Here is a 102,606-nt window from a genome sequence, read left to right as displayed (position 1 = left end):
ACATCCCAGAATGATGTTTGCTTTTTTTGCAACAGCATTACACGGTTGACTCATATTTAGCTTGTGATCCAGCATGACCCACAGATCCCTTTCCACAGTACTCCTTCCTAGGCAGTCATTTCCCATTTTGTATTTGTGCAACTGATTGTTCCTTCCTAAGTGGAGTACTTTGCATTTGTCCTTATTGAATTTCATCCCTATTTACTTCAGACCATTTCTCCAGTTTGTCCAGATCATCTTGAATTTTAATCCTACCCTCCAAAGCACTTGCAAACCTTCCCAGCTTGGTATGGTCCACAAGAAAACCTTTTGTAGTGATAAACACCCATTTTTTCATCGTCTGTGCGTATAAAAACCATCTTCTGTATTTTCCACAGTATGCATCCGATGAAGTGAGCTGTAGCTCACGAAAGCTTATGCTCAAAGAAATTGGTTAGTCTCTAAGCTGCCACAAGTACTCCTTTTCTTTTTGCAAATACAGACTAACATGGCTGTTACTCTGAAACTTTGAAAGTGTACTCTCTGTGCCATTATCTAAATCATTGATGAAGATATTGAATGAAATCAGCTCCAGAACTGACTCCCTGAGGGACCACGCTCGTTATGCCCTTCCAGCAAGAGTGTGAACCACCGATAACTACTCTCTGGGAATGACTGAGTAATGGTCTCAAATTGCAGTGGGGGAGGTTTAGGTGGATATTAGGAAAAACCTTTTAACTAGGAGGGTGGTGAAGCACTGGAATGGGTTACCTAGGGAGGTGGTGGAATGTCCTTCCTTAGAAGTTTTTAAGGTCAGGCTTGACAAAGCCCTGGCTGGGATGATTTAGTTGGGGATTGGTCCTGCTTCGAGCAGGGGGTTGGACTAGATGACCTCCTGAGGTCCCTTCGAACCCTGATAGTTATGATTTTCCAACCAGTTATGCACCCACCTTATAGTAGCTCCATCTAGGTTGTATTTCCCTAGTTTATGTCATGCGAGACAATACCAAAAACCTTACTAAAGTCAAGATATACCACATCTGCCACGTCCCCCCTATCTACAAGGCTTGTTACCCTGTCAAAGGTAACATGACCTCTTCCAAGCCTAAACTGAGAATCAATGCCCCAGCCTCATCAACACTGACTGCTCTTCTCAATATGTTGTCTTCACTTGGCTTTTCACTTTCTCCTACCTCTCTAATCACGCCTTCAGAAGGTTTGGAGGATTCTCCTCACCCCCTCAGCTTTCTATGGGGGTTCCTAAGGCAGCATTCCTGGTGCCCCTCTCTTCCTGCTCCACACAATCTCATCCACAAGTAACACCTCCATATGGATGATTCGCAGACCTACCTCTCTACGCCAGATGTCTGCTGTCCAAACTAACATGTCCAAGGTCTCATGGGTGTCCCACAAGGCCTAAGGTTAGCGTGAACAAGACAGACCTCCCTGTCACCCAAGCCCATAACCTGGGTATCATCTTCACCTCAGCCCTCTCTAGAGCCTCACATTCTGCTGATTCTTGCTGTGTAAGAGAAGAACTTTCCTCTCTATCCACACAGCAAAATTCATATCCAAGTTCTCATCTTGCACCTCAATTACTGCAACATCCTTTTATGGGGCCTTGACGAATGCAATCTCAGCCTGCTCACATCCATTCAAAATGCTGCTATAAAAGTCATTGTCGTAGCTTGTTGCTTTGACCGTATCTCACCTCTGCATCCTTCCACTAGCTCCCCATTTTCTCTCACATCAAACAAACCACTTGCCTTCACTTCCATGGCCACTCACAGCCTACCTCTCTGGCCATCATCTCATTCAATATGGAGATGACAGCTTCCACCTCTGACTGCCTAATGATGGCAGCCTTTCATCACCCATGTGTCAATTTCAGCCAAGCCATTCTTCCCCCATCACCCCATGCTGCCCATCCTGCTTGGGAGGGGCACCTCACAGCCTTTCCCTTGTTTACAAAATCTTAACAGTAGTGAAGCAGCTACTGTGCTAAATCCATTGTCTCATGTTGACCAGTACTGCCTTATTGCTTCCTCTTTTCTGTATTGATTGACCTTGTCTCGTTTCATACTTAGAACGTAAGCTTGTTGGGGCAGGGACGGTTTTTGTTGTGCATCTGTACAACACCTTACACAATGGAGTACTAACTCAAGATGGAGGCTTCGGGTGCTACTGCAATACAATAAAACTTTCAGCCACACTAGATTTATTTAAAAAAAAATAAAATCTTTATTTAAAAAGATGCGTTCCAATATGAACGAGTGAACACAGCTACACAGCAGCTCTGCGACTCTCCACGGAGACATCAACTGGGCTTCCGGCTAGGTAAGAGAAAGTATTGCAAGGAAGTGAGAGAGCACATGAGTAGAGGGCAGACATTACCACAAGTCATTTGGGATCACTAGTAGGTCTGCTTCTTGTGTGGGCTTCTAAATTGTTTCACATTAGACAAAGCATCCCTTATTCCTGTTTGAGGGTTGAAATCTACCCCAGGCCCAAAGAGGTAGTTTTCCCAACAAAGCATACTAGAGCCATGAAGAGAAGACACCAGGCATTATCAGCAGTCATAAACAGAGTTGCCTACAATGAGAAACCCCCACAACAGTTCTCACCTTTTAAAGCAGCCACTGCAGACGTACACGGAGTCCTCTAGTTTAGAGGGCAGGCTTAGCACTGGGCATTTCCTCCTACAAAAGTGAAGGCACACATTAGATTCTCCAGCATAGCTGCTTTCCAGTACATTTAAAAGCTACCCTGCATGACCACCCCATTGCAATTTAAAGAGTTAACTACTGGCCAATTTGAGTGCCCTCTGAAAGGCACAGACAGCGCACTAAGGCAGTTTATAGCACCTGGACTGCAGTGCTAAGCAAGTGGGTAAACATTAAGCAGCTCCAATAATAATGGCAATAGAATGAGAGGCGGTGACTTGAGAATGAACGTGCCAAAATAGGTGGGCGAGCATTACTTTCAGGCCAGTGACCAAGTAATTTAAAGTCACTATATTCCAGCCATCTGGTGCTTGCGCTTACAGCACTGGGCGAGTTTAAAAAAGCAGCCCATCTTGTAGATTTCAAGACAGCTAGCCTGACTACTTGGGTTCATTATACAAAGCTTTAGCAAAGTACTCGACAAATTAATTTCAGGCAAAACCATACGGACATAAGTAAAATCTGTTCTTACCTACAAGCACAGTAATAAAACCTTGCCTTCTGGATCTGACTGCTAGTCCTAAGAGCAAGGATCTTTACTCTTGTCTGCCTCCTTCGATGGTCACTGATACTCCACTCCCTCCTAGAGTGCAGAGCCTGCACCTGGCTTATCTGTGTACACTGGACTCCACACACAAGTGTCTACTCTCTCTCAGCTGTAGAAGTGTCTGAACTCGAAGCCATTCGTGCTATGCTTGCTAGCAGCTCCTAGTAGCTCAACATCTGCATGTCTCCTGGATCTTTAAGCTACTTAGTTCTTGGCTCTTGGAGTGCCTTCCTCTGTTGTGGTATGCTACCATGTCCTCAACGTTATCAAGCCATGCCAAGAGTATACTCCATGAATCCTGAGGTCTCGTCTCCCTCTATAAGTTTAGGATCCACCTGCTATTGCAAACTCAGCCACATAAAACCCAATGGAACTAAAACTTTTTTTTTTTTTGCATTCCACATTAATACACTTCATAATCATTCAACTGAAGAGATCGGTTAGAAATATGCCAACATGATTTAGACAGAGGCCTGCTTCAAACAGTTACCATGGGGCTAAGTTGCTCTTTATCAAAGGATTGAGATCACCAGTGAATGCCTGATTTGAAATACCAGTAGAACTGAGAGCTCTGCAATGACTCCCATGTTCTGCAATGCAGCAAACAGAAGGAAACTAAAGCTATGCTTTTAGGCAGCTGGAGGAAGCAGCAGTTTGCATAAGACGGGAACTGCAAAATGTAGATTTTATACTCATTTACATCAGAAAGCTCAGGTCTTCACTGTGCTGGAAGCTTAGAACGGAAGAAGGGGTGCCAGTTCAGAGTTTTTATCCCAACTACTTCAGCAGTTGGAATTTAAACCTTTAAAACACAGGCAGTAAGATTTTAATGTTCGTCAAATTACAGGGCTGGGGAAGCTTGTTCATCCCACCTCATCTCCAGCCCTCTCATACACACCAGCAAAGATCTGATATTCCTAATGAGGAGCAGAAGAAGCTGGTTTACATTTTGGGGCTATCCCCTAAGGTCAGCTTCTTCCTCTGCAGTTCCCCTTTAAAACAGGCTGAGGCACAGTTAGTTACCAACCAGTTTAAAAACAAAAAAGGGAGATTCAGTTACAGCAGTTGAATGGCTATGTTTATACACAGGTTTAAAACTGCAATGGAATCACACTGCATCAGTCAGAAAATGCCTCAGATACCATTCAGACAACTTCTGCAGAACCCACTCAGTGCTTAGAAGAGGCAGAGATTAGAGTTTGGTTTCAGCAGTCTGAGAAACTGCAACTGTTTCTCAAAGCTGGAAGCTGTATTTCAGAATCAACCCATTTGCTGAGCACTTGTGTTAAAGAAAAATGCAATGCAACTTTCCCAGCATGAGGCCCAAGCTGATCCACCTATGGTCACGATGCCACTGTCTAGCTGGTGGAAACATTTAACATAGGCATCTGAACTGGATAGCTTTGCGAGAAACAAAAGCGCAGCTTGCTTTCAAAGTAACCCTGGATGCACTCAGCTTTCCTTTATCATTACACAAGTAAGATTTCACGGCCACTAGACTGGCCTCCATTAGTATCTCCTGCTGCTTGCTGTGAATTCGGGGTGTGCTTCTCAGCAGAACTAGACCCCCCCACCCTCACTGCTAGAGGGTTTTAGCATTGCTCTTCATTTTCCAAAAGTAGGAAAGGAGTTTTAGTTCCCACCTCTGTCAGCCATTAGGGTTTGGTTAACTGGACAGAAGATCCATACCAATGAGAGTTAATGTCCCTAACTTTGTGAGAGATAACCCAGGGACAGTTTTATGGGAAGTTTTGGCTGGCAGGGACTGGTCCATTACACTTCAATTTACAGCCTAAGCTACTCAACATCAACTGACTTTTGTTCTTGTATAGAGCAGGATCCTAATATACTTTGTTCAGGCAAGTTAATCTTGTTTGGTGAGAAAGGGTTTACATGGGCATATACACCATGCAAAGAATTAGCCCCTTTTGGTTGCTGTAAGACAGTCTCTGGACCCATCTACACTAGCAGACTTTGCAGCTGTAATTCACCAACAGCTGCATCTGTGGCAGCTGGAGTACAGGATACCCAAATTCTGTCTACAAGGGTTACACGGAGGCAGCACACCGAAATCTACAGATTCCATTGGTGGTTACAGCTGTAACGTTTGCTAATGCACCCATCCTCTGGCATTAGTATTCAGGACCCAGCCCAGGAGGCCTGACATGGCCCACAAATGACTGTTCCTGCCCAGTGACACTGCAGTGCACTATTGCTGAGCTATACCTGGTCTAGTTACATGCAGGTACTGCTGCATTCATATAGCTAGGATGGCATTCAATTGACTTATATCAGACTAACTTACACAGCACATTTAAAAAAAGACACATTTATTCAGCGTCATGATCAGTCTATTACAATTAGCAATCAACAGCATGGGTGCGGAAAAAAATAAAATAAATTCTACATAAAAACCCTTATTGGAATGCTTTGCACTTTCCACAGAACAGAAACTAAAATAACCTGTTATACAATTAGTCACAAATACAGTCCTTATGTTTGCAAAGGAGAGTTTGTCTAACACATGTCTTCATGTAGCAGCTACACCCTGCCACAACTGTGTTTGGCTGAGTTCACAACTGTTGTAACCTGTAGCTTCCCTGTCCCTTCTCTGGCTCTCCTCTCCTGCTAAGCTTTGTTTCCTGTTGAATAATATGGAATAAAGTTGTTAATCTAAACACATTGAGACTCAAGGCTACAATCCAATAGCAAGTTCGTTCCCACAGATAGCTGATCGGAATATTAGCTTAAACAACCACATTTTACTGAAATTAAGTCTTTTTACTGTGTACTTGCTCAGCTACATTAGTTACTATTACGGATTCACTAGCATGATATGTTTGACTGAGAGGTGCAACGTCCAGATGCTTACCTGGTAGTTAAAACCGTCTCCCACCGCCATAACTACCGCCACTACTGGAGCCACCGTAGCCACCTGAGAGAGCAATTGGAGACGGCGTTATAGCAGTGGTTTTCAAACTTTTGTTCTGGTGACCCCTTTCAGATAGCAAGCCTCCGAGTGCGACCCCCCCTATAAATTAAAAACACTTTTTATATATTTAACACCATTATAAATGCTGGAGGCAAAGCAGGGTTTGGGGTGCAGGCTGACAGTTTGCGATGTAATAATCTTGCGACCCCCTGAGAGGTCTCAACCCCCAGTTTGAGAACCCCTGTGTTATAGCAAACACAAAGACTGAGGGTTTGGCAAACCTGACTGTAAGGTAGGGCAGAGGATTAGATTCAGGTAAGCCAAAATTGCAAAGGACTGCTTTTGATCCCAATTGTATGTTTGAATGTCTGCAATATAAGCATATTCTGAAGCATGAATTTGTTCCTGTTAGATATTCAAGTTGTAATACTCAGCTAGAATTACATTTGATTTATTAGGATTATAGCAGTCTGTGAGAGGTTAAATGGACAAGGATATTTTCATGTCAGGAGAAAAGCTTTTTAACTGTGGGCTAGTGACTGTTCCTGTGGTTAAAGCTAGATAATTGTAGGCCCTCTTGGGAACCTGCAAGTGGGAGGGTGGAAGCCTGCCCACTGCTAAAGGACCTCCCCCAGCCTAAGGGGAGGATCCACAAAGTCTGGGATCTCAATTAATTGTGGCAGACAACTAGGCAGGTAGATTTTAAGCTTGTACCACAAGTGTGATATTGGCTTAGGCTTCTCTCATGCCTACTCCCCTTTACAAGGACGGACCCCTCATTCTGAGACTCACCACCACTGCTGTACGGACCAGAGCTCCTGCCTCCAAAGTTCCCTCCTTTCATAGGGCCAAAGTTTGAAGATTGGTTGTTGTAACTGCCAAAGTCATTGTAGTTTCCACCACCTCCAAAACTGCTTCCTAAGGAGTGGAACAAGCAATGGGAAGACTGTGATCTGTAATACCTTTCTCAGCAACAGTACACTTTGCAGGGCAGTTTTTGCAGCTTGATTTTGAGAACTCAAAGGCAGCCTCAAGAGTGAGGACATTCTCTTACCTCTGCAACATGGCAGGGGAGGGAGAGAGCTGGCCCAAGGGTGGAGACGACACAGAACGGAATTTTGGGAAACAGGAGGTACAACATACCATATGATAATGGGGAGGTTCACCTAGCGTAGGAAGTTATGCCCCATGTCAGTCTACTAGTAATGAAGGCTTTTGTCATGGAACTGTAGCAGAGCAGAAAGAACTGGCATTGGCTGTTTGAAAGCCAAATAGTCCACTTCTGGGCAAGGTCCCCTAGTGACAGTGGGGGGATACTTACCTCCACTGCCGCTGCCAAAGCCACCACCTCCGTTGTTATAGCCGTCATAGTTGCCACTGCCACCATAGCCTCTGCTTCCTCCAGAGTAGCTAGGCCCACCACCGCCGCCGCCACCATAACCTACAAAATAAAAACACAAGACTGCTGAATTCCAGCATTTCACAACCCAGTCCACTGATGGAATTAGAAACTCCCCAAAGAACTGATCACAGCATGCACTTTGGTAAATCAATATATTTGTACAGAAAATTTGTGACCAATCAATGTGACATGCTTAACACAATAATTATTCTATCTGGATGGATCCAGTTGGGTCCATGCTGTAGTCAGTTTGTATCAGCCATCCGCCAGGCCAAGGGATTGTAGTTTAGTCACTTTCCTCATGTCACCAGTGCTTCTTCATGGGCGTAGCACCTTTGAGCCTGGAAACAAGGCAACCTGGCCGCTGACATGTCAGTAAAGTTATGCTTTGGCCTTACCCTCATTGCTAAATCCATTATAGCCGTCTCCACTGCCTCCATAGCCACCACCGCGGCTGCCACCAAACCCACCTGAAAAGAACAAACCTTTGTGTTCAGTCTATCCAGGAAGGGAAACTGTCAGGTGATGGCGCCCAGGGCACACGGTTTTGTAAGCCAGTTTTACAGAATGAAGCAGCTGTATAAATTGATGGAGACTGTTGCAAGGAATCAGGGATTCCAAGGTCTGTCTGAATGAGCCCTTGTACTATGTTAGAACGCCAAGAGCCAAGAAAGGAGAATTGCACTTAGTCCAACGTCCAAATCAACAAGTAAAATCAATAGCCAGAACTGCAGCAGCAGGTGTGTTAACCTATGGGCTAAAACTTTAGTTTTGTTAGCCTGACAGTATCCTTTTAATTTTAGTCAGAATGACCTCTCAAGTCACTTACCACGACCACTGAAGTTGCTGCCACGGTTAAAGTTGTCATTTCCACCAAATCCACCTCCACGGCCACCACCACTGAAGTTCCCAGAGCCACTGCGACCTAGAAGAGAGAGTAGTGTTTGTGAATGGCACAGCTAATTATCAAGGGGCCATCTGGATTAATTTCAAACTGATTTACAGAAACTGGCACTCACCTCTCTGGCTGGATGAAGCGCTGGCCATTTCTTGCTTTGAAAGTGCTTTCCTCACTTCGCAGTTGTGGCCATTCACAGTGTGATACTTCTGAACTGAAAGGGAAGAATCAGACATTACTAGGTTGTTATTAACTGTTACATCCACAATTGTGTCCTGATTTTAAGCCAAGGACAATTCCCCTTCAAATACTATAAATTCTTCACTGGTTTGCAGAGTTTTGTGTAACAGACTCGCTGGGATACTTACTAACAATCTTGTCCACAGAGTCGTGGTCATCAAAGGTGACAAATGCAAAACCTCTCTTCTTGCCACTGCCACGGTCTGTCATGATCTCAATCACTTCGATTTTGCCATACTGTTCAAAGTAGTCTCTCAGGTGGTGCTCCTCTGTGTCTTCCTTAATCCCACCAACAAAGATTTTCTTCACTGTAAGGTGAGCTCCAGGCCTCTGAGAGTCCTATGCAGGACAGAATAGAGCAATATGAAGTATTATCTGAGATGTATGAATTTAGGACACCACAAACACTGGTCTGAACAGCAAGGCTCCGATAGCTCAAACAAAGAAAGCCAACACTCAGAATTGTGGTAGTTGTACACTATGACTGCGAACAGAAGTTAAAGGCTAGTGCACAGCTGAAATTTTGTCCCCCTTCATAATCAATTGTAGTGACTAATGGCATGGTTCTGCTTTAAGAATTTCAGTACCATCTATGCCAAACTTGGACAAACATTTTGGCCCGAGGGCCACATCTGGGTATGGAAATTGTTTGGCGGGCCACGAATGCTCAAGAAATTGGGGCTAGGGTGCAGGAGGGGGTGCGGGCTCTGGGGTTGGGCCAGAAATGAGGAGTTCAGGGTGTGGGAGGGGGCCCTGGGCTGGGGGTATGTGGGCTCCAGCTGGAAGTGTGGGCTCCAAGGTGGGGCATGCAGGAGGGTGCTCCGGGCTGGGATTGAGGGGAATCAGGGCTGGGGCATGGGAAGGACTCAGGAGTGCAGGCTCTGGGCAGCCCTTATCTCAACCAGCTCCTGGAAGCAGCGGCATGTCTCCACTCCCGCTTATTGGTGGAGCATGGCAGCCCTGCCCTGCAGCTCCCATTGGCCAGTTTGCAGTCAATGGGAGCTGCGGGGACAGAGCAGAGCCCCCTGGCTGATTCTGCACAAACGAGCTGGAGGGGGGACATGCCACTGCGCCCAGGAGCTGCGGCACTCGCACACGGAGAGGCCCTCGACCCCGCTTCCCAGCTGGAGCTCGAGGGCCGGATTAAATCAGCCCACCCCGATCTATGCCATTGACTAATGTCCTTTTTTGGGGGGCGGGAGGGGCGGCACATTTTCTTGCTGTCACCAGTGCATTGGCAGTTACAGCCAGCGTGATTAATGTAGGGGGAGTTCTGTGTGTGGGGAGTGGCTGCTTCCCCAACCCATGAAGAGGACAGGAGCTATTCTTCTCAGTTTAAACCCTTGATTATAGCCACACCATACTCACAATAACCTCATCCCACACCCTACACAACCACACAGGACCATTTAACACTATCACCAGTGCGTGAACAGCCAATTTAAGGCTACAGAAACGTCATGATTAGATTAAACATTAATTCATACCTCTCTGGATACAGCCCTCTTTGGTTCAACAACTCTGCCATCAACTTTGTGTGGTCTAGCATTCATGGCAGCATCAACCTCTTCTACTGTAGAGTATGTAACAAACCCAAAGCCCCTGGAGCGCTTGGTATTTGGATCTCTCATTACCTAGAAATGACATCTCCATTAGTGACCGAAGTAGATAATGTGAAACAAGCAAAGTGGCATACAGATGAGAACAAAGGAACATCTAAGGTTATTATCTAGCATTGGTTTTGTCCTACAAGTTACTGAAAACCTTTGACTGCCAGAAGCTAAGACTGGATGACAAAATGGATTATTCAACAATTGCCCACTTCCGTTAATTCCCTCTAAACTAGCATTTGACATCAGCCACTGTTGGAAGATAGGATACTGGGCTAGATGGACCACTGTTCTGACACAATATGGCCATCCTTATGTACAGTGAACCCTTCAGAGCAACACTAAGTATGCAACTAGACCAATTCCGTACTATTCCACTATCTAGGAATAGTGATTTAAGGACTCTTAACTGGTAAGTAAAAACAAAATTCTTCATTTCTCCCTATTTCATCAAAAACCAGTAATGCCACAGAATGAGATTCCTTCACCCATTTCTGAGTTTTAATATCAAATACATATAAGTTTTTTTGCTCCCTTCCTACTCCCCCGCAAGGAAATGTTTTTACCCCGTTTGACAAAAAGTATTTTGGAAGGCTGCTAAGTTACTGTAACACAGCTGTCCTGCCCAAAAGCCCTAGAGTGCTTCAGCTATGGCGCTGGGACCAAGGCACTCACCACGCAATCAGTGAGTGTGCCCCACTGCTCGAAGTGGCCACGGAGACTCTCATCTGTTGTCTCGAAGCTCAGGCCACCGATGAAGAGCTTGCGCAGCTGCTCGGGTTCCTTAGGGGACTAGAGAGGAAGAACAAGCCATGAGATGGGAACAAGATAAACAGCCTCCTGGAGCTAACAATACCCGTTCTCCCCCACCCAAGGGAGCACTGATCTAGACTAGGGCAGCAGGAATTCCCTTCCCCACAAGGGGATCAGAATAGCCTAGCAGTAGGGGGAAAAGCCACCCCCATTACACAGTGGCTTCCAGGCTAGCCACAGCTCCGGCCCCTCAAGCTGCTGAGCACTGAGAAAGAGGGGGCCAGCCTCCCTGTGCACTGATCACCGGGCCTACCCCCCCCCCCCCACGAGGCCTTGTATCCTGCACGGCCCAGGCGCCTAGCGCGGGAGAGGGGCGAGCCGAGCAGACACGCACGCGCACACGAGGTCCGCCACGCGCCGCTCGGCCGGCCGCCATAGCTCGGAGCTGGGTCTGCACAAAGACGGGCGCAGGCACGAGGGCTCGGAGCGCGGGAGGGCCCACACCCAGAAACTGGTCTCCGCCACGCATGCGCGAAAGGGCCGCCCACAGGGGGCGAGAGGAGGGCCGCGCACGCGCGAAAGTTGGGAGGGGGGGGCCCTCCCCGCCCTCGAGAGCGCCGCAAGCGCAAGCAGGGGCCTCGCAAGTTAGACCGAAGCCTAAGAGGCCCCGAAATCAGAAAAGAGCCACCGGAGCAGCAGGGCCAGCGGAAGGCCGCGTGGAGAAGATGGCGGCCGGAGTCCTGGGGCTTGGCTCACCTCGGACTTGGACATGGCGGCGGGTGGAGGGGGGGGTGCAGGCCTCCGTCTCAGACTGCTGCGCGCGCGATGCTTCCTCCGTCAGGCGCCGATACAGAAAGGGCTGAATGACGAGTGCGTCGCCGCCTCACTCCACCGCCCCCCTTAGGGCTCCGCCCGCCGCGCGCTCCCATTGGATGAAGGGGGTCGGGTCACACCCCCTCACATCCGATTGGATAGTCACGAACGACAGACACATCTCATTGGTGGTGGAAATCCTGGACCTACCCCACTGCGGCAGTCTACTGGCTAAGGCAGCCTAAGCCCCGCCCATTAACGTATCTCATTGGGAGTCCATGCCTTCCCCCCCCATCTATCTTTCCCGCTCCACTCGCGAGAGACTGTATCTCACCTCTGATTGGTTTGCTGATGGACAATCACGCTCTAAACTGCCCAATGTTTGGCCGTTGTTGCCAAGCGTTGAGTTTGACTGGCGGGCTGTCTTGTCAATCATTCGATGAGGCGAGGGTGTCGATTACTGTGGTGGGAAGAATTAAATGACCTGTTTTGTGTCACTGGCACTACACCGCGAGCATTAGCCTTGTGAAACAGACCGGACCAGGGCTTATACCTGGCAGCGTCACGGAAAAGGGAATAAAAACGCACCAGCCAGAAAGTGCTCATCTGCGCATGCGCTGAGATAAACCCAAGGGCGCTCCCATATGTGTACAAATGGGGGAGGGAAGCGCATTGGCTGCGCATGCGCAATGTGGAGAACCAGGCGCCTGCGCGCTGGGGGGGCTGTTTTGGCGGGCGTTGCGCAGAAGCAGCCTCGGCTCTGAGGGCCTGCGAGAAGGGGGCGTCGGTGCCGTGCCGGACCCGCTTCGTACCCAGGTACCCGGTGGGTGGGAGGCTTGCTGAGTTAGGGCATCGGTTTGTTCGGGCGGGAGACCCGGGGGGGGGGGAGGACAGGGGCTCATTGTATGGAATGAAAGGGGTTAGGGGGCGGGATCGCGACGCCTGATGTACAGGCTAGCTGGCCAATGGAGGGGCGGGAGCGGGGCTAATGTAGCATGATTGGCAGCACGAGGCACCAGTGCCAACTGCGCGGAAGAGGGAGGGCGCGGTAGCTGGGAGCGACAGCCTTCTCCGCTAATGAGGCAGCCGCAGAGGCTGAGACTGATGGCGCGGCGGGCTAATGGGCGCGCGGTGTCTCGGGGGGTGCTCCTGAAGCGCATTAGAGGGGGGTGCTTCAGCCTGATGGGCGGGGCAGCGGGCCAATCGGGGCCCGACGTCGCAGTGCCCGCCTCTGGACCCCATGAGATGGGGGTTGGGAGATGGGGTGCACCCCCAAAGTGCAGGAAGGGACCTGGGAAAGGTAGGGGTCCCTGGCCACATCGTCCTGGGTTCTTGACCCGTGCCCTGCGCTGTCCTTCAACACCCCCGCTGCTCCCCCTGGAAGCGACCCTGCTGTTTCTCCCTGGTTGGATTCCGTACACCGCTGTGTTTTGCAGCCCCTCCTGCTCCCCTCCACGATCCCCTGCACTGCCTTGTCCTGTAACCCTCCCCCCCACGAATCCCCTGCTGCCCCCCCCCACGATCCCCTGCACTGCCTTGTCCTGTAACCCTCCCCCCCACGAATCCCCTGCTGCCCCCCCACGATCCCCTGCACTGCCTTGTCCTGTAACCCTCCCCCCCACGAATCCCCTGCTGCCCCCCCCACGATCCCCTGCACTGCCTTGTCCTGTAACCCTCCCCCCCACGAATCCCCTGCTGCCCCCCCACGATCCCCTGCACTGCCTTGTCCTGTAACCCTCCCCCCCACGAATCCCCTGCTGCCCCCCCCCACGATCCCCTGCACTGCCTTGTCCTGTAACCCTCCCCCCCACGAATCCCCTGCTGCCCCCCCCACGATCCCCTGCACTGCCTTGTCCTGTAACCCTCCCCCCCACGAATCCCCTGCTGCCCCCCCCCACGATCCCCAGCACTGCCTTGTCCTGTAACCCTCCCCCCCACGAATCCCCTGCTGCCCCCCCCACGATCCCCTGCACTGCCTTGTCCTGTAACCCTCCCCCTCACGAATCCCCTGCTGCCCCCCCCACGATCCCCTGCACTGCCTTGTCCTGTAACCCTCCCCCTCACGAATCCCCTGCTGCCCCCCCCCACGATCCCCTGCACTGCCTTGTCCTGTAACCCTCCCCCCCACGAATCCCCTGCTGCCCCCCCCCCACGATCCCCTGCACTGCCTTGTCCTGTAACCCTCCCCCCCACGAATCCCCTGCTGCCCCCCCCCACGATCCCCTGCACTGCCTTGTCCTGTAACCCTCCCCCCCACGAATCCCCTGCTGCCCCCCCCCACGATCCCCTGCACTGCCTTGTCCTGTAACCCTCCCCCCCACGAATCTCCTGCTGCCCCCCCCCCCCCGATCCCTTGCACAGACTTGTCCTGTAAATCTCCTTCCCCACTGTCTCTCTCCGACTCTTTGCAACAGCCCCTGGATCCTCTGTGCTGCCCTGTCCTGTAACCTCCCTGGGATCCAAAATCCCTCCCCCCAACCTTCTGTAACCCCCCCACCCCCCTGCTGGGTTCCCCACAACATCCTCCTTTCTACTGCTTAGTTCCTCCTAGATCCCCTGTAAATCCTTCTCTCCAAAATTCCTCCTACTCCCAATCTCCTGTAAACCTCCCACATGCACCCCCCACCCCAACATCCCCTGTAGCCTCCCCCCCGTCAACCTCTTGGATCCCCTGCACTGCCCTGTCATGCAAACATCCCCTCCCAAGATCCCCTGTAACAGGCCTCCCACCTCTCTACAGCTTCCCCCACCACTTGCCCACCACAGGTCTCCTGTATCTCTCCTCCCCCCACCCCCCCATCACCTGCCACACACCCTCATGCTTGTCACTCCTCCCTGGGATTTCTTGCAACGTCCCCATTCCCTGCAACTCCATCTCCCCTGCTACCCTCCCCCACAGCCCTCCTTGTCCCACCTGTCCCACCCCCCAGATCTCCTGCAAACATACCCCCGCAGCCCATCTCCCTTATCCCCTGCAAAACCACCCCCCTTTAGCCCTCCTCATCCTCCCAAGGATCTCCTGTCTCTCTCTCCTGCAGCCCTTCTCCTCTCCCTGAATGCACCTCACAGTCCTTCCTCTCCTCAGGATCCCCTGCAACTGCCCACCTACAGCCTCCTGATTAGGGGGGGCTACAAACCATACTCTGCACTGCAGCCCCCTGCGTGATCTCCAGCAGCCCCCTACAAACACCACTTAGCTTTTTAGCCCTCCCTGCTATTCTTTGCAGGATGTTCCTAGCCCTGCAACCTCCCAACACATCCCCTATCTCTAGAACCCTCACAGTAGGCCTGCTTCTAGCCTTGCAAATCCCTATGTAGCTCTGCTTGAGATCCTTTGTGAACATCTCCTCCACTCTCATTTTTCATACCAAAGCCCTGATGTTCCCAGGATTTCACCTGAAAACCCCATATTGCTCCCAGTCCTGCATATCCCGCAGCTTCTCTTGTGCCTATGTGACCTCCCAGCCCTGCAAGTCCCTGTAGACACCCCTCTTCCTCCCAGTGCTCTCTTTATTTGTAGTTATACCCCCCCATGTTGCATGCCTTCATTTCACATCCAGATCCAGTTTAAGTCTTCAGAGCAGTGATCTTGTCTTATGAGCCCAAACTCTGCCACATTCATTCAGGGTTCCTCCTAACCAAGCGCTTCCCCCCCCACTGCAACTCTAGGTTAAATATTGTATGCACCGCTATTGGCCCATCTACATTCTTGGGAATACAGTAGAACCTCAGAGTTACAAACTGACCAGTCAGCAGCACACCTCATTTGGAACTGGAAGTACACAACCAGGCAGCAGCAGAGTCGGGAGAAAAAAAAAGGCAAATACAATACAGTGTTAAATGTAAACTTAAAAAAAAAAAAAGGAAAGGAGCATTTTTCTTCTGTCATAGTAAAATTTCAAAGCTGTATTAAGTCAATGTTCAGTTGTAAACTTTTGAAAGAACAACTATAATGTTTTGTTCTGAGTTACGAACATTTCTTAGTTATGAACAGTCCCCATTCCTAAGGTGTACGTAACTATGAGGTTCTATTGTAGTAGTTTCCAGACGTGTTCACAGCATTCTTGGTTTTGTAGACACCATGACTCCAAGTGCACTGAAGTGTCCTGGGACATGGTCTTGTACAGTGTTACGGTATTTGTGTTTGCACATGTGAAAATTAATCTGGAATAAGATAGAACGTGAAGTTACAGTGGTTCATTATAACTATCTGAAACCCACTAATACTGTAGTGGTGTTAACTGCCTACTTCACTTTGAGTGGTCTCTTGCAACATGTGTTAACTCCTTATCTGTTCCACCCTTGTATTTAGCTATAACACTCTCAGTACCTTTCCCAGACCTGAAGAAGAGCTCTGTGTAAATTTGAAAGGTTGTCTTTTTCGTCAGCAGAAGTTGATCCAATAAAAGAGATTACCTCACCCATCTTGCCTGTCTAATATCCTGGGACCAATATGGCTACAACAACACTGCAATTTACTGTGGGTTAACTATTCCTGATTAATTCCATGTCTGGATGCATTTATTCCAGAATAAGCGTACCTTGTTCTGAATTAGTTTAAACATGGAAAAAGGCATGCTTATTCTGGAATAAGTATCTATATAGAGAGGTAATCCATTTTAAATTCACACACACACTACCTTATTCTGGATTAATTTTCAAGTGTGGATACAAAGCTAGTAGCAACAGAAGGGGCAGATGGGATTTGGATCTTTATCTGTTGTATGCTATAGGACAGTGGTTTTAAACTTTTTTTCCTTTGTGGGCCCCTAAATTTTGAATGGAGGAGTGGACACCTTTGGAAATCTTAGATATAGTCTGCAGACCCCAGGTTGAAAAACACTGTTCTATGGTTATAACAGCGTTTCGTGGATCCCTTAGACATAGCCTGCAGACCCCCGGGGGTCCGTGGACCAGCAGTTGAAAACCACTGCTGTAGCAGTTACCATGCTCGGGCACTCAGATACATGTCACTGCTCTATATGTAGCAAGATAGAACCAAGCTTTAACCCTGTATGTAAAGAAAAAGTAGCTGGATGTCTTTGACTGATTTTTACCACTCTTGTAACTGTATAATAAAGCAAAGGTAATCTAATTTCATACTGATTGTCTGAATTCTTATTAACTCTTCCTTTGCCGTTGCCTCCAAAATTGGTCTATGTGGCAAAATTGTCCAGGTGTCTAATGAGGGACTCAGAGAGCCTTTTCCCCCTCTAAAGGAAGGCAGGACTTCAGAACTTGATGAACCAGTTACCTGCTTTTGTTAGGCAAATCCTATGCTTGAGGGTTTCCTTTGAGGAGACTGTATTCTGCCCACCTATTTCAGAACAAGAGGCAATGAGAATTTATGGTGGGAGTGGTATTCCTTACTGAAATACTGGGTTTATTTCTTACCCCCACTGTCTAGTTACCATGATGTTTGGAAACCAAGTTATATACACACGCACATGTTAAATTAGACCAGGTAACTGGAGCCTATGCTTTAGAACTTACCCTTGTGTAACTTTAATTTCTGTATGCTTAAGTACTTGTATGGCTCTCATCACCCTGGTATCTGAGCACTTCCTAATACAATAACAGACGCTTTTTTTAATATTTGCTTTTTTTAATATTTGTCCAATGCTATTTTAAAACATATTACTAAATATGTTTGTATCCCTGCACTGTGTGTTAGTTGTATATCCTGAAGCAGAGAGAGCCCTTGTAATTTAAAACGCCTGAGCTACAGATTGATAGTGGTGGTTTTATTTAATAGTCTGCTTGGTATAATGACAAGACTAAATGTGTTACTGTTCCAAATGTTAAGCCACTTGCTTGTTTCTGTTTGATCTGTAACTAGTTTTCATCCTCTTAATATTGGTTTAACCATCTTCTGTAAGGTTTCCATGTCAGTAACTTCTCAGCAAGATAGTTGCCACCAGCTTGAATTTCAGAAATTCAAATTTTTACTTCAGATTTAAACCCAGTTGACGAACAGTCAGAGCAGTAATTTTGGGGAAGGGGCTAGGATCTTTGAACTCGGAAAGGAGGCATTCTTCTCCAATTGATCTCCTAATCCTAATAACATTTGTTTGTGTGTGTTGTAATTACTGTTCACGTAAAATGAGACAGTAGCTCCATAAAGCTTTTGGAGATACATGTTAGCTTCAAAATGTTGGAAGTGGGGCTACTTTTGTGCATCAGAGCTCCAACGATCCCCCTTAGAATAAAGCAGCTACTTTAGAAATGTATAGATAATTCTGATTTTTATGTTTATCCAAAGGGAACTATAATGGATATTGCAACAACATGCACTCATCTCTATAGAGCTGGTTTTGTTACCATGTGCTGCAAATGTTTCTTTACCAGACACACACTTGGATGGATGTTTTTCATTGCTTGTAACTAAGGGCAAAGTTAGCAGTCTTCATGAGTGGAGAAATTACGATAGAAATAAAGTTCTGCCCCTTATCTTGTACCAATCACTCACAAAATCTACATCATTGCAATGTTAAATTTTACATTAAGGGAGTTCTAGTATTGCAAATGCAACCAAGTTTGCCTGACACAATGGAACACCATTTCATTTGTAGTGCAGATGGGACCTTACCAGTGTCCCTTCAAGACTTTAGTATGATGCAGGGACTCTTAATGTTCTGGTCCAAAATACAAAATTGACCTAACCGGATCTCCTGGCATGGTTATACTTCTTGGATAGAAAGATCCTTAATATGAAGCCCTTTCATTGTGTTACTAGAGCAAGTTGGGCTAGGAGCGAACTTGGGAGGAAGGGAATTCTGTCTAAACTGGGACAGTACTGCTGAATGTAACTCCTCCATTAAAAACTTTGGGTTGGAAGAGCAACCATTGCCCCTCTGCTTCCTCCACATGAGCCTTTTGAGCCATTGGATCTGTGGAAGTAGGAATACAATAGTCCTCTTGTGCTCTGGCCCAAGTGTATTACGCTCATTGCCTCAGAACGTAGAGGTTGCAGAGGCAACATTTGTTAGTCTCTACGGTGCCACAAGTACTCCTTTTCTTTTTGCGAATACAGTCTAACCCGGCTGCTACTCTGAAACATTGCATGGTTTCTCCAGCTGTGCATCCATATTATTGGGGCTTTCTGCATAAATGTCAACCCAGAATAGATAGATGGTGTTTGCAAATGCTGAAAATCATAGAATATCAGGCTTGGAAGAGACCTCAGGAGGTCATCTAGTCCAACCCCCTGCTCAAAGCAGGACCAACCCCAACTAAATCATCCCAGCCAGGGCTTTGTCAAGCCGAGCCTTAAAAACCTCTAAGGATGGAGATTGCACCACCTCCCTAGGTAACCCATTCCAGTGCTTCACCACCCTTCTGGTGAAATAGTGTTTCCTCATATCCACCGTAGACCTCCCCCACTGCCACTTGAGACCATTGCTCCTTGTTCTGTCATCTGCCACCACTGACAGCAGCCTAGCTCCATCCTTTTTGGAACCCCCCTTCAGGTAGTTGAAGGCTGCTATCAAATCCCCCCCTCACTGTTCTTTTCTGCAGACTAAATAAGACCAGGTCCCTCAGCGTAATTCTCAGTTCCTTAAGCATAATTAAAATGCTTCAACCAAACAGGAGTAAGAAAGGTAGGACCTTGCTACTTTGTCCTATTCGCTTAAAAATGTGGACTCTATTCTTTGCCATTCCAGTCACTTAAAAAAAGACCAGACAGCCAGATCTTTTAAACTGGCAACCCTATTAAACCAAATCTAAAAGCCAAACTAAGGAGGAGCCAGGTAACTTGTTGTTGTAACGCTACCCCTCACCCCGCTCTCCACACTTTTGTTTTCAGAATTCCACCAACCTGACTCTCAATTTTGCCAAAACAAAGTCCTCATAAGTCCTAAAACAATAGAAATGTTTTCATGATTTTTAAACAATAAATTATGCTACTGGAAACAAGTGATTGGGATACAAACATTGCATAAGTGTTATTTCAATATGCAGCACTTAGAAGCTAAGAGGAAAATTGGCCACCCCCACCCCTCCAAAACTGACTTCCTGGATTTTTATTGTTCAACCTGAGAGAAGAGCAAAAAGTAGACTGGATTTTTAGAATCTTTCAGTTTTAACGAATCTAATACTCGATAAAATTCTGATAAAGTGCATTCCATTTAGAAGAATCGCTGAAATAAGAATCAGCTGCATATAGTGATCAAAACCAGTGGGACAAAATCATTCCTATAAGAACATAAAATATTCCACTTGTAAGAATAACTGCTTATAAGAATCAAATTATCCAGTACAGATATGATTCATATAAAAGGAGTGCACTGTATTTGTATCTCCAAAACTTATGCCTTTCAAATGAAATCTGACATGCAAAATTAGTTCACTGATTGGATGTTTTTTGCTAACTTGATCAGTTCAAATAATTAATCATGGTTACCTATATTTTAAATTGTCCTGTTAAAACACCATTGAGATTAAACTGGCAGATTTATATCCGATGACTGGCGGATAGCTAATGTACTGCTGAATTTTTAAAGTTTCTAGGTGATCCTGGCAATTACAGGCCAGTAAGCCGAAGTTCAGTACCAAGCAAATAGGATGAAACTATAGTAAAGAACAGAATTATCAGACACACACATGCCACAATATGTTGGGGAAAAGTCAACATGGCTTTTGTAAAGGAAAACCATGCTTCACCAATCCATTAGAATTATTTGAAGGTGTCAGCAAACATGTGGACCAGGATGATCCAATAGATATAGTGTACTTGGACCTTCAGAAAGCCTTTGACAAGGTGTCTCACCAAAGGCTCTTAAGACAAATAAGCAGTCCTGGGATAAGAGGGAAGGTCCTTTCATGGATCAGTAACTGATTAAAATATAGGGAATAAAAGGTAGGAATAAATAGTCAGTTTTCACAGTGGAGAGAGGTAAATAGCAGAGAAGCCCAGGGTCCTGAATTGGGACAGGTGCTGTTCAACATATTTATAAAGCCTCTGGAAAAAGAGGTAAACAGTGAGAAGGAAAAGTTTGTGGAGGATACAAAATTACCCAAGATAGTTAAATCCAAACCTGACTGTGAAGAGTTACAAAGGGATCTCTCAGAACTGGGTGACTAGGCTAGAAAATGGTAGATAAAATTCAATGTTGATGAATACAAAGTGATTCACATTGGAAAATATAATCCCAACTATACATACAGAATAATGGGCTCTAAATTAGCTTTTACCATTCAAGAAAGAGATCTTGGGGTCATTGCGGATGGTTCTCTGAAAACATCTGCTCAGTGTGCAGCAGCAGTCAAAAAAGCGAACAGAATGTTAAGAACCATGAGAAAAGGGATAGATAATAAGACAATAAATATCATAATGCCGCTAAATACATCCGTGGTATACTCATGTCTTGAATTTTGTGTGCAGTTCTGATCGCTCCATCTCAAAAAAGATATATTAGAATTGGAAAAGGGACAGAGGAGGGCAACAAAAATTATCAGGAGTATGGAACAGCTTTCACGTGAGGCGAGATTAAAAAAACCAGGACAGGTCAGCTAAGAAAAGACCTAACTCGCACTTCAAAGCGCTGCCGCTGGAGCGTTCCTGCTGCAGTTATTTGAAGTTTCCAGTGTAGCCATGCCCAAAATAGCGTAGACATGGCCTTAAGCACTGCTGTCTAACCCTACACAAAGTAGGTTTCAGATGACTTGCCTAGGTCTTGCCTAGGCTTTAAAGGTGCGTTAGAAAATGTTCACTTGACATGCTCTAACACTCAATTGCGGACAACGCAGAGTTGACTTTTACAGTGCTAAGCTGAAGTCTAGGGTCCCCTCAGCAACCGAGACTTTTAACTCACAGGTTGCCATGTATTAGAGACACACTACCTTGACTCTTAACACGTGTTAGCTAACCTCTTTAGATCCTAGTATGTGTGTACAGTGCCTGGCCCAGTGAGGCATTAATCCTTGACTGGTGTTTCGAGGTGCTAGCAATACCAATAATAAAAGTATGATCAAGGGATGGCAGAGGTTATTGGGGGCTAAATTTTGACGCTGATGTAAGAAGGTGCAATTCTGTGAACATCAGTGGAGTTGCATCTGCTTATTCTGTAACTGAATTTGGCTCCATAGCTGTATCTATGGCAACTTAAAATGTTTTTGTTAGTGGAACATGTAGCTGCAGCTACTGTTAAGTCTCTTCAGAATTAACAGTCCATTACTACAACTTGCTGGAACCTGCTTTCTTTCAGTAGTATATACTACGTTTAAATGCAAAACATTTTTACTAATGAGACATTTAATGTTGGTAGCACGATTAAAAGCCCAGGAAATGCAAACATCAACTTTCCATCAGGAACATTAACTTCGTTGCATTGTGCATTCTATACATTTTATACAGGTGAGCAAAATATTAACCTACCATGCTAAACCTGAAACAGAAATGCAAAATACATTTGTGCAATGAGTCAAGTTAATGTTGTTAACACTTTAACTCTTGCATTTCCTGACTTAATATTGTGACAGTTGCACATAATGTTGTTGTAGCACAGTTTTACACATTTAATTTCCATTAAAAAAAAAAAAAAGACCAAAACAGAAAGGGAAGACAGGGAGAGGAATAGAAATAACCTGGAGAAGTTTATTGTATCCTTGAATCCAGTAGGGCCCTGATCCTACAATTCTGTACTCCCACAAATTATCCCATAGGCCATGCCGATTATTGTGGTATTTTTCAATGGAGTTAAGTTCAGACATTCTTCAAGGTGTTAATCTGTATCTGCTGCACCATTGAGGGTATGTGGACATAACTTAGGTTGACATAATTTTGTAATGTCGACGTACGGCCACCACAATCATTAAATCGCTTTTGCATGTCCTCACTGTGCTCCTTGTGTTGGCAGTGTGCCCCCTCACCAGGAGCACTTACAGTGATTTAACTCTCAGCATTGGGCATTGTGGGATAGCTTCTGAAAGCCAGTAACAGTTGATGTAAGCAAGCAGTGTCTATACTGACACCGTGTTGATGGAACTATGTTGACCTAAGCACTACACCTCTTGCGGAGGTGGAATTAAGTTGGCATAGCGCGCAAGTTACATTGGCGGGAGCGATATTTTAGCATAGACACTTACAGAGTTAGGTTGACACAGGGCATCTTATGTCAACCTAACTCTGTAGTGTAGACCAGGGCTAGGGGGGATTTTCAGTGGAGTTAAAGTACTCAGTTGAGCTAACTTCACTGAAAATAAAGCTATAGACACTGGCTTTATGGTTAACCATGCACAGCTAATGCCCCTTTAAGCAGGGCTGCCTGCTCTTATCCACACTAAGGGCAGAATCGTATTTAAGATTGTTAACTTGTTTTGAAATACAGTGCATTTTCTGAGTGTAACCAAGACTTGGAAACAAGGGTTTGCCGGATCAAGGCCCTATTGCACAAGAATGCGAGTTCATTTATCTCCTAGGGTATCTCTATATTAGGAAAACCGGTTCTTTTTAAAAATTGAATTAGAAAACTCCTAGGCTATGCCTTGGACCTTGTCTAGTTTAGGAGGTGTGATGTTAGTATGTGTTAGCTAATGTGCTACATAACGCATTTGAAAAGTGCTGTTTAGACCAGGGATGGGCAAACTATGGCCCGCGGCCTGGATCTGGCCCGACAGCCGTTTTAATCCAGCCCTTGAGCTCCTGCTGGGGAGTGGGGTTTGGGGCTTGCCCCGCTCTGGTGCTTCAGCCAAGGAGCAGGGTTGGGGACCACTGCATGCGGCTCCCGGAAGAAGCAGCATGGTCCCACTCTGGCTCCTACACGTAGGGGCAGCCAGGGGGTTCTCTGCATGCTGCTCCCGCCCCAAGTGCCACCCCCACAGCTCCCATTGGCCAGGAACTGTGGCCAATGGTTGCTGCAGGGGTAGCACCTGCGGACGGGGCAGCACGCACAGCCGCCTGGCCGTGGCTCCGCATAGGAGCTGGAATGGGGACGTGCCGCTGCTTCTGGGAGCTGCTTGAGGTAAGCGCCACCTGGAGCCTGCGCCTCTCCCTGTGCCCCAACTACCTGCCCCAGTCCTGATCCCTCTCCCACCCTCCAAACCCCTCGATCCCAGCTTGGAGCACCCTCCTGCACCCCAAATCCCTCATCCTCAGCCCCACCCCCGAGAGCCTGCACGCCCAGCCAGAGCCCTCCCCCGGCCCGGAGCCCCCTCCTACACCCTGAACTCGCCATTTCTGGCCCCAACCCAGAGCCTGCACCCCCAACCAGAGCCATCACCCCCTCCCGCACCCCAACCCCAATTTTGTGAGCATTCATGGCCCACCATACAATTTCTATTTCCAGATGTGGCCTGAGGGCCAAAAACTTTGCCCGTCTCTGGTTTAGACAATGCCTTTAACACATGCTAGACTGGCCAAATTAAAGCATAGACTCCCCATTGGAGTACCTAACATCACACCTTCAGCTCTTCATTAGGAAAAAGATGTATTTTTAATTTGAATTAACTAACGATGAGGTAAATCCTAATGAAGAGAAAGCTGTGTTTTCCCATGCATTAGATGGTTGAGTTGAAGACTTGAAGAACTAGGGTTTTCCTGGATCTGCTGGCTTGAGTTAAGAACACATCTCTTGTCATAGTGAAGACAGACAAGGCCTAGGAATAACGATGTGTATTTAACATGTTAAAATTCTAGTGTAGATGAGGCATGATGTAGTTTTAGCATGTTAGCTGGTGAAGGCAAGCCCTAAGACTCCCCCTTAGATTCTTATATTTTAAGATCAGAAGGGACCATTATAATCATTTAGTCTGATCTCCTGCATGAGACAGGCAGTAGGACTTCCCCAAATTAATATTGCTTCAAGTCCAAGAGCTGTGGTTGAAGTTGAACATGACCTTTAGAAAAACATCTAATTTTGATTTAAAAATTTCCAGTGCTGGAGAATCCACCATGACTTTTGGTAAGTTGTTACCAAAAGTTGTTAATTGCTCTGAGGGTATGTCTACACTACAAAATTAGGTTGATTTTATAGAAGTCGATTTTTAGAAATCAATCTTAGACAGTCCATTGTGAATGTCCCCACTAAGCACATTAAGTCGGCGGAGTGCATCCTCACGGCTGTGGCTAGCATTGACTCACGGAGAGTTGACTGTGGGAAGCTATCCCACAGTTTCTGCAGTCTCTGCTGCCCATTGGAATTCTGGGTTAAGCTCCCAATGCCTGATGGGGCAAAAACATTGTCGCGGGTGGTTTTGGGTATGTCATCAGTCTCCCTTCCCTCCCTCCATGAAAGCATTTGCAGACAATCATTTCGCGCCTTTTTTCCTGGGTTACCCGTGTAGATGCCATAGCACAATAAGCATGGAGCCTGCTCAGCTCACCGCTGCTTTTGCGAGCATTGTAAACACCTCATGCATTATACTGCAGTATGTGCAGAACCTGGCTAAGAGACAGCAGCACGAGGACGATGGGGGGGGGGGGGGGCATGGACACAGACATTCCTGAAAGCACAGGATGTGGCAATTGGGACATCACGGCAGCAGTGGGGCTCTAATGACAGTTGAGAAGCAAGTGGTGATAGCCCTGTGGAAGCTTGCAACGTCTGACAGTCAGGAATCAATTTGGAGCGGGCAAATCTACTGTGGGGACTGCTGTGATTCAAGTAGCCAGTGCAATCACTGATGTTCTGCTATCAAGGGTAATGACTCTGGGAAATGTGCAGGTCATAGTGGATGGCTTTGCTGCAATGGGTTTCCCTAACTGTGGTGGGGCGATAGACGGAACGCATATCCCTATCTTGGCACTGGACCACCTTGCCAACTAGTACATAAACCGCAAGGGGTACTTCTCAATGGTGCTGCAAGCACTGGTGGATCACAAGGGATGTTTCACTGACATCAACGTGGGATGGCCGGGAAAGGTGCATGACGCTCGCATCTTTAGGAACTTTGGGCTGTTTGAGCAGCTGCAAGAAGGGACTTACTTTAGCTGCATTAGGGACTTACTTCCCAGACAAGAAAATTACTGTTGGGGATGTTGAAATGCCAATAGTTATCCTTGGAGACCCAGCCTACCCCTTGCTCCCATGACTGGCCAGTTTCATGACTGGCCAGGCTACGGTGTGACAGTTGTGTGTGTTTCTCCTTGATACAAGCCCGCCCCCTTTGTCAATTTTAATCCTCTGTAGGCCAACCACCCTCCCCACTTCGATCACAGCTGGCAAAGGAAATAAAGTCACTATGGTTTTGAAACCATGTATTCTTTCTTTATTAATTAAAAAAAAAGGGGGGGGGGATAACTGATAAGGTAAGGTGCGGTGGGGGAGGAGGGAACGACAAGGGTACGTGGCTTATTGTAGCCACACTACAAATCAAAACCGTTTGAATGACAGCCTTCTGTTGCTTGGGCCATCTTCTGGAGTGGAGTGGCTGAGTGCCCGGAGCCACACCCGCCACTTTCTTGGGCGTCTGGGTGGGGAAGATATGGAACTTGGGGAGGAGGGCAGGCGGTTGTACAGTGGATGCAGTGGCGGTCTGTGCTCTTGTTGGCTTTCCTGCAGCTCCACCAGATGCCTGAGCATGTCTGTTTGCTCCCCCATTAGCCTCAGCATTGTATCCTGCCTCTTCTCATTGTGCTTACTTAATGCTTTCCTGGACTCTTCCACTGAATGCGTCTATGCATTCAGCTGTGTCCTATCAGTGCTGGAGGACTTCATGAGCTCGGAAAACATGTAATCACGAGTGCATTTTTTTGCCTTCTAATCTGCGATAACCTCAGGGATGGAGATGATAGCGGGAGCATAGAAACATTGGCACCTGCAGGGGGATAAAAAGGGAGAGTAAAATTTAAGATAATACATTTCTGAGAACAAAAGGGAGACTTTTTCACAGTGAATCAAGCAATTCACAGCAGACAGCACATGTGCTTAGGTACAAGGTCGCATTTTGTCTTTTATATTGAGCTCCTGCTTGTATGGTGACACATCACACATGCCTGGGCAACAGAATTTGGTTTCCAGGCAGCCATGGTAAGCCAAAGGGTACGTGGGTTTGGCTTCTAACGCCTTCATAACGTGTTTCAGAGTAACAGCCGTCTTAGTCTGTATTCGCAAAAAGAAAAGGAGTACTTGTGGCACCTTAGAGACTAACCAATTTATTTGAGCATGAGCTTTCGTGAGCTACAGTTCACTTCATCGGATGCATTCATCGGATTCATTCATAACGTGGGAATGTTTTCAGACTGCAGCATCCTCCTTTCCCATAGCAAGCAATGCCAGTTGGGTTTGCCATTTGAAAGGAGGGGCTGTGGTTTTCAGGTGGATGTGCAGCACACACCTCCTCCCACCTCTCCGCGTGGCTATTTGGGATGATCCCTTCACCCCTCCCCCCACCACGTGGCTATGGGATGATCCTTTTTAGCCAAGTGCAAACAGCCCAGCATGAATGAGGTCCTTTTACTGTTCCCTTACAAAAATTCCCCTGTTTCAACCAGGTGACCATGAATGATATCACTCTCCTGAGGCTAACACAGAAAGATAAAGACCAAATGTTGCTTGAATGCGACCAAAACCCAGGACCATTCACTGCCATACTTTGTGCTGCAGTGATTCCAGACTACTTGCTACTGGCTTGGCGTGGTAAAGTGTTCTACCGTGGAGGATGAAATAAGGCAGCCCTCCCCAGAAACCTTCTGCAAAGGCTTTCAGAGTACCTCCAGGAGAGCTTCATGGAGATGTCCGTGGAGGATTCCTGCTCCATCCCCAGACACGTTAACAGACTTTTCCAGTAGCTGTACTGGCCACAGATGCATCCCAAGTCTTCAGGGCAAATCAAACATTAAACACTATTGCTTTTAAACCCTGTACTGTAGTTACAAATGTGCACTCACCAGAGGTGCCTTCTCCGCCTTCAGGGTCGGGGATCCCACCTTGGGAGGGTACTGGCTCCAGCGTGATGAAAGGGTCCTGGCTGCCGGGGAGAATGGATTCACGGCTTTCCTGCTGTGCATTCTCCTCCACAGAATCCTCCTCCAAGTTGTGTGAGACTTCCCCCTTGCAGGTGTCCATGGACAGTGGTGGGATAGTGGTAGGGTCACCCCCCAGAATGCCATGCAGCTGATCATAGAAGCAGCATGTATGGGGCTCTGACCAAGAGCAATCGTTTGCCTCCTTTGTCTTTTGGTAGGCTTGCCTGAGCTCCTTGACTTTCACGCAGCACTGCTGTATGTCCCTGTTGTAGTCTCTGTCCATCATGCCCTGTGCGATTTTTGGTATATATATTAGCATTTCTTCTTTTTGATCGGAGTTCTGCCTGCACAGATTCTTCTCTCCATACAGCAGTCAGATCCAGTGTCTCCCATTCACTCCATGCTGGAGCTCGCTTATGATTCTGGGAGGACTGCATGGTCATCTGTGCTGCTGAGCTTGCCACACTGACCAAACAGGAAATTAAATTCAAAATTTTTTCCGGGGCTTTTCCTGTGTACCTGGCTAATGCATCAGAGTTGAAAGTGCTGTCCAGACCAGTCACATTGGAGCACTCTGGGATAGCTCCCAGAGGCCAATAACGTCAATTTGCGTCCGCACTACCCCAAATTTGACCCAGCAAGGTCGATTTTAGCACTACTCACCTTGCCGGGGTGGAGTACAGAAGTCGATTTTAAGAGCCCTTTAGGTTGACGGAACGGGGTTGCTTGTGTAGACACATACATTGTAAAATCAACCTAACGCGGCTAAATTCGACCTAACCCTGTAGTATAGACCAGGGCTGAGTGTTAAAAATGTGTGCCTTATTTCTAGTTGGAATGTACTTAGTTTCAACTTCCAGGCATTTAATTTTGTTATACCTTTGTCTGCTAGATTGAAGAGCACTTTACTGCAAATAGGTACTTATACACTGTGATTAAGTCATGCTTTAACCTTCTTTTTGCTAAACTAAATAGATCGAGCTCATTGAGTCTCTCACTGTAATGCATCTTCTCCAATCCTTTAATTGTTCTTGTGGCTCTTCTCTGAAACCTCTGCAATTTATCAGCATCTTTCTTGAAGTGTGAAAACCAGAACTGGACGCAGGATTCCAATAGCCAAATATAGAGGTAAATAAACCTCCCTACTCTGAGTCAGTCCTCTGTTGATGCATCCAAGAATTGCATTAGCGGTTTTAAGCACAGCATTTTACTGGAAGCTTATATTCAGCCGATCATCCACTATGACTCCCAAGTCATTTTCATCTTTGCTGCTTCCCAGGATAGAGTACCCCATCCTGTATGGATAGCCTGCGTTTCTAGATTTTAGTTTCTAAGCCTGTGTTGTTTGTACCTTACATTTGGCCTTATTGAAACGCACATTGATTGATGCGCCCAGCTTACCAAGTAATCCAGATCACTCTGTCAGTGATCTATCCTCTTGGTTATTTACAGCTCCCCCAATCTTTGTGTCATCTGCAGCTGTATCAGTAATGATGTTTTCTTTTTCTCTTCAGGTCACTGATAGAATATTAAATAACATACGGTCAAGGACTGATCCCTTCAGGACCCTAGTACAATTAATATTATCCTCTTTGTTAATTTTTTTTTAACCGAGTCTTGTATCAGTCATAAGAATGGCCATATTGGCTCAGACCAGTGGTTCATTCAGGCCAGTATCCTGCCTTCCTGCAGTGGCCAATGGCAGATGCTTGCAGTGGTTCTCAAACTGTGGGTCATGAGCCCGTTTTAATGAGGTCACCAGGGTTGACGTTAGACTTGCTGGGGCCAGGGGCCGAAGCCCAAGCCCCACCAGCCAGGGGCCGAAGCCCAAGCCTGAGGTCTTCAGCCCTGGACAGTGGGGATCAGATTACAGGCCCCCTGCCTGGGGCTGAAGCTCTTGGTCTTTTGCATCCCAACCCAGGGTGGTGGGGCTTGGGCTTTGGCCCCCCCACCTGGGGCGGCAGGGCTTGGATGGGCTCAGGCTTTGGTCCCCCCTCCTGGGGTCGTGTAGTAATTTTTGTTGTCAGAATAGTTTATTGCTGTCCAATAAAGTTGTAGAGCTGCTGTGAAGGAATGAACAGTACAGAGCAGTTATCAAATGATCCATTGCCTGTGTTCAAGCCCCAGTTAGAAGCTTAGGGGAAACCAGTTGCATCCCTGACCATCTTGCCTGATAACCATTGATGGACCTATCCTCCAGAAACTTATCTAATTCTGTGTTGAATCCTTTTATAGTTTTGGCCTTCACAAAATCCCCTGGCAATGAGTTCCACAGGTTGACTGTGCTTTGTGTGAAGAAGTACTTCCTTTTGTTTGTTTTAAATCTGCTGTCTATTTAATTTCATTGCGTGACCCCTGGTTTTTGTGTTATGTGAAAGAGAAAATAACACTTCCCGCACACCATTTGTAATTTTATAGACCTCTATCATGTCCCTCCTAAATTTGCCTCTTTTTCTAAGATGAATAGTCCCAGTCTTTTTAATCTCTCCTCATATGGAAGTTGTTCCATAATCATTTTTGTTGTCCTCTGTATCTTTTCCATTTTCAATATGTTTTTTTTTTTAAATGGGATGACCAGAACTGAACGCAGTATTCAAGGTGTGGGTGTACCATGGATTTATATCGTGGCATTGTGATATTTACTGTCTTATTATCTCTTTCCTAATGGTTCCTAACATTGTTAGTTTTTTTGACTGCCACTGCACATTGAGCTGATGTTTTCAAAGAACTATCCACTATTACTCCAAGATTCTCATAGACTCATGGACTTTAAGGTCAGGAGGGACCATCAGAAGCCTCTAGTTTGGCCTTCTGCATACTGCAGGCCACAGAACCTCATGAACCCACTCATGTAATAGACGCCTACTAGCTAATTTAGAATTCATCATTTTGTACCTATAGTTGGGATTATGTTTTCCGTTGTGCATTACTTTGCATTTATCATCATTGAATTTCATCTGCCATTTTGTTGCCCAGTCACCAGTTTTGTGAGTTCCTTTTGTAACTCTACACAATCAGCTTTGGATTTAACTATCTTGGGTAATTTTGTATCCTCTGCAAAGTTTGCCACCTCACTGTTTACCCCTTTTTCCAGATCATTTATGAATATGTTGAACAGCACTGGTCCCAGTACAGATCCTTGGGGGACACTGCTATTTACCTCTCTACATTCTGAAAACTGACCATTTATTCCTTCCCTTTGTTTCCTGTCTTTTCATCAGTTATGATCCATGAGAGCACTTTCCCTCTTATCCCATGACTGCTTACTTGGCTTAAGAGCCTTTGATAAGAGACCTTGTCAAAGGCTTTCTAAAATTCCAGGTACACTATATCCACTGGATTACCTTTGTCCACATGTTTGTTGACCCCCTCAAAGAATTCTATTAGACTGGCGAGTCATGATTTCCCTTTACAAAAGCTAGATTGACTGTCCCCCAACAAATTGTGTTCATCTGTGTCTGAATTCTGTTCTGTACTATAGTTTCAACTAATTTGCTTGGCACTGAATTAAGGATTACTGGCCTGTAGTTGCCAAGATTGTCTCTGGAGCCTTTTAAAAATTGGTGGCACATTAGCTATCCTCCAGTCTTTGGTATAGAAGCTGATTTAAATGTTAAATAGGTTACATACCACAATTAGTAGTTCTGCAGTTTCTTATTTTATTTTCATTAGAACTCTTGTGTGAATACTATCTGGTCCTAGTGACTTATTACTGTTTAATTTATCAGTCCGTCCCAGAACCTCCTTTATTGACATCTCAATCTACGACAAATCCTCAAATTGATAATCTAAATGAATGGGTCAGTCATTCCATTATTTTGCCCCGGATGGATGTCAGGCTGACAGGCCTATAATTACTATATCGTCCTGTTTTACCCTTCTTAAATATTGGCACAACATTGGCTTTCTTCCAGTCTCATGGAATTGCTCCAGTGCTCCAAGACTTATTTAAAAAATCGACATTAAAGAGTCCAGCAAGCACCTCGGCCAGTTCTTGTAAAACTCTTGGATGTAAGTTAGCCGGGCATACTGATATAAAAAATATTAACTTTAGTAGCTGCTGATTAATATCCTCCTTAGTTACTGTTGGAACAGAAAGTATTTCATCATCATGATATGTATATATCACCTTGCTTGTTCCCAAATACAGATCAGAATTATTTTTATAGTACACTTCTGCATTATTTATTGACAACTTGATGTTTATTTTGACTAGCAAACATGAATTAAAACTACAACTTGCCATATTTCCAGTAGGGTTTCTTAGTACATTTTTAAAAATAAACCTCTTTTCTAGTGCAGGCATGGCTTACGATGCAGGCTAACAGGTCTGAATTAGCCTACCACATTTTAGGTTAGGGGAGAGGCTAGGCTAAAGCACAGCCAGCTAACATGGCTTCAAACATACTTAGGCTGTATCTTAATGGAGCTTTTCAGTTGTGTTACCTTTAACTCGATTAACCTTTTTTTTGCCTGTCAAGAACAGGACTTTAGGCTACTTTCTAGGTTATGATAGGACTAGCTAACGTGATTGTGAAGATTTATGCTGTGTCTGCACTGGATGCTAAATGGTGTTTGAAATCGTGTTCGATAAGGCAGGTTACCTAAGTCGATTTTAAAAAGCACCTTGTTTTTTAATTTAGGAATTGGTCTGCACATGGTTTAGAAAGTGATATAAAGTAGCCCCCTAGGGTGGAAACTGTTATACAGGTATAAACTTGTTTACATACAGCAGTATCCACACTAGGGGGTTGTACCATTTTACTATATTGGTATACCAGTAGACTATACCATCAAAGTGCTCCTAGGGTGGATGCAGCTTATACTGGCAAAACCTGGCAAAAGCACAGTTATCTAGGTCGTCCCCTTTTCCCCCCGCCCCAGTGAAATAAGCTGCCTTTGCTGGCATATTGTGCGTACTCTAGGGGCATTTGCTTGCATAGCTATGTCTGTCTGGGATCACACTCTGAACAACGTAGCTGTTGACAAAAGTCTAGTGTAGAGTTGGTCTATGTGTAAGACAGGGCTGAAGGATACCTATGGACTTCACAACATTTGCTTCTGAGCATTCTTAGTAAAATAATTTCCAACAACTTTTGTTAAATCAAAAATGTTTTTCAGACCAAGTAGAAGCTCTCGTTCTCAGCAAGAACCACATCTGTTCCAAGTTTCAAATTGAGCCTATTTTTGCTGTAGCTTTTATGTATTATTTTAAGGTGGTATTACAATGGGAAAAGTGATTTTTGTCTCTACCATGTCTCATACTGCTGAAGGGACTCTGGCCACTTTTTAGAAAATTTCCTCTGGGCAGAGACCAAGCACAGAAGACTTCAATGAATATTTTTATGAAGTTGTAAGTATGGGACAAACAGGGTTTATAGTGGAAAATGTTTTGGAGCATTGATAATTATAGTGTCTGCTAGTCCCCATTAGAATAACTGCAGTCTCTGCTCTGGCCTTTCTTCAAAAACATTTCCATTATTCTGTGCTACTACAGCTCCACATGTGGCAGCAATAGCGAGAATGCTGTTGTAGAAAAGATGCTGTCAGCTGCTGTATTTTAACCAACATGTTGTCTAGTCTTGTTCATTGTAGTAGCTAAAATGCAGGTGGCTGCTTTGCACTAGTGGTCCTACTGTTGCTTCTGCCATGGTGTTTGAGCAACGACAGGAAGATATTTTGGTGGGAGGACTAGTATAAACAGTGGCCCTGGGGCCTGAGGGTATGTCTACACTTACATTTTATAGCGCTCTAACTTGCTGGCTCAGGGGTGTGAAAAATCATCCTTCCCCCCTCTCCCTGCGCACAACCACACTCACATTTCAAAGCGCTGCCGCAGGAGCGTTCCCACGGCAGCGCTTTGAAGTTTCTAGTGTAGATATACCCTAAGGTACGTACAATTACTGTACCAGTTTTAACTATTTTGGCTAGGAGTATGATTTTCCTTCTGAAATAGTTAGATCAGTACAGGTCCTAGTGTAGACCCACTTGTGTTTGTGTAAAGGTGCCGCATGCTGCCAAAGGAGAATATCCATACCAGTATAACTGCATCTATATTAGGGGGGCTGTAACAATTCAACTGCAGCGGTACAATTCATATGTGTAGACAAGGCCTGGTATTTGTAGTCATAAGCAGTGAAACAGCACCATAAAAAGTATGAATTTGCCTTATTTATCTCAATTTAGTGGAAATGGCAAGGTCTGGTTTTTCTCATTTGGAAATTAATGCTCATAGAAGAGTCGCACATCTTGATTCACTAAAATGGGGCTGTAATTCATTTAATGTACACATCATTGTGAACTTGTAAAACTCTGAAATGCATGTTTAACACAAAATGTTAAGGTTTTAGATGCAGGTGGGGCTGGGTGGCTGCTGTCATAGTGATGCTGTGTTCTTGCACTACTCTTGCCATGGAAAGAAGGCTCTATCTGTGGGTTACTGTTCAAGGCCACATCTACACTGGGAAAAAAGCATTTTTTAACATGTTAAATACATGTGTTTTCCTAGGGCAGATAAGGATTTAGGGCTGGATTGTATTAGGTGCTTGAACTTCATTAGGATTCAGTATCTTGCAAGATGTCTGCTGTGTTTTAATGTTTAACCTGGCTTTGTTTCTTTGTTCAGCATATCTTACCTGTGTTGAACACTGTGTGAGAACACTTTAGAACATTAGCATGGAAAGAATTTTCAAAATTGCAAAAAAGATAGCTAAAATCCTGGTGGAGACAAGGAACTGTAGTTTTTATCTTGATGTTAAAAGTACATCTTTTTGCAGTGAAGACTTAGGATCTTCCACTGATGTTCATTGATGCAGATTTGCCGTTTCATTTAGTTTGGACAGTTAAAATAGATGAATTGTTTTATTTTCTGGTTCTCCTGCCCTAGCCCGATGCTGTTGGTTTTTGGGTTGCACACACTGCAAGAGAATGTTTATATGTTAAATATTTCTATTAATGGGCTTTGTAAAATGTTTTTGATCCAGAACCTGTATTGGACCTAAAGTACCCCTGCAAGAGGGAAATAACCATATTGAGTTTGTGTGTGTATGGGGGTGGGGGGGATGTGAGAGAACCTGGATTTGTGCAGGAAATAGCCCAACTTGATTGTCATGCACATTGTGTAAAGAGTTGTCACTTTGGATGGGCTATCACCAGCAGGAGAGTGAATTTGTGGGGGGGGGTGGAGGGTGAGAAAACCTGGATTTGTGCTGGAAATGGCCCACCTGATGATCACTTTAGATAAGCTATTACCAGCAGGACAGTGGGGTGGGAGGAGGTATTGGTTCATATTCTCTCTGTATATATAAAGTCTGCTGCAGTTTCCACGATATGCATCTGATGAAGTGAGCTGTAGCTCACGAAAGCTTATGCTCTAATAAATTGGTTAGTCTCTAAGGTGCCACAAGTACTCCTTTTCTTTTTGCGAATACAGACTAACACGGCTGTTACTCTGAAACCTGTCATATTTGTAGGCTGATTCAGGGTTGGTGATTAGCTGTGGTATACAATATAGGAAGAACAAAACGTATTACGTTTCTCTAAATCAGTGGTTCTCAACCAGGGGTACATTTACCCCCCCCCCCCCCCCCCCGAAAGACCTCTGCATACCCCCAACGGTACATCTACTCATCTAGATATTAGCCTAGTTTTACAATAGGCTATATAAAAAGCACTAGTGAAGTCAGTACAAACTAAAATTTCACAGGTAATGATTTGTTTATATTGCTCTGTATACTATACACTGAAATGTAAGTACAATATTTATATTCCAATTGATTTATTTTATAATTCTATGATAAAATGAAAAAGTAAGAAATTTTCAATAATAGTCTGCTGTGACACCTGTTGTATTTTTATGTCTGATTTTGTAAGTTTAAGTGAGGTGAAACTTGAGGATACACAAGACAAATCAGACTCTTGAAAGGGGTACAGTAGTCTGAAAAGATTGAGAGCTACTACTCTAAATGAACGATCTCTTATAGCCTTGTAGATCTGAAATGGGAACTTCCGATTTCTGTAAAAGTAGCCTTCTCTTGTATGAAACTGGCTTCTTTTGGTGTCATTTAAATAACAATATATCTGTAGCACTGAGCATACTTTTATGATATTGTGACACAATAACTCACACTTAAACATCAAAAGAGATACTTCAGAGGGCCCGCAAGGTTCAATAACTCTGTGTGGTTTGTTTCGCCTATCATCGGCCATTATATTTTTTACAAGCTCTTAAATTGCTACAGAGAGAAATTGTTTTGGATTGTAATAGATGGTTAAGAAGCTGCCAAGGATACCTTGTTGTATGGGGTGGAAACAGTTTAATACTATTTTGGTTTTATTTATCTAAGTTCTAGACAATATAGCTTAAGTATAATTTGTATTACAAATACACTGAAGTGATAGCAGGACACAAAATTATACTGTGCATTAAAGGGACATTGTCAAGGGCTTCGAAACATTTGGAAGCCTCTCCTTAGAGGAGATTAAATTTTAGTCATAGTTGTTTGAGCTTTCTCTAGTCCTTGCTGTGAATCCCACACTAATAAACATCCATGATTTGATAGATGAACCGGCTGCTCAGGTTGCAGAGCTCTGCATTTGTGAATTATCCCTGTATACTATCACTGCAAGCAAGCTCCTTTTTAATAACAATCATAATCTTAAAAATAAGAAGAAACTCTTGAGAGGCTTGATCCAACTCCCATTAAAGTTGGTGTAATATGTTTCATTAACTTCATAGGGAATTGGATTCATTTCTAAATTAATATCTGGCGATTTCACGTGACCTTTTTTTTTTTTTTTAAAGATGAAGAGTCCATGTTAGAGTGATGGAAAACTTGGGAATTAAAAATTCTTGACATCTGTGTAAGGGCGTGGGTGGGTAAATGTGCACAAATACAGTTAGCTTCTATGCTGGCAAATCCAGAAATTCAGAATTAATATTTTGAGAGAAATTGAGTAAAATTTTAAAGAAACATTAGGGTTAGTCTCATTCTGCAGAGGCTAGCAACAGGTCTGAGAGCATCATGAATCTAGACAAAGGTTTAGGGTTGTTGGAGTTTGATTATTCTTCTGGCTTGTAGATCTGATGAAGATGTGTTAACTTTCTCAGGAGGATGTTAACTAGTGTCTACTAAAGTTAGACATTTTTAAATCAGCATGTCCAGATAACTTGCATCCAAGAGTTTTAAAAGAGCTTCCTGTAGAGCTCACTGGACCATTAATTTTGATTCCCAATAAGTCTTGGAACATCGGGGAATTTCCAGAAGATTGCAAGAAAGCTAGTGTTATGCCAATAATTAAAAAGGATAAACAGGATGACACAGGTAATTATAGGCCTGTCCCTCTGACATCGATCCTGAGCAAGATAATGGAGTGGCTAATGCACCACTCGATTAATAAAGAATTAAGGGAAGGTAATATAAATAATGCTAATCAACATGTGTTAATTGAAAATAGATCTTATCAAACTAACTGGATAGCTTTTTTTGCTAAGATCGCTAGTTTGACTGGTAGAAGTAACAGTATTGCTGTAATATACTTAGACTTCTGTAAGGCGTTTGACTTGGACATTTTTATTTTAAAAAAAAAACAAAACCTAGGAAGATATAAAATGAACATGGCACACATTAAATGGGTCTAAAGCTGGCTAACCGATAGGTCTCAAAATGTAACTGTAAAGGGCAAATTGTCATTGAACAGGAAGGTGTGACGCTCCCCAAGGCTGTGAGGTACCTTGTTACCACCTGTTCATGGTGTGAGGAAGCCTGCTGTCTGTGCCTGCTAGGAGTCAGCTCCCCAACCCCACTGGCCACGGGCAACACAAGCACTCCCCAGGCAGGCCTTGCTGTCTCGCTTTAGATTAGCTATAAGTATGCTCCAACTTTCGAGCCTTCCACGCATCCCCCTGGAGTGACCAGCCCTTAGTCTATTAGACATTGACAGAATTCACAGACCTGCTGCTCCTAAAGGAGCAACATGCACCAGCTTACAAGTTTCACCTCAGGATCATCTCACTGTTTAACACACAGCTCTTACATGTCTATAGTGAAAACAAGTAAAAGTGTATTTAACGAAGAGTAGAGATTGAAATGATAGCAAGTAGAAATATTGGATACAAATGGTTACATGTAAAATAAAAACATAACAGGCATTCTAGAGCCCAGACTTACTTAACTAGTTACCGTTGTTACCCTGAAAACAGATTTCTAGCTAACCTATTATTCCCACCTGGGTTTACCAAGGGTTCCCTCGAGAGGTGAAATTTAAATATCTCCTTAAAGGTTTTCCCTTAAAACCACCCACCTGTGCTCCTCAGTCTGTTTTCCTCAGGTATGGGTGGCTAAGGAATTTCCCAGAGGACATGGATACAGCCTTCTGATAAATAAACGATTAACCTAAAACAGTATTTTTACTAAAACAAGGAACCTTTTTATTGGTGCAAATAATAATCCCTAATACAATAATAATCTAAAATACAAATCCCTTGCAAGTTAGAGAGCACCCCAAACTGTAATAACATACAGTTTGAGATCATTCTAAGTGGCTGCGCCCTGCTTCAGATGGCCAGTCTTCTGCAGGACACTGACAGCAGCTCTTAAATGTTTCTTAAATCTTACATATATACATTCCTTTTGCAGCTTACACACATACATACACCTTTATTAACCGAAGCACACCCATATATACACTAACACTATACCGTACTATGTGCGATTATAGCTGACAAGCTTACTCTGTCTCCTAACTTCGCTGTCTTCTCCTCAGGTCTCTCTTTCCTTCCTCTATTCAGGGGACACCATCATAGGGCCTAATCACATCAGCCACAATATCAGAGGCTCGTTCACATCTACCAATGCGATCTATGCCGTCATGTGCCAGCAATGCCCCTCTGCCATGTACATTGGCCAAACCAGACAGTCTCTATGCAAAGGAATAAATGGACACAAATCAGACGTCAAGAATTATAACATTAAAAAACCAGTTGGAGAATACTTCAATCTCTCTGGTCACTCGATTAGAGACCCAAAAGTGGCAATACTTCAACAAAAAAACTTCAAAAACAGACTCCAACGAGAGACTGCTGCATTGGAATTAATTTGCAAACTGGATACAATTAACTTAGGCTTGAATAGAGACTGGGAGTGGATGGGTCATTACACAAAGTAAAACTATTTCCCCATGTTTATCCCCCTCCCCACCCCCCACTGTTCCTCAGAGGTTCTTGTCAACTGCTGAAAATGGCCCACCTTGATTATCACTACAAAAGGTTCCCTCCCCGCCGCACCCCGCTCTCCTGCTGGTAATAGTTCACCTCACCTGATCACTCTGGTTACAGTGTGTATGATAACACCCATTGTTTCATGTTCTCTATGTATATAAATCTCCCCACTGTATTTTCCACTGAGTGCGTCCGATGAAGTGAGCTGTGGCTCATGGAAGCTTATGCTCAAATAAATTTGTTAGTCTCTAAGGTGCCACAAGTACTCCTTTTCTTTTTGCGAATACAGACCAACACGGCTGCTACTCTGAAACCTTTCCTTCCTCTGTGTCCCCGTCTGTGTCTCTGCGTTCCAGTGGCAGGGCAGGGCAGGACTCCTCTGCTACTGTCCTGCTGCTGCTGCTTCTTTACTGGCAGCTCCTAATCCTCCGGCTGCCTACTGACACACTGACTTTTATACTGTCCTGTCAGAACTTTCTTGCACAACTGCCCACATTTTAAACTGCCGGGTCTGTTCTTAGCTTGCAACTGTTGATTACCTCAGTGTTAGGACCTTTCCCCTACTTTGGTTTTCCTGCCAATTCTATTTTTGGTGCTGTGTGACCTGCAGCTTCTAATGGCGGAGTGACTCTTGCTTATTTAAAATGGAAGCCAGGGATACAAAATGGAATCTGGGGAATTTCTCTGGTATCAGTCCCTTCCTTAATGGTTTCAAGATATTTATATATCTAGCCATCACCTACTAGTGAATTCAATGGGTGTTTGGCGTTGTCCAAAGTTGGCTCAAGTCTCTCTTTTTGAGACTGAGCATATGTTTCTTTTCATTGGCACAATACCTTACTTCCCCAATTCAGCCTCACTAGAAGGATGTAATCATTTCAGCGCTCTCTACAACTGTTTAAGCTTTCTTTTAATTCAATGTATTAAAATAAGCATCTCAGTCACCACCAGTATCTGAAGCATTAAGATCACTATAATAGATGCAAAATTGCTTGCATTCCTGTTTGTTTTATTTTAATTTCATTTTATTTGTAAAGTGACATATAATGATCATAACTCTGTGTATATTGGCTTTGACTCGTTATAACAAGTTCTTGCAAATATAATATTACACACACACAATTGTTTAAACAAAACTAGGGTAAAACTGTTTCATGACATATTTATGAGTTATATTTAGAAAAACAAATGGTTGGCTGTAAATTGCTCACATTAAATTTTAATACATGTTTTACAAGTTAATTTTAAATTTCTTTTAATAAACCCATTACAATTTCCAATCTTTTTTGAACTATTTGTAATTTAACATACATTTTCTTGGTTCAACAACACACTAATATAATAAATAATATACAAACAATTTGTACAAAATGGAGCCTGGGGAATTTCTCTAGTATCACTGTCATGTCTTGTAATATTGTTCAACAGTGTTTTTCAGCCAGGTGGGCTCTGATCCTTTTTTCATGAAACAAGCCACACTCTCAACTTGTTCTCTCTAGTGAAGGATCTTGGATGACTCCTTGCATTCTCCTGTTGTACCAGACTAGTTCTTTAATGTTTGACATCAACAGGACACCCTTCTGCTGTGTGTTCCCTCCTGTAGATTTTTGTGATCTCTTGTCAACTTCAGTCTTGATTAGCTGGTGGCTTATATGTAAATAGACTTACAATGACCAGCCAGGGAGATAAATGTCTACTGCCTCTTGCTTGAACAATTCCTGTTTATCACCTTCTAGTTACTTGTTTTACCTTACATATCTTAAGAACGTAGTTTTCAGTGTAGATACATAACTTTTTAAATAATATCCTTACATACATTTCAAAGTGATTATGACGACCAGCAGGCTGTGGGCTCTCAGTAGAGCCTTTAAATGCCCTCTTTGGCTAACTATTATGTAGATAGGGATCCCCGGGGTCTCATAAAAACTCCCCATAGACCCCTTATGCCTTCTGCCAGTTGGCACCAAGGGGTCCCTTGGTCAGAGTGTGTTTCTAGCTGTGTCCTGCAGGGATTGGTTCTTGGCCCTACCCTGTGTAACGTTTCTGATAATGACCTTGATGAAAACATAAAATAGTCACTGATAAAAGTTTGCAGATGACACAAAAATAGAGGGAAGGTAAATAACGAAGAGGACAGGTCACTGATACAGAGCGATCTGGGTTGCTTGGTAAGCTGGATGCAAGCAAATGATGTGTGTTTTAATATGGCTAAATGTAAATCTTTGAACAAAGAACATAGGTCATACTTATACAATGGGGGAATGTATGCTGGGAAGCAGTGACACCGAAAAAGACTTGGGGGGATGGTGGATAAGCAGCTTGAACACAAGCTCTCAGTGTGACGCCAGAAGGGCTAAATGCAGTCCATGGATGTATAAACAGGAGAATCTCAAGTAGGGGTGGTTAGGCCATATTACCTCTGTATTTGGCTTTGGAGTGACAACTTCTGGAATACAGTGTCCAGTTATAGTGTCCACAATTCAAGAAGGATGTTGATAAAATGGAGAAGGTTCAGAGAAGAGCCAAAAGAATGATTTAAAGGATTAGAAAACCTGCCTTATAGCGGTAGCCTCAAGTAGCTCAATCTACTTAGCTTAACAAAGAGAAGGTTATGGGTGACTTGATTACAATCTGTAATTACCTATGTGGAGAACAAATAATTAATAATGGGCTCTTCAGTCTAGCAGAAAAAGTATAACACAATTCAATGGTTGGAAGTTGAAGCTAGACTAATTCAGACTGGAAATAATGCATACACTTTTAACAGAGAGAATAATTAACTATTGGAGCAACTAGCCAAGGGTCGTGGTGGATTCTCCATCATGACCGTTTTTAAATCCAGACTGGATGTTTTTCTAAATGATCTGCTCTATGAATTATTTTGGGGGAAGTTTTATAGCTTGTGTTATACAGGAGGTCAGACCAGATGATCACAATGTTCCCTTTGGGTGTGGGAATCTATGAATAATTATGAAAAGTCCCAGTTCTCTAAACATGCAACTCTTTAATGATCATGGGTTAAGGAACATGTGGTATTTAATGCTTTTTCAAACTGTAGCTAGTTAGCAAAGATCCCCTTATGTCCAAAATGTACTATGTGCTTTATATACTGTAAGAAGACAGGTCTGTGCCCCAAGAGTTTACAGTCTACACAGATAACATAGGTCTTGTCTGGATGCGTATTAGCTGTGATCCCTAGGGATTACCTTGACCAGCTAATCTGTTAAAAGCACAGCTGCATTGTCTTCACTAGAATTTTAACATGTTAACAAGTACTTGTGGCACCTTAGAGACTAACCAATTTATTTGAGTATAAGCTTTCGTGAGCTACAGCTCACTTCATTGGATGCATTCAGTGGAAGATACAGTGGGGAGATTTATATACATAGAGAACATGAAACAATCTCACACACACACACACACACACACACACACACACACACACACACACACACACACACACACACACACACACACACACACACACACACACTCTCTGTAACCAGAGTGATCAGGTGAGGTGAGCTATTACCAGCAGGGGGGGGGGACCTTTTGTAGTGATCATCAAGGTGGGCCACTCCAAGCAGTTGACAAACGTCTGAGGAACGGTGGGGGTGGGATAAACATGGGGAAATAGTTTTACTTTGTGTAATGACCCATCCACTCCAGTATGCCAACATTTTTATGGCTGACTTAAGACAACGCTTGCTCAGCTCTTGTCCCCTAATGCCCCAACTCTATTTGCGCTACATTGATGACATCTTCATCATCTGGACCCATGGAAAAGAAGCCCTTGAGGAATTCCACCATGATTTCAACAATTTCCATCCCACCATCAACCTCAGCCTGGACCAGTCCACACAAGAGATCCACTTCCTGGACACTACGGTGCTAATAAGCGATGGTCACATAAACACCACCCTATACTGGAAACCTACTGACCACTATTCCTACCTACATGCCTCCAGTTTTCATCCAGACCACACCACATGATCCGTTGTCTACAGCCAAGCTCTACGATACAACCGCATTTGCTCCAACCCTGCAGGCAGAGACAAATGCCTACAAGATCTCTATCAAGCATTCTTACAACTACAATACCCACCTGCTGAAGTGAAGAAACAGATTGACAGAGGCAGAAGAGTACCCAGAAGTCACCTACTACAGGACAGGCCTAACAAAGAAAATAACAGAACGCCACTAGCCGTCACCTTCAGCCCCCAACTAAAACCCCTCCAACGCATCATCAGGGATCTACAACCTATCCTGAAGGATGACCCATCACTCTCACAGATCTTGGGAGACAGGCCAGTCCTTGCTTACAGACAGCCCCCCAACCTGAAGCAAATGCTCACCAGCAAACACACACCACACAACAGAACCACTAACCCAGGAACCTATCCTTGCAACAAAGCCCGTTGCCAACTGTATCCACATATCTATTCAGGGGACACCATCATAGGGCCCAGTCACATCAGCCACAATATCAGAGGCTCGTTCACGTTCACATCTACCAATGTGATCTATGCCATCATGTGCCAGCAATGCCCCTCTGCCATGTACATTGGTCAAACTGGACAGTCTCTACGTAAAAGAATAAATGGACACAAATCAGACATCAAGAATTATAACATTCAAAAACCAGTTGGAGAACACTTCAATCTCTCTGGTCACTCGATTAGAGACCTAAAAGTGGCAATTCTTCAACAAATAACTTCAAAAACAGACTCCAACGAGAGACTGCTGCATTGGAATTAATTTGCAAACTGGATACAATTAACTTAGGCTTGAATAGAGACTGGGAGTGGATGGGTCATTACACAAAGTAAAACTATATTTCCTCACGTTTATTCCCCCCTCCCCCCCCCCCGGTTCCTCAGAGGTTCTTGTCAACTGCTGGAAATGGCCCACCTTGATTATTAGTACAAAAGGTTCTCTGGTAACAGCTCACCTTAAGTGATCGCTCTGGTTACAGTGTGTATGGTAACACCCATTGTTACCATGTTCTCTATGTATATAAACCTCCCCACTGTATTTTCCACTGAATGCATCCGATGAAGTGAGCTGTAGCTCACGAAAGCTTATGCTCAAATAAATTGGTTAGTCGCTAAGGTGCCACAAGTCCTCCTTTTTCTTTCTGCGAATACAGACTAACACGGCTGCTACTCTGAAACATGTTAACAGATTCTCCTTGAAAATCATTTGAGGCTGTGCAATGACCTAGTCTTGAATGGTTTTCTTAACCAAATTCTACCTCAATTCCACTAGGAGCTATGAACTATGCTTGCTGAACATGACTGTCAGATCAAGGTTGTGAAAGTCATTTCCAGAATGGTCATCTCTTGTGGTGTGTAGAGAGAGACTAGATTTTTTTTTTTCCCACTGCTAGAAGTGAGAAATTTTAGGGTTTCTTGGAGGTTGAGTGATTTATCAGGATAATTACCACTTCTATCCTGGAGGTATGGGAATATTTAAGGATTATTATGTGCTTTGAAATCCTTACCGGGACCATATCATGTTTTGTGTTTGTGCAGCATCTAGCACTTTGTGGGTGCTACCAGAAACAACGTAACCAAACTTGATAGACAACAGTGGCATGGGAAATGTATATTTTGTTTTGGATATCTTAACCTTTAGCTTTGTGTTACAAACACTTTTTTACTAGTTTATTTTGCAGTATTACCAAAGTATTGTAAATACTGTCCCTGTATTGCCTGTAATAGCAGATGCCACATAGGCTTCCATAAAACTCCTACAGGTTTCCAATTGTTTAATTTTGTCCATCTTCCTCCCTTCCAGGAAGATTAGAGATATCTGCCTTTAGAAAAAGGCTGCCAATGGATTCTCTAGTAGCAGTACTTAAGACTCCAAAATTGAAAAGTGATTGTGCTAGTTCACAAGATGTCCAGCTGTTGTAGACATATACAAGGGAAAATCCCACTAGTTATTTCTCTCTTTGGATCTGGGTTGCATCTGGAGTTGACATTTGAGTTGCTGCAGCTCCTGTTCCTGTTCTATAATGTTTACAAGAATCTGAGCCTGCTATTGAAAAGAGCTCCGAGCTCCCATTAAGGCATGAAAATAAATGGCCAGTTTTTCAAAAGAGCTCAGCACATTGGGTAGACACTGGGTGTGGAGCTGTTTTGAAAACCTGGAGCAGTGCACTTTAGCAAGGGGGGCCTTAGGGAGTGGTCTTGTACATGTGATTTCATAAAGTTATTAACGTAATAAATTACCCACACTTAGGTATGTTCAGGATGCCCATTACCATGGTATCATAGCGCAACCAACTACATTTTATGGCATTTTTTTCCCTCTTCACCTTTGTTCTTTTAAAGTTTAAATACAGATTTGTTTCCTCTTAATACTCTAGCATACATTTCTATAACATAGTTTTGTAGTAGAATAGCAAAGCCTATCTTAAACAGGTTTAACAAGTGACTTGTTTTAAAATCAAACTACATTGAGTCTGCTAATTTTGTGGTTCTTTACGTTCTGGATTAAAATAAGATGTTGAAAACATGTAATCCCCAAACTTTCTGAGGTTCTGAAATAGGTATCACCAAATGAAATTAATAGGCAGGAGGTTTAAAACAAATAAAAGGAAGCATTTCTTCACACAACGCACAGTCAATCTGTGGAACTCCTTGCCAGAGGATGTTGTGAAGGCCAAGACCATAACAGCGTTCAAAAAAGAACTAGATAAATTCATGGAAGATGGGTCCATCAGTGGCGTCCCTAACCTCTGTTTGCCAGAAGCTGGGAATGAGCGACAAGGGATGGATCACTTGATGATTACCTGTTCTGTTCATTCCCTCTGGGGCACCTGCCACTGGCCACTGTCGGAAGACAGGATACTGGGATAGATGGACCTTTGGTCTGATCCAGTAGGGTGGTTCTTATGTTTTCAGGCAGGTAACACTAGAACAGTGTTCTCTTTCAGGGAATTAATAAATGCACTCTCTTCTGAGCCTTATCTTGTAAGGAGCTGAGAGCACCTTTAACTCTGTGGTGCTTGTTATTTTGCAGAATTGAGCTCTTAGACTGCAGCACATGCTAACGCTGAGGTGGGGGTGAGCAGCAGGCTGCTTACCAGCTAGCTAACATGGCCTCAGCCAAATGATAACATGACAGAAAGACAGATGTTGCACATAACTATAGGCTGCGGCAGAGAGGGTAGTTTAAGGTGAGTGTAGGATTGTAGCCACATCTGGTCACCACCTGGACAGACTGAGGTCAGGTCTACATTACAAACTTACATTGGTATAGCTACATTGCTCAGGGGTGTGAAAAAATCCACACCGCTGAGCGACCTAGTTACGCCAACCTAACCCGCAGTGTAAACAGCACTATGTTGACGAGAGGGCTTCTTCACTGACATAGCTACTGCCTGTCGTACAAGTGGATAACTACGTGGACAGGAGAAGCTCTCCCATCGGTGCAGTAGTGTCTTTTCTGAAGTACTACAGTGGTGCTGGTTCACTGGTGCAGAGCTGTAACCCTCAATTAAATCACCACGCTTTTTAATAACCCTGGGGGAGGGATTGTTTGTAAAGCAGTTTAGTTGCAATTAAAGTAAAGCAAGTTCAAGAATAAGGCCTGGCCTAAATTAGAAAACTGTGTTGCTCAGGGATGTGAAAAATCCACATCCCTGAGCAATGTAGTTAAGCCAACCAAGTCCCTGTATCTTTTTTTTTTTTTTTTCCCCCCCTTCTCTCCAGGAAAGGCCAGACTTTGATATGTGAAAGTAGTTATTCCAAGGCTCTGTCTTTGTGTTAAAACTTCCTTGTGTAGACTAGGCCTAATTCTATACACTAGAAAATGAGGTTGGTTTAGCTACATGGGTCAGGGGCATGGCGTTGTTAAGACAACCTAAGTCCTTTTCTAGATACTGCTAGGTCGACCGAAGAATTCTTACATCAATATTGCAATCTCAGGGAGGTGGATTACTTACACTGTGGTTGTGCTGCTGTAACATTTTAAGTGTAGACAAGCCCTTAGTGTTGTAAAACATGCACAATGAGCTGTGTGAATGGGGCATAACACCATTAAAAATGCTTTTAAAGTGTGATTCTACTTTGAAAACAGACTTTGTGGAAATGATTCCATGGATTTCCAGGTTTGTTTTTTTGTGTCTAGCGCATGAGCCAGTTTTACAAGTAAAAAGGCTCAGCAAACTCCTGTTGAGGTCTGTGAAGAAAATTAGGCTAATTGTGGACCATGAATCACCATCAATAAAGATTCTGCATTTGTAGTTAGCAATTCTGCTGATGCAGCAACCAGGTTAGGATTCCTGTTCATGCTCCCAGGTTCACTGAAATAGTGCAATTAAATTGGGTCTGCTGGTGGTTGGCTTGTTTCAAGCTCTGTCCATTTGCCTTTTCTGCCCTCAGGCAGCTTATTCATCCACTCCTGGGCCAGAAGTATACTAGTGCCTCATAGGACTAAATGCATAACTGTTTAATGAACATTAGCTGTGTGGCCTAAACTGACACAAGCCAGGAAATTCCAAGTTAAGAACTGGGAGTCTGCTTTAACTTGGAATTTCCTGGTTTCTGTCTAAATCACATGTTGCGTGTTCAGGGGGTGGGTTGTTGAATTCCTCTTTTAAAGAAACAACAACTGAGGTTATAAAAATATGCATTTACCTCGGAGCTTGGAAAGGTTCCCAGTTTGGTAAGCCTGTGTACTAAGAAATACTGTTGAAAAGTCAACATTTTAAACTGGGACCTTTTTTCTAATTAGCTATGCCACGTGCAGCAATGACTGTTCTGTGTATGTGCAGTGGCCGAGTTTTATACTAGAGGGGATCTGTAATTTAAAAATAAAATGAAACTTAATACCCAATGCAGTTGGACCACACAAGGTTTATGGACTAATAATTTGTTAGACTTGTTAAACTGGAAGCAGAGTAAAGTTATAGGAGCACAAATCTGCTATAACCACTTTTTTCACTCTTGTACCTCAAATGGTATAATTGATTCCCCCTGCCTTTATTAATTTTTGTCTAAAACTTCACTCTGGGACAGAAACCTCATAACCCCATGTTTGTCTGGAATGGTTTTTATTGCCAAGTTATAAATTCCTGGAAAAATGCCATTTTATATCTAACATTGACAGAACTTTAACTATTGTCCCATGAATACGTGCCTTTAATGGCTACAGCCCAGTAATCACAGTAGTAACGTGATAGTCAAGGTTGAAATAGCCCGTTTTTATTTCTCAATTACCTGAATTCTAGTTTGGGGCTGAACTTTCCCTTGTTTCTGACCCATCTATGTTTTGGAAAGTGATGATATCTGTTCAGATCTTTTAATAATACTTGCATAGCAGTTTTCATTTAAAGATCTCAAACCTGATTAATTTAACCTCACTACTCTCTTGGGAGATAGCTAAGTATTATCCCTGGTTTGCAGAGAGGAGAAACTGAGGCTCAGAGTTTAAGGTCCTGTCTGTGTTACCCCAGTCCAATTGTTTCTCTTACATCAGGATGCAACCTAGTTAAATTGCATCTGGACCTTTCAATATAGGGTGACATGGTCTAGTCTTTTAACATAGTCATGATTTCAAACTCTGAGCCTCGTTTTCTCTCCTGTAAAACAGAGATAATATTTGCCTTCCGAGGAGGATAGGGTGGTTATATCCATTGGTATCTGTAAAGGTGATGGTTGTAGAATTGGTTCAAGAACAGTCAAGCCCTCTCTACACGGAGGAAACTGTTTTTAAAAAAAAAAAAAATGGCACCACTGCGAATGTTCAGCTCCACTGCTGCTGGAAGCCCTAATGTAGACGGACCACTGGCATTTAACGCCATCTGATAACCCTTGCTCATCCATGCTGTGGCTTCCAACATTGCTAACCTTTGTGGTGCTGAACTAGTGTTCAGAATTTCTATAAAAATGCCCCCAGAATAGGTAGGGCCCCGTTGTTGTTGTAACTGGGTCCCCGGATGTGGTTGCATTTGTAGTTCTAGATGGGGGCATTCCTGCTGGGCAAATCCACAGAATATGTTTATTTACTGAACTCTGCATCCAGCCCAGGGTAGACAGGCCTTCCAGAGATTAAAATGGATCAGTTTAGCTATCCTCAACAGCTCAACTGGAAATACCAACTCGCTTCAAAAATCTTGCAATTCTGGACAAAGTCACTTTGTCAAGTCCTTAAATGACAGGCTCATAGTCTTGTTCACGCTCATTCTTCCCCTTCTGTTTATAGTGGCCTTTTAAGCCCTGATCCTGCAGTGAGCTCTGACCATGGATCTCTCTGCAGGGTCGGCGCTTTAGTGACAAGAGTTGGAGAAACCTTAGAGGGTCCCAAATGGGTGGGTGATACCTTGGCTGGGAGCAGTGCTGAAGCCTGCATCAGTGCCAACAATTAACAACATTTCACTTCCGATTTGCAGGAATTGGGTGGCCTTGGTGCATTAGGTGGAACTTCCTGCGCTATGGGAAAGAAAACCAAGAGGACAGCAGATAGTTCGTCCTCTGAAGATGAGGAGGAGTATGTTGTGGAGAAGGTGCTAGACAGGCGTGTTGTGAAGGGTCAAGTGGAGTATCTTCTCAAGTGGAAAGGATTCTCTGAGTAAGTCCAACTTTCCTTCTGACTTGGGCTATCTTCTTTAGCAGCGCTCCAGGCAGTGCTTCAAATTTGACCTTTGCTGCCCTCATTCAAGCTTTCCTAAACACCTTCAAGGGTGGAGCTTGCCTTCTTCACTCCAGATAAGAGTGGCGTGCATCCATTTAAATGAGTGGGTCACGAGGAGAGGGCCTGGGATTGTGAGTGGGTTGTGAAACACTGGCAAAAGTTACTTTCCCTTTGGCATCTGCGTTCCCTCTCTCACTTCATGGAGTTGGTAGTTCCACTTGAGTTGTTCACCAGCACTCTCGTCTATAGTCTTCCTCCTCACTTGAGCACCAGTGACTGACTCCCGGGTGAAGGTGCACCTGAGCAGTTATTGTCTAGACTTATTGTGGAGATGCTATTGACTGCAGCTTGGGTAAATGGCTGTTTAGAAGAGGGATACTTCAAGTGCCTTTTTAAAAAAATCTCCCCTTTAACTTCCTCTTAATCTGCCCCAATGGGGAAACTTTTTGCAGGTTGTGTGTCCTGTGTGTTTTTCATGGCTTTTGGCCAGACCATTGGGGAATCTAGTAGTCTACCGTGAAACACAGCCATGACTGAAAATGTGCAAGGTTTTTATCTTGGCATGGGTTGTTTAAATGGATGCACACTGCTTTATACTGCGGGCGGGGGCAGAACATTTAACACAGATGATCAGAAAGGAAGGTTCTGGGGGGAGGGATTGGGAAGTATGTATTTGCATAGAAAATCTGGTAGAACCTTGTTTAGTCAAACCTGGTTTATCCATACGTCTTCACTTAAGATAATGACCTCCATTATCACTGCAGTGAAGAGCTCTGCAGACTTCCAGGTGATTCTAGAATAATCAAATGCATTCTCTGTCTCCTGTTAGTCTGAGATTATGCTTCATTTTGAAATCTTCACCTTATGAGTCACTTAGCAACACGGCAATCTGTGTTCATGAAGTGCAAGGGTATCTAAAGTATTGATACTGCAGGTGTCTGGGCTCCCAAAGGAAATGGGGAACTCAGCTTAAAACGCTTGCTAACAACTAACTAACTTTGCCTTAGAGTAGGTCAATATCTATGATCTTTGGATGGCAGCATTAAAACTTCTCCACCTCTGTTTTGATTGTTGTTGCCCATCTTTTCCATGGCAGGGAACACAATACTTGGGAACCCGAGAAGAATCTGGACTGCCCCGAGCTGATTTGTGAGTTTATGAAAAAATATAAAAAAATGAAGGAGGGTGAGAACAACAAATCAAGAGAAAAATCCGAAAGCACAAAGAGGAAATCCAGCCTCTCCAACAGTGCCGAGGACATCAAAACCAAAAAGAAGAGGGAGGTGAGCTTGCAGGATTTTCCTTCACCCCATTCCGCCACAAGTTTCTAGCAAAGCAGCAAGCCCTGTTCTGCACAGAATATATTGATCTGTGCTGGTGGAAACCATCTCCTACCCGCAACCTCCTAAAAATTACATGAGAGAATTATAAAAACGAAAGAGTCAAGAGGGTGTATTCTGTTAGGCAAACTGGCATAGAGCAACACCTCAGTTTGGCTGTGCTTCAGTCTGCCAGCTTTGTACAACTTTCAGGAAAGCTGCCCTAGAATAGGATGAACTAAATGCTGCCGCTGACTCCAAAAAATTGAATCACTAAAAATAATTAGGGTCTTAAATATAATAAAGATTAATAAACAAACAAGGAGCAAACTACAGTAGGCTAGGACACAAGAAATACAGCTTATTGTTTGACTGAAGAAAGAGACTTTAAATGCTGATTTAAGCTTGACATAAGTATTTTAAAGTAGATCTTGCCTTAAAACAATACATGCCTAAAGCAAGAGGCTTTCCTGTATGTCTCAGTCTGCAACAGTCATTTGGGGCTCTAGGGAGGATGCAGCAGTAAAATGCCTGCTCTCGCTGCCCTTAAGTGTTTCTCAAGCATTCATTCACTGTCATATCTAGGAGCAGATTTTAGGGAAAAGTTCATTGTGGGTTTTTTTTAACATTTCTATCTGTTTGTTGTAATTTCAATTTAAAATTCGTATTTATATTGTACTATGTGCAGTGACTAAGAGGCTACATTAACTATCTTGAGCCCAAATGCATTTGAATATCTAGAAGGTCTGGCATAGTTAGGATTCCAAGCAACTTCTGTGCAAAGTAGGACCCATCTCCTCTGCCCTTCCCTTGCTTTCGTTATTGATTACTGCCTCCCACTGGAATGTGGCTGGGCACTTCTGCTCTTCTCTTTGGAGAGTTGTTGCAGCATCTCCTGAAAGATGCATCTCTTTGTGCAGTTGACAAGACATGGTCTCCTCCTGACACCCACAGCTGGATGTTGTACAGATCTCCACTGTGACAGCTCTGGCTCCTGAGTGTTTGGCCATGGACTCGGTCATCTGCACCAGCCAATAGCTGCCATGAAATACATTTTCCAAGATGGGCCTAGCTAGTAAGGGCTTCAAAGGTCAGAGGTGAAATCCTGGCCTCCTTGCAATCAGTGGCAAAACTCCCATTGATTTCAATATGGCCTAGATATCACTCCAGAACCTTGTACCTTTAAAGTAGACCTGGGAAACCAGAGTAACTTTTATGGAGGTCATGGCCTTAGCCTCGTTGAGACAAAGCACTATTCACAGCTGTGAAGATCACAAAAGACTGACAGGCCTTTCTAATCTGTTAGCAAATATTTAATGAAACCCAGCCATTTAATTTTCAAACTCTGGAGGCCAGAACTACAGTATAGGCCGATGGACAGTAATTCCCAGGGAAACTGGGGAAGGTCAAGCAGCTATAGAGGGAGTATCATGTAGCCCTACTTACCTAGACTACGGAGGTAGTGGGTGGACCTTTCATGGTCAAGAGAGGAAAGGAAATCAAGGAATACAACAGAGCGGCAGAAACATGGTGCTTTCTCTTAGAACAGGAGCTCTCTGTTTCAAAGTGCTGCATAGACTTTTAACCACCATTAAAAGCCAATGGGGCATTGAAAATAAATCCCCAGACGTGGCTTTGAAAATGTAGGAAATCCAGACAGGTTGCTGGAGGTAATGATGCCTGTTGGTTAAATTACTGTCACTGCAAGCACCTTGATACTCAATTATGATGAGGGCAAGGGGGCCTTGTTGGCTGAAGTATAAAATAAAAATGTTGACTCCCTTTTTAAAAAAAAAAAAAAAAAAGAGGTTTCCCAGATGTGCAGTCCAATGCACAAAACGTGAGAAGATGGGTTATTAAAGCCCATCTTTGTGGAAAAGACTAATATATGGAATCTTACATAAATGAGGAACCGTTGAGCAGTATTTTATGTCTCAGATTTTCCTTTCCTGAAGAAACTCTCCTGCAGAACTGTCTTCTCGTTGCTTTTTTTACAACCTTATTTGAAGAAATGCCCTGCCCTTTACAGCTGTGTCTGTACAAAGTTATGGCTAAGTCATTGGAGATTCAAACCCATATTGCTACTGTCTGCCAGTAATGAAATGATAAGGGGTAATAAGGTCATATATTTCATATCCAGAAGGTTACCCTTAGTGTGTAGGGATTACAGTTTTATAACCCATTATGTATCCTATTTAAAGTTTTGGAACTAAAGCTTTCCACCAGTACAATGAGCAGTTTGATTTCTGCAGCTTAGCTGAAGCATCTTGTCTTCTGATTCCAATGTTCTAGCTTGGCACAGTTTCCCAAAGAGATGATGCAAATATCAACACACACTGGTATGGGTCTTAAAAATCCATGCCATGCTTGCATCCACCAGTACTTTTCATGGCAATTGCCATGTATCTGAAGCTGGAGTCTCCCCTGCTGTGTTACCTCAGCTATGATAGTCCATGATCGAACATTAAAAGGCTGGAGACTTGCATACATCTTCTGGGGGCAAAAAAGGAATAGCAGATATTTCTTAATCATTGTTACAAGGGACATTGTTTTGAAATCTAGATAATTTTTTAAAAAAAGAATTGAAAGTAGTTTGAGATAATGTACCTGTCCCCAAGTCCCCTGTCAATTTCTGTGGTTTAGTCACACTTTCTAAAAAATGTTTTTTTCCTCTCCTTTCTTGTGTAAAGACAAAAGGGGAAGCTGGGTAATTTATAGGAGAAACAGTGAAACTGATGATACACAAAGTGTTGTGAAATGCACAAAATATACTCTTGGGAAATTTCCCCCCTCTAATCTTTCAGTGATGGTAATCTCAGTTATTGCATGTCACAATAATAGGGCCACTATTTCAAACAGAAATATGATTTGTTTGTTAAGCTGTGCCCCTTACACCATGTGATCTCTTGTGTGGCACCTGCAGTAAAACATCCTTGAGGTACACATCTTTGTTTACCCCTAAAATGCTCCTCTACCCTCCACATCTCAGCTAGATCTAGTAGCTGAGCTGTCATAACCAAATATACCACAGAATGTTTAGGGTTAGATTTTTAGAAAGCGCTGAGTACCCCTGTTTGGGGTCAAACATATATTTTTGAATGTGCTTAGCTGCTGTGTAGGCACCTAAATGAAGTGGAGAGACTTTCAAATGCGCCCAGCTCCCATTGTTCTCAAAGGCAGTTGTTTGGGTGCTGAGCTCCTTTGAAAATTTAGCCCCAATGCTGTAGTATTGCAGCTGAAGATAGTGATGAGTTCCAGCCATGAAGTTCTCCTCCAGACCCACACTCTTCTAAAGTTGGACAGTGTTCAGGTCCGTCCTTTTGGTTTAGACCTATTTCTAATATAAAAACTAAACGCCTGTTGCAGTGCAAATTGTAATGCAGTAGCTTAGATTTTTTTTTGTATTTTATTCGTTTACTGAAATTGGTGCATTCCCAGTGGGTCTCCTAGTCACTAGTGAAGTAGCCAGATTTTGCTTGGGTCTGTATTCTCTCATTACCCTCTAAGCGTTTCTTCATTTGGCAAATGTTTTTAGTGCATCCAAAGCCAAACTGGCTGCCTCTTTGTTTGCCTCTTGATCTGCATAGCAGTATCTGTTGTACAGCATGACAAGCAGCAAACATGCGTATCTGAGAATAACATGTGCTCCTGCAATGAAAGAGAGAACCTTCGCCCCAGACACTATGGCCTGTGGTGACTGAAAGCTGTCAGGCCACCTAACAGCCATCAGATGGTATGTGCGAGGAGCTGCATCACCCCTGCCTCCCTCACGCGCTCACAAGCCCCATCTCAGACTGTTAGTAAAAATGTACAAATTGTCCCATTGTTGGTGGCCTCAGCCCAGAGACCTCATGGACAGAATCAAACTCTCCTCTTCCTTTGGAGTTGGTGGTAGGCTCGAGAAGCTAGCATCCCTGTAGCCAGAGCTATACCTCTTCTGGGGAGAGCAGACTTTGATCTTTGGGGATGTCTGTTATCAATCCAGGACCTCTCACCAGCTGTTAATTTAAACTGATTGCCCTAAAATAGGGGCTTGGCTTTAGGGATTTCCTTGTTTTCCCCTCCCTCCGTGTTCATTATTATTGACTCATGAATTGTAGATTCCAAACAATGACTTGGAGAAGTTAAGGAGTCTAGCCGTCTTTTTATAACCTCACCATATTTCTACATGTCGGAGGGTTGCCAGTGCCCTTTTAAGCCTGCTTCATTCTAAATTGTCAGGATGTAAAGAAACAGCCAAAGATAATATAAATCATTATAATTTTTTTTCAACCCATTCTATCCTTGCCAGAGCAACGATATTGCCAGGGGCTTTGAAAGAGGATTAGAGCCAGAAAAGATCATCGGTGCCACAGACTCCTGTGGAGATTTAATGTTCTTAATGAAATGGTAAGTCCCGGAGTATCGTCATCTCCCCCCCCCCCCCCCGCCTCCCTTTCAGATTAGTAGCTTGGATGGTTTTCTGGTCTGTGCTCTCGTCTAACACACCCAGGGAGGGAATGGTCCCAAGTGAGCCACTGTAGTAAACAGGACTAGGGCAGCTAGGTAGCTCCACTTTCTTTTGTGTGGCTTCATTCTCTCTCATTCAGGCTTGCCCCTCCTATCTTAGGTTTTACCTCTGCTGTGCCACTGACCTGGTGTTCACTGGTTCGGGGGCTGGCTCGCTCCCCTGTCCCAGAACACAATCAAGTTCAAGCTTCCTGCTGGAACCAGCAACTAGGCAGTTTCCAACTCTGCTCCTCCTGACCCCCCCACCCACCCAGTGATAGTGCACAGGAAATCCTTTGAAAGAGATTCCCATTTGGCTTTCTTGGTTCCTTTGCTTTTTTCAGCTGGATTGGCATCTTGCTGGGCCAATGTAGCAGGCAGCTAGTGGCCCCTCCCCCACCCTCTGCAAAGACAAAGAGCTGGGAGCTTCAGGCACAACAATCCTGCAGCTTTGCTAGGCAGGAGAAGGCTGCAGCTTTGTTTTGCCTGCCTGCTCCAGTTCCCAGCCCTGCCGTAAAGAGTTCCCTGGCTCGTGGCACCTGCCCTCGTTGGCCCAGAGTCCAGCACAGAGTGAGCCCTGGCTCTGCTTTGGCTTTTCTGAAACCCAGCAAGACAGAAGCAGATTCACTCAATTCCCTCACATCAGCAGGCAGAGTCTTGTACTTCCCACAGGTCTCAGGGTCCTCTGCCCGCAATATGCACCAAATCTAAACATTATAAGGACAAAGTGACGCACACTGGGTGTTGCTCTTACAGCTGTTAGTTGAGCCTATCTTCTGGTAAGCTCTTGTGCATATAGAAATCCAACAGTTCTCTTTGTTCTGTACTCGCTAGTTAAAGGTGAAAAAGCACCTTACGCATACATTACCAGGTGGCTAAAGATGTTGTATTAGAGGAGTGTAATGATAAAAGCTTATTAAGAGTGAGCACACTTCTACATTGTAAATTCACGTGCTGTATGAAGAAATGTGTAAGGCAGCAACTTGGTCATCTTGCAGGCTTTTGCCAGATGCTGCAAACAAGGAGTGAAGGCAACATCTGCAGAGGCCTCTCTGGTCCTGGGATATTTTCTTTACAAATGGAAAACAAAAATTTTGCCTCTAAAACATTCACTCTGATCTCAGCCAGGGGGTTTTGCTGCTGCCATTTCTGCACTGGGGGGAGAACATCTGCACTTTGACTGTTCAGTCTTGTCCTAATTCACCGTTACCCTTCTACATTTTGGGTCAGATCAGTAGAAGAGTTACACTGCTGTGTTCTGCAGATGGATTTAATTGGGGAAGTTAATAATTAAGTGGGCTTTCAGGTTTGGATACCTTCTCACTGGGTTGTGTTCCTGAAGGTAGAGCCAGCCCCTGATATGGTGATTGACAGGTCTCCTCCTGCCACCTCAGTTGCACAGCACAGATTACACCCGGTGTAGGAATGGTGATACTTTGGGAAGAAGGTGTGCATAAAAGTATCCTATATAAATGGACTATGTTTATGGAACAGAGGGGGAAACTGCAAGTGATCCCACAAGATGAAGATGGCAAAATCTTGGTAGATGAGAGAGGCAGGGAGAGAGAGCTCCCTGGTGAGCGGTGGATACTAAACTAATGTTGTTCTTAACATTACCAAAATGGACAGCATTACATTGATTGGGGTGGAAGGTGATCGTGGGGAGCAGGAAATGAAGTTTCCTATAATCCAGTACATGAATTGAATTTATCTGGCAGTTTTACTTGATGGTAGCGCTGGGGCAGCTGTTGCTCCACTATTCAGTTCTTCTTCAAGTAGCGTCCCGGCGGGTGCTCCACTGTAGGTGCGTCCCTGTGCTGCCGATCGGAGAACTTCACATGAACTGTCTCTCCCTTCCCCCAATGGGGTGTGCTCAGCTCACCGGGCTTCAAGAAGTCCCTCTCTTGTAAAGTGGCTGTCCCTATCGCAGACAAGCACTCCCGATGTATTCGCTGCCTTGGGGAAGGATACATCCAACAAAAGTGTGGTCTTTGCCAGCAACTCAGGCCCCTGTCCTCTAAGAATAGAGAGCTCAGGCAGGTTATCTTCATGGAGTCAGCTCTCCGACCCTCTCCAGACCTGCACCACAAGTCACCTGGCAGATGTGAGTCTTCTCGACAACCCTTAACACTTAAAGACTGTGGGTCAAAGAAAAAAGCTGCTTCTCACAAATCATCAAAAAAGAGAGCGAGAAGTCCCCACAGTGAGCACCGAGATAGCTGTAAACATTCTCTGGCAAACTCAGTATCCTCAGTACTGCTGGCACCGAGACCTTTTCAGTCCTGTTCCTATGGCTCATGGAAGTCCTCAGTGGCAGGTACCGTTGATAAGCCTTTGGACCCGATGGGCATGGGCGCTGAGTCAGTGGCACCGAGGAACAAACACAGGAGTAAGCTCTCCTCCAGGAAGGCATTACTGGTACGTGATCCTGCATTGGTACCGTACTTGATGCTTCATCCAGCACCAGAGTGACTGGTACTGCCTAGATCCCGTCCCTGTCCCGTCCCCCCTGGCACTGCTGAATTCCAACACTCCAGGGACCCCTGTAACAGACATGCTGTGATGGTCTCCTCTTTAGTGCCGGTACCGCCACTCAGAGTTTTCGTTCGGCACAGGAGTCTTCCCCGCTGTCCTGCCATGCTCCCCCGCCCTCCAGTGAGGGCTCGGACAGTGAAGCTGAGGAGATGACATCTCAATACTCCTCACAGGCTCCTTGTGGTGCCCAATATCAGAAGAGCCCTCAAGGATACCCTCAAATGGCCCCACCACCACCACCTTGATATGGCAATCCATGAGCACCACCACTGATGTCTATGCCACCACCCCAGTGGCCATACTGGGACCATTGGCCTGCATATCACCACCATGCCTTTTGAACCTCTAGCCCCACTCGAGAACCCATGAGTTACACCCCTTTGGCCGCGATGTCCTAGGCCTCAGAACCACTGGAAGAAATTGTGGAGGAATAGGAGGGTGGCATTGATGAAGAAGTGACCCTGAGGACCATTTCCTCCTCTTCCCCGGATGATGCCGTTATGCCTCCCCCGCTGTTTCTGGCATACAATTTTTCCTCTTCCAGGACCTAGCAAGATGTCCTAGCAAGGGAGACCGAATTCCTCTTTTCCCACCCTCCACTCAACTCCATTGTGGTGGATACTGTTAACTCCCATGGCTGTCAACACCAAATGAGGTCCACTCCCTATGATGGACTGGAAGCGTTTGGATCTTTTTGGGAGGAAGGAGTACTTCTTGGCCACGCTCCAATTGAATCGCCCTCATGGTGAAATACAACTACGTAAACTATTCAAAACTGAATGATTTTATTGAATAGCTGCCCAAGTCACATTGTGACCAATTTAAGGTCATCGTTCAGAAGGGACAGCTAGAAGCAAAGACAGCACTATCATCTGCATTTGACACAACTGACACTGCGGCCAGGTCCATCTCCACAGTGTGTTGCTTTTCACCACCAACACATTGCTCATAGGGTGGTGCACGTTGCCACCTGATGTGCTGGGGTCTCATTGAGCCTGCCCTTTCCACCAGCCTTACGACACAAGGCAAATGGTCACTCACAAAGATATCCCTTCACATCAACCTCCTCAAACTAAGAGCAGTCAGGAATGCCTCCGCCCACTTCCTCCTGCTGAACAAAGGACCACAGACGAGTCCTAACAGACAATGTAGCCTGCATGTACTACATAAATTGACAAGGGGAAGCCTGGTCACCCTCCCTCTGCATGGAGGCAATGAGACTGTGGAACTCCCGCAATGTCACACTGGCAGCAGCCTACCTCCTGGGCACATAAAACTCAATAGTGGACAGTCTTAGTTGCAAATTCCCACTGTGACAGGTTGGACCTCCCTTTTGGGGTGCTACCTGATGTGCTGGGGTCTCACTGAGCCTGCCCTTTCCACCAGCCTGGGTTTCCTCACCCTGTTCTTGCTGTGCTAGGCTCTCAAGCCTTCTCCAGCACACACATAGGTAAGGCCATAACCTGCTGCAGAGATGGACTGAAATCAGCTCTATGTGGGAGGACGTAGCTAGGAGGATGGCCAGCACTCACATGCACACCTCCTTTGGGATATAAACCCAAAATAATAATGTCTTGTACTGAATAGAAAGATCTGCACAAACTGGGTTTTGAAATAGACAAGAAATACCTTTATTAACTACAAAAGGTTTATAAGGGATAGAAAACAGAACAAAGCAGATTACTGAGCAAATAAAACAAAACATGCAAACTAAACTTAACACACTCAAACAGGCTACAAAATGTAATTTTTCACCCTAAATGTTGTTTTAGGTAGGTTGCAGAGTTTCTGTAGCTTAGGGTTCCAGTTATTTCTTTAGACTGGACCCCTGTCTCAGCCTTTCCCTTCAGGTGTTTTTAGCAATCTTCCTTCTTGGATAGGGAGGCAATGGAGAAGAGTCCTGATAGCATTACTTCCCAGCCATAAATAGAATTTACATAAGGCGGGAATCTTTTGTTTCCACTGGAAAAATACCAGCAGTGTCCACGGTGGTACTCCATATCAGGTGACCTCATCAGATGACCCTGCAGTGTCAAAGCAACATCCCAGGAAGCTCCTCAGAAAGGTGGGAGATTAATATCTTTAAAGTTCTATTGTCCTTAAATGGCTCATTCAGGCTGATTGCTTACTGTCTGGTGGGTGTTCCCCCTCATGTACACACAGTTGTAATTGTTACATAGTCAATATTCCTAACTTCAGATACAGAAATTATACATGTATGCAAATTGGATAAACACATTCAGTAGATCATAACCTTTTCAATGATGCAAGATGGGTCATGTGAGGCATAAAACATGTATCTTAGTTATGCTATATTCATATCACAACAATATTTCTATGAAGAATATGGGTGTAATGTCACACCCACATGACCACAAGTGAGAGCTAAGCCCAGTAGTACTTCACAGTCTATTTGGTCGCTGGGAACACCGACCACAGTCTTGTTTGCCACTTAAACCTGTACAAGAAATGTACATGCTACTGCTCTAGAGCAGGGATAAGACAACACTCCCAAGGTGATGCTCTCCTCCTCCTCCCCTGGGATGGGGACCTTCTTTATGTCTTTCCTTCTTTTCCCCTACTATTGAAGGTTCTGCTGAAAATAAAAAGAAATGGAGCACACATCAGTCTGGTCACTCCTACTTGGCTGAGACACACCGTGGTCCCTTAACTGTCACAGTGCATAACGTGCCTGACGATCCCTCTCCCTGCACTCCGTACCTCCTCTCCCAGGACCTACATCCTGGCTTGGGGGTTCTCTGCCTTAAGGCATGGATCCTTGGTTCAAACACCTAGAAAGCTCCTGTTTGAACGATGTGCAAGAGGTATTATTACACAGTAGAAAGTCCTCAACACGAGGTACTTAAATCCAAAAATGGTCCAGGTTTCGGATTTGGTATACTTCACAACAAATCTCCCCAACATCCGTGACTATTCCACACATCTTAGACTATGTTCTGGCCCTAAAAATATTGGGGCTGTCTCTGAGCTCTCTCTGAGTCCACCTAGCAGCGCTAACAGCCTTCCACTATCCAGTAGAGGGGTGCTCAGTGTTGTCACACCCAACCACCAAAGGATCCTCAAGGGTACAATGAACCTTTTCCCACAACCTCAACTTCCTACTCCCACATGGGACTTAAATATGACTAGGGACTGACTAGGCCTCCCTTCGAACCCATGGCCACCTGTTCGCTTACATACCTGTCAGTGACAACGGCCTTCTTGATAGCAATTACCTCAGCCGGGAGAATAGGCGAAATAGTGGCTCTGCTGGCACATCCCCCCCTTCAATGGTATCCTTTTAGGACATGGTTACGCTCAGGCTGCATCCAAAATTCATTCTGAAGATAACTTAAGGTTGATTCATCTTTCAACCTTCTATCCCAAGCCTCACCAAGACAACAGGGAGGCTAAATTACACACTCCAAATGGCAGGAGAGCCCTAGCCTTCTGCCTGGGCAGGATGAAAGCTTTCAGAAAGTTCCCCAAGCTTTTCCTTTCCATTGTGGACAGATCCAGGGGCTCACCAGTATCATCCCACGACTCTCCAAGTGGGTCTCGAACTGCAACAGACAATGTTACCAAGTTCGCAGTATGACCCCTCCAGATACTACTCTTACACACTCCACAAGGTTGATCTCCTCATATATCGCCTTTTTCAAGAATGTTCCTATCTCCGAGATCTATAGAAGTGTGACATGGGCTGTGACTGGAGTCCTGGGGAGCCACGATGAAGTTACTCAGTTAGGGTGAACTGCAAAGAATGGGGCAGAGAGTCCCCAAAGCTGGTGGATATTCCAGTACTTAGATTTACCAAGCCAGCACAAAACAGCTTCTATAATACCTCACTGGTTACCCAGAAGCCAACAACACAGTTCACTTAAAGCAACCCAGCCTCAGGCCTCCACCGAGACACCCAAGTGAAATATGATGAGGATCTTATTCATCATATTAAAAAGTTCTACCAATCCCAAATGATAGGACACATTACCTCCCAGGTTAATGAATATTTCAGATCTTACCGAATTATGCGCTTACAGCCAATTCTTATTAACTAAACTAAAATTTATTAAAAAAGAAAAGAGTGAGTATTGGTTAAAAGATCAATCTACGTACAGACATGAGTACAGTTGTGAGATCAGATTCATAGTATAGATAGTGAGTTTTGTAGTTGCAAAGAGTTCTTTCAGAATTAGTCCATAGGTTATAGTCCAATGTTCATATTCAGGGTGATCCAGATTAGGACTGGAGATCTCAGCCTTATGGCTTAAACTTCCCCTTCATGAAGCATTAAGCACATCTGAGATAAAAAGGATCAGGATCCAAAGGGTTTTTATACAGTTCCAGGTCGTTTTTGGCAACTCGGAGTCCTTAGGCAAACAATAGGCAATTATGGAGCTTTTGAAGTTGACCTATTTCCTAAGCATCACCGGTAATTAGCTACACAGATTATCATGAGGCGGTTGCTGGTTTTCCACCATTCTCAGGTGATTTGCTATACATTTCAAAGAGAGATGAATACAGTGATTATGGTTCATTTAAATGTTAGTATTTCCCTTTGAACTGTCTGTTTACATAGCTAACATCTAACGATATGAGTACACACATACAATTAGTATCACCTCTGATTTCTAACTGTATAGGTTTGCATTTCAAATTTCTAGCCTAACCACCATGGAATGGCCCTAATTACCATTCGCATACTTCTGTACATGTCTCTAAAGGTTGGCTCTGGGTCATTTAGCCTGCGAGCTGCTTAACTCTTTCTGGCCATTCATTACACTTTTTGTATAAGATTTGTTGCAATTATATAACAGTGGTAGCAACAATGATTTGCATTATTATACTCTAATCAGATAATGTCACATGGGCGTCAGTCCACACTTTCGCAGAACGTTATGCGATCACTGGGGACTCTGCCTCCAATGCCATCTTCAGCTCCATAATACTGTCATCTGTAACTGACCTGACTCTGAAGTTCCAGCCCTCCAGAACGGGTACTGCTCGAGAGTCACCTACAGTGGAACGCCCATAGGGACACTACTTGAAGAAGAAGTTACTCATCTGTGCAGTAATGACCCACCCTCCTCCCCTCTACTTCGGAGTTCTTGTCAATGACCACGGAAGAGAAGGAACTGAGGGGGCTTAGCCCGTGCACGTTGATTAGCCTCATGGCTCAGCATGAGGAGAAACAGCACGCGTGGGCCCAGTAGACACTGCTACCAAAGTTCTCTGATCAGCAGTGCAGGGACACAAGCACACCTACAGTGGAGCACCCATAGGGACACACATCTCAAAGAGTCATTGTTACTGGACAAAGTGAGTAACTTCTTCTTTTATGGTGAACGTACAGTTTAACAGGACATTTCTTGCCTTACGTATATGGGTATTGTTGTGTTGGCTGTTCCACCCCAGAGACTATTGCTTGTGCTGCACAAAACAAGAAATTGAAAGGGCACTGTATTGGTCCCCAAGCTAGTGCAGGTCTGTGGAGAGTTCCTAAGGAATGCTATAACTCGCTAACACCAATGGTAGTTGGGGTGGTCAGTGTTTAGTCACATGCTAAAGTGATTTTGGGAATGGAAAGCATTCCATAGAAACCGAAGCTGCTTAATAGTCTAGCATTGACATCTGACTAAAGTTGTTTCTGTGAGCCGCATTCACAGTGCTATGTGCTTTCAAGGCACTGTCCAAAACTAATCTGCACACTGAGTGAGAAGGATAATCTAGTGGACAGGAATTTAGGAGACCTGGGTTCAGTTACTCCCAGACTCCCTTTGTGTCCTTGGGCAAGTCACTTAGTGTCTCTGCCCTACAGGTTCCCATCTGTGAAATGGGTACGATGCTTCCCTTCCTTGCAAGGGAGCTGTGGAGATCACACCCATTAATGGCTGGGAAGTGCTCAGGGGTTGTGTGAGAAGAGCTATGTATATACATAAAGAGACAGACACACATCCTGTGAAGGAGGGATGTATCTCTGCGTGTGTGTGTGTGCCTATTCACGCTGTTCCTCACAGCAGAGTTTTATAGTCCTATTACAGTAGAACCTCAGAGTTACGAACACCAGAGTTACAAACTGACTAGTCAACTGCACACCTCCTTTGGAACCGGAAGCACACAATCAGGCAGCAGTAGAGACAGAAAATAAAAGCAAACAGCGTACAGTACTGTGTTATACTAAAAATATAAAAGGAAAGTTTAAAAAAAATATTTGACAAGATAAGGAAACTGTTTCTGTGCTTGTTTCATTTAAATCAACATGGTTAAATCAAGCATTTTTCTTCTGCGTAGTAAAATTTCAAAGCTGTATTAAGTCAATGTTTACTTGTCAACTTTTGAAAGAACAATTATAATGTTTTGTTGAGAATTATGAACATTTCAGAGTTATGAACAACCTCCATTCCCAAGGTGTTCGTAACTCGGAGGTTCTAAGGTAATGTTGAAAGCTGGCCAGTGGGAGCCCAGAGCTAACAAGGAACCTAGTAATACTCTCTTTGAATCTTCAGGAAAGACACAGATGAAGCAGACCTGGTCCTAGCAAAGGAAGCCAACGTGAAATGCCCGCAGATTGTGATAGCGTTTTATGAGGAGAGACTGACCTGGCACGCGTATCCAGAGGACACGGAAAACAAAGAGAGAGAAGCAGCGAAAAGCTAAAGTGCCATCCTGGGCCATCCTTAGCTGTACATACACATCCACCCGACCCGACCACATCCATTGAAATGTGCTTATTACTGTGCTCCCAGGAGAAACCTTGTTATTGGTTCAGTCATAACATAAATGGTTTGCTTCATGTTCAGCTTCATCTCTAGTGAAACCCACAACATTTATGTGCTGTGTCTCCTCTCTCTTCCCCCCACCCTCCAGAAAACAGTTTTGACTTCTCACATCCTCTTAAAGCCTCCAGGGGTTTACAGAGTTGTTGGTTCCCTTTGGTTCCATCCCTTTTTGCCGCTTTAAATGCTGAGAATAGCAGCGATGCTCTTCCTAAACAGAACTAAGTGGAGTTATCCTGTCCAGGTGCACAAATGGCTGTTGGCTGGAAAAGCAATAGGAGCTGTCTGCATTTGGGAAATCCCTCCTGCTAATGCAACACAGGGCAACATCCTGAGATGGTCAATGTGGCCTTTGTATGCTGGCTTGTGTGTTGTTACATAACTGGCAAAGTCTTGTTGGGACTATGCATCTGGACTCCATCCTGGGGGACACCAATTGTCCTGGGTTGTGATGCCTTCCAGCCCGTCTCGTGCCTAGGATAGTTTCCAGGCTAGTGTTCTCTTTGCAAGCCCAGCCTGCATTAGTATTGGTTCCCAGATGCAGAGCGAGTCCCCTTCCTCCAGGAGGAGTCTAATGTGTGGGAGATAGGAAAAGCAGAGCCTTCTTAACTTTAAATGCGATTGTGTATCCCCTGTCGGGCGCAGGTGGAGGCCTGCCACTGCTTTTGTATGATCTTATACAGTATGTATGTATATATTCGTTTCTCATTTGGGCTGTGTATTTCCATAGTGTGAGCATATCAGGTGGCCTGGCTTTGTGCCAAGGCACCTGATCTATTTCTGTCATTGGCTGTTGCTTCAAAGGCCACAAGCATTGTGTTACCAAAGTGGCTTCCCCCTTGAGGATCTCTCCTTCCCTCCCCCATGAGCTCTGCCTTGGAAACGTGGATAGCTGATCTGGTCTGGTATGCACAGCACTTCTCCCTGGAAAATATGCCCTAGGCTCTAGGACGTGCCAGTGGAGCAGAGAGGGCATTGCTGTTTCCCAGGGGGATGAATGCTCGTTTTGCAAGGCATGGGTATCTGGGACAGTCGCTCTGCTGCCCAAGAGAGCTGGCAGCACAGTAAGGTGGTGCAGAACTGAGCCGTTGCAGCATTAGGCACTGCTCTCAGGGGTTCCTTTTTCTTTCCCTACCTGAGTATGGTGAGGCCAGAGTGGAGACCTGACCTAGGGCTGGTTGCAGGGTCTGCTCCTTAGCATCTCGGCACAGCCCTCTTTTGCTTTCCAGCATCATGTTCACTCTTCATGCTGATCCTACATCCTGTGTAGTTTAGCTGGACTTGGGCTCTCTTGCCTGTGGCGGTCTCCTTGCCCGCAGGAACTGATGGATGTCTTAAGCTCCCCGCTCCTAATGTTGCAAACAGAGTCCTCCTTTATGACTAGAAGTAATAAAATTATGGTATTGCGGTATCGACACTGGTTTCTGGTTGGCTCGTTCCGTGTGCAAAGCTTCTGCAAGAATGAGAGAGAGTTGGTTTTGTGACCTTCACTGTGGCTTGGAAAGGCTTATTGCATAAAGTGGGGACCTGCAGGTGGATGAATTGGAAAGGGGTTGTGGGTTTATTCTCTCGAATGAAAATATCATTGTTGCATCCTGACTTTCCTCAGTCCAAAGGCCTGGTCCTGTTCTTGTTTATCTTCCGTCATTCCCACCCCTTTGCTACCCTGATTCTCTCCCTTTATAGTGAGCTTTGAAATCTTGAATGGCATTGGGGCATATCTGTAGACTGGGTACAGAGGGAGTTTTATCAGTGCTGACTCCCTTCCTGGCTCTTGGACTCTGGTTAGTCTTTGTTGTGGGCACAGAGAAGTTTGCTTGTTCTGCTTTTCTAGAGCACGTGACGCAGTTTGTTCTCAGCCTTTGTGTCTGTCTGTCTCTCTTCTGGGCACAAGCCCTTTCAGTATAATGTTCATACTGTTGGATGAATTCTGCTTGCAAGCAGTTCAGATGCTGTGGGGGAAATCCAGGCACCCTGGAAATCAATGCCATTGACTTCTGTGGGGCCAGGATTTCACTCTGTCTCTAACACAACTTCTAGTTGAGCACATATCACTAAGCAGTATTTCCACTTCACTGACGCACCTGCCATCGTCTTCTGTGCCTTTTGGAGGTGTGTGCAGGCAAAGGGTTAGCATGGCCATTGCTTAGAGCAGCATACTCAATACATCATTTACTTTTGAAAGTTCCCATTGGCAGGGTCAGTATTTCTAGTTGCGTTGTCCTGGCTGATGTTGAAATTTAAAAAAATCTGCCTTCTGAGCCACACTGCCAAACAGGCCAGCCAAGCTGCAGCTGCCAGCACACAGAGTAGAAATGCTGATGTTCCTAATGCTGCACACTTTTTCATATGTGCTGGGAAGTGCTCCTGGCCCTGGCACCCTTCCAAGGCTTCCGCTTAGCAGCGTTCCTGGCATCTCTGTAACTGCCTTTGCTCATCATGAAGCGCCTGTGGTCTCACAGCCTCTTGTTCCAATAACCGTGGGGCTTGCACGGGTACCTCTGGCACTAGCGCAACCCACAGAGATTGAGTGTGTGTTTATGGGGTTATGACATTTTTTAATTTGCTTTTGAGTGACCTTGGGCTAGTCAGAGAGCGCTCCCAGAGCCAGGGCATGTGGTGATGACGCTTTGGGAGGAGTTTGGGGATTCCCGTCATTCTCACTTGGTTAGGATTTGCGTAGGTTTAGGGCTAAGCCTGATGCATCTGTATTTGGATCTGAGCTGGGTAGCATGGGCTCCTTGCTGGGTAGCATGTTATCAAACATTGATGCTCGTATGTGAATTGCTGTAGGATGTAGTTGGTACAATAGGTAATGGCAACAGCTGGCTACCTTCCGACTGCATTAGTTTAGGGGCTTCCCCACCTGTAATGTGGGGGGAGGCGGGGATATCGAAAGAAGCTTTTACAGGGCGGGATGCAAGAGCATAGCCTGGCTGCAGTCTATACCACTTGGTGCGCTGCTTTCAGGTATTAGCTCAGGTATAGAAAAAGCTGCTGGCATATCAACCTGTGGCTTCCACTTCTTCTTCTGGCCCCCATTCTCCCAGCATCACATGCTCCTTGTTCTTCCCCTTCCTCTCCAGCCGTTCCAGCAGGCAGACTTGCTGCTGTTGCTTTATCCCTGCCTCTGCATGGATTTCTTTTCTCTGAAGGGAGTCAGCTAGCCTTCCCGTGATTTGCTGGAGTCTTGATCTTTGCCAGCTCTGTTTTCTTCTTCCTCTCCCCGCAGCCCCCAACCTCCTACAGCCCTTTGCACCAAACTCGGAGGGAGCAAGGCAGCTGCTGTACAGCAGTGCTTCTCAATTAGGGGTACACGTCAGTACAAAGTCAGTACAAACTAAAATTTCATACAGACAATCATTTGTTTATACTGCCCTATATACTGTATCAGTGTTTCTCAGCCTGGGTCTGACAGGATGGGTTATGGGGGATTGCAAGTGCAGGGCCGTCATTAGGGGGGTGGCAAGCAGGAGAGCTGCGAAACAGATACATGCTGAAGCCAAAGCATGAGTCCCGCCTCCCGGGGCTGAAAGCAGACCCTTGAAAGGGGTACAGTAGTCTGGAAAGGTTGAGAACCACTGCAGGAGTTGCAAATAAAGATGGATTAATGCTCTTTCTGTGCCTCCGTGTCGTCTGCAGATGGGAGTGGATAAGTGTGTGGGAGTGGATAAGCCTGCTGGCGATCTCTGAGCTAGTGTGAAATGCTATAGAACATGGAGCAGCACGCAGAGGACAGGCACTGTTAACAGGAGACCGGCCCCTTCTTCCCGCACAGACTGTCTCTCTTTAACTCTTTGCTCTCTGGAAGCAAATCTAAGCGAAATCCACCATTGATTGTGTTGTGACCTAAGTTCCCTCTAAGCTGCGTGGCTGCTCAGCAGCCTATTAAGCATCGCACAGACACTCGGGGCTGTGGTGGGGAGAGATGCCTCTCTCCTAGCCCCGACCCAGCCCGGCCCAGACAGTACCAGGTTTATAATGGCACCCGACTCATGCTAAGTAGGGGCCTCGCCTGCTATCCCAGGACTTCTCTCTCCGTCCCCGCCTTCCGTCACCAGCAGTGACGGGGCAGGAGGCAGAAAGGAGCCCACAGCCACTGCTGCTCCTCCGGGCCGCTGGTGGGGGATGGGAAGCCCACATCAGCGGACCATCGCTGGCGGCCCGGACTGTGGAAGGACCTGCTGTGGACAGGGAAGAGGTGCTTATACCGTGGCCCCAGCCCCGGAGCTGCTGCGGTGGGGAAAGGCGCCTCTCCCCCGCAGCCCAGGTGCTGCTGTGGGGGGAGAGAGCTGGGGGGAGTTAATGGAATCATAGAATATCAGGCTTAGAAGGGACCTCAGGAGGTCATCTCGTCCAATCCCCTGCTCAAAGCAGGACCAATCCCCAGCTAAATCATCCCAGCCAGGGCTTTCTCAAGCCTGACCTTAAAAATTCCTAAGGAAAGAGATTCCACCACCTCCCTAGGTAATCCATTCCAGTGCTTCACCACCCTCCTAGTGAAAAAGTTTTTCCTAGTACCCAGCCTAAACCTCCCCCACTGCAACTTGAGACCATTACTCCTTGTTCTGTCATCTGCCACCACTGAGAACAGTCTAGATCCATCCTCTTTGGAACCCCCTTTCAGGTCGTTGAAAGCAGCTATCAAATCCCGCCTCATTCTTCTCTTCTGCAGACTAAATAACCCCAATTCCCTCAGCCTCTCTTCATAACTCATGTGCTCCAGCCCCCTAATCCTTTTTGTTGCCCTTCGCTGGACTCTTTCCCATTTTTCCACATCCTTCTTGTAGTGTGAGGCCAAAACTGGACACAGTACTGCAGATGAGGCTTCACCAATGCCAGATAGAGGGGAATGATCACTTCCCTCGATCTGCTGGCAATGCTCTTACTTATACAGCCCAAAATGCCGTTAGCCTTCTTGGCAACAAAGGCACACTGACTCATATCCAGCTTCTCGTCCACTGTCACCCCAGGTCCTTTTCTGCAGAACTGCTGCCTAGCCACTCAGTCCCTAGTCTGTAGCGGTGCATGGGATTCTTCCATCCTAAGAGCCCCTTGTTGAACCTCATCAGATTTCTTTTGGCACAATCCTCTAATTTGTCTAGGTTCCTCTGTATCCTATCCTTACCGGCCAGCGTATCTACCTCTCCTCCCAGTTTTAGTGTCATCTGCAAACTTGCTGAGGGTGCAATCCATGCCATCCTCCAGATTGTTAATGAAGATATTGAACAAAACCCTGCAAAACCTTCTCTCCCTGCATAGCCCTGAGGCAGCCTGCACCCCAAACCTCTCATCCCCAGCCCACACCCCCAGCCGGAGTCCTTACACCCCAAACCCCTCATCTCTGGCCCCACCCCAGAGCCCACACCCCTAGCTGGAGACCGCACACTCTAAACTCTCTGCCCTAGCCCTGAGCCCCCTCCCACACTCTGAACCCCTCAGCCCCATCCCCACCACATGAATTTTGTTATGTGCACCAATATGGTACAGCATCACTTACATATTGATGCACATAAAATTCATTCTGCACATGTGTGGAAAAAATTAGAGGGAACACTGGTTGTGACCAGAGCTGGTTGCAAATACTCCCCATGAGCCTATTGGACTCTCATTTTAGCTGTGCTGCATGTTCTAATAGAAGCAGTAAAATGGCTCTGGATAAAAAGCCTGATATGAATCAGATTAGAGCCACATGGCTCAGCAGGATTGGTATGTCAGGTGCTGTTTCAGCAGTCAGTCTTGAGGGTAGCTGTTATGTCTTCTCCCTTCCAGCCTGAATTATGCCCCTTTGGGAGATGCAAAATGGTTCTTAAGTTGCTTCAGCATTCGAAGTGGCTTCTAGACAGAGTAATAGATTGTGTTGGTTGCAGCCTCAGGCAGCATAGTATGTAGTGTCATCTCCTGTCAATAGGGCTGTCCTGGACCTCCCTGCAAGCTCGTGCGCCAGGCAGATCTCTGCCTACTGAGTCTGCCCCAGATCCCTCCCCAGTCGCTCCCTTGTAACTGCTCTTGAATGCTCAGTCCTGCTGTTTTTCCTATTGCAGAGAGGAAGCTTCTCTGCAGCTGGCCAGCCACCTTCCCTTCTGGCTAGATTTTGTTTTGCTAATTTCCGGTATCAGTGTTGCTCAAAAAGTAGATGAAGCAGCTGGCATGGGAGGAAGGGGGTGGGTAAAGAAGTGATGTCAGAAACCCCTTAGCAAACTCTGAGTAGGTCGTGGGAGGTTTTCGGTGTTTGTGGCCGAAACCAAATACTTAATGCTAGACTGAAAAGCTCTCCGGGCATTGCTTATTTTGTGTCCCAGCCTGCATGTCTAGCTATGAGCAGTACCCTGGTCCTAATCCTCTTCTTACAGGGTGTTCGGGGCAGGAGGTTAAGTGCCAAACTAAGTTCCTGGAATGGCATGTACCATCTGAAAGAGGAGACGTTTTCCTTGTGGCATCTATTGGGAACCAAAACTCAACCCTTTTCCTTGGCCCCATTTATTGCAAACAGCCCTCTCAAATTGTCCCTCGCTCAAGAAAACAGCTTAGTGTCTGTGAACAAGCTGCCCATAATGGCGCGGTTTGAAACTAACCTAATTAAACGAGTGTGAAAGGCTGTGTGGATGCTGCACTTATTTAGCTTGTTAAGAATTGGCGTAAGCCAACCTGAGATAATTGTCAACACAAGTGTTCACACTGGTTCTGCAAAATAAATTGAGAAAGGCTAAAGCCAGACTGAGGGAAGCCCCGAGAATGCAGTACGTACTGCATGCCTCCCGTTGTCACATGCGGTCTGATTCCCCCCTGTGTGTACTACGTTTGGGGGTGGGGGGGATGGACACCAGGATTGGGATCCTCTTGTTGCACCATAGTTTTCAAGTTGAAGTCTGATGCTAGCTAGGGAGGTCAAAGCGATTTCCCCAGCCAGCTGCCATTTCAACGCTTGGTTTGTAGTGGTGGGGGGACCAGGGTAATTTTCAAACACAAAGCGGGGTCGGCTCCGACTGGGACGGGGCTTACATGTGGCACGCAGAAGGGGAACTGAAAACCATTTAATCTTGGATCCTAAATCTGCCCCCCCTCCCCCCTCACACTGCTCAGACAAACCTGACCAAAGGCAAAGGAGCGAGCCTCTGAGTGAGAACCCGCCCAAAGGAATGGCTGGGGGTGCGGGATGCCCACATCACAATAAGGAAGCTGCACTGCAGATGGAAGTCACTCTTCCGTATCTGCCAAGACCTAGGTTGAGGCTCCTGGTCTCCTGACGTGCAGTTGTCACTGAACAAGACCCACATTCAAACACTGGTCGTGCAGGGCTAATTTTCAATAAAGCTGGGGGACAGGCCACAGCTGTTGCACCTGTTTAAAAATGCCATTTTGAGGGGGACTCTATCTCCAACTCTCCCAAGGAGGAACACCCAGAATCCAGGGCTGTGGTTGGGTAAAATGCTTTTCTGACCTCTCTTGCTCTTTATTTTAATCCCTTGTAAGTGGCTGTAACCCAGTGCAGTCAAGGCAGCTAGAACTCCCTGTGCCAACTCAAAGCTCCCCAGCCCTACTGCACTGGGCAGTCCTCCGACGCGTATCCACACTCTCCTTTGTGGGAAACGATCCCCTTGGCCAATCTCCTCCCTCTGTCAAGTTGCTGTTCCTGGTGGTGTTGGTGGTTTTTTTTTTATGGCAAAGCAGAACGCTAATTTTTTGTCAAATTTCTTTTGTTGTTGTTAAATAGAAGGGATCTGGGGAGCGATCATTCTGAGATATGGGCGTGGTCTCTGGCCAACTTTGTAACTAGTGTGTTTTTTTAAAAATCTTTCTTTTATATACTGAGCACTTCTGTGTGGACACTTTTTAGGCCGAGTCAGTTCTCAAAGCCAATTGCCAACGATTTCAAGTCTTTTGTGCTAAAGGTTGGATCCGCCCTGCTTTTAAACAACTATTAACTTTTAGAGAGTCTAGTTCCAGTCTGTCCTCTCTGTCTGTTCCATGGAGATTGCCACTTGCAAGGACTGGTAACTTGCAAGTGAAGTGGGGAAATTAATTACATTTTAATTAAACACATGAATTTTTGTCACAGATGTTCTAATTTTATCTGGGATCACAGCTGAGCCTTCTCTAAGCTGGAACATGATGATTGTCTTCCTCCTCTTATAAATTGGTCTCCCCCTGATTAAAAGTCTGTTGGTGAGGCATGATTTGCTAATGATTAAAACTTGCTCTGATCCCACATGTAGAGGCAAGACAGAGCCTTAGTTCAGCCTAGTGTTGAGTCTCCTAGCGCAATTGTTTTGTAGCATACATGCCTCCTTTTGAACAAATGTAGAGTCCATGCTCCTATAAGGGTGAATCTGCAAAATACAGGGCTACTTTCTACTTGTCAGTTTCTAGTATTCCAGGGGGCTAGGTCCTGCCATTCCATTTGGGGGCATCTTTCCTTCCTAGCCAATCTGAGCTTTTAGGGGTTCAGCTCCCACATTTTTGATGTTCCCCCCTCCCCTGAACAGGGGGTGAACCCCTTTTTTAAAAAAAGTACATCTCTGACAAAATGAGACTCTTCCCCTGGAGAGTTCAGAAGTCATTGCTCAGCAGGCTGGATCATTTCAAGGTCTGACACATTTTAGTCCTAAATTATTTTGACAGTGTTACTTTTAATCTATGGGCCCAACCTCCTCTCCTGCCAGCCATCCCAGTCGCTGCTTGGTGTGAGTAAGGGCTGCAAGATGAAGCGCGATTGGAAGAGACTTGAGAAGAACCCATGGCTGCTCCCGCCACGTGCCAGGTGTGTGTTTCCTTGCTGTGTCACCATTGTGTTGCCTAGGCAGTAGGTGGCACAGCACTGTTGGTGTGGGGGCCGTGGGCAGCATTCAAACCCATCTCTCTGTTAGAACTGACTTGCTAGGGAAGAGTGGGACTCTGTCCTCCAGACCTTAGCCAGGCGCTACTGTGTGGCGCAAAGTGTCTGTCTGAGCTGGCATGTGGCTCACGGCTCTCCCCTCTCCCGTGTGATGTTCAGTAGCGTAGCCCGTCTCTCCGCTAATGTATGTTATGCTTTTTTTAAATAGTGATGTTTTTAAACTAGGGATTTTTTTCCCATCATGAGACTGACATGTTACAAAGGCCCCCTGTCCCTTCGCACTCTTTCATACTCTTGTATTGGTTCTAATAAATGGTTACTTTTCAGTACAGTATCCTGTGTGGTTTTTCCTCCCTTGCTCTTGTCTCTGTGTGTGTGGATATAATTGTCCTGCATAGACACCTCCAACACGCACACCCTGCTCTTGGTGCATCACTCAGTCATGTGGGCGAAACAGACACATCAGGCCAGATTCTAAGCTGGTGCAAAGCACCCTAGAGCAGAGGTGGGCAAACTACGGCCCGCGGGCCACATCCAGCCCATGGGTCTGTCCTGCCCAGCCCCTAAGCTCCTGGCCCAGGAGGCTAGCCCCTGGCCCCTCCCCATCTGTCCTCCTTCCCCCGTAGCCACACCGCTGCGCGGGCAGCGCTCTGGGCAGCAGGGCTGCCCGGTTATGCAGGGCAGCGCGGCAGCGTGTCTGGCTCCGGCTGGGCGGTGTGGCTCCGGACATGCTGCTCTGAGTGGCATGGTAAGGGGGCTGGGGGGTTGAATAAGAGCCAGGAGGTCCCAGGGGGCAGACAGGGAACAGGGGGCGGTTGGATGGGGTGGAGGTTCTGTGGTGGGGCGGTCAGGGAACGGGGGGGCGGGTCCTGGGAAGGGGTGGTCAGGGGACAAGGAGCGGGGGGGGGGGTGTTGGATGGGTGGGGGGTTCTGAGGGGGGCAGTCAGGGGGCGGAAGTGGGAGGGGGCAAATAGGGGGCAGGGGCCATACTGTTTGGGGAGGCACAGCCTTCCCTACCCAGCCCTACATAGAGTTTTGCACCCCAAAGTTTGCCCACCCCTGTCATAGAGCCATGGAAGCTACGCCGATTTAACCAACGTCCTTTCAGGCACAGTCGGAGCAGGAAATTCTTCCCTGTGTAAGGGGAGTGTTGCCACCTTACTAACGTTCAGTGGGGGTGTTTTAGTTGCTAGCTCCCAGTACTAAAAAGGGGGAAGGGTCGATGGGGAATCAGGACCCTGAGACTGACAGCCCCCAGGAACAATGGGGAGAGGTGAATGCTCCAGGTCAGCCTGAATGACTGGGCAGGCAGGCTAATCAGGGGGCCAGGGAGGTCCCGTCCTCCGTGTGAGCTGTATTTGCCTGGGTCAGACAGAGTGGGGCTGAGCTAAGGAGAAAGCAGGGGCCCAAGCTGAGCTGGGGAGCAGAGCTGGGCCAGATCCAGAGGGGCCAGAAAAGCAGCCCAGAGAGAACAGACCCTTTCCTGGGAGCAGAGCTGCAGCCCCAAAGCCAGAGGCACAGCCCAGAGAGAGCAGACATGCCCTGGGAGCAGAGCTGCAGCAACCAGAGCCAGAGGGGCCCGAGAAGCAGCCCGGGAAGCAGGTCAGTGCTGGGAGCAGAGTCGCAGAAGCAGCCTGCAGAGCAGACCTGTCCTGGGAGCAGAGCTGCAGCAACCAGAGCCAGAGGGGCCCGAAAAGCAGCCCAGGAAGCAGGTCAGTGCTGGGAGCAGAGTCGCAGAAGCAGCCTGCAGAGCAGACCTGTCCTGGGAGCAGAGCTGCAGCAACCAGAGCCAGAGGGGCCAGAGAAGCAGCCCAGGGAGCTGGAGGCAGAGCAGCAGCAGGGCTGAGACGGAGCGGTGGAGCCGGGGCTGGAGCAGTCCGGAGCTGGGTGCGGTGAGCAGCTGGGGAGACCGCGGGGGACCCTGGGCAGCAGGCCCAGCACGGGGAGACGCCTCAGCCAAGAGGCTCTGCAGGCCGGGCTTGGATCGTAACCCCGACAGGGCGGGGGCGACACTGGGGAGAAGGGTCCTACCACTTAAAGCCTGAGAGCGTGTGGCCACCAGCAGAGCAAGTGTCCAACCCACAGCATCCCTGCAGCACAGCCAGGGCCTGAGCAGGAGGCCTGGGACTTACAAGGACCAGACTGTGAACTGCCCTGACGTTCCAGAGACCCTGTTTGTGATGTTCCCTGCCACAGAGCGGGCTGATGTGTTTCCTTTAACCTTTCCCAGTTTTCCTTATTTTTTAAAATTAATTGTTGATTAAATAACATGCTTTAACTTGTATGTAATGGTCAGTGGGTCAGAGGAGTGCCCGGTGCAGAGGGAGTACCCCGGAGTGGGGACACCCTAGCCCCTGTCCTAGGTGACCATAGCAGGGTTGGGGGTCGAGCCCCCCAGGAATCCTGCGCCCAGCCTTGTTGGGGTTACGAGGACTCTGCTAGACAGGAGAGTGGAAGGGGAGTCCTCAAGGGCAGGAAGGCCACTGGGTGAAGGAAGTGTGGGAGTGAGGACTCAGATCCTTTTGCTAGCCCACTTCACCGGGGTAGTGCAGAAGCCAGGAAAGTTCCCCCCAAGAGCGTGACTATTCCCCCGCTTACACCTGCGGTGAAGTCAAGGCTGGTGGAAGCTGCTGTTTCTCAGCCCCACCGACTAATGTCCTGTGGGGATATAAGGGGCAGGCAGTTATGGGGTGATCTCCCACACACCTGGCCCCCCCTCATGTGCCTCAGCCCTGCCCTTGGGCAGGACTGTCCCTTTCCTTTGCCGTGTCCCCTTCTGACCTGATCTCTCTCCTGCGTTGGGGGCTTCCCATGGAGATTCCTTTCACCTCTCCCTTAGGCTCCTCCCACAAGAGGGGCCTATGGACAAGTCACCCTCCTGTGCCCATGCTGGCCCCACAATCCCGGCACAGCCGGCTGGTGTGACTGCTAGATGGTCAGCAGTGGGAGTTAATGCTTCAAAATGTCAGTGGTGTCACTAAATTCCAGTGTCAATGCAGCAGCCAGGTCTGTGCTACACAGTTTGATGTAACTAGATCGCTTAGGGTTGTGAAAAATCCACTCCCCCAAGCGAAGCAGTTACACCAACTAACTCCCTGTGTAGGGCTTCTCCCGCTGCCTCTTGCGGAGGTGGAGTTATTGGCCAATGCCAGTTTGCAGTGTAGACTCAGGCAGTCAGTCCCATGGGGTTGCAGATGCGTGGTTCCCTGGGCAACCTGAAAGGGTGATTACACTGCAAGCTTCAATTCTTCGGGGTGGCATGTTCCCTAGAGGGGGCTGCAGCCATGTGACACACCCCCCCCCCCCCCAACGCAGGCTCAGTCCCACGGGTGCTAAATCTGATGCAACACTTCCTGCCTCGGGGCATCTGGCTGGCCGGCCTCCTGGGTTCCAGTCCTAGTGTAGAGCATGGAGTGGACTCTAGTGGTTAGAGCAGCGGGGGCTGGGAGCCAGGATTCCTGGGTTCTTTTCTTCCTGCTGTGCCCAGCGGGTCAATGGCGGAGCTAGGAGCATGCTGTGCTGGCGGCACTCAGGGCTTTGCAAAGGCAAGTTCACGTTGGCTCTGCTGCAGGGGAGTGAATGGAGCCACACGGGGGACAAGCTGCAGCTTTCACAAGTGGCCTCTGCTGGGGCTGCCCAGTTTGGGAGGGTGTGGCCTGATTGCTCCCAGCACCCAAACTTCATGGGTTGCAGGTCCCAGCACCTCTGACCCTCAGGCCCCTGCCCAAGCACGGACACTAAATGGCTTGCTTAGTCTGCAGAGGGACCCAGGAGTCCTGACCTCATTCCTCCCTCAGAGCTGGGGAGAGAATCTGGGAGTCCAACCTGGAGCACCAGCCTGCACACCTGAGCGTGTCTGTGGGCATGTGGGCCCTGGCTGCAGTGGCTTTGGCGAGGACTTGCCTGTGGGCTCAGACAGGTCTGCGTGCTGCTCCCCTGCCTTGCTGTGGGGCCGGCAGTGCTGTGGCTGGTGCCAGGGGGACGATGGGGCCGTGAGGGTGGCTGGCAGAACATGGAAGGCTGTCGGAGTTCAGCTCTGTGGTTTCTTTGTGGGGCTGTTTGGAGGACGGGGGGAGACTGGGAAGTGGAGCCAGGGCATTGGAGGGGGCAGCAGGCCATGGGGTGGGAACTGGAGTGGAGAAGGGGAGAGACTTCAGGGAAGCGGGTGGAGGGGGGGTGATTGGCTGTGGGGTTTGAAGCAAATTTGGGGTGGGACAGAGCTTCCTTCACAGAGCAGTTTACACAGACAGATGCTGGGACACCATTAACTGCAGGGGCTGGGAGCCAGGACTCCTGAGTCTATGCCCGGCTCGGGGAGCGGAGTGGGGTCAAGGGAGGTGGGGCTAGGAGTCAGGATTCCTGGGTTCTATCCCCAGCTTGGTGGGGGGCTCAAGGGATGCGGGGCTAGGAGCCAGGACCCCTGCGTTCTCTTCTTGCCCCTGCCATCCATTCATTAGCTGTGTGCTAGCTCGCCAGGACTTGGTCCTCAGCTCACCTCGCCCCTCCGGCTCCAGCCCCCCCTTGCTGGGCTCCTGTAGAGGCTCCATTATCCCACCCTCCCCCCTACTTTCCTGCACACAGGAGTCATCCCAGAGCCCCGTGCAGCCCACAGGCCAGGTGGCTCCCTAACCCTGTCCTCCAGCGACACCTGGTGCCCGAGCTGGGCCTTGTGCTTGGGAAGGGAGCAGGCATCATCCGTGCTGCCCTGGGCGTGAGTTGGAACGGAGCGGGCTGGCAAAGGGCAGTGGCCAGTGGGGTTCGTTGCCCCCCGAGGGGCCTACAAGGCCCTTGTTCAAATGCTGGTGCAGGCTTGAGCGCCTGGGTTCTATCCCCAGCCCTGGGAGGGGAGGCGAGTCTAGTGCAGTGATTTTCAACCTCTTTTCATTTGTGAGCCCCTAAAAAATATTTTGAGTGGAGGGGTGGGACCCCTTTGGAAATCTCAGACACCCTCTGTGGACCCCAGGGGTCTGTGGGCCCCACGCTGAAAACAACTAATCTAGCGGCTCAGAGCAGGGCGGGCTGGGAGTCGGGACAGGTGTGCTCTATCCTGAGCTCTGCCATGGACTTGTGCTGTGTGACTGTGGACAGGTCCCCTCCTCTCTCTGTGCCTCAGTTTCCCCATCTTCTGAATGCACCTCAAACTACTTCAGAGGCTGTGGAAGAAAAAGGGGGGCCAAAGTGCTGCGGGGTCTCTGAGGGGGGGTGCCAGGGAACAGTCACCTTGGTGTGTTGTTGTTTTACTGACAATTGAATGAACTTTGAAACAGTTTCATTGAACTAAAACCCGCACATCTGTTCCCTTTCTCTGCCAAAAGCCATCAAAAGGCCTTTATCCTGCACGCTCAGACTGCGAGAGGTGTTTCATTACATAGTAGAATAACCACATGAAAATAATCAATAACACCCCCATGTACCCAGGGCAAATATGTTCTGATTTTGTGATATTTCATATTTTACATAAGATTTACTTAATATTTACACATTATTGGATTCATTCATTCATTTCTTAGCACGCCTTTTATTATTGATATTTTATATTTCTTATTAGAACAGGACTCTCTGTGTTCATACAGGACAATGCCCAAGTGGCTATTGTACTCTACATATTTAAGGTACTATTGTAGTCTACATATTTAGCAGTAATAATAGTATATTAATAATCAAATAATGTAGTAATAATCATGAATATAGGCCTACATTTCTGTATATGATATTTTAATGCAATTTATATTTAGAGGGTGTTTTAATTGTTACTCGTGTCATAATCTACATGTATTGGAGTTATTAGATTGACTGGTTTTACTATAATTAATCCATTTGCTCTGACCTTTTATAGCTGTGCGTTTTTTGCGTTGCTGTCCCTAGAATGGCCACTGGGTGGCGCCTGTCCCTGCTGGAGGCTGGGCGCTTTTACAGTCTCTGCAGAGGAACCAGTTGGAAACAGATCACTGCTCCTCCCCAGCGTGGGGAAGCTGCAGATCCAAGGCCGTGTCCCCGCCCCCCCAAGAGATGCAGCCAGGCCGCAGGGAGTCACCCAAATGGGACTGAGGGGCACCAGCAGAGCTGTGCATGTAGGAGCCCAATGGCTCAGTGAGGGCAAGGGCTGTACTGGCATTGGGCCCCCCCATCACTGCATTGTCCCAGCCTGGGCTCCCCCCCTCCCCAGCTCTGCCAGTGCCCCTCAATCCCAACCTGCAGCACCCTGCTATCCCAGCCGTGGACTCAAAGAACCCAACAGTTCTCCCAACTCTTTCTCCTCTCCTCTACCTCTCCCCCTTTTATCCATCAGCTCCTGCTTCTCTCCCGTCCTCTCACTCTCCTTGCACCTCCCTGGCCACTGCTCCCTGGCCCTCCCCCCTCCTCTCCCTGTTGAATTATGGGAAACAGCAAGCGGCATCATAAAATATTATGAAGACATCTGTAGCGCCGGGCGGGTTTATGAGACGTGACCCTTGCTGGCACGTTGTAAACCCCGTCAGGGCGCAGCCAAGGCCCCCATCTGTCTGCCGTCCACGGGGAACGCTACAGAGAGATGCTCCGGATCCCGTCTATCCCTTACTGTGGCCAGGGAGGCAGCTGCTGGGATGGAGATGACAGGCCAGCCCCATCAGGCACTGCCCAGCTCTGCCCGTGGCCACACCCCTTTACTAATCAGGATCCATGATGCATTAATTATCGATGATTCAGTATCACAGCCCTTTCCCCCTCTTTGATCCATTGCTTGTCCCTTGTCCCAGCTGCTGGCAGCTCCCTGGGGCCCCTGAGCTGAGACCCATCTGAGGCGGGGCTGGGGGAATTTGGGGTATTTCCTATCAGAAGGATAGTGGGGCTTCTGGAGATTCTCCCCATTCCAGTGAGACCGAGTCAGTTTCATACCCTGTGGCCGTGGCCCTGGGTCACCTGAGCTCCAATGGGCGGTCACCCGGCCTTGTGCACTCACGGCCCCACAAAGACACCCTCTCCTGCCCCAGCCCGATATCCATATTCACGGCCTGCACCACAGACACCAGGTCAACTCCACCTACATGGTCGCTCTGCTGGCATCAGAGACAAGACGCCTCGGCCACTGCCACTTGAGGGCTCCCAGGGGGTTGAAAGGAGCCTGTCCTAGGGACATACACCACAGGAACAGAGTCCTGGTGTGAGCGGGGAGTGTGCATGGAGCAGTCTGAGTGTGAGCGTGCAGGGGACAGTCCATGTGCATGCATGAAGCAGCCTCACAGAGTCAGAGGCCGGGTCACCCGCACTCCCTGCCCAGCAATACCGACATCCTGGTGACTGATCAGCCCTGGGGTCTGTCCACACCACTCCCCCAGTCTCTGGTACCAGCTAGGGTGACCAGACAGCAAGTGTGGAAAATCGGGATGGGGTGGGGGCTAATAGGTGTCTATGTAAGAAAAAGCTCCAAAAATCGGGACTGTCCCTATAAAATCGGGACATCTGGTCACCCTAGTACCAGCTGCTTTGAAGGAAGGTGCAAGACCCGCTTCTGTCACAGGCTTTGCTTTCCCAAGAGGGGGTTGGAACCCAGGAGTCCTGACTCCCAACCCCCGCCCCACCATTCTATCCCACTGGACGCTACTCCTCTCCTACAGCCAGAGAGAGAACCCAGGAGTCCTGACTCTCAGGCCCGTCCACCACCCCCTCTCCTCTCCTATTGTCCGTTAGAAGGAAAACATCTTGTCCAATCTACGAACGAGACGGAGTCACGTCCTGCAAGGGGGAGTCCCTCCCGCTCATGAAATAGGAGCTAATTTGTGCATCGATCGCTTTATTTATATGTATATTTATTAGGAATTAAACGGGGCTCGTTAGTCAGCGGTAATTGGCCTTGGCAGAATTCCGAACACACAGAACTGTCCTGTCCATGAGAACTGCCCAGGATCCTGCTGCTGGATCCAGGTGGGGCCAATGCCTGGGGCCTCTTGCCCAGAGCTCACGCCGGGATCGGGGCCTTGATTCTTCCTGAGTCCTCTCGGGTGCCGCAAACCTGTCGGCAAAGCTATTGGACCCAGTTTCCTTTTGGGAAAGGCCTGGGGAAGAGCAGGTCAAATAGCCAGAAAAGAGTGGGTGAGACCAGCGTCAGGACACCTGGGTTCTGTTTCTGGCCCTGCCACCGACCTGTTGGGTGACCGGGCCCTGCTCTGTGCCTCAGTTTCCCATCCTACCCTGTATGTATTTGGATGGTGAGCTATTTGGGGCAGGGGCTGTCTCTTCCTCTGTGTCTGCACAGCACCCAGCACCCTGGCCCCAAGTTCAGCTGGGATCTGTAGATGCTGTTGTCACACAAATAATTAATAACTGATCGGCAACCGCTTCCCCAGCTGCAGCCCCCTGCTCCGCGGGCTGTGTCTCACGGAGGCTGGGTTATTTGCTAGTCACAAGGATTCGTGAAAATACTGGTGCAAGCACCTCCCATCTCAGCACTGCCTGTTCATCCAGAATAGGCCTTGTTCATGCCGTCATAGGCAGGAAGATCGTCTAGTCTGACCCCCAGCAGAACCCAGGCCTGAGGATTTCACCCACTTACCTTGTACTGAGCCCCGTAACTTACCTGGGCCAAAGCATTGTCTGGAAGGGCCCCGGGGAGCCATCCAGGGATGGAGACTCCGCTTCGCTCGGACATTGGTTCCCCTCATTAATCCCCTCCCTGGAAGCCCCATGTGCTGTATTTCTCAGCTGAGAGTGTCTGGCTGCCAGCCGCTGGCTCTGGTTCTGCCATTAGCTGCTGAATTAAAGCGCCCCTTAGTACACGGGGCTGACGTCCCCAGAAGGGCCTTAGACACTGATCAAGTCACCTCTGGATCAGCTGACCCACGTAAGCACTGTCGGGCTTGGACTACACTTAAAAGGTTGTCAGTCCACAGGGTACATGGGTCAGGGTGTGGGGCAAACCAGGCTTGCCCGCAGAGACGCAGCAAGGTCAAAGGTGTTCCTACCGTGAGGGGAAACCCCACCCGGCTGGTGGCGGAGGCTGTGACTACCCTGGGGGGTTTGGCCAGCTTAGCCCTGCTGCTATAGCCCTGCAGGGCGGACGTGGCCTCAGGCTCCGGCCGTCAGTCGCTGGTCCCGGCCCTCGGATTGTGTGTGTCGTCGTCAAGTCATGGAGCAGGAAGCGTCACGGCAGAGCCTTTGCGTGTTTGGTGACTGGTGGCTTTTGGGGGTGTGTGTGCAGGGGGGCGGCTGATGGGGGAATCCAGCCACAGACGCGTCGCTGGCCAGAAAGCGGGTGCATCTGTCACTCCTGTCAATTGTAGGGCGTGATCTGCCAAGCTCTAGGGGTGGTCGGCCATCAGGGGGCACGGTCCCTTGTAGGAGAGACCACCAAGGCAGGGGCTGGAGGCAGAGGAGGAAGGAGAAAGAGAAGGAGATTCTGTCTGCAGTGTGGAAGGTGCATGCGTGTGCACCTGGGTGTGTGCGTGTGTCGATGTGTGCAGACGGGGGTGTATGTGCACATGAGTCTATATCCGTGACCGGGCTCTGCACACACAGCTGAGCCTTTCGTTTTTTCATTCACAAACCAGTGCTGCTGTCTTACTGTTCCAGGAGCCCGATGGGCCTGAGGGCCACCCCCAGGGATGGCCCCGTCATTGTGGGCTCCCCCCCATCCCCCAGACCCTCCTCCCCGCTGCGTGTGGTGCTCAAGCCCCATGGCTTATTCACTCCTCGGTCTCTGCTGATGAGGGCACCGTCAGTGCCATCTTGGGGGCGTGGGGGGTTGTGTGGCAGGGAGGTAGTATGTCCTAGTGGGTAGAGCACTGAACTGGCCCTTGGGACACTGAGCTCTATTCCTGGCTCTGCCAGGGCCTGCTGGGTGACTGTGGGCAACTCATCCCCGTGCTGTGCCTCAGTTTCCCCTCCCGCCCTGTGTCTCTTCAGGCTGGGTGCTTTGGGCAGGGACTGTCACACTGGATCTGTGCAGTGCCTGGTGCAACAGGGCCCAGGGCTGTTGTGACACACATGGGAATAATAATAACCAGAAGAGTGAGACCCAGCAAGCTCATCTCACCAGGCTGCTGTGGGTGGGAACAACCTTCAGGGAGGGTGTAGCCCTGATCCCTGCCCCAGTGCCAAGCCAGGCCTGGGGTCCCTAGTGGAAAACCGGGCGGCAGGGTACCTCCCAGGTGAGAGAGACTCACTGTTCAGCTGAGTTTGGGCAGGCCCAACGGGCCCTCAGAAAAATGACCCTCTGCCCCCAGCTTGGGCACGTTTTGGCCAAGGGTCTCGAAGCACCAGAATGAGTTCATGTAACAGGCTGAGTCATGAGTCTCCAAAAACCCCTGCCCCTGCTGTGGGCCAGGAAAATAGCAACACCCTCAGTCTACTAAGGGGAAACTGAGGCACAGAGCAGGGAAGGGATTGGCCCAGAGGCATCCAGGGCATCAGTGGCAGAGATTAAATCCCAGGAATCCTGATTCACAGTCCTACTGATCTAACAATGAGCCATTACTCTCTCCAAGGGCTGAATACAGAACCTAGGAGCCCTGACTCCCAGACCCCGCTCTAACCTGTAAGGTCCCACGCCCCTCCCAGAGCTGGGTCTAGAGCCCAGGTGTCCTGTGCTCATTGGAGGGAGCTGGGATTCCCTTGGGATTTGTCTCTGCCAGGGGCCAAGTGCTGTCATTCGCCACGGTCACGAGCTGTGACACTGCATACAGACTTGGCTGCAGGCTGCCATGGGGGCAGATGGGGCCTTAGAGCAGCTGCCCCTCCCCTGACCTTGATGTGTCACCATCCTGGTAACGCTCCCTATGGTGACGGTGACACTGGGACGTGAGTACCAACCCCAGGGCTGACTGTTAAACACCAGGGTCCATCCTCACATCAGCTGTGACTTCTCCACATCGCTTTCACCAGCCAACTGCACTGGGTGCAAACTCCTTAGGTGCTTTAACAGCCTTAGCCCAGAGTCACAGACAGTCACCTTGGGCTCTCCGGGCTGGGTCGCCTCCCAGGTAACAGGGGCTTCTTTAACCAGCAAGCCCTATTCAACCGTTAGAGCTAACCCAGGCCAAGCAGCCGGGGATCTCTTGCTTGTGCCTAGAAACACCTGGCCTCTCCCTCCCCCCGCCATGTCCAAGCAGCGTAGAGATGCTCAGTTCCTTTGCTGGGGTTTTGATCCCCCTCCTGTCATGTGCCCCGAGCAGCAAACTCAGCTGACGGGAGGAATCCACGGTGCACGACTCACCTCAACAACAGGAGTCTTTAGCTCTTCTGCCGATGGATTCTCCATCCAGATGTGGTGCGTTTCCAGCTGTAAGGGCCTGGCTGGGTCTCCCCTGGCGTGGGGCGGGATAGTTTCTGTTAATGGCCCTCCCCTGTACCGTGACTCAGTCACAAAGGCTCCAAGTACAGCCGCTCCGATACCACATCCCCACGCGGAGCACAGACATGACGCGTGAGATGAATCCAGTGACAAGAGTCTACACACTGAATACCGATTCTATTGCCATCAACCCACCAGTGAGCCGGACAGATCCCAGCTACGTCCCTGTCAGTGTCCCGCGGAGACACGGCGGCATTGGCGTGAGCTGGCCTCTGGCTGCAAGCCTCACAACCCTCCATGCGAGCCCAGTTCTGGGGAGGAGGCAGCCAGGCCAGGAAGCAGACCCCCCCACACACAACCCTGCTGGCTGCAAGGTTGGGTGGAGGACAAGGCAGCTTCGCTCCAAGGTGTCCAGCCAGGATCTCACAGAGACGTGGCTTTCCTGTACAGGCTAGGAACCCTGGGACTGGGTTCCTGGTCATGGAGGGGGCTAGTTAAAGTGTGCCTTACAAAGGAGGTCAGTATCATTCTCCATGCTATAGAGATGGGGAAACCGAGGCGCATGGTGGGGACTTGCACAAGTTGCCCAGCAGGCCAGTGTCCCAGGCCTGTGCACTATCCACTAGGCCACACTGCCTCCCCTGCTGTGGAGTCTGTGTGTGGTGCTGGAGGGGGAGTGGGTGGCACGGTGGCCCCTCACCCTACCCCCTCATGGCTTCCCCTTTACAAACCTCACAACAACTATTTTAATGAAAAGGCAACAGCCACTTTCCTGATGCACAGCGCCGGGCCTCCCTTCTAGGGACAGGTGTCCACGACTGCACAGACGGACAAGCTGAGGCAGGGCCGGACAGCTGGAGAAGCAGAGGCTGATGGGCGCACGGAGCAGCACATGCCCAGCCCCGGTGCTGCTGGGCTGGAGTGTGGCGAAAGGAGAGGACACAGCCAGACACGACAGCAGAGACCTGGACACATGCACACACACAGCTTGAACTCTGCCTGTGATGCTCGCGCTTAGGTACTCAAGGGTATTGACGGGTGGGGCAAGTGTATCAAGGACCCTTCCCCTGTACCCCTGGGCACCAGTTCAAATCCAGCCCCCGTGAGCAGTGAGTGAGAGGAGGGAAGTGTGTAGTGCTAGTTGCCTTGTGCCATGGACCAGGACTCAGGAGGCCTGGCCTTCTCTGCTTTGCCACTGACCTGAGGGGAGAACTTGGACAAGTCCCTGCTTCCCCCCATGCCTCAGTTTCCCCTCCCACCCATTGAGCTGTGAGCTCTATGGGGCAGTGCTGGCCTCTCACATTTACTGTACCCTGCACCCACTCAAGGTGGCTGGGCCATATGTAGAAGTTGGGGAGTGAACTGCAGCCCTGACTCACAGAGGTGACTTTTAGGTCAGGCAGGAGGGACGCAGGTGTTTAGATCCATGGGTCTCCAGTTTGACCCCTGAGGCCACCAATAGGCAGGGCTGGCGGCGTTGCCAACTATTACGGTTACCCAATGAATCCCATAACACAACCCTATTTTCAGTCTTTTGTAACTTTGCCACACGTTAGCCATTCAGGCTGAATTTTCCCACACTGGGCGCCTGCTTCAGGTGGGATTTGTCTGAAGAATTTCAGTTAACGTGGGTTCTGAGAATAAGACTAGGGAACCGGACACTGTTTTGCCCATGTTAAAACAATTCTGGTGCCCTTTTCTTTGAACAGCTCGAGTGCCCCCCTGGGCTGGGGCAGGGACTTGAAATTTGGCAGGGGGGTGGCCAATGCATCAGGGATGTGCCTTTTGCCATCCCTGGGAGAATCCACCCAAATTTGGCTAAACTGTAAGCCTTTGAAAAAATCACAGCTTGCACATGCTCAGTAGAGACTTAGATTTTAGCAGCTGAAGTCTCTGAAGAGTCCGTCCACGCTGAGCATGCTTCAGCTGAGCACGACTTTCCCTGCAACTGCCTGATTCGAATGCAGAGGGGACAAGAGATGGACCTGGGGACGGAGTGGAAGAGATCGGACCAAGGAACCTGGGTGGGGGTGAAGCCTGGGACTGGAGGCTGGCAGAGGGGGAAGGAAAGTGGATGTTGGGGATACGGAGCCTGGGACTGGGAGAGATCTGACCGAGCGGGACGGTGCAAAGGGAGAATTGAGCCAGCCTGAGCAAAGAGACTATGACAGAGAGGTGGGTGGGGATGAAGAGTTTAGGGAGGTAAATTTGGACAGGAGCCAGGGGGGATGGGAAATGTGTGTGTGGAGGGGCAGAGGGCCGGGTGGGGGTGTGGAGGAGAAGAGAGAGATTGGATCACACTTGGGGGGATGGGCAGAAGGGTAGGTGCTCACCAGCGCGACTCCCCTCCAGAGCCAGGCATGGGCCCCCCAGGAGGAGGCAGGGGGGTCTTGTCGTTAAAGACTGTCTAATGGAGCTGAACAAGGGGCTGGAGCCGAGGCTGGAAGCCCCCCTCACACGGCCATTCCCTGATTCGAGGGCTTGGCTTTGCCCCTTAATACGGTGCTTGAGGATCACAGCAGAGCATGGCCAGCCGGCGGGACCCTGGTCCTGGCTGGGGGATGGTCAGAGCCCAGGTGAGATTCCCCTCACCCCCTACCCTCACGGCTACTCTATGTGCCCCAGCTTCTCTCTCCCTCTCCCTTTCCTGCACCTTCCCTCCTTCCTTTCCTCCCTTCAGAGCTCTTCCATCCCGTGCCCCCTGGCCTACCTGCCCCACTCCCTGTGCCCTATGGGACCGGCAGGCTTTTATCACCCCTGGGATTTGGTGCATTCCTCAGATCAGCTGGGCCAACCCCGATCTGCAGCCCTGATCTCTACAAGCTCAGTGCACTTGATGGTGGCAGCCGTTGCTATGGCAACGCTAGGTAGGTGGGTGAGGGGGTGGGTGGCGGGGGGGAGTGGGAGCAGGAATTGATCCCACAAATCATCCTTCCTGCCCAGGGCCTGCTTTGGGGAGTCGGTTTTCTCTGGGGTTGTTTGCTCTGGCACCGTTAACCCTCCCAGGACCACGCTGCTGGCTGAAGGGGATGGGGAGGGCCTGGGGCCCCCAGTTACCAGGGCCTGAGAGGAGAACCTAGTGGTTAGAGCAGGCGGATTGGGACATGACTCCTGGGTTAGATCCCTGGCTCTGGGAAGGGAGTGGAGTCCAGTGGTAAGATCAGGCAGGGACTAGGAGCCAGGACTCCTGGGTTTTATTTCTGGCTTTAGACCGTGAGGGGTGGCTGAGAATCAGCATTCCTGGGTTCTCTTCCCAGCTCTGGGAGGATCAGTGGGTGGCTGGGAGGCAGGACGCCTGGGCTCTAGCCCTAGCTCAGAGAGGGGGAGTGGGGTCTAATGGTTAGAGGTGTATGTAGCTACGTTCTGTTCCCAGCACTGGGAAGCACCCTTACCTAGCAGGGTCAGCTAGGGCTTAGGTGGACGGGCAGGAGCCCCGGGTTACATCCCTGGCTACTTTGCTGCCATAAGCAGGTCACTTCACCGCCCTGTGCCTCAGTCTCCCCATTTCACCCCCTTTCCCATCCCCTTTGTGAACATCTGGGTCTGACACTCTCAGTGAGCACTAAGGATGTGGTGCCAGGTCATAGCATCGCTTCCAGCTCCACTCTCGGGGGCGGGGAGGGGGGGAGGAGAGGAGCATCTCTCACTTCTGCCAAAGAGGGTATCGGTCCGGCATCTGAAGCACCCCATAGACACAGCTTCTCTGGAGATGGAACCAGAGCCCCAGATCCAGCACTCCCCACTTTCCCTTTGCCAAAGGGATGTGGATCCAGGTCCAGCTGGTTCTGACCAGGAATGGCAGCTGGGGCAGCATTTCTGGTAGCGGGAGGGGGCAGTGTGGTGGCAGGGACTCAGCAGGGAGTTTGCTCTGCTCCTTTTCACCATTCCAGCCCTGATACCCCAGTGATGGGAGCATAAAAAAAGTCTCCAAGATAAAAGTCCCCCCCGCTGCCCTATTGCCCTCACATCCCCCTGACTCCCCACCTCCTCCTGCCCTAACCCACCACTCCACCCTGCACTCCCCACTCCTCCCTCTTTTCATTTGACTCCCCAAAATGGAGCAAAGGATTCTGGGAACTGGGCCAGTAGGGTTCTGGGTAGAGTTGCCACCGGGTTGGGTATTCCCAGCTGCTGTGGTGGGGCACGCCCTGATCCATGCTCACAGAGCCATGGCACAGTGTGGCCACGGTTTGAGGTGGCTTTTGAGGTGGTCTCAATTCCCAGCTGCCTCCAGTGAGATCTGGGCCATCCCCTGGATTCCCACCCACATCTGAGCAAACCCCCAATGTCAGAGCCAGGCTCTTTCAAAAGCTCTTAAGCCAGATCCCAGCTTGCCCCAGCCCCCTGGTTTGTGACACTTTGGGGAGGGGGGGGGGGCTCATCTCAACTTTCCAGTTAGTAACAACCCCTCCAAACAAGCTTTGTGTGGCTGCAGCAGAGGTGCAAAGGATCCTGGGAGACAATGCCAAGAATTCTGGGAAATGGGTTCCTAGGAGGAAAAAGCTGGTGACTTGAGTGGACGTGGGTCTGAGAGCCCAGGAAGGCCTGTCAGGCTGCGCAGCAACCCAGCATGGAGCCCCCAGCCCCCTATCAAACCCCCCAGGCCAAGAACCATTGATTACAATGGACGTTAGGAGTCCAAATACCTTTGAGGATCTGGGGCTAGCCCCCCGAACTCCCATGGCAAACTCCAACCCATCCCCTACCAGACCCTCTATCCACCCACACCAAACCCCCAGGATTCCCCCAGACCTCTCCGAACCAGGGGCACCTCCTGGCTGGCTCCCCAAAAGCATTCCCCTGACCTGAATGTCCCAGCCAAGGCCTAACGAGGCGGGTGCTGCGCCCCGTAACCAGATCTGGAATTATCCCCCGATAAAGGTGGTGAGCACATCAGACTGACGGCTTGATGGGGGATGGAAACACAAGCGCTGCTGCTTGGCACCGTCCCAAAACCAACCACCAACCGGCTGCGCCTGGCGAGCCATCCATCAGCACGGGCACTAAACATCAGCATGAGTTTTTAATAAGCAATTGGTATTTAACTGGCTAAAAGGTATTAAATGTCAGAGCCAAGAACTCAGGAGCCTTCCCCGGCTTAATGTTCTGGGAACGCCAGCCATGAATTGCTTCTGGTTTATGTTAATTACACTGCGCTGGCATGGCTCAAACACGGAGCCTGGCAGCAGGTGAGGGGGGTCAGTTTAGTGGTGCGGGGAAGGTGCTGCACGCCCAGGTGTGGAGATCTCAGCTGCGGCCTGATGCATCTGTAGCTGTTGCTGCTGAGGGGAAGGAAGGAAGGCCCAGTGATAGGGGGTTAGCCTAGCTCTTGGTGGACCTGGGTTCAAATCCCTGCTCTGCCACAGGCTTCTTGCATAAGTCCCTTTGCCCCAGATTCACAAAGGTCTTTAGATGCCTCGCTGCCCCTGCAGCTCTGCTGAGCAGGGTGCGAACAGGCTGTGGAGACAGAACTGCCCCCTCTTCTTGGGCTCTGGTCTGACCCTGAAAATCACAACTGAGCATAGGCGCCGACTCTGTGGGTGCTCCGGGGCTGGGGGAAAATGAGCGGGTGCTCAGCGCCCAGTGGCAGCCAAGCTCTCCCTGCCCAAGCGCGCTTCCTCCCAGCGCTTCCCGGCCACTAACAGCTTTTGTGGGGGCTTAGGGACTTCCCCAGAGGGAGGAGGAGGAGCAGGGATGCGGCACGCTCAGGGGAGGAGGCGGAGAAGGGGCAGGGGTTGGGGATTTTGGCGAAGGGGTGGCATCGGGGCGTGGCAAGGGCGGTGCAGGGGCGGGACGGGATGGGGTAAGGGGGAGTCTAAGCACCCACCGGGCAGAGGGGAAGTCGGCGCCTATGCAGCTGAGTCTGTGTGGCTGACAGGAGCCCACCCACCTCTGCCCTGGGGGAAAAGGGGCCTGAGTTCGGGCCCCTTTAATTAAATTTCCCTCTCAGGTATTGAGTTCAGGATCCTGACACCGGGAAGAAAGGTAAGCAGCAGGATACGGACCCTGGACTTCAGGAAAGCAGACTTCGACTTCCTCAGGGAACTGATGGGTAGAATCCCCTGGGGGACTAACATGAAGGGGAAAGGAGTCCAGGAGAGCTGGCTGTATTTCAAGGAATCCCTGTTGAGGTTACAGGGACAAACCATCCCGATGAGTCGAAAGAATAGTAAATATGGCAGGCGACCAGCTTGGCTTAACGGTGAAATCCTAGCAGATCTTAAACATAAAAAAGAAACTTACAAGAAGTGGAAGTTTGGACATATGACCAGGGAAGAGTATAAAAATATTGCTCGGGCATGTAGGAATGAAATCAGGAGGGCCAAATCGCACCTGGAGCTGCAGCTAGCAAGAGATGTCAAGAGTAACAAGAAGGGTTTCTTCAGGTATGTTGGCAACAAGAAGAAAGCCAAGGAAAGTGTGGGCTCCTTAATGAATGAGGGAGGCAACCTAGTGACAGAGGATGTGGAAAAAGCTAATGTACTCAATGCTTTTTTTGCCTCTGTCTTCACTAACAAGGTCAGCTCCCAGACTGCTGCGCTGGGCATCACAACATGGGGAGTAGATGGCCAGCCCTCTGTGAAGAAAGAGGTGGTTAGGGACTATTTAGAAAAGCTGGACGTGCACAAGTCCATGGGGCCGGACGAGTTGCATCCGAGAGTGCTAAAGGAATTGGCGGCTGTGATTGCAGAGCCATTGGCCATTATCTTTGAAAACTCATGGCGAATGGGGGAAGTCCCAGATGACTGGAAAAAGGCTAATGTAGTGCCCATCTTTAAAAAAGGGAAGAAGGAGGATCCTAGGAACTACAGGCCAGGAACGTGATCAGGAACAGTCAGCATGGATTCACCAAGGGAAGGTCATGCCTGACGAATCTAATCGCCTTCTATGATGAGATTACTGGTTCTGTGGATGAAGGGAAAGCAGTGGATGTATTGTTTCTTGACTTTAGCAAAGCTTTTGACACGGTCTCCCACAGTATTCTTGTTAGCAAGTTAAAGAAGTATGGGCTGGATGAATGCACTATAAGGTGGGTAGAAAGCTGGCTAGATTGTCGGGCTCAACGGGTAGTGATCAATGGCTCCATGTCTAGTTGGCAGCCGGTGTCAAGTGGAGTGCCCCAGGGGTCGGTCCTGGACTGGTTTTGTTCAATATCTTCATAAATGATCTGGAGGATGGTGTGGATTGCACTCTCAGCAAATTTGCAGATGATACTAAACTGGGAGGAGTGGTAGATACGCTGGAGGGCAGGGATAGGATACAGAGGGACCTAGACAAATTGGAGGATTGGGCCAAAAGAAATCTGATGAGGTTCAATAAGGATAAGTGCAGGGTCCTGCACTTAGGACGGAAGAACCCAATGCACAGCTACAGACTAGGGACCGAATGGCTAGGCAGCAGTTCTGCGGATAAGGACCTAGGGGTGACAGTGGACGAGAAGCTGGATATGAGTCAGCAGTATGCCCTTATGCCAAGCAGGCCAATGGCATTTTGGGATGTATAAGTAGGGGCATAGCAAGCAGATCGAGGGACGTGATCGTTCCCCTCTATTGGACACTGGTGAGGCCTCATCTGGAGTACTGTGTCCAGTTTTGGGCCCCACACTACAAGAAGGATGTGGATAAATTGGAGAGAGTCCAGCGAAGGGCAACAAAAATGATTAGGGGTCTGGAACACATGACTTATGAGGAGAGGCGGAGGGAACTGGGATTGTTTAGCCTGCAGAAGAGAAGAATGAGGCGGGATTTGATAGCTGCTTTCAACGACCTGAAAGGGGGTTCCAAAGAGGATGGATCTAGACTGTTCTCAGAGGTACCAGATGACAGAACGAGGAGTAATGGTCTCAAGTTGCAGTGGGGGAGGTTTAGATTGGATATTAGGAAAAACTTTTTCACTAGGAGGGTGGTGAAACACTGGAATGCATTATCTAGAGAGGTGGTAGAATCTCCTTTCTTAGAAGTTTTTAAGGTCAGGCTTGACAAAGCCCTGGCTGGGATGATTTAATTGGGGATTGGTCCTGCTTTGAGCAGGGGGTTGGACGAGATGACCTCCTGAGGTCCCTTCCAACCCTGATATTCTATGATTCTATCTGGGCATCTCCCATGTAAAATCCACGGTAACAGCAAAATCCCCAGTGGGCTCCATGGTGTCTTGGGCTAGTCTTCCTCTTTGGGGTAAATACGGTCGGGTCCTGCATTGTGCTGTCTTAGCAGTGTCTGGGCACTGGGACTTGTGCCCTGGGCTTGTGTCCTCTGCTGTTCTGCTGGCCAGGCCACAAGGGGTAGAGTTAATTCTCCTGCAGTGTCATAGCCTATGCCGGCTCCGTGATGTGGGGGGGAGCTCTTCAGGGCAGGGCCTGTCATTTGGTTCTGGGTTTGTACAGCGCCGACCACTGTGAGGTCCTGGCCTGTGACTGGGGCTCCCAGGTGCTACCATAATACACCTAATAAATAACGCACACTGCCTAGCACACTGTGGTGCTGGGCCATGAGTGGGGCTCCTAGGTACTACCATAATACACAATGTACAGCACCCACCAGAATGGGATCCTAGTCTCTGACAGGGGCTCCTACTGCAACCCAAAAAATGCATAATTCCAGGAGCTCTCCCCATCCCCTGCCATTCTGGGTGAATTTCCCTTTATGCCAACGGTCCCTGCTCCATCCTTCCCTGCCCCGTGGCCTCCTTCTCTGCCAATCTGTCCCATCATCACTTGGGTGACTGCTCCACATTTATCTCCTTGAGTCTCCAGCCCAGCCGTGGTGGCCCCAGCCCCCCTCCAGCCCGGTGGTGACTGTTTCGGCGGGAGTTAGCTGACCGCTGTAGGGGAATGAGCTGGGCTTGCAAAGCTGGGGGAGGTGAGTGAAGCATTGTGCAGCAGCAAAGGGGTGTGTGTGTGTTGTGGGGGGGAGCTTGTGCTCAGACCCAGCGGGGCAGAGCCTGGGGTGGGACGTGATCAGGATATTGCCCATGGAAGGAGCCTCTTTTTGCAGTTGCCAATTACCTGGGGGTGCCTGCAAGCTTTGGAGGAAAGGGATGGGGCGGGCAGGGGATTCAAAGCCCCTGTTTGAGGGTGTTTTGTGGCCAGGGAGTGTGGAATCTGCCATCGCACCTGCTCATTCCATCGGGGGCAGGACAGGCAGCCTAATGGCTAGGGTGCTGGAGGCGGGGTCAGGACACCTGGGTTCTCTTCCCGGCCCTGCTGCAGGGGTTCTGATGGGGGGACAAAGCAGAGTGTTTTCTAGGTTGGCTGTAACGCTGAGAGGGTTTCCGACAAAACCCTACAAATACAGTGCCCCTCCCCCTGCCCCCATAGACGCTGCAATACCAGGGTGGGAACATGTAGGGCCAGTTCCTGCAATGCCTCTATTCACCCCTAAAGCCCCCCCCATGGCCTTTCCATCCCCCAATCCCAGAGCCCAGCTGATTCCCTAGCACGGGGCGAGGTCAGCGACTTGAAAGGGCTGTTCTCGGTTTTGTCCGTGTCTCCCCACAGTGGCAGAGCCTGGAGGGTGTGGGGTCAGTGGGAGGGGACTCCTTGCTCTCCCCGGTGCCCCATTAACCCAACTCTATGGCTCCCTTGGCACAGTAATCTCCGTGCGACTGATGGGCCCTGGTCCTGAGTCTGATGTCCATCTTGCCTAGCTATGGCTCGGGGACAGCGGGGGTGGGGGGCGGGGAAGCTGTCTGTGCTGGCATCTCATTCCCTCCCCTTCAGAAGGGAGAGGAGGGAAGCAATGGGCTATATAGGCTGCAAATTACCTAGCCCTTGAAGCTGCCAGGCTGTGGGGTGGGGGTGGGGGGTGTTGATACAGGGACAAAAGGGCCTTGGTCTAGATCCCCGCCCTGTGTCGCGGGAGGGGCTGGCAGTGCCATGATAGAGCGAGGTGTTATTGAATGGGGGGGAGGATCTTCGGTGCGAGGCGGGGGGCACAATGGTGTCAGCAGCAGCCTCTTCACTGACACCATAACAAGCATCTGAAGTGCAGAGGCCTGGACTGGAGGCCCTGAATCGGGGGGGCTGGATTTGGGAGGGAGCCCTGGATCAGGGGAAACCCAATTGCCTGCTGGTATCAGATCCTGTCAATGGATTATCACCCACCCCCGATGCTTTGTTGGGGCTGGGGGGTGGGAAAGACATAAGTTTATACCCAGCTCCATGGCAGGGTCTAGGATCTGGGCCTATGCCATCTCCGAGTGGGGAAGTGGGGTCACCACCCCAAATTATTCAATCTTCCCCCTTCCCTGGCAGCTCATGCCCCCGACTCTCACCATGACAGGGCTTTTCTAGAGATAGCCCTCATTGAACCTTCAGACGCCTGCTGATAAGGAGTTGCAGTTCAGTCTAGTGGTTAGATTGGGAGTCTGGGAGGGGTGGTTAGGCCACCTGGCTCTATTCGTAGCTCTGGGATGGGAGTGGGGGCTAGTGGTTAGGGCAAGGGTCCTGGGAGCCAGGACCCCTGGGTTCTATGCATGGCTCTAAGAGACCTGTTCTGGACCCTGAGTGATATTGGGCAAGTCCCTTCGCCTCTCTGTGCCTCAATTTCCCCCAACCCTGTGTTTGTTCAGACTGTCAGCTCTCTGGGGTAGGGACTGTCTCTCGCTCTGGGTCTAGGCAGGGCTGAGGGCCCTGAGCTCAGCTGGGACCACTAGATCAGTGGTTCTCAAACATATTTGACTGGGCCCCTTCTTTGTGTCTGTAGTCACATAGGCCTCCCACCAAGTACACATAGAATTATAGAATATCAGGGTTGGAAGGGACCTCAGGAGGTCATCTTGTCCAGCCCAGCTCTGAAGGCAGAGCAGAGAGCAGTGGCTGATGGCCAGGTGCCCAGCTCTGAAGGCAGAGCGGAGAGCAGCGACTGCTAGCTGGGTGCCCAGCTCTGAAGGCAGAGCGGAGAGCAGTGGCTGCTTTCTGGGCACCCAGGTCTGAAGGCAGAGTGGAGAGCAGCGGCTGATGGCCAGGTGCCCAGCTCTGAAGGCAGAGTGGAGAGCAGCGGCTGCTGGCTGGGTGCCCAGCTCCGAAGGCAGAGCGGAGAGCAGTGGCTGCTTTCTGGGCACCCAGGTCTGAAGGCAGAGTGGAGAGCAGCGGCTGATGGCCAGGTGCCCAGCTCTGAAGGCAGAGTGGAGAGCAGCGGCTGCTGGCTGGGTGCCCAGCTCCGAAGGCAGAGCGGAGAGCAGTGGCTGCTTTCTGGGCACCCAGGTCTGAAGGCAGAGTGGAGAGCAGCGGCTGATGGCCAGGTGCCCAGCTCTGAAGGCAGAGTGGAGAGCAGCGGCTGCTGGCTGGGTGCCCAGCTCCGAAGGCAGAGCGGAGAGCAGCGGCTGATGGCCGGGCGCCCAGCTCTGAAGTAAGGGAGGTAACATGAAATATATTTGTCAATATCACTTTTCACAGCAGACTTGTTGCCCCATTTCCACCCTTACTTCTGCACTGGTGTTGCCACCCTGCGGCTGACAGCCGGAGCCCCACCGCCTCCAGGTGAGGGATTCTGGGGGAAAGAGCCTGAGCCCGGGATGCCCCCCTTCCTCCCCCCCCCCCGCAGTGAGGGAATGAGGGGAGTGGGGAAGTAGAGCCCGAGCTTGAGTGGATGAGCTCCAGCTGTCCCCTTTAGCCCCATCTCCCTGGTGAGCAGGGCCCTTCTGCACAAGCCCCAGCCCCTGGGAGCGGACAGTGTGTGTGTGTGTGTGTACACACATGTGGGGGCTGGCTCATGCCCCAGCTGTGGCAGCCTGCCAGGGGTTGCTGCTTGACACCAAGGTCCCAGGGCCGCCTCTGGAAGGGAATTCTTGTTGCCCGGGCTCCCTCCACAGGGCTTCACCGAGCTGCGTCTGGCTGTGTTAAAAGCTACTTTCCCTGTCAGAGATTTTCAAATAACATTTCAGGCCTTGCTTGAATGTTTGGCTCTGCTTCATTAGTGCTAACGAAGGCTGGAGTCACCGGCACCCGCCCTGGGCTCAACCGCGTGTAAACTCACCCGAACAAAGAACCATTGCCAGGGGCTTGGGCAGCCAAGGGGGCTGTTTATCGCCCTGCACTGGCACTAACTAGCAAGAGAGGTGGGCTGGAAGTGGGGGAAGGGGGTGCTTACACTGCTGGGGGGTAACTGTGTCAGGATTTTGTGAACACCGCCACCCCCCGGGCATCGGGTTGTCTGGCTGGGGTGGGTCTGATTGACTCAGGGACTTGGTTTCCTAGAGAGAATCTCTTTCTCTTTGCAGCACGAATAAATGAGGCGGCAGGAGCACTGCAGAGCCTGGGCCTCCTGCGAAGCCGCTGAGAAGAGTTGTGCTGCAATGTCACCATGGCGTCACTGCAGCGTTGCCGGGGCGATTGCCATGGCATCACTGCAGCGTTGCTGGGGCGATTGCCATGGCATCATTGCAATAGTGCTGGGGGCAATTGTGTCGCTGCAGCATTGCTAAGGCCGTTGCCATGGTGTCACTGCAGCGTCGTCAGGGGCGACTGCCGTGGTGTTGCGGAGGCAATCGTCATGTTGTTGCTGCAGTGTTGCTGGAGGTGGTTGCCGTGGTGTCACTGTGGTGTTGCTGGGTCAGTTGCAACAGAGTCATTGAAGCCTTGCTGGGGCGATATCCGCACGGTCACTGCAGCATTGCTGGGGGCAATTGCCGGGGGTCATTGTAGTGTTGCCAGGAGGGATTGCCATGGAGGCAGATTTCACCCCCGCCCCGATCCCAACCCGGATCTCCCAGCCCGGGGCTCCCCCGGGAGCCCAGATCCCTCTATGCTGGACACACAAAAGCCCCTTCAGAGAGAGCCACCCCAGCATTTTAACCTTCCGCTAACCTTCGGGAGCAGCGAGGCTGCCTTCAGCAAAGACTTTTCCCTGCTGAGGGGACCTGGCCAGAGCAGCTTGGACCTGGGGGGCTTTGCACTGAGTAGCATGGAAGCTGGGACTGGCTCACCCTGAGGGGAGGCTGCTGGGGTCTCAGCGCTGAGTGAAGGGGCTCCCTGGCCTGAGTGAACTTCCCTCCTGCTAGGCTGAGGCAGGGAGTGGGGTGGGAGTGGAAGTGGGTGGGGCAAAGCTGCAGGAGACCTGCTTTTTCAGTGAGGAGGAGCTGCAGAGCTTGGATGGGGGAGAATCAGGTGTGTGTGTGTGATCATGCAGGTGTGTGGGGTTGTGTGCATGCGTGTGAATTCATGTGTACTTGTGTGTGAACGTGCGTGTGCATGACATGTCACCCTTTAGTGAGTGAGCTGAGACAGACTCAGCATCCCTGTACTGCCTCCCATGGTGACGGCAACTCCCCCCCCACCCCGCACCAGGCGCTAAGGGCTGTGACTTTGGACGAGGCTCTGCTCCGAGCTCCCTGGGTGTGATTTATCTGCTAGTCACGCTTGGTGTCTGCAGCACCTGGATTCATTATATTTATGCCTTCCTCCCCCCGCCTCCTTCTGCCCCAGCCAGCAGCTCCCGGTGCTGCCAGCCTGGCAGAGAAAGGCCCTTTCCAGTACGTCCGGGACTGCTAGGGCCCATCGGAGGCTTTTAGCCTTGCCTGCTAATTACCGGGGCCAGGGTGTTTAAAGGGGAACTTTGGAGCACGGTGGGCCAGCAGCGGAGGGCTGGGGGGGAAGGGGTTTGTCTCCAACACATGGCACAAAGGGGGAGTTAGCTACAGAAGAGGTGTGATGGCAGAGGGCCAGAGCCAGAACCTCCCCTCTGGCTTTGGACCCACAGTCAACTCCCGAAGGGGCTGAGCCGAACACCCTGCCCGTGGGGAGAGCTTGGGTCTTGTATCTGGGGTCATGCCCCTTTGCAGGGATACAGCGTCTAGACCCGGCACTGGGTTTCAGCTCTGTTCAGAACAACGCGGGGATGGGAGGAACGGCGTCCGGGGTGGTGGAGCTCCCCTTTGTTAAAGCATCAGGGGGTAGCCGTATTAGTCTATATCCACGAAAACAACAAGGAGTCCAGTGGCCCAAATAAATCTGTTAGTCTTTAAGGTGCCACTGGATTCCTTGTTGTTTTTGTTGAAGCAACTCTGTAAAATGTATGTATGTTTGTGTCCCTGCTGCCCCCTGCTGGAGGGGATGAGCCTTGCTCTGTGTGTGTGTGTATGTGTGTGATGCCCCCTGCTGGAGGGGACGATCTCTGCTCTGAATGTTGTGTGGGAGCGGGGGGGGGGGGTGAAAATACAGTGCTGAGATAAGATGCACCATCTGTGCTGAATCCTTGTTTTTTACTGTACTAAACTCTTGCTCTCAGTAATTTCTGGTGGCAGTGAGTCCCGAGGGTTAGAGCTGCACTGACTTATAATTGTGCCCAGCCCGACCTACCAGGTCAGGACAGGAAGCCAAAGAAGGCTGCTGTATCTGGGAGTGGATTTGGGGAGGCAAAAAGTAGCATTAGGTCTGAGGGTGGGGTTAGCCATGGCACTTGTCTGAAGGAAGAGCGCCCCCTGCAGTATCCGCATGGCCTCCCCATGGAGGGCTCCCTGCCTGCCCTGGCTCAGTACGGCTCCTGGAAGTGGCCGGTGTGTCCCTGCAGCCCCTAGGCACAGAGACAGCCAGGGAGGCTCCGCACGCTGACCCTGCCCCGAGTCCCAGCTCTGCAGCTCCCACTGGCCTAGGGGCCAGAGGGACGTGTCGCTGCTTCCGGGAGCTGCCTCAGGTAAGCACTGCCTGTAGCCCACACTGCACCCCCTCCTGCCCCCCAACCCTCTGCCCCAGCGCTGAGTCCCCTCCCGGAGCCCGCACCCCCTCCCACACCCCATCCACCTGCTCCAGCCGTGAACCCCCTCCCACACCCAAATTCCCTTCCAAAGCCCGCACCCCCTCCCACACCCCAACCCCCATCCCTGAGCCCCCTTCTGCACTCTGAACCCCTCGGCCCCAACCCAGAGCCCACCCCCATCCCAACTCCCTCATCTGCACCCCAACACCAGAGCCCTCACCCCCAGCCAGAGCCCTCACCCCCCCTACCCCAACCGACTGCCCCAGCCCTGAACCCCCTCCCACACCCAAACTCCCTCCCAGAGCTCACACCCTCTCCTGCACCTCAACCCCCATCCCTGAGCCCCCTCCCGCATCCTAACTTCCTGTCCTAGCCTGGAGCCCCCTCCCACACTCCGAACCCCTCGGCTCCACCCCTCCAGCCCAGAGCCCCCTCCTGCACCCAAAACCCCTCATCTCAAGTCCCACCCCAGAGCCCATGCTCCCAGCCATAGCCCTCACCCCCCTGCACCCCTCATCCCTGGCCCCACCCAAAGCCCGCACCCCCAGCTGGAGCCCTCACCCCCTCCCGCATCCCTGTCCCAGCCTGGTGAAAATGAATGAGGGAGGATGGGGGAGAGTGAGTGACGGAGGGAGGAGGGATGGAGTGAGTGGGGCGGGGCCTCAGAGAAGGGGCAAGTCAGGGGCAGGACCTCAGGGCAGGGGGCGGGGCAAAGGTGTTCAGTTTTATGCTATCAGAAAGTTGGCAACCCCAAGTCTGGGAGGGGCCTCAGGCCAGCCTGAGGCCGGTGGCTCTGTCTGGGTAGCTCAGAGCGAAATCTGTATGTTCTGTCGCGAGCACCCCGTGGTTTGAACCCCTGGCAGGGACCCAGCCTCATGAGTCACATCCCCCCCTTCTCACATGCACAGCTGCCCCCCTGCCACACTCAGAGACATCAACACGCCCGTCTGCTCACACTTGCTCTCTTGTGCATGTCCCTATGCATGGCCCCAGCCTCTCCTGTCATCCTCCCACTCCCTCCAGGACACACTCAGCAACACAACCACACTGCCTGACAAACAGACTCACATACGCCCTCCACACGCGTGTGCGCGCACACACACCTGCATCTGTTCATGCACTAACCCGGCTCACAACCCAATGGCATTACGTGGGGACATTTCTGCGCTGCCCTCCCCTGAACTCCCTGCCCGTTCCCAGCCCTGCTGGGGCTTTGCAGAGATGCAGCGATTCCGGGGCGGGTGGCGGGGGGAGGGAGACCCCTGGATCAGAGCAGGTGCTCAGCTGCTCCCTGGGGCTGAGGGTGATTCCGGGCAGGAGGGGTGAGGGCCGGGCAGCTCATCAACCCGCAGCTCATCCTTGCTGAAAGAGCAATCCCGCCGGGGTGCGTGATTGATGCCCACATTATGTTGCTATTCGCGGGTAAAGGCCGCTCCATGCAAAATATTGCTCATAAAATTAAAATGAGATGAATGGAGCCACTGGAGAAGCCGTTCATCTCCCAGGCTCCTCTCCCGTTAAAGAGGCAGTGCACCGAGCTCAGGGCCGTCCAGGGGCAGGCCTGGGGGAGAGGGGCACAGGCCGGGAGAAGACACTGGGGGGATGAGAGGGAGTGGAGGGTGTGCAACAAGGGAGTCGTGGGGGAGTGTTTGTGGGGACCGGGTGGGGGGGGTGTTTCGAGGCATGTGCTGGGGGGAGATGGTGCACAGGTGCCCTGTGTGTGCACTCTGGGTGTGTCTCAGGGTGCCTGTGTCTCTGGGTGTATGTGCATGTGTGTCTCCAGACTCCGGGTGTGTGTAGGTGGGTGTGTGTGCGTCTCTGGGTGCATGGCTGGGACAGGTTCCCCTGCTGCCCTCCCTGCTCCCCCACTCCAGCCCCCTTTCCCCAGCCCCAAGCCCAGGCCCAGCCGAGCCCCCAGACTCCCCGCCCAGGCCCCACCCCGCAGTGACTGATTCCAGCTGGCTGAATGCAGGCACAGACCCTCCCCGTCCCTGGAGCCGTGGGGGCACTTTGGGGCCTGGCCCAGGGGCCACATTTGCTCCACAGAGAGACCTGGCCAGAGACCGTCAGCTTGACACACCCAGCTTCATTGCAGCCTCTCTCTTGGCCGGCATCCTGATGCCATCTGGCCCTAGAGGGGCCTGTCCACCCTGCGGAGTGCATCCAGAGCCAGCTTCCCCTGCAGCCTGTGGGGGAGACACATGCTCAGACACAGCGCCCCCTGCTGGGTCCCTCTCACAGTGCCCCGTCCCGCCCTGGGTGCTGAGGCACAGCTGGAAACCCTTGGGGACTCAGTGGGTCCCCGGCTGGTGCCTAGCCCCTGTCGGAGGAGCCGAATGGCACCATGGAGTAGCTCCCTTACAGGAAACCGGGCTGAGACCCCTCTCCTGCTAGGCAGCTGGGGTCCAAGGGGCAGTCCCTGCCCCAGAGAGCTCCCAGTCTGACCAGACCAGGGTGGGAGGGAAACTGAGGCATGGAGAGGAGAATGTCACCTAGGAGGCTTGGGGCAGAGCTAGGAATAGAACCCAGGTGTCCTGAGTCCCACCCTTGGATCGCCCCCTCGGCTGAGCCATTTCCACCACATTGGGGCAGTTGGGACTGGAGGCCGGGGTCACATGGTATCAGTTCTGCCCCACAATTCTCACAATGACAAGTGTTGCCTCCCCTCCCCAATGTGCTCACTGGCGTGGGGCTGGAGCGGACTGGCTGGAGCGGGTGCAGTTTCATGGCCCCTGGTGCCCTGGGACTGGAAGAGCGGGGCTGGGAGCCCCGGGCCCAGGCGGATGGCCCCCCGCAGACCCGTAATAAAGCTGTTGTCAGGCTCCCCCGGCCCACGAGTCCTGTGCGGGGGGAGGAGCCCCAGCTGCCCCCGCCCCTGGGATAGGCCCCGACCTGTGGGCGAAGAGGAAGAAGTCGTGGGCATGCTGGTACTGGAGCAGCTGCTGGCGGTGCTGGATCAGAAGGGCCACACAGAGCAGCACCTCGAAGGAGACTCTGTCCTGGTGCGGGGCCAGCCCGTCCTTCCCT

At 48.7% G+C, this 102,606-nt stretch overlaps 2 protein-coding genes across 7 annotated transcripts; one reads left to right on the top strand and one right to left on the bottom strand.

Moving 5' to 3' along the window:
• Positions 1-2,196: 2,196 nt before the first annotated feature.
• On the bottom strand, positions 2,197-11,978 carry HNRNPA1 (heterogeneous nuclear ribonucleoprotein A1). 6 transcript variants are annotated; one of them, XR_014709073.1, is made up of 12 exons: positions 11,841-11,978; positions 11,007-11,123; positions 10,209-10,355; positions 8,850-9,060; positions 8,603-8,695; positions 8,413-8,508; positions 7,982-8,053; positions 7,503-7,622; positions 6,974-7,099; positions 6,122-6,280; positions 2,604-2,678; positions 2,197-2,312 (listed from the first exon to the last, which is right to left on the bottom strand). XR_014709073.1 is itself a non-coding variant. In XM_084609899.1 (11 exons), exons 1-10 carry the CDS (start codon positions 11,853-11,855, stop codon positions 6,129-6,131), a joined length of 1,149 nt encoding a protein of 382 aa, XP_084466025.1. In that variant the 5' UTR covers positions 11,856-11,978; the 3' UTR covers positions 2,197-2,678; positions 6,122-6,128. The 6 variants fall into 6 exon arrangements, 4 of the variants coding, with proteins under 4 accessions (XP_084466025.1, XP_084466024.1, XP_084466027.1 ...); XR_014709074.1 differs by having other exon boundaries at positions 6,122-6,184; XM_084609899.1 differs by having other exon boundaries at positions 2,197-2,678.
• Positions 11,979-12,579: 601 nt separating this feature from the next.
• Positions 12,580-73,946, top strand: CBX5 (chromobox 5; the record flags this gene model as incomplete). The annotated part of the gene is given in 6 exon segments (XM_084610526.1): positions 12,580-12,634; positions 12,637-12,713; positions 49,425-49,603; positions 50,763-50,949; positions 55,277-55,374; positions 64,515-73,946. Coding segments are annotated over 6 exon segments (747 nt in total). The 3' UTR covers positions 64,666-73,946.
• Between the last annotated feature and the right edge of the window lie 28,660 nt (positions 73,947-102,606).

Source organism: Lepidochelys olivacea (genome assembly GCF_965140295.1).
Source record: "Lepidochelys olivacea isolate rLepOli2 genome assembly, chromosome: 20".
Taxonomy (NCBI): domain Eukaryota; kingdom Metazoa; phylum Chordata; order Testudines; family Cheloniidae; genus Lepidochelys; species Lepidochelys olivacea.
Note: the sequence above shows the minus strand (reverse complement) of the source record. Positions and strands in the feature narration are given on the sequence as shown.

Excerpts from the sequence above, each read along its gene's own strand:
- HNRNPA1 (XM_084609899.1), bottom strand. Across the intron at positions 8,054-8,412 it reads CAGCAACTTCAGTGGTCGTG|GTGGGTTTGGTGGCAGCCGC; the intron begins GTAAGTGACTTG and ends TGTTCTTTTCAG. Across the intron at positions 7,623-7,981 it reads TAATGGATTTAGCAATGAGG|GTTATGGTGGCGGCGGCGGT; the intron begins GTAAGGCCAAAG and ends TTTATTTTGTAG.